The following is a 144,179-nucleotide window of genomic DNA, read 5'->3' as shown; positions in this document are numbered from 1 at the left end:
CAACACTCGCCGGGACACTGCAGCCTGAAAAAACGACTTCACTTACCGTCTTATCTGATCAGCTTTTGTTAACACTCTTCTTTATGTGGAAGAGCATCACAACCACTTGATTTCAGATCAAGGGGCTGGCCTTTAAGAAGGTTTGGAATCAAGACCCCTTGCCTTTCTCCAGCTTCTCTTGGTCTTACTTAGTATTCTCCGATGTAGTTCCTCCCTCTACACAGATGGGTCAACCTCCTTTCTTTATGCTGCACAAGAGCACAAGTAGAGCAACTCAATGGCCAGCCGCTTGTTAGCTTCCACATGTCACCCTCCTTGTGACATTGAGATGGCTAGTTGCCTCTTAGCACCCAAATGCCATTGATTGGTTTTGCTAGAGGCGAGACTCAACAAGAAATGCAGTCATTAAATTTAGTTTAGTTGTGTAATCTCCGATTTTGTAACATGCAAGTGTTTTGTTTTAACACATTGACTTCAGAGCTTTGTAATATGTAGATTCCATTAATGGAAAACAAAAGTGTACGACATGCCACGACCAACTTATGAGAACGGCCCCCCCTAATATGTATTACTCTCCCTTAGTGTTGGCTGCCAAGACTCATGTCTCAGTTTAGACAGCTCTCGTCCACTTCTTGTCTTGGACACTGCCACTCATTGCTAGTATGGCACGTCCCCTTTTACCTCTACCCCAACTTGAACGAGTCTGTGGGTCCAAGGCAAATGTCCCGTGCCCCGATTTTGTTGGTTCGTGGGGCCACATTCCAAAGATGTGTCGCAGTTATTTATAAGTTGCTCTATGGTCCTAGGACCTGGTCTGTGTGCCACCTTGCTTCCCACACAGTCTATCCCACGGCTGCTGTATTGAAGACCTGAATTTAGTTGGCGTGACAAATCTAGCCATGTGGCATCAACGCGTCCCCTAACAGAAGCTCCGTTCGAAGAGTGGATTTGTTCTAGTACACTAGAGCCCATCTATGGGTAAGAAAAGGTGAGGCAATATTTTGATCGTGGCTACAACTGATGATGCTCTGAGCAAACAACAGCAAGTTGAGCATGTGTAGAGCTCAGCGTGCGTGGAAGTTAAGCTTACTTGTGGTGGTAGCAAAGAAAGTTTGGGGACAATCCGAGACAGGACAAATGGGGCTACGGTGCCATCACGTTGCTAACTGGAAGCACACGACTTGTGGTAAAGGCAGGCCAGATTGTACCCCACGAACACGATCCTGGTGCCTCTGAGGTAATCCTGAGAGCAACGATGATGAGAAATGAATATGCTCACCTGGGCTCAATACACCTGCTAGTAAAGGAGGCGCAAAGTAACACTTATACTGGTCGGGAAGTCGGACATGAATGATATTACTATGAACATTGTAGAAGCGTCCGGTAGGTGGATAGAGGAGGGAGTGGAGGACTTTCCGCCTAGGAATTTCGAGTTTTGCACTGGCACTTCTAGGAGACGTAGAGTCATTGCACAAGCATGAGGGACATACATGAGATTGCTTCTGGCTTGTATTTTTAACGCGCAGTTTTTACACAGCGGGATAATAATAATTGCTTGCGTGAAGAGGTCCTATGTGAGACGCACCAATAAAACATCTGGATAATAAGAGGCAACCATTTTTTTGTGAGGATGGGGAAAATTCATTGTGTAGAAGACTACTTTTTCCTAGAAGCGTTTCGTGCATTTACAGTCTATGCGTTGCTTATATCAGTCAAATGTTTCACATTGGATATCATTGGTCTCATGAGCACTTTTGACCCCCCTAACCAACCCCACAAACTTTTTTTAGTGAAACGACTTTCTCACTCTAGAAAAAACAATTGTACATCCCAAAGTGGGGCATCTACTACTCAGTTCAAAAACAGTGTGAAAACACTTCTAGTTGCTTGTAAAAGGGCTCTTTGGGAAGTAAGCAATGAACTGAACAAAATCTCCAAAGAAGAGCTATTGATTCCGAGCATGGTAGATGGTCCACAATGCCTAGAATCTAGTCCAATCAAGGAAGTCTATATAATATGGTAGAGAAGGAGAAAGGCAACCAAAAAGCCAGAACATTCGCTTGAAATGCTTCCAAGGCAACCAAAAATCTTGAGAGTGAGAGCAATACCAAAGAAGGTGAGGCATTGCCTCTATAGGAGGAGAACATTGCCTACAAGATGCACTAGTAATATGCCTTCGTGCCAAAGGAGATCCCATTGGGAATACCCCAGCCAGACATCTCCATAGAAACAGTCATTGCTGCAATCCACTCTTCCAAATTCTTTTCAATGCAACTTTCCACAAAGCAAGAGATTTTGACATGCTAGAGGCGATTTGCATGATCTTGAATCCATGGGCGCGGTAAGAGTAACTTGTAAGCCTTGGCCATAGACAATTGGGCAAAAGCCATAGGAGTATATCATGTAAGTTGCCTATCAAAACACCAATCTTGATGTCTCTGTCTCCTCAAGCATTGGGATTGGTTGAAACGGTAGCAATGACCCTCTAGATTAGCATGTCATGCATCCCCAAATTACATTGTTTAACTGCACGTGGAAAGGTGAAAACATATCCATTTTCAGCCAGGATGTCATGTACTTAACGAATCCCCCATGTACACAAATTGTATGCCTTTCTTGGTTGAGACAAAGCAAGCAGTCGATCAAATACCTTGCTCCAATGATTACTTTGCAACAACATTGGGTTATCTAGCTTCAAAGGCTTCCTAGACCATTGTAAATGACAATATACCTTGCCAATCTTGAATGAGAGCGGTCGAATACAAAGAGCTTGGAATACGACCAATGAAACGCCCAAAGACTATATCATTATAATTGATAATCCAATATCCATATTTCTCTTTTTGCATGTTAGTGCACACAGCTCCCAACATGTGTGCTCATGGCTTGACTTGCTCTGTAAATGCAGGTAGGAGAGTGGCCTTCCTTGCTTATATATGATAATGAATATTAAGGACATTGAGCCCGCCATGCATTTTAGGTGAACATATGAGCTCTTGCCTTGGTAAACGTAATCCTTTTCTATCCGCTTTGGTCTTCTAGAGGCATTCCGTTGTTGCGACCAAGATAGGTGCAGAAGATAAAAGTGGACATATGCCTACTTGGCATATTCAATGCTCATATATGCATTTGCTATATTGTTTGTAATTTGTCTTCTAGGGACAAATCTATACTAGGCTGGATGCAAAGTTGCATGTAGAACACCCTGTATCCTATTGACAAACATCTTGTTGACAAATTTATATGATAGGAATTAAAGAGATAGGATGCCAATCAGATACAACTTCATAGAGCTGTTTTTTGGACAGTAATTTCAACAGGCCTTGTTTCCATGAGCGTGGCAACTGTCCAACATTCCAGCATTGATTTACCATAAGTAAAAGTAGCGATTTCAAAATATTCTAAAGCATTTGGAAGAACTCCATAGTCAAGCCATCCCAACCTTGTCATGTGATGACAGGCATAACTTGTTATAAGAGAAGTTCTCACGCTTCAAGAGCCTCCCTCAAAAGTGGGAGCGAGGCAGCGAAAATGTGAGAAAAGTATTCATGGCAAGCATTCACAAGCTGAGTTTTTGTGCATGTCCAAGTACCATATGTTGTTTTGACTCATTGTTTTTGACGTATGCAAGCCTTTGAAAAAAGATTTTGACGAGCATCCTTTATGAAGTAATGGTTGTTCCGTCCTAGTCTGCCATTTATTAAGCTTACGTTCATTATTATGGCAAAGATAATTTTCAGCTTGTAGAATTCATTGTCTGAGTCCAATCTTGCTTTTCAAAACATGTCATGTGAGAGCTATCAATTGTGCTTTTCAAAACACATCATGTGGGCTATCAATCTTGCTTTTCAAAACACATCATGTGAGCTATCAGAGGTGTTACCATGAAAGTCTGGTGAATTATTGAAATCCCCTCTAATAAAAGCATTTGAAATTGATGAATATGTTTGTAAAGAACGCCACATTGCAACTCTGTATGCTGAGGTTTGGGATGCATAAACACTTGCAAATTCATACAGCTCTCCTGCAATCATACGTTGCACTGCAATCATACATTGCACCACAAGCCAACAACAAATTGGATCATTGTAACCCAGTACAAGTTCTAACTCGGAGACAGAAGGAAAGAAGAAGAGAGAGGCGAGCAAAGAAGAAAACAGGAACCAAAGAGAGACGACTATAGCACACAGGCGAAGGACTAAGATCAGGGGAAAAAAGCAACGCACAAACGGATAGCAAGAAGGCAAGCAAATGCGTGTGTGCACACACACGTACGCACAAGCATGCCAGGAAGAGGAGGTGAGAGGGGGAAATAGCAAGAGCAAGGGACACGAGCATGAGGCAGAATTGGAGGACTGACATGCAGACAGACAGTCGGGGCAGACCACCAGAAAGCGTAGCATTCGACGAGCTCCGTAGCATTCCTCTCACCACACGACAAAGACACACACTTGCTATCCTAGGAATCCTCCCGCTGCACCGATCATAAAACTGCCTCCATAGGTATTTTTAAAGAAACATGAAAAAAAAAAAATCTTATGGAGAAAATTGTCTGATTTATTAACCTTACATGCACGTGCCTAGGTATGCAGTCGCATCCACCACCTCCATCGCTATCGCAAGCAAGAAGACCTTGATTTGATATCTGCCACGTAGTCCCCTAGTGTACCTCTATAGCAAGCAAATGGCCATGAGCTTGCTTTCGATCGCGTATGGCTCCTTGAGAGAGAGAGAGAGAGAGAGAGAAAACAATGGCCAAGAGACAATGTTAACTGGCTAACACGCATAAAAGAGACCATCCAAAGGGTCGGCTGGGTTGGAATAGAGAAAGCTATAGCAAATGAGAGAGAGAGAGAGAGAGAGAGAGAGAGAGAGATGTAGAGACCATCAACGGCGGGCACGACTCTGTGGACATGCAAAACACAAAGCATTCATTTGTATTAAGAAGAGGAATACAAACGACATAGGACTCCATGAATTGAAAGAAGGGTAGTATTGCAGTTATCTTTAAACAACTTGTAAAATAAACAACTCCGGGAAGGGACATATCTGTTAAACAAACAAAATTTGTATTAGTATCAACAGATACTTGAGAAAGTAGATTTCATAGTGACTTACCACGTCATAGTTGTCACACTTAAACAAGATTCTTTTAGAAAAAAAGACATCCGACATAGTTGTGAGTGAAACGAATGCCATAAAAGTCACACACTTCTTTGAGATTAGAGGATATTTGTGTTGTGTATTTCATGCCCAATTGTGTAATATACCACATGTGAGAATGTTAAAGCTTGAATATTTATCTTGTTATTAATCATAACATGTCAGACAAAAATTGAGAGGTATGAGTGATGATCAGTAATGGGTAGTATTCGTAATTGAACTAAAGATGTTGACCATATGCAACATAGTAAGGCTAGTAAAGTTAATAGAAAAAGAGTTCATTTGGTAGATTTGTACATGAGAAGTAAAATGTGAGTTGCGCATCAGAAGAGGAGTATGTGCCTTCATGTCGACACATATAACCAAGAACTTTACTGACATACCTAGTGCCTTCAAATTGTTAAAAACATAATCAATGAGATTACAGATAATTCAAACAAGTCTAAACCTCTATGATTCAGCCATGGCCTTTACGTCATAAAAACATCATATTATGAATATAATAATATGGTGCTAATGGAGATTACATTCACCAGTTCACGGTGGTGGGTATATTGCTACTTAGATGGAAAGTTTTCATTAGGGATATTGCCTAAGTCTAGATTTGACACCAAGATGTAAAAAGGTCTTATAAACTAGTTACAGCTTTTTTAGAGTATGTTACGGTGGAGGCTTTATGAAATGGTATAGGTGAGATTTGAAAACATACAGTTTTGTGGCCATTAGTCAGCCATCTAAATGAAATTTTAAAGGCTTTAAACATATCCATGAGGTGTTGTAGCTGGAAGTAACTCATTTTCTATAGAGCATAGTATTACTAATGAAATAGTGGAGGGGGATAAGAACAAAGCTTCAAATTCCAGGTTCATTCTTGAGAGGGCTATTTCTCTCATAAATAACAGGGATGTGAGATGATTTATCTAAGCCATAGTCATACAGAGCCCACTTAAGTTCATCAATCAGATTATCTTTCTAAGTAGAAGAATATTATAACAAGTTGGGAAAGTTCCTATGAAATGAAATAGTGGAGGGTTGTAAGGACAAAGCTTCAAATTCAAGGTTGTCCATTCTTGAGAGAGCCATTTCTCCCATAAATAATGGGGCTTTGAGATGATTTATCTAAGCCGTAGTCATACATAAATTTTAGAGCCCACTTAACTTAGTGAGTCAAATTTATATCTTTAAAGTTGAAGAATATTATAACAAGTTGGGAAAATTCCTAAAGAAGACATCTTGGTTGATATATCATGTCTAGGTATGATATCTTAAGTAAGCCACAAAGCTCTGAAAACCCTCTTTCAAGGTCATTAAGTGCCTTGATTGGGTTAATGGAAAGACAGAAAATATGATCAAGCCCTTCAGAATTTTTTTCTCTAAAGTATTTATGATGAAAAAATGGAGGGTCAAACGACCATTAAGCTCTCAAAGGAAGCGAAATCTCGTGTATATATAGATAGTGGCAATTATATGACTTGTTTGAGGACAAGAAAGTGTTAAATGGTTGACATACTAGGACTTTGACTCATTAAGTATATGATTTAGTCAAAAAACTCCTAGATATTGTTCGGTTATTTATGAACGATTGGTACATGTCAACAATTTATGATGCCTACAGACATCAAAAGATTTATTTTTAAAGGCTAAATGGATACCTTTCTTAATGCATTTCTTTTTGGAATGTAAATGAAAAAGAACATCTATACAAAGATAAAGCAAGGGTGTCTACCTTTTTACATGGAGAAAGAAGAGGGAGAATTTTCGAAAAGGAGAAAGGAGAAGAGAAGACACTCTTTGGGGGTTTCTTTCTCACATGCCCAGATGCATTGGGGCTCATAATTAATTGTCACCATCAAGTCATTTGCTCATTGAATGAGTTTCTTATATATATATATATATATATATATATATATATATATATATAATACATACATTAGAAAGCAAATTGCCCACCCTTCCACATACACACACATATATATATCTTCTAATATTATATTATGTACATGTGTAAGAGAGAATATGAAAAACCAATGCATACATAGATAAATACATACATACACACACATATATTATGTATGTATCTATAGGTATATATATATATATATATATATATATATATATATATATATATATATATATCTATATATATATATCATACATTAGATAGCAATCCCTCCCTCCACACACACACACACACACACACACACATATATCTTCTAATATTATATTATGTGCATGTGTAAGAGAATATACATAACTATACATATATAGATAAATACATATACACACATATATATATTATGTATGTATGTATATATAGGTATGTAAGCATGTATATATAAATAGATCTATATACACGTGCACATCACATAGGCACACGCACATGATATGCGCACACATAAACATGATACGCACACACGTGCACATGATAGACACACAAACACACACATACACTCGCATGCATGGACACATGCACACATAGAGATATGCACACTTACACACACAAGCTTGCACATACACATACATGTGTATATATGCATACAAGCACATACATACACAAGTACATGCATGCACACATGTATACATAGATGGAAACGCATACACATTCACACATGCTACATGTGCACGTTCACACACAGACACAAAGATGACACACAGACATATTTACATGCTCACACACGTATATGCACACACTCGTACATGGATACTCACAATCACAAATATACACACCACGTACATACACTAGCCATACACACAATCAAGACACATGCACGGCGCATGAAGTCGACATTACACAATCACACACATGTATATATGTGCACACATAATCACACATATACATGCAAGTGTGTGCATATATGTGGAAGAGAGAGAGAGAGAGAGAGAGAGAGAGAGAGAGAGAGAATGTGTGTGTGAGGGCGTGTGAAGAGAGTGCATGTGTATGTGTATGCATAAGAGAGGTGTGTGTGTGTGAGAGAGAGAGAGGAAGAGGGGGGTATATTGCACGTGTATGTGCGTGCATGTGAGAAGATAGGATATTTGCGTGTACGTGCATGGGAGATTGTCTCTCTGAGACACACACACACACGTATGCATACATGCACACACATGAACGTACATGTATTCATGCACACACATGAACACACACACACTGGAGCTTCACACACATACATGCATATGCACGCACATATACACTAACTCACATACATAAGTACACGTGTGCACACCCACATACACATCCATGTATGCATGCACACATGTATACATAGATGCATGCTCATACGCATTTGCACTTGTACATGCACATAGACACAAACATATTTACATGCTTACACACTCGCACATGGACACACAAACACAAGCATACACACTCACATCATACACACAGACACATGCACATACACACTAGTACGTGCGCACAATCACGACACTTGCACGATGTATGCAGGCATAAAGTCGACATTACATAATCACAGACACGTGTATATACACATAGTCACACAGATGAGCGTGCAAGTATGTGTGTGCGTGTGGGAGAGGGGGGAGAGAGAGAGAGAGAGAGAGAGAGAGAGAGAAAGAGAGAGTTTCTATGCGTGTGTGAGGGGGCATGAGAAGAGAGTACATGTGCATGTGTATGCATTAGAGAGAGAGAGAGAGGTGTGCATGTGTGTGAGAGAGAGAGGACGGGTGCATGTGTATATGTGTGTATGTGAGGATGTTTGTATGCGCATGCGTGGGAGCTTGAGTGTGTCTCTGTGAGAGACATACACACACGTATGTACACATGCATTCACATGAATGTACATGCATACATGCACACATGAACATACACACATACACACTTATACACATAAAACATGTGTATACACATGTCATGTACACCACATAGAGTACATACACACTTGCTCACACATACATACATGTATACACATACTCACCTACATAAACATATGCATGTTTGTATATGCATACATGTACATGTACACTCACTTGCACAAACACACACACGCATGCATGGACACATGTACACACTCAAAAATATGTACACTTACACACACATCACTCAAGCTTGCATACACATACATGCATATGCACGTACATAAGCACAAACAAATACACACATACACACTCCGACACACATGTATACATAGACACACATGCATATACATTTGCATGTGTACATGCACACACTCACACACATATACACGTACATATGAACATACATCTATATCTGTACGATAAAGCAAGGGTGTCTACTCTCTAAACCTAGCCTTTACGTGGACAAAGGAGAGAGAGAACTTTTGAAAAGAAGAAAGGAGAAGAGAAGACAGTCTTTGGAGGTTTCTTTCCCACATGCCTAGATACATTAGGGCTCACCAATCAATTATCACCATCAAGTCATTTACTCATTGAATGAGTTTCTTTTATATATATATATATATATAATACATTAGAAAGTGAATTGTCCACCCCTTCTCCCTCCTCCACACACACGCACACACAAACATATCTTCTAGTATTATATTATATGCATGTGTAAGAGAGAATATACCTACTTATACATACATAGATATGTTGGAATTAGGGTTGCAGGAAAGCACACAAAGCTTGGAGAAGAAGAAGCAAGAATGCACACAACACAAAGTGTATTAGATTGTGTCAATGTACAAAGATAAGTTAACCCTAGAAGGATGGGCGTATATACAAGTCGGGGAAAAAAACCTCCTAAAGAGGGAAAAGGTACCCCGACAGTCCTAAGTGTGTTCACACACATCACTGCTTATGTATATGGCAACAAATCCCCCCTAGGAGGAGTGATGGTGTGAACGAGAGCTGGCACTCATGTATAGGGGAGTGCCATGCTCGAAGTAGATCAATCCACAAAGGGGAGCAAGCCCAAAGCTTTGCGGAAAGCTTCGAACTTCTCACGAGAGGAAGCGCCTTTGTGAAAAGATCGGCGAGGTTGTCCTGTGTTGGCACATAGGCCAAGCTGATCTCTCTTGCTGAGAGTCTCTCCCTGACATAGTGATAATGCACCTCAATGTGTTTGTGCGAGCATGAAAAACTAGGTTTCTCGCAAACTGCCAATGCGCTCTGACTGTCAGTGTAGATGGAGGTGGCAGACTCCTGTCCAACACCCAAATCAGCCATAAGCCGTCTGAGCCACACACACTCAACTGTAGCTGTGAAAGCTGCCCTGTACTCAGCTTCACAACTAGAAGTGGCCACAGCAGGTTGCTTCTTGCTCAACCAAGATATGCATGAGCTACCGAGCATGAAACAAAAACCACTTGTGGACACTCTTGTGTCATAGCAACCAGCCCAATCTGAGTCCGAAAAGGCATGTAAATCTGGTGGCAACGATTCTCCCTTGGGATAAAACAACCCAAGATGTATGGTGCCACTCAAGTAGCGAAAGATGCATTTAACTGCCTTTCAATGCTGAGACCCTGGGCTATGCATAAACCTGCTCACCTGTGAGACTGCAAACTGAATGTCCGGCCTCGTAATGCATACATAAATGAGGCAACCAACAGCTGTCTGATAGAGTGTGACATCAAAGTGATCTCCAGCATCATGAAGACTCAACTTCAAACCTGTCTCCATTGGAGTAGCAATAGGCTTGCAGTCTTCAAGGTCAAATCTCCGCAACAATGTCTCAATATACTTTATCTGACACAAAGCAATACCTCCATCACACTGCTTAAATTGTATCCCCAAATAATGATGCAAATGTCCCAAATCTGACATCTCAAAAGAGGCATTCAAATCAGTCTTAAAATCAGCAATGTGACTCTCATTTGGTCCTGTGAGTAGCATGTCATCCACATAGAGAGCAATGATTAGATGTACACCATCCACACGTTTAACATACAAAGTGCTTTCTGTTGGACTATTTTGAAATCCATGTGCAGTCAAATATGCATGTATCTTTTCATACCAAGCTCGTGGAGCTTGCTTTAAACCATATAAAGCCTTTTTCAACTTGCACACTTTGTTTTCCTGCCCTCTTTGAACAAAACCACGAGGGTGCGATACATACACCTCCTCATGCAAATCTCCATTCAAGAACGCAGTCTTTATGTCCAGCTGATGTACATTCCAACCATTATGAGCTGCCAATGCACAAATGCTACGAATGGTAGTCATACGACAAGTGGAAGCAAAGGTCTCATCAAAATCAATGCCCTTTTCTTGAGCATAACCCTTTGCAAAACAAGTCTAGCCTTATAGCGATCAACACTGCCATGTGGCTTTCGTTTCAACTTAAAAACCCACTTACATCCAATGGCCTTTTTACCAATAGGCAAATCACATAAAGACCATGTACCATTCTTCATTATAGCATCATATTCACTTTGCATTGCAACCAACCAATTTTTTGATTTTTGTGCCTCATCAAATGAAAGAGGTTCTTCCTCTTCACACATACTAGACACAGCCAAAGCATAACAATCTGATGCATAAAAGGCATGCTGAAAACTTGAACGAGTACGACTACATATAAGTGCATCAATTTTACTATCACGCAAGGTTTGCACCAGCCATTTAGGCATACCTCTAGCCTGCTCATTTTCAGTCCTATCCTCAGAAATTACATCCTGTAAATCTGCATCAAAAATGGGATGATCTATGATGTCGTTTGATATCTGCATAGGTTGAATATTTACCTCATTAGGACTTACATTTGAATTCCCACCTGTAAACAGAGGCAACAACGTATCAAATACATCTCGTGAGCTCACACCTGTCTCTTTGGTACATGATAACAAAGGCTGCACAGCATCTTCCACAAAAACAACATCTCGACTAATCAAGATACGCTTTGACTGCGGATGATACAATCTGTAACCCTTGCTCTCAGCACTGTAGCCAACAAAAATGCATTTGACAGTCTTATTATCTAATTTTTTGTGTTGTTGCACAGGCACTAAAGCATAGGCCAAGCAACCAAAGACACGCAAGTGACCAATAGAAGGCTTCCTGCCATGCCAAGCTTTGTATGGAGTAATAGACTGCAAGGCCTTAGTGGGACACCTGTTGAGTACATATGCAGCACACATGACAGCCTCAAGCCAAAATGCATGTGGTAAAGCTTGGCTCTTGACCATACATCGTGCCATCTCCATAAGTGACCTGTTTTTCCTCTCAGCAACACCATTTTGCTGAGGGGTATACGGCACTGTACATTGGTGTTTTATCCCACGACTAGCCAGAAATGCATCAAACTCTTTAGACAAGTACTCCCCCCCTCGATCAGAACGGAGGGTGCCCACAATACAATTGGATACATTTTCAACCATAAGAAAAAACTGTTTGAAGCACAAAAACACTTTAGACTTTGCCTTCAGTGGATATACCCATGCATGCCTTGAGTAATCATCAATGAAAGTCACAAAGTATAAGTGTTTACCAAATGACGGAGTTTGCATAGGCCCACATACATCACTATGTACAAGTTGCAATTTGCGAGTGGCCCGCACAGAACCATCCTTTGGAAACACAGAATGCTGCATTTTGCCCAAAATACAGCCTTCACAAACATGTTTCAATGGTGCCTCAAGAGGGGACAATGAAGCAACCATATCAAATTTCTGCAAACGCAGCAAACTAGCAAAGTTCAGATGACCAAAACGAGCATGCCATAGTTTTGCATCTGAAACTGTCTTTTCATCAGAAACTGCATTTACTGAATCTTCCACACACTTGTCATAAGAATTGAGCCTATACAGCCCACGAAACAAGGTGCCAGATGCAATAATCGTATCACCAGAAGTCAAATCATGAACAGTACATCTGTCATCCACAAATTTGACTATAAATCCAAGTCTAGCAAGCACAGAGACAGACAATAGATTCTTCTTTATCCCTGGCACATACAAAGCATCTGAAAGTGTGAAAGCGCTGCCATTTGCAGCAGTAAGTATAATTTTACCAACGCCTCACTGGGTAAGAAGCATTATTGGCACATGTGACAGTATTCCCATTAGAGACAGCCTCAAGATAAGTGAACATATCATGATGCGAGGTAATGTGCTTTGTAGCACCACTGTCAAAATACCATACATTAGAGTCAACAGAAACTGCCAAACATGCATCATGTACAGATGGGTCATACTGGCAATACACGCTAAACGCCCATTCTGTATCCTGCACAACATTTGCAGAATCTGCATTTGTAGAAGCATCCGCTATTGTGGCTGCATTTGACTCTTTCTTCTTTGCCTCTTTAGCCTTTAGCTTAGGACAATTCTTAATGACATGATCATTTGCCTTACAATAGTTGCACTTGGTCTTTTTCTTGCCTTTATCAAGAGCCTTCTCAGACTTATTGTTGCTACCTATGGAAGGAGAAGAAGTTGCAGACCTACTAATAGGAGAAGAAACAGTAGAAGGGGCTGCCTTACCACTTCTTCTCTGCTGGGCAGCAATAAATGCTTGATCAACTGCACGCTGCCTGGCCCTGTTTTGCCTGGACTGTGCTTCTTGCAAGAGCTTGTTGACTAAAGTATCATACTTGACAGCATCAGGTCTGTCCTCATTATAACAAGTCTCCACATGGAAGCAAAAGTCTGATATGTCTCAGGTAAAGCATCAAGAACAGTCTGCACAAGAGAATGATCAGGAATAATCTCACCTGCAAAAATCAATTGTTCTTTGAGATCTTTAATCTCAGCAAGAAAAACATTCATGTCATCATCTTCTTGCATAATCTTCAATTCTAGCTCTTTACGCAGGTAAGCGATTTTTGCCTCGTTACGACCTGCATACAAACCGGCTAGAATATCCCAAGCCTGTTTTGCTGTTTTAGCTGAACGAATATGTGGGGTGATGTTACGTTTGATAGAAAGTGCAATCAAGGCATGAGCCTGCGTATCTTTACCATCCCAACGAGCTTGTTCAGCAGTGGGTAAAACAGCAGCAACAGTAGAGCTACTAGAACCTGCAACATCCTCAACAGATCCTGCATCCACAGAACCTGGACGTACATCCATACCCTGTACAATGTTCCACACTCCTTTTGCAACCAAAGCATGCTGCATCATGTATGCCCAAAGTGGGTAGTTGCTGTCTCCATCCAGTTTGTCTTCAGCAGACAACATGGGAAATACATCATTGTTGTTATCAGCCATGGCCACTGACTGAAACTGATGCAAAAGCTGCCTGTAATGAAGCAAAAACTGAACAGAAAACAACTCGTGCTATGTAGCACGGTCCATAATAGAATACGTATGCCTGTTTTTTGCAAAAAACTGCACTGTCGAAATTTCTGCAGAAAATGACGAAAACACCTGTGCAAAACTTGAAATGCAAAAACGGAGCCCGAAACGACCTCATATGCAAATTCTGAGAACGCCAAGCCCTATGGGCTTATTTGCAGAGTATAGGGACCTGCAAGCGCTCGTGAAAGCTCACCTCAATCGGAGAACGTGAGTCGGAGGGTACTGGGGGTGTAGCCTTGGGAGCCGATGCCTGCTCTGATACCAATTGTTGGAATTAGGGTTGCAGGAAAGCACACAAAGCTTGGAGAAGAAGAAGAAGCAAGAATGCACACAACACAAAGTGTATTAGATTGTGTCAATGTACAAAGATTAGTTAGCCCTAAAAGGATGGGTGTATATACAAGTCAGGGGAAAAAACCTCCTAAAGAGGAAAAAAGTACCCCGGCGGTCCTAAGTGTGTTCACACACATCACTGTCTATGTATATGGCAACAAGATAAATACACATATATACACACATATTATATACATGTGTAAGTGAGTGAGAATATACTTACCTATATATACACAGATAAATATATACACACACACATAGATAAACACATACAAACACACATATAATATGCATGTATGTATCTATAGATATGTAAGCATGTATATATAAATAGATTTATATGTATGTTGACGTAGACATGTATGCATGTATGCACATGCACACACAGAGATATGCACACTTACACAGACACACTCAAGCTTTCACACACATACATGCACACAAGCACATACATATACACATACATACACCCACATATACAAGAATATGTGCACAAACATGTATACATAGATGTAAACTCATACACATTTGCACATGGTACATGTACACATGCACACAAAGATAAAAAATGATGTACATGGATATATTCACATGGTCACACACACGTACATGCACACTCGCACATGGATACACACAAACACAAACATACACACCACGTATACACTCACCATGCATCCCTATGTATTAAAATTTAATATTAATTAAAAGTATATATGTGTATTTATTTATTTATTTTATAAATACACATGTATATATAGGTAAATGCACATGTGTATATAGGTATATGGATATATTTACATATTAATTAAAAGTATATGTGTATGTGTTTATTTGTTTTATAAATGTACACGTATATATAGATATATGTCTCTAAATATAATAAAACATAATATTATAGATAATATATATTTACATATGTGTGCATGCGTGCGTGACAAAGAGAGTGTGTGTTTGTGTGTATATATGTGTATGTATCTAAGAGAGAGAGAGAGAGAGAGAGAGAGAGAGAGAGAGAGAGAGAGAGAGACATGGCAGTCTATGTGTGAGTGTGTGTGTGTGGGGGGGGGAGTGTGTTTGCATTAGTGCATGTGCGGGTGTGTATATGTGTGTGTGTGTGTGTGTGTGTCAAAGAGAGAGAGAGAGAGAGAGAGAGAGAGAGAGAGTTTTAACATTTGAAAGTGTGTGCGTGTATATGTGAGAGAGAGGGTGTGAGAGAGGGTGTGCATGTGTATGTGTGTGCACAAACCTCACCACACATCCCCACCATTAAAATTTAGTTAATTAATTTGTGTGTGTGTGTGTGTGTGTGTGTGTGTGTGTGAGAGAGAGAGAGAGAGAGAGAGAGAATGTGTGCATGGATTTGTGGTAAGAGAGAGAGTTTCTACGTGAGAGAGTGTGTGTGAAGAGAGTTTCTATGTGTGAGATAGTTTGTGTGGGAGGAGAGAGTGTGTGTTTGCATTAGTGCATGTGCGAGTGTGTACATATGTGTGTGTGTGTGTGCATACATTTGCATCTATGTGTGTGTGCTTAAGAGAGAGTGAGATGGGGCAAGCTTGGAGAGAGAGGTGTAAAGAGAGAAAGAGAGCGAGAGATAGAGAATAAAAAGTATCTTTTAATAAAAATTAAATTAAATTAAAAATATATATAGATATGTGTGTATACATGTATGTGTTTTTATTTACACTTATACATACATATAAACAGATATATATATGTGTGTGTGTATATGTATATACATATATATGTATATGTATACACACACACACACACACACATATATATATATATATAGAAATATATATCTGTGTGTGTATAATATATCTATCTATATATTTAAAAGTGAGCACACCTTACCACCCATCTCCATACATTAAAATTTAATCAAATAATCAAAATTAATTAAAATTATGTCTGTGTGTATTTATATTTTTAAATTCACGTATATATGTATGTATAAGTATGTGTCTGCATAGATATATGTATCTAAAACATAAAATTCTATATACTAATATTTGCATAGTGTGTGTGTGTGTGAGAGAGAGAGAGAGAGAGAGAGAGAGAGAGAGAGAGTATTGTGAGTACGTGTGTAAGAGAGAGAGAGAGAGAGAGAGAGAGAGAGAGAGAGAGAGCTTCTATGTGTGGGAGAGTGAGAAGAGAGAGAGCTTCTATGTGTGGGACAGTGAGAAGAGAGAGAGAGAGAGAGAGAGAGAGAGCTTCTATGTGTGGGAGAGTGAGAAGAGAGAGAGCTTCTATGTGTGGGACAGTGAGAAGAGAGAGGGAGTGTGTGTATGTGTGTGTGTGAGAGAGAGCTTCTATGTGTGGGAGAGTGAGAAGAGAGCGAGCTTCTATGTGTGGGACAGTGAGAAGAGAGAGGGAGTGTGTGTATGTGTGTGTGTGTGTGTGTGTGTGTGTGAGAGAGAGAGAGCTTCTATGTGTGGGAGAGTGAGAAGAGAGAGAGCTTCTATGTGTGGGACAGTGAGAAGAGAGAGGGAGTGTGTGTATGTGTGTGTGTGTGTGTGTGTGTGTGTGTGAGAGAGAGAGAGAGAGAGAGAGAGAAATGGCTATAGAGAGAGAACCGGTTCTTTTTTGGAACCTTGGTTGCCCACAGCAACGTGCGGGTCCAATACTAGTTGTTTTAAGGACCATGGATCATGGCCATCTGTAAAAAAAATTAGCACAACTCATTGATTTCCAGTTGACACCTTAAGAGTCCTTCTCGTCATCTTTCCTAGTCAAAGAAGTCAAGCATTTAAGGGTTGTTCCTTTGGATGGAGAGTTGATGGTTGCAATGGGAAATGTGGAGGGCAAGGATTTAAACATTTGGAAAGGGGGTCTGGATTTATTGGGAAGCAAGGGAGAAGGTCGTCGTTTTCTAGAATAAGACAAAATGGAGTCAAAGGGGATTAAGGTATTAGACTTCAAGGGCTAAAGCAAGACCAGGAAAAGCAAGGAAATAAGAAAGGGTAAAGTCAATGGAAAGGGAAATAATGGTGGCAACATCATAAGGAAAGATAAAATTTTAGCTTGTAGAGTTCCAATACTAAAAAAGCTATCAAGATGATTGAGAATATACTACAGGGGCATGGTCCATCCATTAAAAATGGAGGAGCTACACATTTTGTTTGTACCCTTGGAGGACTTACACTTTTTACTGGTACCCTTAAAGGTGCAAGCACACTCATGTAAGGTCAGTAAATATCCCAACTATTTTTCACATAGAAAGACTCATTTTTTGAGTTTGAAGGGGCATGACCCCTACCAAAACCTTGAGTACAAAAAAAGATTTATTTACTAGAGGGACATTTGGTGGAGTTAATGAGCTTTGAGGGGAAATTTAAGTGAATGAAGTAGCTGGAGGGACATTTGGTGGACTCAATGAACTTTGAGGGAAAAATATAAGTCAACAAAGTAGTTGGAGGGGCATTGGTGGAGTAAATGAGCTTTGAGGGGAAAATGTAAGTGAACAAAGTAGTTGGACTTAATGTGTTGTCAAGTATGTACTCCATCTTGTTTGCCTTGCTCAGCCTCTTTACTAAAGAGGTTACATAGAGAAAGGCACGGGATTTAATAGAAAAGGGAGTTAAAGAACCCATGCTGTAAATACTCAAAATCCTATGGACCACCTTATCAGCTGTAAAACAAGCCTAGAGAAGAGTAAGGTCTAGGTAACACAGAAGGCAAATCCTTTCAATTCCTACTCTCAAATGCTTTAAGAGTCTAAGAGGGAGTAAGTGAATACTTCAAAAGAACTTTGATCTTCAAGAGTCGGGAGATCAAGGTCAATAATGCTATGGATGGATTTACTACTTGGAGGAGCAAGGCCGATAGGGATGAAAGTTGTTTAGCATTATTGAGGACAAGGGAGAAGAGTAGCAAGATAGAGTTAAAAGAAGTACGATCATTGGATCTCAATGCAAAAGAGGTTTTTGGCATTCCTTTTCAGCCTATTAAGATAAGGACCAAGGATAATGACCATCTATAAAAAAAAAATTGAGCACAATTTAGTGATTCCAATTGACACCTAAAGAGTCCTCATCATCATTCCTAGTCAAAGAAGCCCAGCATTCAAGGATTGTTCTTTTGTATGGGGAGTTGATGGTTGCAATGGGAAATGTGGAGGGTAAGGAATTAAACATTTGGAAAGGGGGTCTGGATTTATTGGGAAGCTAGGGAGAAGGTCATTCTCTAGAAGAAGACACAATGGAGTCAGAGGGATTAAGGGAAATGTGGAGGGTAAGGATTTAAACATTTGGAAAGGGGGTCTGGATTTATTGGGAAGCTAGGGAGAAGGTCATTCTCTAGAAGAAGACACAATGGAGTCAGAGGGATTAAGGGATTGAACTTCAAGGGCTAAAAGAGGACCAAGAAAGGCAAAGAAAGAAGGGAGGGTAAAATCAATTAAAGGGGAAATAGATTTGGGAACATCAATGAGAATGGCACGAAAAGGGTGGAAGGTGACTAGAGCAAGGAGAAGCTCTTTGCTAATCCAAAAATGGAAAGAGAAAATTTAACTTGTAGAGTTCCAACACTAAAAAATTGTTTTAAGATGATTAAGAATAGAGGGGCATGGTCCATCACTAAAAATGGAGGACTTAAACTCTTTGTTGGTACCGTTGGAGGGCTTACACTTTTTGTTGGTACCCTTCAAGGTGCAAGCACACTCATGTAAGGTCGATAAATATTCCAACTATTTTTCACATAGAAAGACTCATTTTTAGAGTTTATAGTTGCATAACCCCTGCTGCGAAAGCCTTTAGTACATAAAAAGATAACATTTGGTGGACTTGAGAGCAAAATGTAAGTAAGTGAGAACGAAGTAGTTGGAGGGGCATTTAGTGGAGTAAATAAGCTTTGAGGGGAAAATGTAAGTGAATGAAGTAGTTAAAGTTAAGGTGTTGTCAAGTATGTAATCCATCTTGTTTGCGTTGCCAAAGATGTTACACAAAGAAAGGCAGTGGATTGAATAGAAAAGGGGGCTAAAAACCCATGCTATCAAGATTCCAAATCCTATGGTCCACCTTATCAGCTTTAGCCCCTTGACAAGTGTCAGGCAAAAAACTGAAAGGTGTTTTGAGCTAGTGTACATATGGAATGCATGGTGTGTGAAAAAACTTTGCCTTGAATGCCCTGGCAAATATACAGACTGAATGGTTTTGCAGTGAGCTAGTACATGCGTGTTGTTTTTTTTGGGAGCAGGTGCTTGAGATTGGAAGTTTTTTTATTGCAATATGGTGTGCAGGTGGCTGCCAAATGCAGGGCACCGACCGATTCGAAAGAGAGCCGCCTTTGGAGCATGGGCAATTGTCATCTTTTGGAAGGTCGTGGGTGCCGCACGTGAATCTGAAGCACATGTGATGTACAAGGTGATGGTGGCCATTCTTGAGGCTTTAAAAATAAAAAAAATACACTAATCAAAGTGGCCAGCTTGTAAGGAGCCACGTGGAGGCTAGCTTGCTTGCCAACACATTGGCCAGCACATTGAGGAATACGCCAGAAGGTTGGCGAAAGAGAAAAAAAGAAAGGCGAAGGCTGGCGATGACAACTGGGAGACGCCGATGCACTAGGGTGGCTGTGCAGAGCTAACGGCGAAGACAGAAGGAGCCGCCGAGGGTTAGCTGGGGAGCCGCCTGTGTGAAGCGAAGGGGAGCCGCTTGTGTGAAGCGAAGGGGCTGCAGTGGCCGCCTAGAGAGAAGGGCTCTCGGGTGAGCATCCAGGCGCAAAGGGCTGCAGCCGCCAGGTGCTAAGGATGGCAAGCAACGTTGATGGGCTCTGGGTTAGACAGAAGGAGCCGCCGAGGGTTAGCTGGGGAGCCGCCTGTGTGAAGCGAAGGGGCTGCAGTGGCCGCCTAGAGAGAAGGGCTCTCGGGTGAGCATCCAGGCGCAAAGGGCTACAGCCACCAGGTGCTAAGGATGGCAAGCAACATTGATGGGCTCTGGGTTTGAGACCTCTGGCGTGAGCGTGGCTGGAGCGCAGCCCGCAGGTGCAAAGGGGAACCGCCTGTGTGAAGAGAAGGGACTAGCGTCAACTGGAGGCTGCCTTTGAAGTGGATAAAGCAGGTGGATGGGCCGGATGCAGGGCGAAGACCAGAGATTGCCGTGGAGAGAAGCTGGATGTGCAGAGCTCACTGAAGACAGCTGAAGAGGGAAGTTGGCAGTGAAGGAGGGTTGCTGGTGGGGCGCCCTCTGAAGAGAGAGAGAAAGTGCCTTGGGTGTTTTGGTTGGCTGCAGTAGAGGTGCTGATGTGTGGACTGGAGACAAGTGGGACTCGCCTATGACACTTGGCAGGTAGCAGCTAGACACAGAGTAGCCGGGTTACAGAGGAAGTGAAGGAGGGTTGCTGATGGGGCGCCCTCTAAAGGAGAGAGTGGAGACCGAGAGACAAGGGCTTGGTTGTCAAACGCAAGTGTAAATTCCCTTAGCAAATCCTGGCCAGAGTCCTGGTTTTTGGTGTAATTGCTGAGTTTGTTTGAAATGTGGATGGTGCTGTGTGTTTTGCTGAATGATCATTTGTCTATCGTGGTTTTGAGCTGTCTTTATGGCGTGGGTGGGTGGTGAACTGTGAGAAGTGTTCCAGTCGGTGGTGCCCCCGTTCGTGTTGTTGTATCAAAGTTTGGGAGGTGAAGGGCTATAAGAGGCATGGTCTTTTTTTCTTTTTTTCACCTCACATGCTTTCTGGTGCCTCCACAGAGGAGAGCTCAGGTATTTCTCTTGCCTACGAGGGTGTATGCCCCAGAGTAAGAGATTGAAGGAAGGTGTTTCTAGTTTTTTTCTTTGGTTTGAAGGTGAAGGGCTATAGAGGCATGGTCTTTTTTCTTTTTTTCACCTCACAAGAAGCCTAGAGGAGAGTAAGGGAACACAAAAGGCAAATCCTTTTAGTTCCTACTGTCAATAAGTAATTTAGGAGCCTAAGAGAGGGGCTGAGTAAATGCTTCAAAAGAAATTTTATCTTCAAGATTCAATTGATCAAGTTCAATAAAGCTATGGAGGGATTCACTACTTGGAGGAGCAAGGCCAGTAGGGATGGAAAGTTGTTTGGAATTATTGAGGATAAGGGAGAAGAGTATCAAGGTAGTGTGAAAAGAAGTACGATAATTAGACCTTAATTTCCACAAGGTTTTTGGCATCCCTTTTGAGCCTATTAAGGTTGTCAATGTTGATGGCTATTGGTTAGCCCTTGCACCATGGGAAAGGTCACTCGACAATGCTTGAATCAAGAACTAATATTCTCTAGCAAGCACACAAATTTATAGGCAGGTATGCCACTTATCTTGTGATAACTTGAGCTTGGGATTCTCGTAGGCAGCACCGTCGATGGAGCATGCGAGAGCTCACATAGACACCATCCATGTGTTGTCGCACCCTCCTTGCAGCTCGATCTCTCTCTCTTGCTCACTCAGTTACACACGTATAGACAAGTAGCTAGAGAGTTAAAATCATGCATACTAGTAAGCAAGAGGAAAGAGGGAGAGAGTAGAGAGCAAGAGCAGATTATGCATAAGAGAATACAAGCGAATAAGAGGTTGGGCTTTTATTTTGCCTTCTCTCCTTTGTTTCTAGGATTTACACCATGTTGCACAAACCTTAGTGGGTACTCCCTTCATGTCTCAATAAGTCCATGCAAAGCAATCCTTATATTCCTTGAGGAGAGCAATGAGTTCCGCTTCCTAATCTTGGGTGAGGTCTTTTGCAATAAAGACGGGTTTAGGGTCTTTCCAAGGTTCAGCCAAGTCTACTTTTACTTCAGCTGAGCCATCATAGACTCCTCATACCTCACTTGTTGGTTTTCGTGTGGAATTATTAAACACTAACTTGTGGTCCCTAATTGTAAAAGATTTATAGTGCTTCGACACAGGGTGCAAGTTAGGTGTTAGCTCATGATCTTCTTTTGCAGCTTTTGCTTCCGTCTCTTTTTGGGTCAACTCTCTATTTTTCTTTCATCTAGCTTAACGATTAATGTTTGGTTCGTGATTAATGATATTCCTTTTAGCCATTAATTCAGTTTTAGGAGGGTAGCAATACATACCCTTTTATAAATCATGTTCCCATTGTTAATAAACTTGCGATGTACATCAAAATGCACCAACATACTATAGCCATTAGGTTGTCCTCTCTTACAGCCTCTTATGATGATTGGCCATATAATGTTTACATCTTTGACATTTTTTGAGATATTCCTTAGTTTTTTGAGAATGCTTTCTTTAGATTGGGATTTAGTGTCAATTATTTCATGCTGCTAGTCTCTATTTCAGTTTCACTTCCCAGGTTATCTTTGGATATTGTCAGTTGTGTTTTGTTCGTGGTTTCTACAGAGTTAGTATCGCTTTTGGTTTCCAACGAGACTCATCACCATCAATGCTTATGTTAGAGTCATCCCATGTGGATTCAAGATCACTATATTCAATCCCTTCAATATCATAGTGTAGAGCACGCATCATTCATAATGGTACAACTTTTGGGAGTTCTTCATCATCAAGGTAGACCTTTTCATTCTATTATCAATTGTGGCTATATCCAATTCAGATCATCTACAAGTTCTATGGCTTGTTTTTCAACATCCTTGTAGGGTGGGTTCTTCCCAGAATCAGTCTCTTCTCTACAATTATAACAATATTTCAATTGGGCTGAATGGATGGTGGTGTCAAAATGATTTTCAAAGAATACTCCATTACCCATAGGATGTATGGTGAGATAAGATCAAGCCTGATGATTTAATCATAATTGGAGGTAGAGATGGTTCTTAGCCCAGTCATGTACCATCTTGGGCTTCTCTCATGAAAGAACATCCTAAGATCATTTCATACAATTTAGGTTGTTTGGAAAATTCAATAACGATGACAGTATGTTTAACTCGATGTTTTAGCACCTTTGATCTTAAGATCTTGCAATAATAACCTGATATTAGGTTTGGTGGTTGTTCCATCAGAGCCATCTTAATAATAATATCCATGACTTCAAGACGTGGCTTGGCCATCTTTTCCTAGCATTTTTTGGTAATTATGCTCACTCCCGTGCCCCCATCTAGGACTTTTATTACTTTAATATCCTTGGTAGTGACACTGGTAGCAATACATTAGACTTATCACCTTCAAAATCTTGGCCTAGTTTATTGAGTGGAATTTTAACCACAAACTTAGCGTTTTCTTCTTTCATTGGGGTTTTGATCTAGGCATGACTCGAGGTTTTCATTGCATAATGGTGGCATGACTTATGTATGTCCATGATGAATGATGGTAATCCTATGTTGAGTTCTCCATTAAAAAGATCTCTCATTTTGCTACAAACATCTCAGCAAGCTGGTAAACTAGCGTGAGTCCTCTCCATCAATTATATAATAGTCAGGGTGAAGTTCCATGGGGTCCTCAAAGAAGTGTGATGGGTTTGACATCGACCTCATACTCTTGATAGTCATAGGCTCTTCAAAGCTTACTTGATTAAGTGGTGTAACAACCCTTGGTGATGGAGACTAAGGTCTTAAAACTAGTGGAGATAATGGTATGGTGGACGCAATGTTCAACCTCTTGGATACAAGTTGTTGTGTGGGATGCTCAACAATGGCCTGATTTGTTATGGCAGGTGTCAGGCGTTTTTCTGAAAGGTGTTTTGGGCTTGTGTACATATGGAATGCATGGCATGTGGAGAGTTTTGCTTTTGAATGCGTTGGCAGATGTACAAGGTGGATGGTTTTATTTTGGGCTTGTTTGCAGGCCTGTCCGGAGTGTGGTCCGCTGGAGGTGGTATCAACCGTTCGATGGCTCTGAATGTATACGCATCCCTTTAAATGAATGGGTACTAGCAGGTTGTATTTGAAAGAGTGTGTGGAAGCATGGGAGCAATTAATAATTAGGCTTTTTATAAAATACACCATCAACGTGGCCAATAATAAAAAGACCACGTGGAGCTTTACATTGCTGCCAACAGCAGAGCCGCCTCTAGAAGGTTGGCGAAGAGGAAAAGAGCGTGGGAGTGTGGGTGCCGCCTGGTATGAGGAGAGAGGCGCTCTGGAAAGCGGGCAGAGCCAACGCAGAGAGGGCCGCCACAGAGGATCGCCAAGAAGAGAGAGTGTGGGCTGGAAGGCGGCCTCTGTGTGCGCAAGATGGCTGACAGGCTGGCGTCAAAGCGACGGGTTGGTGGTAAGGAGGGCGCCGACTGTGGAAGCAAAGGCAGGTGCTGAAGACCGGAAGTTGATTGTGGCTGGCTGTGGCTGCGGGTATGGTAGAAGGCTGGCGGCTGTGAGGTCGCCTAGGAGAGACAGAGGATGCTGCTTGAGTGATCGTGGAGAGGCTGATGGGGCTGATAGCATGCCAAAGAGAAGGAGTTCAAGGGGCAGGTGGTGCTTGGGTTCGTTGTGAGGCTGGCAGAGGATCAGCACAGAGAGAGAGAGAGAGGTGTTGGAGTAGCTGCTCTGCTGGCGACACACACAGAAGTGATGGGCTGCAGAGAGAGTTGAGGGTTGCTGGTGGGGCGTCGTGAGAAGAGAGAGTGGCCGAGTTCTTTCTAGTGTGGTTGGCACAGCACGCAGGCGAGAGGTTCGCGGCGATCGAAAAAGTCGACTGTGGGTAGAGGCAGTGGATCACGTGCCGATTGAGGATGTGGTGTATCCTTGGCAGTGACACATCAAAGTGTTGATGGGTCATGTGGTTGAAGAGGCTTGGTCGTCAGACGCAAGGTTGTAATTCCAGAGGCAGTGAGGCTGCGGTCGAATTCCCTTGACAGTAAATCCAGGCCTGAGTGTTTGTATGGTTGTGTGAGTGAGGCTTCTGTGTGTCGGGAGAAGCTTGTATGAAGTGTTGACTGGGAAATATATTGTTGGGTGTTTGCTTTGTCTTTCGTGCCCCTGTTTTGTGCTGTCATTCTGGTGTGAGTGGTGTGGTGAGCCGTGAGAGAAGTGTTCCAGCCGGTGGTGGCTGGTGGTGCCCCCGTTCCTGGTGTTTGTTTCCAAGGCTGTTGGAGTGGACAGCTATAGAGGCAGGTGATTCCGTGTCCGGAATTTCTGACAGCTTTCTGGTGCCCCCACTGAGGATAACTCAGGGAGTGTTACAGGTTTCATGATGTGGTCTTATCCGGAATTTCAAGGCAGGAAGGGTGAGGATGTGGTTGACTTCTGTAGTGATACAGCCATTGTGTTTCACAGATGTTGGAAAATGGGATGGTGACTTACAGCTGTTTCCTTTTGATCCTAGTGGATAGCTATTGGACTTTATCTTTTGCTGCTGAGCATGAATGCTCTAGCAGATGGGGGGGTGGGCAAAGTATGTCAGGCGTTTTTCTGAAAGGTGTTTTGGGCTTGTGTACATATGGAATGCATGGCATGTGGAGAGTTTTGCTTTTGAATGCGTTGGCAGATGTACAGGGTGGATGGTTTTGTTTTGGGCTTGTTGTTTGCAGGCCTGTCCGGAGTGTAATCTGCTGGAGGTGGTATCAACCGTTCGATGGCTCTGAATGTGTACGCGTCCCTTTAAATGAATGGGTACTAGCAGGTTGTATTTAAAAGAGTGTGTGGAAGCATGGGAGCAATTAATAATTGAAGGACAAAGGTCACATTGAACATGGTGTGAAAAGCATTGGGGTGGCTATCTTTTAGGCTTTTTATAAAATACACCATCAACGTGGCCAATAATAAAAAGACCACATGGAGCTTTACATTGCTTTTTGCCAGTAGAGCTGCCTCTAGAAGGTTGGCGAAGAGGAAAAGAGCATGGGAGTGTGGGTGCCGCCTGGTACACGAGGAGAGAGGCGCTCTTCTGGAAGGCGGGTAGAGCCAACGCAGAGAGGGCCACAGAGAGGGCCGCCACACAGAGGATCGCCAAGAAGAGAGAGTGTGGGCTGGAAGGCGGCCTCTGTGTGCGCAAGACCGCTAACAGGCTGGCATCAAAGCGACGGGCTGGTAAGGAGGGCGCCGACTATGGAAGCAAAGGCGGGTGCTGAAAGACCGGAAGCTGATCGTGGCTGGCTGTGGGCTGCGGGTATGGTAGAAGGCTGGCGGCTGTGAGAGGAGGTCGCATAGGAGACAGAGGATGCTGCTTGAGTGATCGTGCAGAGGCTGGTGGGGCTGATAGCATGCCAAAGAGAAGGAGTTCAAGGGGCAGGTGGTGCTTGGGTTCGTTGTGAGGCTGGCAAAGGATCAGCACAGAGAGAGAGAGAGAGGTGTTGGAGTAGCTGCTGCTGCTGGTGACACACACAGAAGTGATGGGCTGTAGAGAGAGTTGAGGGTTGCTGGTGGGGCGCCCTGAGAAGAGAGAGTGGTCGGGTTCTTTCTGGTGTGGTTGGCACAGCACGCTACAGGCGAGAGGTTCGCGGTGATCGAAAAAGCCGACTGTGGGCAGAGGCAGTGGATCAGGTGCCGATTGAGGATGTGGTGTATCCTTGGCAGCAGTGATACGTCAAAGTGTTGATGGGTCATGTGGTTGAAGAGGCTTGGTCGTCAGACGCAAGGTTGTAATTCCAGAGGCAGTGAGGCTGCGGTCGAATTCCCTTGGCAGTAAATCCAGGCCTGAGTGTTTGTATGGTTGTGTGAGTGAGGCTTCTATGTCGGGAGAAGCTTGTATGAAGTGTTGACTGGGAAATATATTGCTGGGTGTTTGCTTTTTCTTTCGTGCCCCTGTTTTGTGCTGTCATTTTGGTGTGGGTGGTGTGGTGAGCCGTGAGAGAAGTGTTCCAACCGGTTTGGCTGGTGGTGCCCCCGTTCGTGGTGTTTGTTTCCAAGGCTATTGGAGTGGACAGCTATAGAGGCAGGTGATTCCGTGTCCAGAATTTCCGACAGCAGGTACTAGGGCTAATGTTTGTGATGGTCCTGGCAAGGCTAGTTGTGGTCTAGCTATGCTAGCTATAGTTTATAGACGAGTTTAACAATCATAAGCTTCATGACCATAGCATCCACCACAAAAGCCACAATTACCATTGTAAACGAGCTCTTAGAATTGGGCATTCACTTGTGGTATGCCCTTGATAGTAGATTGAACATCAATGAAGCTCTCTCCTTGGATACATGTGTACATTGTTAGGAGCAAGAGCTTTGTTGGTCTTCATTTCCTCTTGCGGAGCCTTTGAGAAGTTAGTCCAAGTCATTTCTATTACAATACTACTAGATGGCATTGGCATGACTTCATCACATGTGATGATACCTCTAAAATTACCAAGCTATTACAGATATCCTCATGCTTAAGCCCATGGATAAATGGATCAAGTAATGGATTATTTGAGAAGAGCTCATGTAGTGCAAATCTTGAAGCAAAAAATGATGGTTTGAGTAGCAGAGAAGTCTTAGGAAGGTTGCGAGATGAAACGGCATGGGTATACTCAAAAGTCACACTCTATATAACAACATATCAAGACACAATGAATTATAAGTGACATTAAAGTGATAAGTGAGTATTAATGAGTAAAATGAAGAAAGTGACATAAGTGTAATGTGTATAACAATAATTAAAGACACAATGAATTATAAGTAACATTAAAGTAATTAAGTATAACGAGTAAAACGAAGAAAGTGACATAAGTGTAATGTGTGATGTGTGTAACCGACCAAGATTATAGGGGATGTATGATTGTGTGTGTGTGTGTGTGTGTGTGTGTGTGTGTGTAAGCGTGAACCTTCATACATGTGTGATAATGACATTGAACCCCATAGGAAACTTACAGAATAATTATAATTACTGTCAACATTTGAAGCAACAAGATAACACAAAGCATTCATTTGTATTAAGGAGAGGAATACAAATGACACAAGCCTCCATGAACTAAAAGAAGGGCATTATTGCACTTAGCTTATCTTTAATTGTAAAATAAATGACTAAGTGAAGGAACACAATTGTTACCTAGCACCATCTAAACACACAAAAATTATATTAGTATCAGATGCTTCGGAAGGTAGATGCCATAGTGACTTCCCACATGTCATAGGTTTCACACTTAACAAGATTCTTTTAGAAAAAAGGACATCTACCATAGTAATAATGAGTGTAAAGATTAGGAAGGCTTCACGAAATAAATCCCAAGCATGAATACCATGAAAGTCACATTCTTCTTTTACGTGAAAAATTTGTGCATTTCATGCCCAAGGCACTTTTTGAGCTTATCTATCTCTTACGTGAAAAATTTGTGCATTTCATGCCCAAGGCACTTTTTGAGCTTATCTATCTCTTATGCAATATGTTTCAAGCTTGAAAATTTACTTTGTTATTAATCATAACATACATTGATGCAAGAAAATATGATCCCTTTGAATGATGTACATAGTGTACATATGCCCTTTCTTTTCACATAAACAAGTGCCAAAGACATGGATGGACATGGAGTTTGCTGAATAAATCTAAGGGTGTTTTCTCCACTGGACTAGTATGGATTACAAGGTAGGTTGTACATATGAAGTTCTTCTTCAAGTTTCCACCATAGCTATGCCAAGAGCAGAGCATAAAGGAGGCCCGGAACAATTCAGGAAATCAAAACACGTACAATTCATGCATAATTCAAAATTTGGATTTCAGATACATGATAGTTTTTCGGTTTGCAGCCAAACATAAATCTGATCTATTAAATGGATATTAGACATCTTAGAAAACACCTCTTCAAAGTCTCATATGATTTCGATATCAAGTTTTTAGGACATGATTAGTAATGATGACAAATTCAGTTTTCAGTTGAATTCAGGGTTTTAACTAAATTCAAGGTGTGGATCTTTATCAGGCTTTATCAACCTAAGCTATAGATAAGATTGTTCAATTTAAATTAGTTTCAGAAAAATTCAGATATTTTTCTAATTTACAAGTGAGCGTGAAATGTGGGGATGAGTTCGCATGCAAGAACCCACATCAGATGCCAAGTTGGATGCCATGTAGACAGGTAGCTAGAATCATGGAGGTGATTTTGGCAAGAAGGAGAAATACTAGGAGGCACCTCTTTCTTGCCCTTTTAAGAGTCTTTGAAGAGAAATAGAAGAAGACAATTCTAGAAAGGGGGGAACACAAGTTTAGATCAATGTCAAGCTTCCATGCAAGTTGCCCTAGCTCTATAAATCAAGCCTCATGCAAAAAAAATGTGAGAGGGAAGAAGAACTTAAAAATAGCTCAACCAAACCTAGCTTGGGATACCATGTTTAACCTCCCAACCATTATATATACTAGTGACTTGGGCGTCCAGTGTGCACCTTACCAGACACACACCATACTCACGTGCTCCATGTGCCCTCGTTGGTATCCCCATGCTACACAGCACTAGGTCTTTGGCCTACAACCGTCACCCATGAACGTTACTCCTTCACATTGATTATTATATGCGATAATCTACCGCCATTAGTTTTCCCATGCAATGCCCGGGTGTCCTATGCAATACTAGTGTGTGAATCTCGTGTATCAGTGTGTACGTGCCCCACATGTTGCCATGTGTAAGTCCCATATGTTGCCACATGTAAGGGTCGACATTATTTCTCCCTTTTAGGAATCATCGTCTTCAATGACAAACTAAGGATAACGTTTACAAAACTAAAACTCTGTTTCCCAAGTTGCATCTATCAAGGAATGTCCTTTCTATTTTTGGAACTCTCGACGAAGAATACGATTTTGCAATCATCTTTTTCTTTGTTCCAAGATCTATTCTAGTCCATGATTTTCTTGATCAGGTTCCTACAAAGCAATCATACCATCAACTAAATTATCACCTTCGTGAATATAACAATTCAAATCGACTCACATAAAATATTGGGTGGACACGACAATGTTGTGGTGAGACCACCGCTACTCATGTAGAGTTGTGTGCTAAGTTTACTCAAAACATGCTACCAAAACATGCTAAGTTTACTCAAAACATGCTACCAAAAATTACTTGTAAACCGTGGATCTCTATTTTACAACAAGCCATGTAATCTAAACACATTGGCAATAAATAATTTTGCTACTTACAGAGCTTCAACTTTGTTTGTAGTAGGAACAAAATGTGCCATCTTAGAGAATCTATCCACAATGACAAAGATAGCATTATAACATTTCTTGGTTTTGGGTGAATCCATAATGAAATCCATGAAAATACTTTGCCATTTTCTCTCTAGAATAAGTAATGGATGTAACAATCTCTATGATTTCACATGCTTGAATTTAGTAACCTAACACCCTAATGTGTCACATAATGATTAATATATTTCTTTAACTGTGGCCACCAATAGAAACATTTAATGAGCTCAATGGTTTTCTTAATTCTCGGGTGTCCCAGCACATGGACTATCGTGACATTCTCGTGTCAATAATGCCCTCAAATTATCCAAGTCTAGAACGCATATCTTACCATTCCTCTTGAGAATTCCATTCTCAATGGTAAATCTATGTTTACTAGATAATAAATCAAATGGGACTGATTCCTCATCTACTTAGCTAGCCTTATTCCATAACGATTGAACATACGGATCCTTTCTTTGAGCTTCATGTATTCTATAATTGATCACATTCTTGACTATACTGAAACTCATCTGATACATTATACGAGAAAATGTATTGGCAACAACATTCTCTTTTCCTCACTTGTACAAGATTTTCATGTGAAAATCTTGCATCAATTTGGCCCATCTTTCTTGACAGCCTATTAAATCCAGCTGGTTACAAAAATACTTCAACGTATCATGATCTGTGTATACCTTAAACTCAGCTCCATACAAGTAATGCTTCCACACTTTGAGTGCATGTATAACTGTACACAATTCAAGCTCATGTCTGGGCCACTTTGCGTTGCAAACTATTGAGTTTCTCACTCTCAAAAGACACTGGTCGACCTTCTTGTCTCAACATAGCTCCTATGGTAATGCTATTGGCATCTGTCTCAACAACAAAAGGTAATGACGGATCCACGATCTTCAACACAGGTGCAATTGCAACCATCTACTTTAATTTATCAAAACTTTGTTGTTGAATGTTGGTCCAAACATAAACAATGGTAGCTTGCAAAACAAGTCAATTAATGGCACTGCTATTTCAGAATAAAAAATAATAAACTTTTTATAAAACCTAGATAGCCCTAAGAAAGATCTGAGCGTAGTAATGTCTTACTACGGAACAAGCCAAACCAAGATTACTACTACTTTCTTCAAATGCATCTACCAAAATTATTACGACCCTTACACGTGGCAATACATGGGACTTACATGTGGGACATGTACACACTGATACACATGATTTACACGCTAGTAATACGTGGGACACACTGGCGTTGCGTGGAAAAACAAATGGTGATATACTATTACACATCATCGCTTATAATAATAAGTGTGAATGAGTAACATTGGTGGGTGGAAATTATAGGCCAAAGACCCAGAATGTGTAGCAAGGGGTACGACTGGGGACACAGGAGGCATGTGAGTTGGTGTGTGGTCGGTAAGATACACATTGGATGCTCGGGGTCATTGGTATATATAATGGTTGGGTGGTTAAACATGGAATGCCAAGCTAGGTTTTGGTCAAGCTATTTTTAAGTTCTTTGCATGAGGCTTAATTCACAGAGCTAGGGTAGCTTGCATGCATGGGAGCCTGACATTTGGTATCAGAGCTTAGGCTTTTATTCTTAGCTATGACGGAAGCCTACTGTAGGTTTGAGCAAGCTTGAGCATGGAGAAGCATGGAGATTGTAAACTCATTTCGCTACTATAATTCGTCTATTTTTTTCCTTGTTGTTTCTGTCGTTTCTGACCAATCGATGTCGGATTTCCATCATCGCTGCCATTTCATCGACGTTTGTCCATTGCTACTACTTGACGTGCATGCTATCGCCAATTGCTGCACATGTGTTGTGGCTAAGCCACAAGCACCTTTGTGTGGTTCTTGTGCTACTTCATAATCTAAGCCACTTCTTCTCCATCTTGACCCTGCTGTAGCACACAGCACATAAGCCATCGACCGGCCACTATCAAACAACAGAGGAGAGAAGAAAAAATCCCACAATTTGAATTACATAAGGTCTCTTCATTGATAACTTCAAAGTTGTAACTACAATTTTGCTCATATTAAATTGTCACTGTAATGTAGATAGGTTGTCTATCAGATGAGTTTGGTCGAGGAGAATGAGGTTTCGAATGATTGAGGAGTACCGTGAAAGGACCCATTCGCCCCAATTTCTCTTCCTCACACTGCTTCTTCTTCCTCTTCTGCCAGCTTGGTTGCAGATTTGGCTACAAGGCATTTCTATTTTTCCTCTACCGTCAGCTTTTGCACTCCACTTGCCTCATCCTGTTGGCTGCTTCTTCTTCCAGCCTTTGCCTCTCTGAGACTCCTCCTCTAGTCTCTTCCAGCCTTTGCCTCTCTGAGACTCCTCCTCTAGTCTCTTCCTCACTACTTCTTCCTATTTTATAGCAGATTCATCCTTCTCTAACTCAGCAAGTTGTGCCAAGGCTTTTAAATGACTTGCCATCTTTGTGTGACCTCCTAATAGACGAAGCTTTTGAGCTTGCCGCTGTATGTTTTTGGTCACCACTGCTGCCTAATTCACCTTATGACCATGTTTTGCCTACCAACAACAGTCTATAGTCGGTTGTACTTAGGTTGGTTTTTTTGGCAAGCAGGTAGATCATGTCTAGGTAAAATCTAAATTACTTTTGCCTATCTGGATCACAACATGTGGTGACATAGTATTTCTTATCGACTTTTGAGAGTTCCTCCTCGATGTCCACATCATAGGAATCAGCGTTGGTGATGCCTTTAGTGGGAATATTGAATGCTTTGGCTGCTATGTTTTCTGGCATGACAAGCATAGCCTTACGCCCTTCCATTTTTATTATGTTATTCTTTGACAACTCTGCTAACTGCACTTCGGCTTCAATGTTTTCTTGGCTTGGCCAGTTTTTTACTCTACAAAGCTAAAAAGTCTGACCTTCTGTAGCCACACTTACTGGAACACAAGGTCCAACATAGTGTTGCAGGAGGGGATCACTCTCCACTCGCTTGCTACTGCTAGCCATGGTAGTTCTGGTTGCAAAGTTTTGCAAGAAGAGGGAAAGATGGGTGATAACTTGAGATGGCAAGATAGCGGGAAAGAGTTAGGAGAGTGATTTGTAAATGATTCATGGAGAGTGAGGAGGAGAGTGGAGTTTGGCCACGTTAAGGTTTCTTGATTGGGCCTGTACTTTCGAGGCTTTTTTTCCTTCCCACGATGATTTCCCCAAAAGCGAGGTAGTCATCCAAGAATTTCATGATTCCCACGTGTGTGTGCTATATTTACTACTCTTTTCCATGTTCCCATTCCTTTTCTTTTCATCATGCATTTTCTCTTGGTTCGATGTCGCCCTTCGAAGTGTTGTCTGACTGGTTGGTTGTTGCCCTCTTCGGCATTTCTTTCTCTCAAGGTTCTGAGTCAGAATCCATTTTACAAGCTTGGGTGGTGTTTCACCACTTAGTGTTTTCAGCCTAAATGTGCCTAAGCTTTCTACTATTTGATAGGGACACATCCAATGTATTTTGAGCTTACATGGGTGTTATCTGAGCTTTGAATTGAGCAGCAATACCTTGTCATCCTCCTAAAATATTTTGTGCTTGCTTTTTTTTTCCACCCACTTCTTTCTTATTTTCTGAGTGATGTCTACCACCCACTTCTTTCTTATTTTCTGAGTGATGTCTACCACCCATGCACTATGTAGCTTGTTTTCCTCCATCTTGATGAGGTGTTGCATCCATTGGTTGACTGATTCCTCTAGGTTGAGTCTTTCGGCCAAGGCTATTCTAAGGCTTCGGACAACATACTCCATTGGAACTATTGCTTCTAAGCCATAGACCAAAGAAAATAGGGTGAATCTAGTGCCTACCTTATATGTTGTGTGTGGAAGGCCCATAGTGCAAATTGTAGCTTTTAATCCGAGTCTATTCTTTTTTAATTAATTATCTTTATGAGGATCAGCTTCAGTACGTAATTTGTAGATTCTGCTTGACCATTTGACTGTGGATAGTAAATAGTTGCTTTTTTGTGGCAAGATCTACTGAGTTAGTTTCTGAATCACCTCATTGATGAAGTGTCCTCCTCGGTAACTTACCAGCTCCACTGGACATCCAAACCTCATCATGATGTTCTCATACATGAACTTGGCCACTTCTTGAATTGTCCTTGAAGGCCTTTGCTTCCACCCATTTAGTGCAGTAGTCAGTTTTTCCACCACAAGGATGTATTTGTTTACCAGTCCTCCTTGCTAAAGATTTGAATGGTCCTACAAAATTCATTCCCCACTTCTGAAAGGGTAGGACTGGCTGATGAGGCATCAGATCAGCAAAAGGTAATGGTTGTCCAATCCGACACACATCATATTTCCTGACATGATCCCATGCATTTTAAGTATAGTTGGCCACCATAAGACTACTTGCAAGTCTTTTATGCTCGTTGTTTCTCTTGAGTAGTGTCCGCCTGACACTCCTTGATGTGCTTCTGTCAGCATGGTTGTTTATTCATGATCTGGCACACATCTATGGACAACTTGGTTAATGCCTTTTTTGTATAGAGCTCCTGCAATCTCAAGGTAATGCCTTCTTTGGAGAGCTAGTTTCTTCTGCTCATCTTTGCTCATGTCAACGGGCAATGTTCCTTCTCTGTGAGATGAACTATAGCATGTCAAAGTACCAACTATCTTGCATGGGTGCGGATTGAACAGCACAAACAGACTTGCATCTGGACACTGATCAACCACCCCTATAGGCTGCTCTCCTGTGTCTATTCTACTGAGGAAATCTGCTACTCTGCACAATGGTAAACTAAAATTCTTGCAATTATGGAACACAAAGTGATTTCCTAGCAGATAATGACGAAATTTTTTTGACAGTAAATCAATCCAAGGGTTTCCCTTTCAGTGGTGGTGTAATTTTTCTCAGCATTTGATAACATCCAACTAGCATAATAAATGGGTCTGTACCACCCTTGTTCTGTCTATAGTATCAACACACTTCCAATTATTCTATCCGATGCATCCACGAATACATGGAACGTCTTGTCCCATTCTCATGGTTGGATTATCAATGCACTAGTAGCAAGTATTCTTTTCAGTTTTTTGAAGGCATACTTGCGATCTTCTATCCAGACGAATTCTACCCTCTTCTTTCTAAGGCTATACAGAGGCTTTGCCACATCAGTAAGGTACCTAAGGAATCAATTATGTCATTTGATTTGGCTAAGGAATCTATTGAGCTCCTTCAAGTTTTGCAGTGGATTCAGTTTGCTTATCATCTTGATTGGGTGGATTGACAACAATCCCATCCTTGGACACTGTGTGTAAGGAGTGTTCCACCCCTCACAAACGAATGCACACTTCATCTTCAGCTTCATTCTCCTACATCTCTCCAAGCATAGGCATAGCTGTCCACACACCTCCCAAAGACACTGAAGTCATCTACAAACACACGCATGAAATCGGTTAAGTAATCATAGAAAATTTCTTGTACCATGCATTGGAATGTTGTGGGTGTATTACGAAGTCCTAAGGTCGTGACTTTAACATGAATGCTCCCTACTCCATGATGAATGCAATCTTCTCCATGTCTTTAGGTGCCATTTTGACCTGGTTGTATCCACTGATCCATCCAGGAAAGAATATGTTTCATGGCCTACAACATCCAACATAGAGTCTGTGAATGGCAAAGGGAATGGGTTCGGTATGGTTGCTACATTCAACTTCCTTTAATCCTCCACATAGACTCTGTTAAGAGGCTAAGGTCAAGCAAAAGGGCAGGAGAAGGGTGTGTGTGTGAATGGATCTATTGTCCATTAGCTCACCTATTTAAAGACAAAATCTAGAAGGTGTTTGAAGCCAGGTTGTGTGTATAAGCAACTCAATAAGCAAGATTTTTTCTTGTATTTTGTGTCTCTCTCCTCCACACTTTTTGAATCTAGAATGAGCACCACGAAATCTCAACATGGTATCACAGCCGGGTGAGGGTCTCTAGGTCACTGCCTTTTTACGTGGAACTCTTGGTGCACTGTGTTTTTCTTTGCTCAACGCCAAGTGGACTATGCAAGCTCCTAGCACATAAGCGCTCCTGCTATACATGGTGCCCAGCACATAAGTGTTGCTATAACTCAAGCAGCCCGCAGCATGCTCAAGTGTGTAATGACAGAAAACACCCAGCCGCATGCATGCTCTTTACATGGTAGCAACTGGTGTAATGGTGTAAAGCCTTATTATAAGACTTATAAGCCTTAATAGAAGGCTTAAACAAGCCTTACCGACTACTTCGTTCTTTGTTGCTGCCCATTGTGTTGTTGTTGAAGCGCACAAGATCTGCCCATTGGAGATGCTTCTGAGGCCTTTTTTGGTGGCTAATCATGCGCCCAAAGCTGCCTATTGATGCTGCAGTAGTGTCCCATTTTTTCTACTGATTCATGCCACTCTCAAGCACCATACTCACAGCTGTCAAAACTAGTAGCTCACTGTCATAAGGTGGACATCGCCTACAACAGCAAACACCAAGCCATTGAGCTATTACGGAGTGCTTCTAAGCACTAAGAGTGTTCTTAAACACTAATGGTGCACCTAATCACCAATGAAAGTGTCATTTGACACTATAAAAAAAGGTACTCTTAAGCACTAATAGTGGTTCTTCAACACTAATGGTGATCATAATCACCAAAGAAAGTGTTCTTTGACACTAATGAAGCACATCTTCTTCAGAATTTGAGGACAGGCACACACCATAAGTGCCACAGCATAAGCTTCACCAACATAATCATCTTTTATGCAACATCCTTGGCTTGATTAAGGGTTGTTGCACTCTCATAAGCCATTCCTTTTCTACTTAAGCCAAAATCTTAGAAATTTTTTGGTTTTCTTCTTCATAAATCAACCCATTAATAATCCTATAATCCCTCTTCAATACCCAATGTCAAAGCAAAACACCCAAATTAAGAAGTTCTCAGGAGAGGGCTTCCACACTTGGCAAGTTCTTGTCAAGTACAAGATGATGTCCAAAGGTTTTTGGCCATTTATTTCCGGCACTAAGGTTATTGATCGCACTAAGGCTGAAGACATTGAAGATGATGACAGGGCACAAGCCATCATCATGCTCCATCTTGATGAGGCTCTTATTCATCATGTGGACCAGCTTCCAACTGCAAAGGAGAACTTGGATGAGCTTGACAAGCTCTATGGAGCTCGTGGTAAGAACTCCAAGATTAGCTTGGAGATCAAAGAGGGAGAGGGCATTGGAGCTTTCATCTCTCATTTGAAGGGCCTTATGGCTCAACTTGCATCATTGAATACAAGAGTGGATGAAGATGATGCAGTGGCTGTTTTGTTCAAAGCAGTCAAGAAGGTGTACCCCACCTTACCACTCCGAAGAACATACCTAATCCCACCCTTGAAGGAGTCATTCAATCTTGTCTTGAATGAAGAAAAGAGGCCAAAGGGAGGGGCTGAATCTTCAAGTGCAACCACTTCATCGAATATCGAACAAGCTTTGTCACATCAAGTGAGCAAAGTAAGGTATGCCCATTGCAAAAAGGTGGGTCATTTGGCAAATAATTGTTGGATCAAATATCCCAACAAGATGAAATGTCACAAGTGTAAACAAACGGGGCATATATCACTTCTAAATGTCCTAACTTTGCAGAGGCCTCTAACTCCACTGTGAGAAATTGTTTTAAATCTCAATGTAACAACACCTATATTCCTAGCCTTATAAGCCTACAGTTATAAAGGCAACCTATGTCCAATACCACCTATTCCAATTTTTTTCATAGTGTATTGAGAGGTGTATTAAGAGACTAAGGTCAAGTAAAAGGGTCCTATGGTCCACTAGTTCACCTATTTAAAGGCAAAGTCTAGAAGGTGTTTGAAGCCAAGTTGTATGTGTAAGCAACTCAATAAGCAAGATTTTTTCTTGTATTTTGTGTCTCTCCTCCACACTTTTTAAATCTAGAATGAGCACCACGAAATCTCAACACTCTGAGCTTGCCATTCTTTTTTGGTACGATCACAATGGGGCTTAGCCAGGTTTCTTTTTCTATTGGTTGGATGAATCCTATTGCCAACAATTTGTCAATTTCCTCCTTGACTTGCTTGGCATAGTTGGGATTCATCATGTATCGTTGTTGCCTGATCATCAGGACTACATCTTCCTTCAGATTTATTTTGTGCTGGTAGAAGCTTGGGTCGATGTTGGGCATATCTGTGTAGCTCCATGCAAAGACATCTTTATACTGCATCAGCAATTCTTCAAGTTTGTTCTACATTGCTTCTTCCGGTTTTGCGCTAATTTTTATTATCTGCAGTTGCTCTTCTATCCCTAGATTGAGATACATGATCTCCTCTTCTTGAACTCGGCTGGATTACTACTGCTCCCTATCTTCCTAGCACATTGTTTCCATCCATTCGTTTAGCCCCTTGGCTGATAGGTCTTCTTCTATATTTCTTAAGGCTTCAGCTTATGTTGTCTGCTCTTTTGACACTACTAATGTGTTAGATGTAGCTTCTTTTTCTAAAGATTCAGCTTCTCTTGTCTACTCCTTTGATACTGCTTCTGTGTTAGTTGTAGTTTCTTTTGCTGGTTGGTACTTTTGCTAAGTATTTGAATACAATCTTTTCTATGTCCAGCTGGAATAAGGATATGAGATGTGGGTTTTCTCTGAGGGTTTCTTTTGCTGTTGTTGGTACTTTTGCTAAGTATTTGAATACAATCTTTTCTATGTCTAGCTGGAATAAGGATATGAGATATGGGTTTTCTCTGAGGATTCTTTCCTCCTCATCCTTCTTCAACTCCTTCTAGCATGTTTAGTCCTTCTGCATACAGCAGCGTGACAGCAGGATTGTCTTCCCTCTTGGGATTTGTGAAGATTTTAACCTTCTTTTTTCCTTTTTTGATTCCTTGTGCCAATCGTGTTTGATATTGCCTTGCCGGAGCCATGGTCTTCCCAGCAGCATCGGGTACGATCCCTCATTTTTCATTTGGAAAACAAGAAAAATGATAAAGAAATCATATCCAGCAATCTGAATGTGTTCCCCTTAGACTAATCCTAGGGCTTGGACACTATGCTAATCTTCCATCTTCAAAGCGAAAGGAGCATAGTCATAGTTTGTGAGGCCGAGTTCTTTTGCTAGGGATTCTGACATTATGTTTACTCTCCAGCCTCCATCTAGTAATGGATTCTCTTTCCTTTTAACATTACTATTATCTGGGGTACATCATTGTTTGTTACTATGATTTTTTATTATTTTGCTGACTTGCAGTCGACTTCTAACACACTGCAGGAGGAACCATACAAGCTAATGTGTTCTTCCTTGGGTCCTAGTAAATTGCTCAGCAACTTCCTCCCTTAGTTGGGCACTAAGGACATGAGTTGATCAAGGGGATATGTCCAATTTTAACCCCTTCATATCCTCCCATATGTCATATGAACAAGCTAGGACACTACTTTGAAAATGACAAAATGAATGCTGTTTTACTCGCCTTTTATAAAAAGGGACAATGGTCTCTGCAAATCTTGGATGGTGTTGTGTTAGAAAAATCACTAAGGATCGCCCTCCCTAGGGAAGCCCACAGCTCGTAGATACAAGCCTCGTGGGGGGTCAAACTTACCATGGCTAAACCATTGGGCATCCTTCAGGATGCAAAAATCAAGACCTTCAAGCTAAGCTTCCACCACTCATTCATGGTTATGGATTCTAAAAGAAGAGGGTCACACACCATGATCCTCAAAAGGCCTTACATGAGAGACACAAGGTTCCAATCACATTTACATATGCAAGGATAGCTAGTCTGTGAAAATAGACTTAAAAATAGGAAAGACTAAACCCATGGGTCAAGGCATACTTACCAATTGGCACAACTACGTTGGTCAACATTTGTAAATGTTGCAAGTCTCTTCATGACTCTGAGGATTAGATTTATGTACCGGAAACCATGGACACTCTACCACAAAATCTTGGAACAAGGCTTGCAAGATTGGATGGGACGAAAATCACATCCATGTTCATGCTAAAGGCATTTGAAACAAAAATGATGGTGAAACATGCTTTCCTCTTGAGCTAGATCTCCCCCAAAAAGACCACCTAATTGCATGGCTAGTCATAATATTTTATCTTGGGAGGCATGAATCTCATTATGCCACACACCCCTCACACCATCTGTAGCTACCATCACTACATCAAACAACTCCCAATATAAAATCATTTGTTGCTTTGAAGTAGATTTTTACATAGGAACTAAACTTGCATCTTGCAAGTCTTATGTGACCCCCATAGGTATAATGAAATAGAGTTTTATCGTGGGGGAAAGGGATACACCGATGCATAATCACTTGGCATGAAAGGCAAGCCACTACACTCAAGCTTCCCCATGAGATAGTTACCATCTCTAAATGGGGAGATCATGGTGGATGAAAGCTTTGGTGCATGGTATGACCCATTTCCGAGAGATCCTCTTTGAATATGCAGGAACTTCCAATAATCTTCCAAGTAACCAATCTTTCTAGATCTCCTTTGGAACAATTTTCACTTCTTTGACTACCTTTACCATCACAACAAGTACCTCACACCAAAGCATAACAAGAACTAAGGAAGCAACCTAGCCTCTAGTTTCATCATGAGACATGGAATTATATCTTGTCATGCCAAACATTTCCAAACCATTCAGGACCACATTGGCCATTGCTAATCAAATGAAGGTGTTCTTGGTGCATGAATATGCAAGCAAGCCATGGGCCCTCTTTCCTTATATGGTCCCAGCCAACTCATAAACCTAGAGATGAGGCCTCACCTCAAGAATTTTTCTACTCACATTACACCATGTGCAACATCGACATGCTTCCTAAATCACCATCCAACCAAACCCTATCTCCACCAACAAGCCCAAAGAATTGATATGTTCAATCACTAACTCCATCTTCACCCATCCACACCTCTCCACCAACAACATCTTCACCACACAAACTTGGTGACACAAGGACGAAGTCATTAAGGAAGAAAGGAGGTATATTAACCACTTTGTAGGTTAGCATGGTTTCACCTGCCTGACCTACCATAAGCTTTCTTACCTAAATGTAATGGAAGCCTAATTCTTATAAAACAACACTAGACTTTATAAAAGTGTGGCTTTACCTTGAGCTTAATGCCAATAGGGAAGTCACAAACTTCATATATATAGTTTCTTAAGGCTAGAACTAGTGGCTCACGACTATTTTTAAGTTATAGACAAGCAAGTGTGAACACTAGAGATTTGTTTATAAGTTTGTTTTTTTAGTTATAGACAGGCAAGTGTGAACACTAGATATTTGTATATAAGTTCATTTTTTACATTAAGCAATACACATTCATTCACTTGCAATAGAATACTTTGAGCTCTCCCAATTCTCTACTCTTTCTTGGTTGTGTTATATTTTGCATGCTAGATGGTTTTCTTACTCAAGGCATGTGTGACAAGATAGGGATTACCTCCTATTCTATGATCTCCTATTCTATGATCTACAAGTAATCGGATGCAAGTTTTAAGGTTGTGATGCATAGGAAATGGGTGTTCTCTTTTCCTAAATCATTTCATTTATTACAAGCATAAAAACATATAAATGCTAAGGTCTTGGACCTAATTGGTGAGCCCATGAATTTATGCCACATCCATTTATTGCAAGCACAAAAAAGATATAAACGCTAAAGTCTTAGACCTTATTGTTGGTGATCCCATGCATTATGCCGCATGCATGTCTATAAGCCTTGGACCTTATTGGTGAGCCCATGCATTTATGTTGCATGCACGTGTATAAGTCTAGCTCAAAAGAGGTGCCCTTCAAGTTGCATGGAGAACTTAACTTTATAATGGATGCATGCAAGTTTCAAGTAGCAATGGTGAAGTTTTATAACATATATGTCGAAGAGTGCAAAAAAGCTACAGTTTTTTTTTTATAGATGAGAGTAAAGTTGTAAAGGGTCAAAAGTTTGAGCACATTAGCTTGAATAGAGCATTGAATCATGAGATCAAGACCTGTCACCCAAAATACTTTAGTGTGCAATATACATAAGAGAGAGAGTAGGTACCTCAAACTTAAAATGATCATAATTAAATTTGTCTTCAATAATCCATCTTCCTCTTCATAATGTAAGTGCTTATTGCATGAGAGAGAGAGAGAGAGAGACCATAAAATAGCAATTGTTGAGTGATGGAGTGAATAGATTTTGGGAAAGATTAAAAAATGCTACCCTTCACTCTACGTGTCCCAAGTTCACATTTGGTCTGTATTTACTTCGACGTACCGCTCAACCCTTTCACATTATCTAACGTCGGTCCATGCCTCTACGAAAATCTAAAAAGTCCTCACATATTAACATATTGTATATTTCATAAAAGACATTTCCATTGCCAAATCTCATCACTTTTATATTGGACCTAACTGACTATGTGAAGGTTGTAGCAATTTTCCTGTCCAAAATCTTTGATTCGAGTTTATTGGGGGCTTGAACTTACTTTAACGACACCCATGCCATCAAACAGTTGAAGAACTTGATGTTGAGGCCATGCTAGCTCGAGTGTTAATCCCATGACTCCAACACCGTGTTCCATACTCCATCATGAGTTTTTGTGCTTCTACCTCTCTCTAATGTGATTCTAGCTAATTCATAAACCCCCATAAAGCCAGAATACATATGTGTACTACTAGACTCTCGCACTCCAATCCAAATGCTTGCTCCTATATGAATGTTCTCAAAGTGATCTATCAGTTAACTCATGCAACTAAGAGGATCTTAGCATTGTAGTCTGATAGCTAGTCTCCAAAATTAAGGACGATTGGGCCAACAAGAAAGAAGAGCAATTAAATTGGAGTATGCACAAACTATAAATGGTTAATCCCTAGGCATGTCTTCTCCTTCAAAGCCACTTTCATAGACTATGAGCATTTGTACTCAACAAGAGGCTATAGCCAAGGCACCAAGTCCACTACAACCCTATTCAGGTGTATAAATCTGGGAACACTTGTTTGGATACATTTGTTGGAAAAGCATTTGTTGAATGCTCCACCTTCCCGTTTTTATTGTGCAGCTGATGTACTTTATTTTGTAAGGCCTCATATATGAGGATTAGCCATTGTGGTGCACACCCAGGCATCTAATAGTTCTCAATTTAGACACTCCATGGTGGCCAAATGTGCTAGATGGTTAGGAGATGATTTATGTAGACTTGGCACTCTACCAAAGTAGAATGCATGCTTATGCAAGCTATGTGACCATATTAGTGAGCGATGTGGATAGTCAACCAAGGATAATTTGCTCTCAAATTGTGGAGCCCATTAAGGGTCTATACGGTCTCCAATGGCCGTGCAAGCTAGCCACGACGCGGCCGACACCTACATCCATCATGACCATGGGCAATATATAAACACTAGCTTGGCAACTTTTGTTCATCATCAAGTTCATTGTGTTCAGGAACTCGTATAAGAAAGAAATCCTCTGTCCAAACTTCATCTATATCACCAACAAAGTTCCTTACCTAGGCAACATTAGCTTGTAATTAAAGTTTACAATAATAATATTCTTTACTCTTCACTTCTTTCTACAATTCATTGCTTTGTATTATGAAGATCTTGTTTCTACTTTTATGCTTTCTTACATGGTATCAGAGCTTAGGCTCTAAGCAAAACTTCTTTTTGGCAGTAGCTATTTGAAGCAGATTTTTGGAGAGAGAACCTAACTTGCAAATGACGCAGCCACTCGTGCTCGTCCTCCATAGTTTGGTGATGGAAAGTTAAATGGGACAAATTATACTCTCTGGAATTTCAAGATTACATCCATTCTCTTTATATGAGTTGTGGGTGGAAAACCACAATAGTAGTTAATACAAAGTTGGGTGCTACTCCAAATCTAGTAGATCCACTACATACCATACCACCAGATCCTGCACTTGCTTTGGTGTAAAGGTATTTAGAATGTAAATAAGTTATAAGCCATGATCGCTAGCATCACTGGTTCAGTGAATGACCGTGATTCAACGTACTACCATGGCTTCTGAAGCATGGCAAGTTCTTAAGAACCACTATGAGATAAGGAATCAAATAAGAATTCAAAACCTTCATAATCAACTTGCAGCTATCCGTCCTCCCCACCATTGTTTGGTGATGGAAAGTTGGATGAAACAAATTACACTCTTTGAAAGTTCAAGATTACATCGATTCTTATTTCATATGAGGTGGGAAACCGCAACATCATCAATTCATACAAAGTCGGGTCCTCCTCTAGATCCAATAAATCCACTACAAACCATACTACACCAGATCATGCTCTTGCTTTGGTGTGGGGGTGAAGGAATGCAAATACATTACCAACATCGCTAGTTCGGTAATGACCCTTATTCTACCATAGCTTCTCAAGCATGGCAAGTTCTTAATAACTAGTATGAGACAAGGATTCAAAACCTTGAGAATCAACTTGCAGCAGAAAAACATTATGAAGGAGAAGGAGCATAGTAGTTTATACTGTGGATAAAGAATCTACAAGATCAGATACCAAGGATGGGGATCGCCAAGACCAATGAAGAACTAGCACACAGATATATCAAACTATTAACCCAAAGTATGATGGTTTGGTAATCTCACCAAACCTGCAAGTGTGCAACCCGCCTCTTACTTTTGAGGAGCTTGACGCAATGCGAGTGAATGAAGAGATGCGTTCTAAAGCCAAAGTTGTAGTGATGTTCCATTCTCTACAAATGCAAAGAAAGGTAAGGAGAAGGGCTCTGATAACCCTAATGCGTCTACGAAGAAGAAGAAATCAAAGGCAAAGTATTTTTACTACAATCACCCTAGTCGTGTGATCAAATCATGTAGACTGAAGCAAGCAGATGAGAAGAAAGGCAAGGAGAAGGGCTCCAATAACCCCAATACTTGAGAAAAAAGAAGAAATCAAAGGTAAAGTATTTCTACTGCGACAACAGGTGCTCATTCAAGTATGTGTTTTGAATACAGCAAGGGATAATTATCTCATCTTGTTATCGCACTGACCTTTTTGAGATCAACAACTGTAGACTAAAGTAAATAGATGAGAACAATGACACTTTGAAGCCTTTGAAGGATTCCGAGAATAGTTTTGAAATCGAATTAGAGTTGTTTATGATAATCGAAGAGATCTGTGCAAAGACAGAACATTCTTCAACACCCAATGGTTCATGGATCATCAACGAGCATCCCAACATATGACTAGTCAAAAGGGTTGGTATAGCTCCCTCAAGACTCTGGGGGATCCCATCTTGGTAGCCATCAACGATGCCAAATGCCCAGCCATACAAACATACATCATTTCTTTCTTTTTTAGCAATGGTGACACGAAGAAGTTATCTAGTGTCCTTTATGTGCCAAACATCAAAAGAAATATGTTGTCGATTGTGGCAATAGCTAACTACCATGACTCGAACGTTCTCTTCAATAAGGGTGATGCAATCATCACAGATGCCAATGACAATGTCATAGGAAAAGGAATATGGTGCAACAACTTGTATGCTTGTCAGCTTCTATAGCCCGAGCCGATTCAGGACAAGTAAGCTATGGCATGAAAAATCTGGGACACAAGCTTTGTAGCCTTAAATGACATGAAAAAGACTTAGATTGTGACACATCTACCAATATTTTTTGAGATGTCAGATACATGAGAAGCTTGTATGATGGGTAAGCAGCATCGCATGCATTTCTACAGGAAAGCAAGAATCGTGCAAAGACTCTTCTAGAGCTTATTCATGCATACCTTTGTAGTGAAATACCAACCACTACATTGGATGGTTCTTCCTATTTTTTGTTACTGTTCGATGACTTCAATAGGAAGATATGGGTGTATTTTCTTTGGGATAAGGCTAAAACATTTGGAAAATGAAAAATATGGCATAGCTTGATAAAGCATGAGATAGAAAAGAAACTGAAGAAGTTTCAAAGAGCTCGAGAAGGAGAATTCACATTAGTTCAATGCATACTACAGAGAGTATGGGTTCAAGAGAGATTTGATAGTTACTCATACTCCGCAACAGAATGGTGTTGTAGAGCGTGAGAATTGCACAATTGTGGAGATGGTGTGGAGTATGCACAAAGGGAAAGGAATGCAGATTTTTTTTTTGGGCCAAGGCAGTTAACACTACAGTACAATCTTTAACACAGGAGTTACAAAAAAGCAGTGAAGGACATGACATGTTAAGAAGCTTATTCTAGTAAGAAACCTTCAGTTGCATATTTTAGGACATTTGGTCGTGATTGTTTTGTGTATATTCTAAACTTGTCTAGAACCAAGTGGAAATCAATAAGCATGAAGTATATCTTCTTGGAATACAGTATGCAATCAAAGAGTTACCGTACTATACATCCTAGAACTAAAGAAGATAATAGTCAGTCGTGATGTGGTGTTTGAGGAGCCTCATCAAGTGGAGAAATAGGTTGAAAGAATAAGGTTACCAATTATTCAACTTGGAAGCAAAAAAGATAATAGAGTCATGATGTGGTGTTCAAAAACAGCCTCATTAGGTGGACAATTAGGTTGGAGGAATAATCCACACTATCCTTCAACGAAGAAGTAGCACAGCAGACATAGCAACTAGTGACATTACCAAACTTCACGAGATGTGGATTCGTCGGATGAAGAAGAAGATAAGCATGCAGTACCACAAAAGAGGCCATATCCTAAATAGGTGAAACAACTCTTGGATGGAAAAGCTTCGCTCTGGGAACAAGCACAATACAGCCAACAATTGTTTACAAATCCAAGAGAATAGAGAAACAAAAGAGAGCCTCCACTCACATTGTCAATATGGCCCTGATTGTTGAGATAATGAAAGTACAAGAGCCAACTAGCTTGGAGGAAGCATTAGCAAATCCAAACTAGAGGGAGACCACGCGGTCAGAGTATAACTCAATTATGAGAAACCACACTTGAGACCTTATGGATCGTCCTACAAAACGAGAAGTTATTGGCATCAAGTGGGTTTGGAAGTACAACTCTTGGATGGAAAAGCTTCGCTTGCAACAATCACAATATTGCCAACAATTACTCACATATCCAAGAGAATAGGGGAGCAAAAGAGAGCCTCCACTCACATTGTCAATATGCCCTTGATGGTTGAGATAATGAAAGTACAAGAGCTAACCTGCTTGGAGGAAGCATTAGCAATGGAGAGAGACCATGCAGTTGGAGTATTGAGTCAATTATGAGAAACTACACTTGGGACCTTATGGATCGTCTTACAAAACGAAAAGTTATTGGCACGGAGTGGGTTTGAAAGGCCAAGTAAAAGAAACATTTTTCCCCACCTAGATTAACAACCATTCGTATAGTACTAGTCTTCACTACTCATGGTAGGTGGCTAGTATTGCAAGTGGATGAGAACTCAACGTTTCTGGACACCCATCTCAAGGAGCAGATTTGCATGTGGATGCAAAGATATCTATGGAAGATGCTTCTTCACTTATAGATATGGCATGCAAAGATATCTATGGAAGATGCTTCTTCACTTATAGATATGGCGTGCAAGAGGTGGTGGAGAGCTTTATTTTTTTGTACAATACAGGGCCTGACATCAATGTTTTGTATGGTGAAGACCTTGCTTCTGCTATTTTGTTTTCTTACAACATTGCCTTCCACCACTTACCGAACCTTCAATTAAAACTTTAAAAGCAAGCACTCTATTAGATTTATTTATTTTTTTAACACAAGAATGACCAAACGACTCATGAGGCCAGTTCAAACCAAGAAGATGCAAATATCCTCTCAATCATGTTGCTAAAATTACAACCAGTCAGTTCAAAATTCCAAGTCACAAAGTTGAACAAGGCTAACATCTGCCTCTTCATTTCCCTATGATTACGACTGCTGCGGACCCTAGTACAATGACCAACCAAATTAAGTGTATCATAATTTGAAATACCAGATTCAAATTCTAACTACGACATATTACACTTGGCACTGGACTTGCTTAGGAGGCAGTAAAATCTCCTATGTGATATTCCTGTTCTTGCCCTGGCAATCGGGTCTTATGTCCGTGAGTATCAATCCATTTGTCTCGTGCCATTATCATTTGTAATTTGGCACTGGACTTGCTTAGGAGGCAGTAAAATCTCCTATGTGATATTCCTGTTAGTAGTTCTTGCCCTGGCAATCGGGTCTTATGTCCGTGAGTATCAATCCATTTGTCTCGTGCCATTATCATTTGTAATTTGAGCTAGACCTAGCCGGACAGAGATGACTCATTAACAAGTCAGACTTTTCAGCCCACAATTGTTACTCAAAATAATGTTGAGACATCTAGTTTACTCACCTTGTTTGCAACAAAGATTCTGAATTGTACTAAAGCATAACGTTTTTAATCCATGCATATCCTTAATCCATGCATATCCTTTTTCCATGTAGTTAATTGTTTTTCTCGCCAGATTTCACATATTCTGCAACATTAACTTCTGGGCTATCTTTGATAGCTCCTTCGATCTTCTCATCCGGAGTGGTTAATGCAGGAGAGCCAGGTAGGTCTCTCTCCGTTTCTGTAGAACAGCTAGGCACCATTGGAGTAGCAGAAGTCGCCATGTAGTTAATTGTTTTTCTCGCCAGATTTCACATATTCTGCAACATTAACTTCTGGGCTATCTTTGGTAGCTCCTTCGATCTTCTCATCCGGAGTGGTTAATGCAGGAGAGCCAGGTAGGTCTCTCTCCGTTTCTGTAGAACAGCTAGGCACCATTGGAGTAGCAGAAATCGCCATCTCAATAGCTGCAGGAAAAGAGGTATTTCCTGATATAACTGGCAGTTCAGGTGTGCAGCCACTGGTATTGGTAACAGGGCCTGACTGACTCACAAGGCCTGCAATCTGCCTATTTGGCATGCATCCAGATACACTCTCAGTTGGGCGATTGTGAAGCGGAGTCGAAAGATTTCCAGCGAACGCAAAGTCTTGAGCTGGGGTCTTTACTACCCCATCAGAAAGTGAAGGGCTGCTGCCCTCCAGGCAATCTGCTGGCTTCACAGCAGCATCATTCATTGCAGCAGCATGGCTGTCACTAGGTAAAACAGATGGCAAAGTCGACTTTGTTTTCAGTGCAGGTGCAGACGTGAAAGCTGGAGGGTGGGATTTCTGTGACAATACTGATGCTGCAGACAGTCCAGGGGGCGGCAGGGTTGCAGCACCTGGCCGAACAGTGTGTGTTATCTGAGAGGAGCTGGCCCTAGTCACTTGACCTTTCAATTGAGACGCTCTTTGACCCGTTAAAAGAAGGGATTGTGGAGATCCAGTTCCTGTGCGAATATAATGCACCAATGTTCCACCTGATGTTCGCGGTCCAGCACCAGAGCCAACTTTCACACTACTGGTTGCTGCATTACTGCCTGTCTGACTTTGAACCCCTCCTTTTCCCATCGAGACTCCACCAGGCCCAATATGCACAACATTCCCCGACTGGGCAGCTTTCAACAATGAGGCAGCTGCTGAAGCTGGAGCTATTCGTGCCCCTGCTGCAACAGCTGCTGCCTGTACCATGGGGTCTGGCCCAGCAGAGGATTTTGAGGCAACACGTCCCACTGAGCTGACTGAGCTATTTCTCATACCAGATGAAACATTATATCGCCCCGAAACTGAACTGCCAATAGGCAAAGAAACAGACGTTGCTGGGAGTGATTTGGCATGACGAAATTCTCCCCCTCCCTGTCCAGCTGAAGAGCCCACCAGAGCAGCACTAGGACTAATTAACCGTCCCTGTTGTGATCCAGAGACCCCAGCTCTCTTCATTGGCATCCTACCCTTTCCAGACAATTGTGGAAGAAGAGTTGCACTTGGTGTAAGTACGTTCTGACTGCAATTCTGTTCCTGTGAAACAGGAAGTGGAGCATTGTTTGCCACTGTTGCAGGCATTGAGCACATGTTGCCAACCCCTGCAACAAACACAATACAAGGAAAAAGATCAGAATCTTTCACTATCTACAACTGGAGCATGCACAGTCAATCTAAAAACGAAATGGTTGTAAAAACAAGCCCTCTATGAAAGACCCTATGATGCAGACTTCAATCTCAAAAACTTTTTTTTTCCCCACAGAAAGATCCTTCTATTAGTTAAAAAGAAAAACCAGCCATACAGCTGAATACAACATCGCTAAAAATATACATATGAGATAAGGAAGGGGGGGAGGGGGGGGAGAGAGAGAGAGAGAGAGAGAGAGAGGGGGGAGGGGGAGGGGCGCGCTCCCTCCTCGGCTTGCCACTCTATCAGAGGGAAGCTACAGCTCCAGGCGGAGGGAAAAGCCACACTGAGGGCCTGTACTGCCAAGAAACTCCACCATTCTCCCTGGTAGGAAGGGTCCAGGGGTCCACGCATGAAAGAAATCCTCACTGCTCCTGCATGTGCGCCAACTTCCCGTTCAAGTGCTCAAAACGACCCGAAGGGTGTGTATAAGGTCCACCCAAACGGAACGGGTGTCATCAGCTTGGGGAGGGGGGGGGGGGATATATCAGGCTGTCTATGGCCTTGCAGCATCGGGCTCACCAGATGTGCCAAGCGGCTATGCTACCGATGATCTCACATCAGGCTCGCCAGATGTGCCCAGTCACAGAAATGCACGTACGGGTGAGACTCAATGCAAGGCCTCGTCCATCATCCTCGTAAAGTAAGGCCTCGCCCGCCTCAATAACCCAAGCTACAGCCCCCCAGGTGCTGGTGCGGGTGGTGCTTGGATTGAAGGTGAATAGGCAGAGGATGCACTGCCATTCCTGTTGTGCCTGGGGGCAGTCCCACAAGCAATGTCTCTGGCTCTCCTCAGGGCTGCTGCAGCGGCAACAACAGCTCACTGGTCTACCAATGATTGCCAACCATGTGCCCACCGCTAGGCTCCAATGGGCTAAGAGCTCGAGAAAAAAGGAGATCTTATGGGAACGGAAGCTGCAAGGCTCCAATGGGCCAACAGCAGGAGAAAGAAGATCATCTAGGGACGGAAGCTGCTACAAAGTCTACCACAAATCCTCGATGAAAGTAGCCGGGACTCCCTGGCCCTGCCAATGCTGATACGCTGCAAGGGTGACATGTGTGATCTCAAGGAGGCCTAGCCGAGCGGAGTAATCAAAGCATGGAATGGCCTCCTCAGGATATCAATGGGTCTCTCCACTGCTTCTCTCCGTGGGATCCCACTGAACATAAGCCCACGGGATGTTCTCCCAAAGCCATAAGTGCCAGGATGTGACACCTCTGACCTCAAGAAGAGGGGAGGGTGGGGAGGGGATGTGTAGCCCACTTCCTCCCCTTGTGGCCCACCAAGCGCACCCGCTCGAGGGGAGGGGAGGACCACCAATTTGCCACAGGGAGTGCTAATGAGGTGGCCATGTGAATAACAAAAAACCACTAGGGGAACTTCAGTGTGGGTGAAAGAGGCCATCTATGGAATGTCGGGGGGGTCCTCGGGAGGGAGAAGCCAATCCAGTGGAATGGCAGAGCCAATGTCGCGAATCATAGTGGGGCTCCTCTCAAGGTGACCAAACGATCCTACTTTGTCAGCTCCAGGAGTCAAGGGTAACTCTCCCCGGTGCCCAAGCCTGGACTGCCCCCCCGCACAGCCGTCCTCAAGAGAGATGTGATCGGGCACCAATCATGTGCACTAAGAGAACGCAGAAATGAGGATTCCAGGCCAAGGGCTATCTGTGGACGAGGGCCTCTGAGAAGATCCATCGAATCCCCGGTGTCCAAGGGCCTCTGCGGGTAGGAAGGCGCAAGAAAACGCAAAGCCAAGTGTGAAAGAGGCTCGCAAACTGCTGTGGACGACGGCCTCTGAGAAGATCCATCGAATCCCCGGTGTCCAAGGGCCTCCATGGGTAGGAAGGTGCAAGGAAATGCACCTGATCAACAAATCTTTCAAGGCTCCTCCCAAGGTTGCAATCCTCACACAATGAGCTTGCCCAAAAGGGTCCTTCTCTGGGTTGCGGCGGTGTCTATCAAGTCCAGGCCTCCCTGAGCCTAATGCTGAATCAGTACACACCAGACCACCTTTGCCCAACCTAGGTGACCATCTCCTCCAGACCAAAGAAAATTCTGGATCAAACGCAGCACCTGCCCAATGCAAGAACAATGGAAGGCCTGGCATGAAGTGATGTACCACATGGTAGCCAAAAGAACCTGGTTTGCTACCACCACATGCCCTGCAAGTGATAAACAGGCAGAAATAGGCAGAGCTCCAACATAGAAGTTTCCTCCGAATGCTCACGAGAAAGGAGCCCACAAAAAGGAAGAGGAATAGTGCAAGCGGGCAGCCCTAGAGCACAAAGCAGGAAATGGAGAAGCGCTCTCCTCGGCTGCCCTGAAGACTTGGATGTGGGATCCCATGAAGAGGGCCGCAACTCCACCAATCCGGGAAGGCAAAATCCAAGTCTCAACATAGTCCCCTCCAAAAAGGCCCAACCAACTATGTCATATGCCTTCTCGAAGTCCACAAGCAAAACGGCCATATCCTCCCTCCAAATCTGGTTGTGGTTGTCGCCTCCCAAAAGGTGAAGATGTTATCCAGGATGATGCGGTCTCGGATGAAGCCAATCTGACTAGCATGGATCAAATCTGGGAGGGAAGGTACGGCGCCAGGCCTTTCACACCACTTGGCGCTGTGGCCCGTTCTACACCTTACACACGGGATCCCCCCGTTGGCACTACGGGCCACCTGTTTGGCTCTTCCCCCCCCCTATTGTATGATTTAGCCGCTCAGTTCTTTATACTGATGCTTGTATTTTGCAGCACCTAGGGAGAGTCTCCTGGGCTGCCATGATGTATTCACTGCTCTTCTCTCTCTTAGGAGCAGGAGAGATCTTTTGTAGCCCTTCGGGCGTTTTTATATAACTAATGAAAGGATCTTTTCTCGGAAAAAAAAAAAAATCTGGGAGGGAAGGTTGAAGGCATAGGCTGATCACCTTGGCCAAGATCTTGTACATCCTCCCTAGGAGGTGATGGGTTCGGCGAGGCTGGCGGCCCGCCATCTCCGCAAGTAAGGGCTCATAATAGTTCATCCATAGAAGTTAGGGGGTTGTTTGAAACAGTTTCCTAAAAGTTTCAAACAGGTTTCGTAAAATCAGCCCAAAGTTTCCTACAAGTTTCCTACCTATAGGTTTTTGCATATACAAAATTTCATATATATATATATATATATATATATATATACCTAGACGAATCCACGAACATGCCCAAATTCACCTTTTAGGAACGTGCGTGTTATATACTCATGGTAGTCAACCCACAAGACTATATAACTATCAACTCCATTATGCATAGTATGGACTAGATACTACGACATCCCCACTAACGTCATCATTGCCCAATAGTGGGTGTAGAACTCTGTATCAAGATATGCTCTCACACACGCACTCCACACACACACACACACACACACACATAAGAGCATATATTCACACAAAGCCCTTCGTACTGAGTTTCTGTCAAACCTCCGGAGATGCAGGGCAAACTCACTCATAATGAAGCCTAGCACTAAGAAAAGTAGCAAATAGAAAGAATTAGTCCAGCAAATAAGTAGGTAAAATATGTAAAAATAACACTAAATGCATAGAATACATGGAAACATCAATTTGAAGCCTACATGTAAGTGTAACAATTTACAAAGAGAGAAACCTCTTTATCAAAATAGTCGCAATTTTTAGATGTTGGATTTGGGGCAAAAAAAACAATGCATGAAAGAAACGCATTTCCTATAAGGAAACGTTTCCAAGTTTCCTACCTTGGATGAAGGAAACGCGTTTCCTAGCAACTATGAGTTCGTCTCGCGAGAACCTTTGTGGGGGCAAAGCAATCACAAGCACCGATGCGCAGCGCGTCAGTGAGCGCCGTCACCGGCACGAGTGCGAGAGGGAGCGCGGATGGGAACCCCGTGCCCCTGTAGAGGAGGGGAACCCATTCCAGGAGCCTCATCCGCAAACGCCTTGTCATGATTCTTCCTCAGTAGGGGGAACAGTTCTCGAGATACCCGCTGATGATGAGATCGCGAGGAAGAGGGGAACCCATTAGGGCTTTGAGAGAAGAGGTGGGCAGCGTGGGTGGGCCCAGTGGGCAGACGCCTAGGGGTGAAGTCTGGCATGCCGTGCCCTATCTCGGCAGGGGCACACACATGCCAAAAGTCCCATCTAGCAACAGATGTAACACTAACCAGGGAGGCCAGAGTACTCCAACCGCTGAGTGAAATGGGAATGCTCCATGCAAGAAATGTCAATCTCCGGGGGGAGCGACTCCAAGGATGTCACGATGATGCGGAGTGTCGATATACCATCTGCTCAAGCGACGACGGGTGTCTCAACTACCTAACCAAGGATCCTGCCAATCGCTGGAAGGACTGGCAGGTATTCCTCAGGGAGTCCTGGGAAGTGACCGGAAAGCCTTATGCGTGTGCCAATGAGTCTGACTCGAGCGAGAATTCATGGTGCCAGCGTGCCAAGAAGAGTTATGCCTCCCATACTGGGAGCGGGCCCCTGTCATCAAGGATGCTCGCCGCCATTAGGGTCGAGGAGTCAACTCTATCCTCAGATAGCCCTTGCCCATGAACTGAATGCCGGTGATCCAGCCCTGGTTGCCAACCAAGGCTGCCTGAAGCAGGTCTCTAACCTGTCCATATGCTGGGTTGCTGCCGACTAGAAGTGGTGTGTCATCCACAGCAGCGATATAAAAGGCCAAAAGCTCAAATTCCTCGATAGAAAAAGTACATCTGCGAGCTGCGTCGGTAGGGGTAGACAGAGCGGCTGCCATAGAGTCCTCCAAAAAGGGGAAAGGGGGGGGGGGGGGGGGGGGGGGGGGCTGCAGGCACAGGGCAGCAGATGAAGTGGGAGAACCAGAGAACCTATGCTGTGAGGGCCGGGCCGAGGCAGGGATCGAAGCTGAGCGGAAAGAGCGGGGGAAGAGGAGGAGAAGGGGGAAAACAAGAAGACAGAAGCAGGAAAAAAAGGGGTGAGAGTGACAGTTCTTACACCCCAAGCAAGGGCAGGAAGAAAGAAGGGGGGGGGGGGGGGGGGGCGGCGCGGGGCGGGGAGAAGTGCGCACAGGAGGACTGCCGTGAGGAGGAGCATGCAGGAGGGAAAGGGGAAGGGGGGGAGGGGAGAAGAAGGGGGGCTGCAGGAGGTGTGGCAGCAAAGAGGGGGGGTGCTGGCGCAGTTGCATGCAGGGCCTCATTTTGAGTATGGTGCCTGGGTTGGGGTGGACACACACACACACACTTACTGCATTTGTGCTCATATGACACATGTAATGGCACAAATTGTTTGATAGCCTACTTTACTAGAGTTCTTTACTTCCGCAACTCTTTCACATTGGACCTATGGGTTGTTGCGACTCTGCTGCACCTTTGTATACGAATGTTCATCATAACCCTACAAGGGATGGTGGTGGGAAGTTATGTTTTTGTGGCACTTGTTGCCTATGGGTTGCTGCTATTCTGCTGCGCCTCTGTACACGGTTGTTCATCATAATCTTACAAGGGATGGTGGTGGGTGCAGCAGTAATGTTCTTGCGGCACCTGCAGGCAGGCGGAGAAGGCGCAGAGGGGCTGGGGCCTGGGGCCTGGGCAAAGGGGCTGGGCAGCAGGCTCAGGGAGTTCTCTCACCCTCTCTCGCTATCAGGAAGACATCGCCCACTTCTTGGCTCTTCAATCTCAAAAACTTATGTAGCAATACAGCAGAAAGCCACCAATACGAAAACAAGCCTCAGCAGCAGGGACATACGAAAACAAGCATGATATGTCAATGCAGTGTGCTCACCTGATGTTGGTCCTGCAGTTGCAGGGGCAGGTGCAGAAGCTCTTTGTCCATCTGCTGTGAGCAAGAAACTGGATGTTTCCACCAGCAGTTGGCTTCCAACAGCATTAGTTCCAGTCACATGAACCTGATTTTCAATCACATTGTTCTGGCTGATTCCTGTTTGAGTGTCTCTGCGTTTTCTTATCAAAGCCCATCTCTTTAACAGGTGATGGACCACATATGCCAAGCCATACAAAAGACAGGTAAATAAAATGTGCAAAGAAAATATGTTTCTTCAGTTTAAAAATCAAATAAACTGTCTAGCACGCATGGAAGACCCAATGCTAATCAGGCTAAGCCAGTAGTAACATACCTGTGACAATTGTGCAGCAGTGCGCTCGTGCTTAAAGGCGCCCTTTAACATAGTTGCCCAATTCCCCTCTCCACATTTCTCCACTGCTGCAATAAGCTCTTGGTCCTCCTCTGAGGTCCAAAGTTTTCGCTTCTTCCTTACTGGCTGTGCCTCTGAGGTGTGAGCACCTTGAATAACAACATTGGATATCTGACCATTGCCTTTCACTTCCCAACCACTTGAGGAATTCGGTATGTCAATCACAAAACAGGCTTCTTGATTCTTTGAAGAAGAATTTGCTGAAGTTCCTGTTGTAGCCAATACCTGCCCATACAATAGGTCCAACAAATAAGCCTACAGTGAACACGACACAAAATAAGTGTCTAATGACAGGAAACAAAAAATAGGCATCACCTGCAAGAATACTGGTCTCCAGAACCTCCTCACTGTTTGTGCTAATAAAATTTATAAATCTCCCAAAAGGAAAAGGGGCAGTCAATGCCCAACAAAAGAAGCAAAAGAACGCACTTTTCATAGCAAGGGTCAACTCCTAGTGGAACTGCCATAAGAGACAGTAAACCTGGGATTCAAAGAATATGAAGCTCTGCAAATATCTTTCCAAAGACAATCTGAACACAGCTGGTCTTGCTAGACTTGAGAGGTCTGGCTCAAAATAGCTAAGAAAGAAGAATAGCATATACACATCGATTGGCACGCATGAATATTTGTTTCTATGACATGCGTCATAGTTGTCATTTACGAAACGAAGGTACAAAAAAATGGTACCGGTACGGGACTTTTAAATTTTGAAAAATAAGTTCGATTGCGGTACCGTCCACTTAATAAACACTTGAAAAATAGATATTTGTACACTTTTGGCCATACTTTCAGACTTGGCACCATACCCTGGGCCCTCCTTTACTTTTTCAGTACCTGAAACAAATCATGGCACCATACTCTTCTTTACTTTTCATACTTTCAGACTTGGCACCATACCCTCCTGTACTTTTTTAGTACCTGAAACAAATCATGGCACCATACCCTCCTTTAATTTTCATACTTTCAAACTATGGACCTCGTACTTTTCCTTTCCTGTGGAGTCCAAACCTCATTTCCAAAGAGAGAGGGAGGGACTCGGGAGAGCCTAGGTAGTAGGCCCTAGAGACTCAGAGAGCTTGAGAGAGAGATGGGGCCCAAGTGACGAGAGAGAGAGAGAGAGAAAATGAAATGAAATGAAATGATATATTAACGTCTTCAAAAGGCCAAAATGACCTATGAGACCAAAAAGGTTACAACAATTGGTGGATCTGATACAATGTCTGTGTAAGCAAAGCTAAAAACAACTAAACAACTAACTGAAACTGAAACAACTATGAGGAAACGTACGGTACTAGGAGCTCCTAATGGATAACATCTGGGAGGAAAACTCCAGCAACAAAGGTAAGCATCATACACATCACTATCCAAAGATGTCTCTCATCGGTCGATGGCGGATATCCTCAATGTCCTCCATGGTGAGTACTCTAACTGGACGTCTCCCATGCCGTGCTAGTATGGTCCTGATCCTCTGTTGTAGTCTCCGCCGGTGTCGAGATGGGCCTCTCATCTTGGGACGCCTGGACCGCCCCAACTCTATAGCCCGATCAATCAGTGTACCTCTGGTGCGACTGTACTCTGGGGCTAGCTGCAATGCCTGCTGACCTGACTGCTCAATCTCTGGTCGAAAGAAGTCTGTAATCTGCCTCTGTAGGTGTCTCTCCCTCTCTAATCCCCTCCCTCTCAGGAGACCCTCTCTATGTCTACGCAGCTCCAGCAAGTACAATCCGAGGCATCTCTGATCCTGGTATCTCATGACTCTAGAAAGTGGTCCAAAGCCCTCTCTGAACAGGTAGTGAAAACGGCCTCGTATCTCATAATATACTGGACAGTGACATATGTAATGTAACTCTGTCTCTGGCTCCATCTGGCACAGCTGACAAATCCTGGCCTCAGCTGGTACTCCTCTGAATCTGGCAGTCTCAATCTCTAGCTGGTGTGAGGATGTGCGCATCTGACCAATAGCACACCGCACCCCATGAGAAAGATGAGTATCCATGTAGCTGGGTCTAATCACAAACCCGTCCTCCGTGAGCTGGAGAAGATGATCTCTATAGAAAGCCATCTTCGTACCAAGCTCGTGTGTCGGCTGTATCCATGTCCTCCTAGTGTCCAGCTGAGTCAAGTCTTGCCTGATAAGTCTGGTAATCTCTGCCCGTGTGAGAGAGAGGGAGGGTGCATCCAGGGAGTACTGAAATGGAGGTAGCCTGTCCATACTAAAGCCATGCAGTTGGAACCAAGCTGTCATCTGTGCATACCAAACATGATCCGTCTCCCTGTGATGCCAACTGTCGTGAAGACTCCAGGGCTAAGCGAGCATATCTGTCTCTAGGGAGAGCCCAAGTGCTATACTGATCGAGTGAGTGCCTCTACTACCAATGGGGGGGCAGCCATCTCTGCACGGATAATATCATGTGGTACGGAGGCCTTGGCCCTAATCATCCGGGAAATCATAGAAACCAAGGACCTCTGCATACGTCTCCATCCATCAGTGCTACCAGCTCGGCTGTGGTGATCCACTGAGGGTCCCCATATCTCCACTCCATACAGCATGGCTGAAGTGACCAAAGTGTCAAAGAGCCACAGCTTTGTTCGAGGTTCCTGAAAATGAACCTGCGAACACATCCTCTCTAGTCTCCCCAATGCTGCATAAGCTCTGGTCAATCTGGTCTCCGCTACTCTCCTCAAGGAAAATAGTGGGCCACTAAAAACCACACCAAGGTAAGTATATGCATCTGTATACTCCACTGTCTCCTGACCATATGTAAAGGTGGGCATTGACCTCCTAACCCACTGTGCTGTGGTGTTAAACACCATCACCTTGGTTTTACCAAGGTTAACAGACAATCCACTGTCCTCTGCAAACATGTGCAATGCATCCAAATGACGCTGCATCCCCTCTGGAGAATCTGAGATCAGCACAATATCATCAGCATACAATAACAGCGGAATCCATGTCCCTGCTAGCTGTGCTCTTCTGTCACCCTCCCGTTCTACATAGTCCGAAACCTCATCCACATACATCCCAAATAAGGTGGGGGAAAGTGGGCAGCCCTGTTTCACCCCAATAGTGGAGTGAACCATCTCAGATATACCCTAGGTAGTACGTACCTGCCCCACAACTGTCCTGTATAAAGCCATGATTCCCCAAATCAGCTCTGTGGGCACTCCCATCTCCTGTAGTCTGCGCATCAGTCTGGCTCTCGGTATTGTGTCAAAAGCTTTGCGGAAATCCACAAAGCAATAATAAATCCTCTTGCCATATAATCTGCCCTCCTCAATAATAGCTCTGAGTGTCAAGATATGGTCAAGAGTGGAGAAACCTCTCCTGAACCCTGCCTGCCCTGATGCACGTATGCCCTCTCTCTCTGCCCATCTACTCAACTCCTGCTCAAGCATAGATGCATATAATCTAGCCAATGTGTGACCAATCATGATGGTACGATAATTCCCAGGAAGCATGGGATCCCCTGACTTGAAGATAGGCACAATCGTGGACATATTCCAAGTCTCAGGAAAACCCTCACACATGGCTCGGTTAAACATCATAGCAATAAGCTCTGCAAGCATATCTCTGGCATGAATAAAGTGCTATGCTACCAAACCATCATGATCATATGCTCTCCCAGTCCTCATCCTGTCAATAGCTTTCCTTACCATCTCAGCAGTAAAGAAAGCACACGTCTCTGGGCATGGCTCCGATGGGTCTGGCAGGGGCGGCTGTCCTGGTGCTGTGTACAGGGATGTTATGGCTGGTGATGGTGAATGCTCATGGAATAGTCTCCATGCCTCGCCTGAGTCCTGACTCATAAATAACTGGTACAAATCCCTCTCTAACTGAGCAAGATAAGCCCTCTTCTTCCGTCGCACTAGGTGCCGGAAGGTAATCTGTGACTGTCTGTGAGTGGTAACCCCATGAGCACCTCTCTCTGTAATCTGATCCTCATCTCTCTGCACTCCTCATCATACCAACTGTTCTGGGGCATGTTCCCAAATCGTCTCCGTGTAGGCTGACTATGGGGATATGCCTCTGATGCTGCAGCATGAAGCGTCTCTATCAATATCTGAGTGAGCTCATCTAATGGCCGTCCCGGCTCCTCGGCACATAGGCGTTTGTATATCTCATCCGTGTATACAGTGTCAGTCTCCCTCGTAAAGGTATAACGAGTGTGTGTGTGTGTGTGTGTGTGTGTGTGTGTGTGTGAGAGAGAGAGAGAGAGAGAGAGAGAGAGAGAGAGAAATGAAATGAAATGAAATGATATATTAACGTCTCTAAGAGGCCATAGTGGCCTATGAGACCAAAACTGAGAGTACATCTGAAGTTGGTGTCTCATCAAAGAGAACAACTAAATGAGACTAAAAAGTACAATAAATTGATTGTCCTACAGTTATAAGAACAGAACTCTAAGACTCCGAGATGATACTGAGTAGAAAATACTGGAAAATACTGAAAAATGTATATCAGGTAGATCCATGTATGCTGATCAGTTGAAGTGTTGTCCTCTCCTTAGATCAAGTATCTCGGTACATCGGCAAATGTAGTGTTCCTTTGTCTCTACCTCCTGGTAGCATAGCTGACAAATGCGGTCATCCATGATCTGATGCACATATCGCCCTGTCTCAATCCGCAGTTGGTGTGATGAGGTCCAGATCTGTCCAATGGCACAACATATCCCATGTGATAGGTGTACATCCATGTACGCCGGGCGGGTGATAAAATCATCCAATGAGAGGTGTAGAAAATGGCTCTTGTAATGAGCCATTTTCGTGCCCAAGGGCTCAAGGGAGCTAGTCCATGTCCTCTCTGTGTCCACTCTGATGATATCCATCCTGATCACGCGGTTTTGCTCTGAGCGGGTGAGATCCAAAAATGGACAATCTAGACTGTACTGAAAGGGTGGTAGTACCTCTATCCGCAAACCATGTAGGTCAAACCATGAGCGTACCAACAATGAGTATCTCAATCCTCTGCCAACTGTATGGATGAGGTCAATGCCAAACGGGAGTACCTCTGCTGAGGAAGCTCCCATAGCCACTGTAAAAGGTAACTGCATGGAATAGGGCCTCGGTTACTACCGGTGGGGCACCCAGCTCAGCCCGAACAATCTCATGTGGTACTGATGATTTGCTCCGAATCATGCGGGCAATCATCATAATCAGTGGTCTCTCCATTTGCCTCAATCCCTCATCTGTCCCTCTCTCAGATCTGTGATGTCTACTGGGCCCCCAAATTGGAGCTCCGTACAGGAGGGTCGGTGTGACAAGCGTATCAAATAGCCACAATTTGGTGCGTGGCTCCTGAAACTGTATGTGTGCACATTGCCTCTCAAGTGCCCCCAAGGCTGCATGCCCTCGAGCTAATCTAGCTGCTCCTGCCTCCTTCAGGGAAAAACGCGGTCCTGTGAAAGTAGCTCCCAAGTAGACATATCTGGGAGACAGCTTTGGACATTTGCCTTCCTTGCCAGGTTGCTTCCGAAGGCGTGCCTTCTCAAACTTGAGAAGCACCCAATCACCCTCTTTGAAATCCATTTGCCTGCAATGTTTATCTGCAGCTTTCTTATGCTTTTCTTGAGTTCTTTGTATGGCTGTCCGTACCTATGAGAAAGTTGTATCGAGATCTCTAACATACTCATCCGCAGCAAAGATTTCATCCTTTGTCCGAAGGATAGGTCCCTGCCATAAACAATCTCAAAGGGTGCCTTTCCAGTCAAGGTGTGCACTGTATTGTTATAAGCAAACTCAACAAGAGGCCAGTACTTCTCCCAATCTAATTTCCGCTCAGCCACATAACATTTGAGCAAATCAAGTACAGCTGAATTTGCAATTTCACTCTGCCCATCCGTTTGAGGATGATAAGCTCATGAAGAATTCAGCTTTGAGCCCATATTATCAAATAAAGCCCGCCAAAACAAACTTGTGGTTCTCGGATCCCGATCTCCCACAATAGTCTTGGGCATACCATGATGCTTGAAAATCTAGGCCAAGAATATCCTCGTCGTGTGCTCATGCGTAATATTCTTTCGTACAGGAATGAAATGAGCCTGCTTGTTGAACCTGTCTATGATGGTCCATATGTCCTGCTGCCTTTTAGGCAAATCCATGATGAAATCCATAGCTATGGACTCCCATGGTGGCTGATCCAAAATAGGCAATGGTTGAAGCAACCCGGGTGCCTTTCAAACTTCACTTTTTGAGAAACCATACATTCGCACACATATACATCTATGCCTTTGAAGTTTGCGTATGTTTGGGCAAAAAAAGTACCTCTCCAAAGCCTGCGTAGTGGCAAGAATTCCTCTATGCCCTGAATACGACGGTGCATGGCATTCATCCATCACCTTAACCCGTAAATCCTTATGCACACAAGCGTGATTTTGCATCATCAAATATCCATCCCATTTGCAGTAGTTCGGGACTGAAATGCCTTGTTGTAAAAATCAGCCCTTACAAGCTGAAAATCCTCATCCATATCATACGAATTTCACATATCGGAAAGGTCTTGATGATAGGCAACAGTGACAACATGTACCTGTGGCCTTCTAGAAAGAGCATCTGCCACTACATTCTTTTTACTAGATGTATGCAAAATCTGCAAATGAAACATAGAGAGGAAATTTGCCCATCTCATATGCTTCTCTAATAATTTAGTTTGCATCAAGAAGTACCGCAAACGCTGATGATCCGTTTTGACAACAAATTCAGTCCCAAGAAGATAATGCTTCCATACTGTAAGGGCATGAATAACTGCCAATAGCTCTTTTTCATAAACCTACAAGTGGAGCTCTACATGTTGAAGACGCGTGCTCTCAAAAGCTATGGCGTGTCCTTCCTAATTCAAAACAACTCCAATGTTGTCCCCACATGCATCACATTCAACCGAGACAGGTTTATGTAAATCCGGAATAACCAATACCGGTCCTGATATTATTCAAGCTTTCAACTTATGGAAAGCTTCCTTCTCTACATCATCCCACTTAAAGACAGCTTTCTTCTTAGTGAGATCATGCAAAGGTGAGGCAATCTCAAAGAAATGTTTGATAAACCTCTTGTAATATGCACATAATCCAAGAAAACTTCTGACTTGGTGAACCGACTTCAACTCTGGCCAATCCTGAATAGCCTGTATTTTGCTTGGATCCATGCGTACCCCATCCTTGGATACAATATGGCCAAGATAATGAATCTCAGATAAGAAGAATTCATTCTTCTTACCATTTATGTAGAGCTTATGCTGTCTAAGCTCTTCAAAAACTGTCGCCAAGTGTTCTCTATGCTCTTCCTCATTCTTTGAGAAGACAATGATGTCATCAAAGAATGTGCCAGTAAACTTCTGGTGTTTTCTAAATACGAAATCCATCATTCAATTAAAAGTGGTGGGAGTATTAGTAAGGCCAAAAGGCACTACCAAAAACTCATATAGCCCAAAAGCACTTCTTATGGACATCCTAAGGTGCCAATCTAATCTAGTGATAGCCACTTTTGAGATCAATGCCGCTAAAACAAGCAGCCCCTTCCAATTTATCTAGAATATCATCTATGCGTGGAATAGGAAACCTATTTTTAATCGTGATTTTATTGAAGGGGACGTACCAACCCTTTCTCAAGCAAATCATTAACTTGCATCATAATCTCCTCGTGCTGACTAGCACTCACTCGATAAGGTGGCCTATTTTTAGGAGGAGAGCTACCCGGGATTAGATCAATACGATGATCCTCGGGTCTCCCTAGTGATAACTCACCAAGCAAAGCATCACACAAGCAATCGCAAAAACCATGCAAAAACTTTAATCTCTCATGCGTCAAATGATCCACATTTACATGAGTTTGAGCATGTTCAACTTCATCTCTAACAAAAACCAAGTAAGCACAAGTAGACTTCTTCATTACTTTGCGAATTTATACATGACTGACAAGCACAAGCATCTATGACCACTTCCCTACCTCTATGCAAGAAGGAAATTTTCTTGGACTTACAGTCCTTTTTAGGCTCCATACGAGCATGCCAGGGCATTCCCAACAATACATCACATCCCGTGAGTGGAGCAATCAAAAAGCTCTCATGATCTAAATAGCCCTGGATATGAATGCGGAGTTTCCCAAAAATAGGAGTTATATTAACCCCTTTACCAACAAAAGCGGCATCAGCATTCATTTGCATACCATAATCTGATACATTTAACCCAATAGCTGCAGCCATCTCCTCAGAGATTAAGTCATCTACGGATGCATCATCAAACAGGAAAAGAGCAGGCTGATCCTCCAGTTGCCCCAAAGCCTTGCATATGGTTCTACTCTTAGCAGGCTGCCCCATATTTCCTTGAACATCACGAATTACATTCACATCAAGCTTCTCAACTTTGTCCCCTATATTCTTGGGATTCTTTGGACACTTAAGATACAAGTGGTCCTTGCTGCCACATCCAAAACATTTCCCATCTCGAACATACTCAAGCCTGTGCTGTTTCGACAGCCCAACATCTAAGAATTTACTCCCCGGCTTCTTAGACGAGCCTTCCTTTGTATCAAAAGAACCTTTTTGGTCACTTTTATGGGACTGTCCCTCCTTTTTCTGGTCATAACCAGCCCTCTTTTTGCCTTTGTATGAATCTGAAAATGGCCTTTTTTTTGGGTAAAACATGCAACCGTTCCGCCACAGTAGCCGAATGAATGAGCTTTTAAGAGTCTGATTCGGGTACACCTCTAGGCTATCCTGTATTATAGAGTGCAAGCCAACTTCAAACTTTCTTTTCTTCTCTTCCTCATCAAGAGACATGAACGGGGCTACCCTCAACATCACCTTCCAAAATTTACCCACATAAGCCTACATAGATTCTCTTTCATCTTGCTTAACCCAATCCCATTCCTTTTTCACTTTCTTAGCAAAGTTGGGTGGTAAAAACTGTCCATAGAACTGCCTCTTAAAATTAGTCCAAGACCATCCACCAATCACTGGCCGTATCTTTCAAGTGCATGCCCACATGTCACAGCTTAGACTTCTCTGTGAAGTCTCCATCACAAAAGGCTATTCCTTTGTAGTATCCATCTTTCCATGGAAATTTTTAAATTTTATGTCCTTATCCCCCGATTTAAGTTCTCGGGTCTTCTTCTTGCTACGTAACCTGTCAGGGAAACAGATCTGTCTTTCTTACTCCGAAAGTGAGAAGAGCCCTCATGCTTAGAGTGTTCCTATTTCCGAGAGGCATGACAAGAATGAGAGGAGGCTTCATCAGACTCCTTAGAGTTTGCATGAGTGGCATGATGAGACACATCCTTCTTCATCTCTCCTTTTTCCTGCAAATAAGATTTGGCCAAGGATATCCCAATTGGGCAGCTATGGCCTCGAAAATCTCACCATTCGTGTTACTCTCTTTCTTAGACAGCAAAACCCTCTGTACATCGGAATCTTCCTGTATAGCTCTCAATGCTACAGTCTCATCACAGTATCGCCTAACTTGGCTTCTCAGAGTTTCCAACTCAGACGATACATCCGTAAGTGGTGCAGCAAGTGGGGTGTTTTGGTACTTCCCTAGGCACCTCATCCTGCATCTATCTATCTAGTGTATTCATCACATGCTCGTCATCACTCACATAATCAGCCATATTGCAGATCAAAAATTTCTGCCAACACAGTAATTTTCTGCGTCCGGAACGCTCTACATGCTACCATCAACAAGGTGATTTAGCACAGACTAGAGAACCGAAGCTCTGATACCGCTGTCACAAATACGGAAGCGTGTACACAGAAAACCTTATCCCCATATATAACATCATGGCATCATACACAGCATCTGACATCATCATCATCACCATACTTTGATACCACTGAAACAACAATATGAAAATCTGCACAAAGACACAACACTAAACTATTAACAAGTCATATCCATGTTCTTAAAGCATCAATACCTAGGATCAGGTCCGACTCAAGTTTGTCAATTCAAAGTGCCCATTTGAAAGCTATATAGTAGAAGACAAACCTCCTTAGTATTGGCATATATGCTATGAGTAGTGCCACATGTGAACATGGGCTAACCAAGGGCACTTTTCTCCCTTTGGGTTTTTCCCCTCAGATATTAGGTGTGAAAGGACACCACATGTATTGGATTTTGATATTGTGGAGTCACCCTCTTGCTCCGCACATTGTATCCCATCTTTGGGTAAGAATCGATCACCATCACGCACTCTTGAGTGTGCTTGTTGCTATGTTTTCTGTGTCTCTGTTTCTGTGAACCCCTACCCTAAGAGTGGTATCAGAGTCAGGGTTGCAACCCTCTAGTTGTGCAATTCCCAACGCCCGGCTTCCGACGACCTTCCGTCCGTCATCAACTGTGGCTTTCCATCTTGCACAGTCCACCCGTCGCTGCCCATTCCGGCAGGCTCTCCTCGCCTCCACCGCCCGTTTCAACCTCCAAAGGGGGCGATGCTAGTGGGGAGGGCTCCACCACCGCCCAACCCACAGGCTAAGCTCGCACCACAGTGGGCGGCGCTCGGCTGAGCTCCGCCACACTTGTGGCTTACGTGGCAGAACCCACATTTTGCAAAAATTTTGGGCCTTCCTTCCGCCGTCATATCAGTTCCATAGTCACAATAAACGTTTCGAGGTTTTTTTCGTTTCGAGGTTTTTGGGGTTTTGTTTCGAAAGGTTTCGTCCCTTGGCTAAGAAACCGGGAGGTTTTGAAAAATCAATAATTTCATAAAGTATAAATACTTAAAGAACTTATAAAGCCATGTAAAAACAGTGTAATGATGAAAAAATGGTCTCTTCTCACTCATCTCGAAACCATCCTTATTTTGGTGAGGCATTATGGCAATTTTGCTTGATTAGATGCCACAAGTGGTTCAATCAAGGACTCTTACGAAATTGAAGAAGAGAAGTTAGAAATTGGGAAAGAGTTAAGACATCGAAGGAAGAAAAAGGGGAAAGGAGAGAAAAGGAGAGGAGAAAAAGAGCAAGGGAGAAGAAGAGGAGAGAAGAAGAAAATGAAGTAGCAGAATGTTGGGTGTTGGACTCACACACTCACACACACAAACCTGCACATTAGGGTTAGGTGCAGGGTAGAGAAGCTCACACACAGAAATGAGAGAGAGAGAGAGAGAGCCAAAAGTGTGGTATCCACAAAATGCAAGTCAACCCTTGCATGTGTGCCACATCCATATAATATAGAACTACAAAATATTATATGTGTCCTTTCACACTTGATGTCCAAGGGGAAAAACCACATGGGAAAAAGTGCCCTTGGTTAAGCCCTGTTCACACATAGCACTACCATAAGTGAGCATATGCCTACAAATCCCCCCTGTAGTGGAAGTGTGAACCTGTACAAAGTAGCAGATCACTCTCTGTATGAGAGTAAGCCCAAAGCTTTGCGGAAAGCTTCAAACTTTTCTCGAGGTAAAGCCTTTGTGAATAGATCTGCAACATTATCCTGTGTAGGGCAATAAGATAAACCGATCTCCCCTGCATGTAGCCTCTCTCTCACATAGTGATAATGAATCTCTATGTGCTTGGTACGTGCATGAAATACTGGATTTCGTGCCACGGCCATAGCACTCTGGCTATCAGTGAGAATGGTGGTGGGTGTCTGCTTACACTCACGAAGATCAGCCAATAGTCTCCTCAACCATACACAATCTACTGTAGCTGTAAAGACTGCCCTGTACTCAGCCTCACAAGTAGATGTAGCAACAGTGGGTTGCTTTTTACTTAACCAAGATATGCATGAGCTGCCAAGAAAAAAACAATTCCCACTGGTGGATTGCCTGGTATCGTAATCACCAGCCCAATCTGAATCACTGTATGCATAAAGCTGCAAGCTGCCCCCCCTGGGATAGAACAAACCAAGATCCAGGGTACCCTTAAGATAACGAAAAATGCGTTTGACTGCTTGCCAATGCTTTGTGCCTGGGCTGTGCATGAATTTGCTCAACAAAGACACCCCAAAAGATATGTCTGGCCTCGTGTTACATAAGTAAATGAGGCATCCCACTGCCTGGCTATAAAGGCCGGCCTCAAAAGGCTCTCCAATATCATGCATAGTAAGCCGTACACCTGATTCTACTGGAGTAGAAATGGGCTTACATTCATCCATGTGAAACCTTTTTAGCAAACTTTTTATGTACTTAGTTTGCTGCATAACAATGCCATCATCTGTATGCATAAACTGTATGCCGAGATAGTAGTGTAAAGGCCCCAAATCTGACATATCAAATTCAGCTTTCAAATCAGCTTTGAAATCTGAAATTTGTGCTTTGCTTGTACCTGTAATGAGCATGTCATCTACATACAAGATGACTATGAGAATATCGGCATCGGTTTTCTTCACATACAATGTGCTTTCAGCTGGACTATTCTCATAACCTTGGCTGGTTAGATGAGCATGTATCTTATCATACCAAGCTCTTGGAGCTTGCTTTAACCCATACAATGCTTTGTGCAACCTGCATACTTTATGTTCCTCACCAGGAACTACAAAACCAATGGGCTGATTTACATATACTATCCCTGTAAATCCCCATTCAAGAATGCAGTTTTGATATCCAACTGATGCACTTTCCATCCTTTATGGGCAGCCAATGCAATCACTGATCTTGTTGTGGTCATTCTCGAAGTAGGAGCAAAAGTCTCTTCATAATCTATTCCCTTTTTCTGGGAGTAGCCTTTAGCCACAAGTCTTGCTTTGTACCTGTCAATAGTACCATCAGACTTTCTTTTGACTTTGTACACCCACTTTGTGCCAATTACATGCTTGCCTTTAGGCAATTCCACAAGATCCCATGTATTATTCTTCATGATAGAAGAAATTTCAGCTTGCATAGCTTGCAACCAATGCTCATTTTCATGTGCTTCTTCATAAGAAGAAGGCTCTTCTGAATCAAAGAGACCACCCATTGCGAATGCAGACTCCCCACGATGTACATTCAAAGCATGGCTGGAACTAGCCCTTGTTCTACCTGTGAGTGGAGCTGCAAGTTTGCTTTCTTGCAAAGTTTTCAGCAACCATCTTGGCACTGACTTGGCTGTGTCTATGGCTGTTTGCTCTTCCCTGACAAGATCTTCCACTTCTTCCACAGAAGGGGGCTGAATGGCTGGCTGGTCCACATGTTCTACATGTGGATTTTCTTGGCTGATCTGAATCCCCCCTAATTGCAATGGGTAAAAGTCCATCAAACATGTCCTGTATGCCTGTATCATTGCTTTTATACAAGCTGACCATGGGCTGTTCTGAATTTTCAGCAAATACCACATCTCTACTCACAAAAATCCTTCGTGTAGTTGGATTATAAAGACGGTATCCTTTGCTTTCATTGCTGTAGCCCACAAAAATGCATTTAATTGCTTTGTCATCAAGCTTTGTTCGGAGTTGTTCTGGCACATATGCATATGCCAAACACCCAAATGTACGCATATAATCCACTGTTGGCTTTCGGCTATACCAAGCCTCAAATGGTGTTATGGTTTTCAAAGCTTTTGTTGGACACCTGTTCAACACATGAGTTGCACACATTATAGCTTCCATCCAGAATTTGTGAGGCAACTTTTGTGCTTTCACCATGCATCTTGCCATCTCCATGAGAGATCTATTTTTCCTCTCAGCTACACCATTCTGCTGCGGTGTATAAGGCACAGTACATTGGTGTTTGATGCCCTTTTGAAGCATATAATCCTTGAATGCATTTGACATGTATTCTCCACCTCTATCTGAGCGAAGTGTTTGGACTTTACATGCACACATATTTTCAGCCATTGCTACAAAGTGTCGAAAGCATGTAAACACATCTTCTTTCGCTTTCGAAGGGTAAGCCCAAGCAAACCTGGAGTAGTCATCAATGAATGTGACAAAGTAAAGATGCCCCCCTATGGATGGTGTCCGCATTGGACCACATACATCACTATGTATGAGCTGTAATTTATTTTCAGCTCTAACAGCTCCATCTTTGGGGAATGATTTCCGATGCATCTTTCCCAAAATACACCCCTCACATACATGTCTTGGCGGAGACTCAAGAGGCGGCATATTATCAACCATATGATGCTTCTGCAAAAGCATCAAACTCTGAAAATTTACATGCCCAAAACGAGCATGCCATAGCCCTGCATCATGCATAGCAGGAGTGTGGGCAGCCACTGTATTTGCATCATAAGTGCACTTGTCATAGCTGTCCAGCTTATACAAGCCTTTGTATCGTGTTCCAGAAGTGACTATTTCATAACCCTTTGATGGGTCTTTTACCAAACACTTCCCATCTTCAAATTCAACCTTTAAACCTTGGTCGTTTATGGCTGAGACGGAGAGCAGATTTTTCTTTATCCCTTGAACATACAATACATTTTTCATACATATATTGACACCATTGGCTGCAATAAGTATGACATTACCAATTCCCTTTACTAGATATGTGGTATGATCTGCACATGATACAGTGCGGCCATTTGAAGCATAAACCAAGTGCTGAAATACATCTTTGCATGAAGTGATGTGACTCGAAGCACCACTATCAAAATACCATGATGCATTCTGTCTGTCAGATGCAATGCAAGACATATCAGTGTCTGAAGCACCTGGTGTGTCACTAGTGCATGTAACCAAAAAAGTGTACTCTTCCTGGATTACATTAGCTGATTGCTTTGCTTTGTCATCCGAAGAGTCTGCTACTGCATTGCCTGCTTCTTTCTTTTTCTCTTTTGCAATCCTTTTCCTACATTCACTGATGTAGTGTCCAGGCTTATGGCAGTAGTGACATTTGCCCTTCTTTTTGGGCTTGTTTGCATCCCCTTTGTCAGACTTTTCACCACTAGAAGAGGGCTGACCATGACCAGCCTTGCTAGAGTGTTGTCCCCCATGCTTAAAGCTCTTTGCTTTACCCTTATCCTTGGCTGTAAATGCCTTTTCTCCACCACGGTTGCTCGATATGTTTGCTCTTGTTTGCTCTTCCTGCAAGAGTAAACCCACGAGCTCTTCAAAAGTGACGGGATCACCACCTCCTCTCATTGAGAGGTTGAGAGAGGTGTGAAAGCCCAAGTAGGAAGGCGGTAAAGAATGAAGAGTGTTGGTGACCATCTGTCTGTCTGGGATAACCTCATCAATGTTGAGCAATTGTTCCTGCAAATCTTTCACTTTGGTGAGATGATTTGCCATGGAGTCACCCTCATCCATAGAAAGAAGATCCAATTGCCTCTTCAAGTAGACAACTCTTGCCTCGTTGCGTACCTGATACATTGCTTCCAATGTGTCCCATGCAAGCTTCGATGTCTTGCATGAACGAATGTGCGGAATAATAGTCCTTTTCACTGAAAGGGCTATCAATGACATGGCCTGTGCATCTCTAGAGTCCCATCTTTTCTGCTCTTGTGTGGGAGCAGGATCTACATCAGGAGCTCTTTGAGCACCTCCCCTTTGAGGCGTGGCTGGCTGAATGGTATGTGGGCGTGTGTCATCACCACACACGATGCCCCAAAGCCCTTTGGCTACCAGCAAATTACGGATCATAAAACTCCAGAGGGAGTAGTTAGATCCATCCAGCTTGTCCTCCTGGGTGAGCACACCAAATACATCCGTAGCATTCTGTGCCATGTCAACAAAGTATAGCTGCAAGCAAACCAAGCACCAATGTGCACTGCCAGGCAACCAAATGTCCTGCGCAAATGTATGCCTGCAAACCAAAGCAAGTGTAAACCTGCACCAAATTGTCCAATTACACTCAATGTGTATACATACGCGACAAATCGCAGCTGTAATGCCCAATTACATGCTCCAATCAGAAAATCCCCAATTTTTATGCACTCCAATCGCTTCAATGTGCATCTAATTTGCCAATTTTGACCTCAATTTTGAAAACCCCCAAATTTCTGCAAATTAGAGAGGTTCAATTTGCTGATTTTGACCTCAATTTCAAAAACCCCCAAATTGCAGGCAAAGCAAAATGCCCAATTTTTTCAATTTGTCCTGAAATTGATAAATTCCCCAAATTTCTTGAATCCTGTACCACCTGCAAATTCAAATCTTCCTGGCAAACCCTATTTTGTTTACTGAAACACAGGTACCTGGGCAGCCGGGAAGACCTTGTTGAAGGTAGTCGTTGCAGGTGAAGGCGTTGGAGGGAGTTGTTGTTGTAGAGAGTCGTTGCAGAGCACGGATGGCAAGACGGAGACGTGCAGAGCTGCAGATGGGTGCACACAGGTCACAAGGTGTGCAGAGGACAGCAAGGCGGAACAGACGGAAGGGGCAGCCGTGGACCAGTCGTAGGCGGGAGAATAGTAGACGGGCGCTGAACGGTGGCGGACCAGCAGAAAAGTGCTTTGTGCAGCTGTCGGGTCAGCAGCAAAAGGAGGGAGCGAGAGGGTACAAGGCGCTTCAGACGCAGGCTCCCATGCTGGTGTCGGGCGAACAGGTCAGAACGGGAAGCCGTTGTAGTTGCTGGCGAGAGCGAGGCGGAACGGAACGGCAACGCGAACGGCAGTCGACGGCTGGAACTGGGCAGTCGAAACGGACGACGGTGACGGCAGGCGCGAACGGGCGTTGGGACGGCCAGCCTGCAGCCGCCAACGGAATGGGACGGCGATGCCTGTGCTGAGCGTCGACGGGCCTGGGCTGGTGGCCCTGACGGGACCACGGCAGCCGTTGAGGGCTGTGACGACGGAGCGTAGCCTCTGGTCGACCGGATGACGCCGACGGTGCCCAGATACGTAACGGAGCTGGGCGGCGCAGGTGGTGTGACGGAGCGGAGGGGGAGCCTGGGCGGCGGCGGGAGCAGGCACCGGCTGGAGTTGGCAGAACCGCCCGCGAGCTGGGCGGAGGTGGTGGGCTCCCCACTAGTGCCGCCCGTCTCTGGCGGCCGGACGGCTGAGCTCCGACGGACGGAAACACAGCGGCGACGGAATCTGACGGACAGAAAAACGCAGGCGACGGAATTTGGCAGCCTGTGGACGGAATTTCACAGAAATTTTTCCATTAGCAGTTTTCCAAGGCCAGCTCCCAGCTCCCAGCTCTGATACCAAATGTTGGGTGTTGGACTCACACACTCACACACACAAACCTGCACATTAGGGTTAGGTGCAGGGTAGAGAAGCTCACACACAGAAATGAGAGAGAGAGAGAGAGAGAGAGAGAGAGAGAGAGAGAGAGAGAGCCAAAAGTGTGGTATCCACAAAATGCAAGTCAACCCTTGCATGTGTGCCACATCCATATAATATAGAACTACAAAATATTATATGTGTCCTTTCACACTTGATGTCCAAGGGGAAAAACCACATGGGAAAAAGTGCCCTTGGTTAAGCCCTGTTCACACATAGCACTACCATAAGTGAGCATATGCCTACACAGAAGATAGAAAAGGGAAGGAGGGAGGCAAGAGAAGAAGAGGGAAGGAAGGTGATGAGAAGGATATGGAAGAAAAACAAAAATAAAAAATCCCATAAAAATAAAGAGGGGAAAAAAAACAAAACTTGAAATTTGGGCGAAACTGCCGTATTGGAGAGGTTTCGAGGTTTTTAAAGACTGTTTCAAGGTTTTGAGGTTTCGAAAGCTAGAAACAGGTTTTTTTGTTACTATGATCAGTTCCGTCCGGCATTCTCACTGTCCCCATCCATCTTCGTGCCGTCCAACATTAGGCGCCCAGCTGCTCTCACCGCTGCCAGTCTCCCTGCTCTCTCCGCCTTACATCCAAAGCTCCTGCCCGTCACCTGAGACGCCTCAACGTCTACGGCCCGCCTGCTTGAGCTCCCGCCGTCTGCTGGCCACCGCCCTGCCATCTGCACCCTTGACACACTGGCCGCCTTTTTCACAGTCGTCCACACAACTATCGACTCCCATAGCTCCCGCCTTCTTCATCGGCAATAGCAGCTCCCGTCAATAGTAGCAGCTCATCGCCTTCTGCACAGTGCAGCCCACCATCGCCTACTCCAACTCGAGCACGCCATCTAGATCGCCGGTGTAGCCAGCTCCCGGACAGCCCGCCATCATCGTGCATCTGCATCTCTACATACCGTGCAAAATCAGGGTTCCAGTCGGCCAAGTACCAATGTTTTGGTTCAGTTCAAGGGGCTTTTGTACATTTCTTGCTTCATTGCAAAAATCAGGTAAAGGTAGCAACGCAGGGTAACATCTTGGTGCAGGATTCAAGGAAAATTTGGGGATTTTTCAGATTTTGGTGATTTTACAGAATTTCTACGATTGCAATTATAGGACACACACACATTTGGGGCTTTCTTAAAATCAGTGCTTAATTGCACAATTAAAGCTCATTGGTACACAGATTTTTGGGACTTTTGTGAATTATGTGCAATTGACACATAAATCAGCCCGTTGGTGCTCAAAAATTTGGGAATTTGCAACATTGCTTATTTGCAACCTTGTATTCGGGGCAAAACATTTGCACAGGACTTTGTGGTTGCCTGGCATTGTACTCCGGTGCGTTTGGGATTTTGCTTGCAGGTGGTTTTTACAGCATATTTGGTAGCATGTGTTTGCATCTCTCTTGCAAGATATTTCAGCACATGGCTGGAAATACAACCAATATATTCAAGGTTTTGTCCCAAGAGGACAAATTGGATGGCAGTAATTACTCCCTATGGAGTTTCATGGTCTGAAATCTACTTGTGGCCAAAGGATTATGGGGTTATGTGTCAAGTGAAGATGTATGTCCTGTTGACTTGCACCTAACACGCCTCGTCGTGGTGCTCAACAAGCTACCGTACCCACTCCTCCCTCAAAGGAGCAGAAGAGATGGGATACTCACGATGCCCAAGCGATAGCTTTGATTGCTTTGTCAATAAAGCGATCAATCATACCGCATATTCGATCTTGCAAGACCTAGTACGAGCTTGGGATGTACTTGAAACCATGTATCAAGCAAAAAAATGAGACCAGGGTTGCATTTCTCAAGAAAGAGCCTGAGTATGGCTAATCATCTTACGAAGATCTAGGATCTTCGGGAGTAGCTACTCAATATTGATAAGGTCATTTCCGAAAAGGAGTTATCATCCTTGCCAGAAACCTACTTGAACTTCCACACATCGCTCATGTTGGGAAGGAGGGAAGTTAGCCTGCACACACACACACACACACACACACACAACCTCAAGCACAGAGAAAACGTGATAGAGTGCTGGAGAAGATGTACTCAATAATGATATGAAATGAAAGTACAAGTGAGTACTAAAAAGCCTAGGGCTAAGTGCCCCACACACATAAGTGTGTTCACACGGGGAAAAAACCTGTGTCTAGTCACAGGAAAAAGTGCCCATGAGTAAGTTGGGTTCACACCTGAACTAGCCGGGAGTGGACATGACCAACAAACCCCCCCCCCAAGTGAACGGTGTGAACGGGTAGCAACAGGGTGATAAAGCTGTGAATGATGCCCTGCACTATGCTCCACAGTAAGAGTGATCAAGAGAGATCGGGATGGCAAAGATGAACTCCACTGCCAATGAGAAAAGCAAGCACTATATGACGGGGAAAAGGAGAATCCCCATTGTCATAGTGCTTATGCTAGAGCACAATAGTACATAAACGCATCATATGAAATGCATGGCAAAGATCATGTGGACATCAACTGCATCAAATCAAGAGATACTCCTTTTGGAATACAATCCTTTGGGGGGGGGTAGGGGGGGTCGGTCCATCTTTCGAGCCCCTAGTGAGGTGTCCAGTATTTGAAATGTGCCTATGGTTTAAGTGGATAACTATGTGCCCTTATTTTAAGTGTTTAATCGCATTAATAGTCATGAGTGAACCCTCGGATTAGTTCCATTGGTATCAAAGCACAACCTTTCCTTTACATCCAAGGAAAATGGTCCTGACCGGGGAATTCATTGCTAGTAAGCTGCTTGTGAAAGTTAAGTACAAACCCAGTTTGAGAATTATATGGCTATTTGCTTCTGAAAGAGGACTACCCATGGGAGGAATTCAACTTTGGATCAGAGTATTTGGCTTTGACAAGGGGACCACCTCTTCGTATTCAAGGACAAGGGAGATTCGACTCCAACCAACATAAAAAGCTAAGTATATTTTGAGCTTTTCAAGATAGATGAATTTGATGTTTTTCTCAAGGCTCACCATTGCGTATTTTGCAAGGTTTTCGAATGTGTTTCAGGTTAGCGTTTTAATGATTTAAAAGCATGGTTTTACTACGGCTTCTACATGGTTTCTCATGTTGGAGATATATTATATCGGATCTTTTGGTATATGGTTATCTTAATTAATCCGGCCGGTAAATGTCTAGACTGTGGGCGAGACCCACAATGAATATCTAGAACATGGTAGTATTATGGAGGGATATCTAGTGTGGCCCATAGAGATTACCTTTGGACACACCCGGCATAGCCCTTGGGTTTTGTATGCTCTGGCCATGTACTTAGCAGGTACTCCCGCAGTAAGGTTTATGAAGATTGATTTTGTATTGATTCCAAGCCAACACATGTGCTCATGGTGTGTGGAGGATACTGGGCATGTAGACATAGTGTATTGAGATTGTGCACGATTATTTTGTACTTATTTGAGGATTCCCGAAGGAGTTGCTATTCCTATACTTAGGTGAGGATTTGCGAAGGGGGTTTTTTGGACACTGTCAAGGTGGTTATCGGGACTTTTGAGGATTCCAGGTGATATCCACAGTACTTGTTTTATGTGTACACATGGTGTCTACGTACTCGACTTACAGTTGAGGACAATTGTTTTGTAGAGAGGGGTGATGTCACCATTGCCGTAGTTTATGGGATTTATAGACATTTATGGGTATTTAACACACTTATCAGGATATAGGGAGTTTTTAAAAGTATGGGTGCCTGAGAAGTCACGGTGAGCCCATGTATTATTGAGGGAAAACATTATTATTGGATCCTTGATACACAATAAGTGAAGGAAGGCAAACATTAAAAACTTATAAGGGCTTTTGGGGAAAAGCAAGGAAAAAGCAGATTTGACAACATATAAATGCACATGGTTGGTGGTTTTCATGCACACATCAAAAGGCACCTACTGTTTCCCTCACCCCATGGCTTGGAGCTGTATGACCAAGCAATGTATGGACTGCCACGTGTCAGCCGTATGGACTGTACGGATTGCCACATCATTGGTACGGGTGTGTATAGACAGTACAGATCTGCTGCTGAAAACCCCAATTTTCAACATAAACCCTACAAAACAGCAGATCCCCTAATTTCAGCAAGAACCTTAGCTTGAGACAGGTTCTTCTCGCGTGAAAGGATGTTCTGCACAAGGGATTTGCAGATTTGGTTGCCAATGAAACCCTAAAAGTGTTTCTGGACTTTTGATCGTGTGAAAGGGGCTATCTAGGTTGCCCAAACACGTGTGTGTGTGTGTGTGTGTGTGAAGAGCACTAGTGCAAAGACTTTGAGCGCTCAAGGGCAAGATTTGTGAGCCTGGCACATAGGCCCTATTGCTTGATTTGTATTCATCTACTTGCTACTTGGAGAATGAGGTGCAGATTGATGAGGATTCACATCCTTAAAAGGGGAGGAAGAAGAAGGAAGGGGCGTCGGGGGGGGGGGGGGGGGGGGGGGGGGGGGGTGTTCAATCCATCTTTTCGGCCCGTAGTTTGGTGTCCAATATTTAAATGTGCGAGTGGTTTTAAATGGATAATTTGTCTTTACTGCATAAATATTGTGCGTGAACCCTGGGACAGTTACAAAGGGGATGCCCACCATCCCAAGGAGAGGGGAAGTTTGGGTGTTGAGGCTCTATTATTAAGAATGAGGAATGAGAGGGCTAGAGCCCCTTTATAGGGATTGAATATTTCTGGAGGAGTTGGCTCACCATCCCAAGGAGAGGGGAAGTTTGGGTGTTGAGGCTCTGATATTGAGAATGAGGAATGAGAGGGCTATGCACATGTGGAGGCTAGCCCATGTTCACATATGGCACTACTCATAGCATATATGCCAATAAATCCCCCTTGTAGTGGCAATGTGAACCTGTACAAGGTATGAACAGATCACTCTCTGTAGGAGAGTAAGCCTAAAGCTTTGCGGAAAGCTTCAAACTTCTCTCGAGGCAACGCCTTCGTGCACGGATCTGAAACATTGTCCTGTGTAGAGAGCACTAAGATAATGAGATCTCCCTTGCATGAATCCTCTCCCTGACATAGTGATAATGAATCTCTATATGCGTAGTACGTGCATGAAACACTGGGTTTCATGCCACGGCTATAGCACTTTGACTGTCAGTGAGTATGGTGGTGGGTGTCTACTGACACTCACGAAGATTAGTCATCAATCTCCTCAACCATACACAATCTATTGTGGCTGTGTAAAGGCTTCCGTGTACTCACCATCGCAAGTAGATGTGGCAAGAGTGAGTTGCTTTTTGCTCAACCATGATATACATAAATGCCCCAAAAAGAAACAATTTCCATTGGTGGATTGCCGTCTATCATAGTCACCAGCCAAGTCGAAATCACTGTAAGCATGTAACTGCAAGCTGCCCCCGCTGGGATATACCAACACAAGATCCAGGGAGCCCTGAAGATAGCGAAAATCCGCTTCACTACTTACCAATGCTTTGTACCTAGGCTTTGTATAAATTTGCTACACTTGGAAACCCCAAACTGAATATCCGGACATGTGTTGCATAAGTATACGAGGCAACCCACTGCTTGGTTGTACACACTCATATCAAAAGCCTCTCCAATATCATACATGCTCAATTTCAACCCTAGCTCCATAAGAGTAGAGATGGGCTTACAATCTTGAAACCCAAATTTGTGCAATAGCTTTTGAATGTACTTTGATTGGTGTATATAAATCCCCACATCTGTCTGCACAAATTGTATGCCCAAATAATAATGCAACAATCCAAAATCTGTCATCTCAAATGATGTTTGCAATTCAGCTTTGAATGCTGAAATTTTATTCATGTCATTCCTAATTAGCAACATGCCATCCACATAAAGAATGAACATAATCAAAGTGCCATGATCCTCTTTCACATAGAGTGTGCTCTCCGTTGGACTATTGCAAATTCCTTGCGTGGTCAAATAAGTATGTATCTTCTCATACCAAGCTCGAGGAGCTTGTTTGAGGCCATAAAGTGCTTTTCGAAGCTTGCATACTTTGTTTTCATGACCATACATCACAAAACCAATGGGCTGATTTACATACACTTCGTCCTGCAAATCCCCATTGAGAAAAGCTAATTTTATTTCCACTTGATGCACTTTCCATCCATGATGGGCAGCCAATGCAACAACACATCTAACTGTGGCCATATGAGAAGTAGATGCAAAAGTCTCATCATAATCAATGCCCTTTTGTTTGGCATATCCTTTGGCCACTAGCCTGGCCTTGTACCTACCAATGGTACCATCAGACTTTCTTTTCAACTTGTAAACCCACTTCGTGCCAATGGGATTCTTGCTAGCAGGCAAGTCTACCAAATCCCATGTGATGTTTTTATGGATAGAATCCATCTCATTTTGCATGGCTTGCATCCGATGCTCATTTTCATGAGCCTCTTGAAATGAATTTGGCTCATCTGCATCACAAAGTGTACTCATGCAAGCAACATCTGCGTGTTCTCTTAACAGCCCTAGTCTTGCTACCAAGTGGAGCTGAAAGTTTGCTCTCCTGTAAAGTATGGAGCAGCCAAGGAGGCACAACTCTAGCCTCTTCCGTTGCTGTCCGCTCTTACTTTACTGCTTCCTCCACATTTTGAGGTGTAATGAGCTCATTCATGGACTGATTTTGAGTACCCAAATGCAAAGTTGATGGCTGATCAGTTGAGCCATCAATTCCCAACGACAGTAGTCCTTCAAACATTTTATGTGGGCCTAAAGGTGGCTGTCCAAAAAATTCAGCCAGTGGCTCGTTTGAATTTTCAACGAATACACCTCTGCTGTCTAAAATCCTTTGTGGAAGGATTAAAGAGATGGTAGCCTTTACTACTACCACTGCTATAACCCACAAATATGCACTTAGTTGCTTTGTCATCAAGCTTACCTCTCAACTGCTGAGGTACATGTGCATATGCTATACATCCAAAAACTCTAAAGTGATCAACTTTAGGTTGCCTCCTGCCGACTGTACCTAAGCCACCGCACTTGCTGCACCCAATGCCGCCCATTGCCTCCCAATCCGCTACGCCTCAGGTCTGTGCGCTCTGTGCACCCTCGCCGACTGCACGCCGCATGCTCCTCAGTCTGTTCGCCGCCTGCTCGCACCCCTCTGTGCGCCGCCCTACTGAACTGCTGTGCGCCGCCTCACAACCCGCCGTCTTGTATAGTACCTGGCCCAACTACAACTCCAAATCTCATATCTGCAACTCCAAATCTCAAATCTGCCCAACTGCAACTCCAAGATCCCTTATAGCTTTGTGGGATTTGGCAGTTTTTGACCTGAAATTGCACATTTTGTCTATTGAAATTGCACATTTTGGGGCTTTTCACCAGTGAGCCTACAATTACAACATTGGCACACATTGGCATTGATTTTAGCAGATTTGGTGCATAATTGCACTAGAAATTTGGGGATTTTGCAAAAATTGACACTATTTTGCAAAAATTGGCACTATTTGCAGGCATTTTGGGTATTATAGGCACGTTTACTTGGCATTGAGGCATTTCCTCCAATTTCTTGGGGCATTACAGCATTTGGTACAGGTGACAATTGCTTTAGCAGATTTACAGGTGCAGATTTAGTCTAATTGGCTGCCTAAAAATTAGGGCTTTTCTACATTGAGCCCATCTTTGCAGCATTCGACCAATTTACCTTTGATTTTGCCAAGATTTGAGCACTTGCAGCTCTTACAATTGTCAGCTGATCGTGTTTTTCACGGCACATGTATACATTTGCAATACACTTGCAGATTTGGGACATGCATATGTATTTCTTGTGGTGAAGGAGTTCCCTTTCAGTCCATTGATTATCCTGCTATTTATCTCCCCCATTCTTACGGTTTTGCTAGGCATTGCCTACTCGTGGTGACTTGTGACAGATTTGTTGTGTTATCATGGCCAACAGTAATAATGGCCTCTTTGGAATGCTATTTCAAGGGGACAAGCTCAGGGGGGATAACTACCCTGTGTGTGCTTATATGATGCGTCATGTATTGGTTGCCAAGAATGTATGGCTATATGTGGATGGCACTGAGGGGCGTCCTCTTGCACTTGCTCCGGCGGAGGGTGAAGTGATTCCTGCTCACCCTCCCGCAGGTCCACCTCCTTGTCCTCCTCCTACTCAGCAGTAGCGTACTTGGGATGCTAGGGATGCTCAGGCCCATGCATTGATTGCTCTCTCGTGCCGCAAGCATATCATTCCACACATTCGTTCCTGCACCACTGCAAAGGGTGCTTGGGATACCTTGGCGGCATTGTCTTCAGGTTGCAATGAGGCTCGTGTAGCTTACCTTCGGGGCAAGCTTGAGACTGACCGCATGCTTGAAGGTGACTCTATCCATCAGTACCTTACGCATGTGAAAGACCTACAAGAGCAGCTCATTAACATTCATGAGGTCTTGACAAATGGCTATCTTGTTCAGACAGTTTTGCGTAATTTAATCGACTCTTATCAGACATTTGGCACCACTTTACGGTTGTTGGCTGGCAATGCACCTAATGCAGTCACTTTTGAGAACCTTGTGACTCTCTTGCTTAGTGAAGAGCAATCTCGTTCCAACAGGAACAACATGATGTCTGCTAAGTCAGCAATGGCTCTCCCTTTCGTGGGAATCCATCTGGGCCTAAACCTAGCCCATTGGATCCTCCCAAGACATAAGACAAGCGTGAAAAGAAAACGCGTTGTAATTATTGCAGAAAAACAAGGCACACCATAGAGGAATGCAAGAAGCGTATTGACAGTGAAAAAAAGAAGCAGCTGGCATCTTCTTCCACAAGTGCAGATCAGGCCAATTTGGGTACACATGTATCAGCGTTGACCCTGACATCTTCATCACCTGCAGAGATGTCTTCTGATGCCGTTGCTTTTGACGACTATGCTCTATAGTCTGTACTCCTTGATATGCATTGTCTAGCAGATGCATTTCAAGGGGAGATTTCACTTATGCTTGTTGACCCTTATGCTTGTCTATGCTAGACGCTTTCTCTTATGTGATGTCTACTGCAGATGCCTTTTATGCTGTTTTTCCTTGTAGCGGGATTGTTTCTACAGTGTTGACATTGTCACTTTCTCACATGTGATGTTTACTGGGAGTGCCTTCTACACACTTGGCCAGTGTTGGCTTGCTCTCATGGTTTTGGCATGTCACATGTATATTATTCATTGTGGGATTATGCATCTTTACACTTGCCATGCCACTGATCATGGCATCGCTCAGAGTTTACCCATCCTCTCACAGCATTGGCTGATGCCCACCTCGAGCCCCCATTTTGAGCTTTTCCCATTGCTGAATTTTTACTTTTATCAACCCTACCATTGCTGATTTTTCCTCATCGGATCCTCCATTGATGAGTTTCCCTCTCGCAGCTTACATTGCATGTCTCACATGCATGACTTCTGGATCTTGTTGCCTTTACACACATGCATATATATGCTACCTCTTCTTATACTTATCACTAGTACAGTTACAGAGCTATGCTTTGCTCTCTTGTTGTCATTGATGTGGATTACATGCAGTTCAGCTTGGTATTTGGATGCTTGCCTTCAGGGGGGGTATTATGCGATCCGCTCCAAAATACAAGATCATCAAAAAGAAACAACGTGAAACTCGGCCATAACACAGCTCGCGCTGCTGAACCTTTTGCCTCCTTCCTTGCCCCCGCCACTGTCCCTTCTGCTCCCACCTGCCCCTTTGGTCTCTACCCCAGCTGCTCTGGCTTTGCCCCCCACCTTCTGCTCCCGCCATTTCCTGATCTCGCCTCTGCCCCTTCTGCTCCCGCCCCCCGCCACTTCCTCTTCCTTGCTCTCACGCGCCTCTTCCTCCCCCCACCACTGCTTTCCTTCAACAACATTTTTTATTTGGATTCGAGTCGGCCGCCCATTGTCAATTGGCTCTATGGCTTCTGCCACAACCAATCTTTTTGTTGGGTTGTGGTTAGATATGGCAGGCACCCTCAGATCCCTCTATCTACACCCCTAGTGGTGGAGCACCCCAACCCTTATGCAGCTCTGGCCTCACAAGATGTTGATCCTTCTTTGGAGGATGAGGCACTGTAGGCACAGGATTTCGATCCCTCATAGGAGGATGTTGTAGTTATAGGATGATTACACCCTCAATGATGATGTTGCGCAATCACACTATCATGGTACCTCTCCAGATTTGAGGACCAGCCGTGGATTTTCCCCGAAGTGGGAACAAGAGGTAGGGTTTTCATTGTCAGATTTTCTCTCCCTTACCTATGCGAGACGTACCTCTATCTCTAAAATGAGTCCTTCATCGACCACGAGATCTGGTCATTTCTACTCTCAGTCCTTATGAGGATTGTCTCATGGAACATTCAAGGTCTTGGGGACTTTTTTCCGCGTCAGCGAAAACAAATTGTCAAAACTAAGCTTCATTGTGCAGTCACGGGTGGACCTATGGATGTATTGCTCTTGCAAGAGCATAAACTGGATGCTAGTCAGTGTGGGAGATCAAGCAAGCTTCTCTTGGGACACACCTTTTGGTCACCAGCTATTGGTACCAAAGGTGGTGTCTGTATCTCTATTTCAGCTTTGGTCTTGCCTTGCATCATTGGACATGGTGTCATTTTGCCTGCGAAAGCGCAGTGGATCTTTCTTATGCAAGGTAATACACGGATTGGTATTCTCAACCTCTATGCTCCTAACCATAGAGGTGAGATGTTGATGCCTCATGCTGACCATTGGATTACTGGTGGAGATTTTAACATGGTTCAGATGCCAATGGATAAAAGAGGTGGACATGAGGGTTTGGTGCATCCTCTTGAGAGAGCGTCTTGGGAGAAGTTTATACTCTCCATTCATGGCAGGGATCGTTGGCATGAGGATGACATTTCGAGGAGACCATCCACTCTTCTTTATTTATGGTCTAACAAGAGAAGGGATGCAAGATGTATCTATGCACAGTTGGACCAATTTTATGTGGATGACTGGGTGCTTGACAGAGGGGGGCATACTTTTATTGCCGCAGGCACCTCTAAATCGGATCATTGCTCAGTGGTTTTATGCATTAGTGATGAGAGTCGCCATGCATCAGCACCCCATGTACGCATCCCTGATCATTTGTTCTCAGATGCAGAGCTATCACGTCGCATGCTTGATATTTGGAGATCTCACAATTTCTCGTAGGCCTCGCAAAGCCTGGCCTCTGCTCTCTGTGATATTAGTGACTTTTATCACACATGTCATTTCTAAGAGGCAAGAGGCCTTGCATTTAGAAAGGGCTATTAGACGTAGAGTGGTTGCCTTACAGAAAGAGCACGAGAAACATCCTCACGCTCAATAGGTTGCAAATTCTTTATGTACTGTTAGGGCAGAACTTCATCGCTCTCTTGAGCAGCGTGCGGAGTACCGTTACCACGCCGAGGAATCATCTTCCACCCAGATGGGTGGAAGATGCAACAAACATTTCTTTGCTACTCACGGCCCATCTCATGCCAGATATAGTGTCATGCAGTTGCAGGATTCAAATGGCACTCTTCATTCAGATCCTCTTATGGTTAGACAGATTGCCACTGATTTCTATCACTAACTTCTTAGTGCTAAGCCTCACTATGACTGGAGACACAGGTCATAGAGGAAGGTTTGGAATGCATTGCCACATTTGATTACTGAGGAGATGTGTGCCGTTCTGGATGCCCCTTTTTCTATGCAGGAGTTCAGTCATGCTCTTCATGCCTTACCTCAGGGTAAGTGTCCAAGGGAGGATGGCCTCTCCCTTGTTTTTTTCATTACTTTTTGGGATGAGATTGGGGCTGAGATCACATCGGCTCTCCAAGAGATGTGGGACACAGGTTCTATGCCTTCTTCTCTCACTGAGGGACTTATCTATCTTATCCCTAAGAGTGGGATAAGACATTGATTGGCCAGTGGAGACCTATCACCTTGCTTGGGACTACATATAAGATTCTTGCTAAGCCAATGAGCATTAGATTGCAGCCAATTTTGCAGGATGTCATTCATGATACTCAGAATGGATTCTTACACGGAAGGAGCATCTTTGATAACACTTTCTCGTTTTGGGAGGCTGTGGAATGGGCCAAAGCAAGTAGTCAGCCCTTGGCCATTCTGCTCTTGGATTTTCAGAAGACCTATGATAGAGTGGATTGGGACTTCCTTGAGGGTACTCTTAGCCATATGGGTTTCTCTCAGAGATGGATCAAGGGAGTTTCATGCATGTATCGTGATGCTCACAGTAGTGTGCTCGCTTGCGGTGATAGAGGAGAGTGGTTTCAAATCTCTCGCTTAGTACGACAAGGTTGCCCTTTAGCCCCATTATTATATATCATAGTTGCAGAGGCCATGAGCATCTTTCTCCGCTCCATTGTTGGTATTTCTGGATTGAGGTTGCTTCTTTGTAGTCAAGAGGAGCTGGTTGACTCGGAGCTAATGACACGGCCATGTTCTTGGAGGCCTCACACATATGCTTATGTTCCTTCCGGGTAGCACTGGAAGAGTTTTGTTTGGCAGCAAGGGCACTCCTTAATTGGCACAAATCTATTGGCTTTTGGATTAGTGACTCACCGAGAGTTGCTTGGGGTGCAAATCTTGGGTTTACTTGGATCAGGAGAGGATGCACTACTAGATATTTGGGATGCCAGGTTGGGGTTTATATTTCTCCTACATAGCAGTTTGCTCCGGTACTTATGAGCATCCGAAAGAAGTTTCTTCATTGTAGCTCCAGGAGATTAGATTTAGCCTCCAGAGCTTTGGTGGCTAATTAGGTATTGCTTGCCTCGGCTTGGTTTATTGCCTCTTGGTGGTGCTTCTCTCGTGCGTGCATTGGTCAATTGCAGAGATTGATCCGCAATTTTCTTTGGTCAGGTTTGGATGGCACCACAGACACTGTGCCAGGGTAACTTGGCTCACAATTATTCAGCCCAAACGAGAGGCGTGGGGCTGAATATTATTGATCCAGATGTTCAGTGCAGGGGTGTAACTCTACAAACTTGTGGTCAAAGGTTTTCCTACCAGGCATCCAGTCTTGGAAGGATTTTTCTTGTCTCAAATTTTTGGATGTACACCTCGTGTTGGGAGAGATTGGCTGCCGAACACACGGTTTTTGCTCACAGAGGCTGATATCAGGACACCATCTTCCCCTCTTATTGCAGCCATTGTCAAAGGATGGACAAGCATGAGACCATTTTTACGACAAAGGCTTCCTAGGTCTTTGGATGAGGCTGACCGACAACCTATTATGTGGAACAAGTTCATCAAGGATGAGGCCAGTCAACCACTTGGTGCAACTCATTACATGCAGTGGTCAGGATGGGAGAGACGTGCATACACAGTCCTTGCTTGGAAGACCTTTAAGAGTCTTCCGGTGGATTAGAGAGTTGCATCTATTCAGCATCTTAGGGGCTCTCGCATACGTATTGATCAGATCGATGCAGCTATTCAGCATGGCCCTCTAGGACCTTTCATGGAGACTATCACCCGAGTTGGTTGGGAGTCTTCTCAAGGATTGGCATACCTCTGCAGGTCATTGCTCTCCCAGGCCAGGAGGCTACAAATTGCATCATCTATTCTATCATGCTTGGAGTCATTGATCCTTTTCCTCAAATAGTGACTCAAGGCTCTTGGTGTTTGTGGCTATATTGTAACATGCAGCGGAAGTCTTCGTATTGGAGAATCCTGTCACACAAATGCTCACACCGTCTTCAGTATCTTGAGTTTCGCGAGTATAGCAATCCACTTTAATACTTCAAACTTTACAGAGATATGAGAGAGTGATGAGAACTGTACACCGTATGGGGTCCAAATTACCCACTGAAGGCCCCCCTATCCCGTTACCGAGATAGTATTTGCTTTATTATCTTTAAAGAGACTGACGGTGTGACTGACAATAAGCCAAACGCAAGACCTCTGAAGACCAAGTGTTGGGCTGAACTGTGCACTGCTGTAGAAGCACCAAAGATGTCCAATCTCAAGCCTATGCACTCTTCCCAATGGTATGAGGGAGGGATGCAAAGCTAGGGCTAAGAGAGGGGCTGTTTGGGACTGTTCTAGACTGTATATGAATGCTGTAAATGAATGAGAATGCTGCGTTTTACCTTCACCAGGTGGCTGGAGCAAAACGATGAATGAATGCAAAAAACGCAAGGTTTACTGATGGCTAAATGCTGTGAATTGATGGTGGCTGAATGCTGAGGACTGATGCGTTTGCTGATGGAGGGCTGAAAGCACAAGCGTTGATGCTCCTCTTGCTGAAGGATGATTCGCTTCTCCAAAACGCATGGATCTGAGGTGGATGCAAGGCTGAATGGTATGCGACTGAATGCTCCTTGACTGAATTATGAGATGAATGAATAGATGATTATGCAAAGCCTCTGTTTATATTAGTGATGTTGCTAGTCGGTTGGCACTAGATGCTGGCCGACTGCTATATAAACATTAAATGCTTAATGATGATGCATAAATGCTGAAAATGATGGGAAAAATACCCAAAAAATCTTAGATAAATCTTGGATAATTCCTAGATGCTATTTGAGGTTCCTGCAATGGTCTAGATGCTATACATGAATGATGTGCAGTATGCAGGATGCTTTCTGATGCAAACCCTAAGGTTTCTACTGACTGTATATCCATGAATGCATCTCTTTAAGTGGGTTAAGGGACTTAGACTGACTCACTGACTATGGCTGAGAATGACCTACGTAGCTCGTGCCTAACTTATCCTAGACTGAGGATTACAATGGGGTCACGGCGTACGACAGATATCATCCTACTGGGTTCTAATAATGTACAGATGTTGCATTGTTGATGATGAGCCAGTTTGTCACCATGCACTACAGTGCAGAGTGCATGTGACATATATGGTGGGAGTCCTATCAGATATCTTCAGTGGGATCCAGGAGAGTGGGAGTGGATTGATGCCTTCGATCCATTGAAAAGCCGACAGATGCATAGGATCCCTACTCTCAAGCCTCATTGGGAGAGCTATGATATCTCTCCAGTGATACAGCGCAGATATTGGCATAGGCTTTGGCATTCATACAATAGGAGCCAAATCTCTCATTTCTTTTGGTTATTTTTACATGGTGGAGGTCTCCCCACCAATCAGTGGAGATCAGTTTTCTATGTAGCACCTACCTGCCCAAGATGTGCGGCAGATTCTGAGACTGTACAGCATTGTTTATGGGGATGCAACACTGCACAACATATTTGGGGTTTCTATAGCCCAACTTATGGGAAGATTGAGTGGCCGCGCCATGTATGTGACTTGGGGGACAGTTGCTTGGCTCTCCCAGTCTGGCCCGCAGCTTTTCTACAAGGGTAGTGCTACTGACTCTACTATTTTCATTCGTAGAGGTATTGCCCAGCATGGTTTATTGTAGGATGTCACTTACTCTAATTATACACCTCCCCAAACAGAGGATTGACACCAGTTGGGAGATTGTTACCAGTTTTACAGCATGGAAAATCTAGAGAGCTAGATGCACGGAGGCTACAAATTTTTGGGTCTCAGTGCATTAGTACTATATGGGGTGATATCATCCATACTCTCGAGTCTCATGGCTACTAGGACTCGTATTCAGGGGTCCTCTCGTTCCGCACAGGCAAAGCAAGTTGTATTTATGCGGGAGTGGGACCATGGCATTTTCTTTTCCTTTAGTCCCACAGGTCTCTCATGGCATCATGATGCTCCTCAATGGTTGAAATCACCTTACATATTGGGGTGATTCTATTCTATTCTGGCTTATAGTCGTGATTGTTGTATGTTTTTTCTTACTTAATAGAAGTCTCTTTCCTTTTCTTTTTTCTTTTTAAGATTGGCTGCATACACCCCCAGATAGAGGATTGACACCAGTTGGGAGATTGTTGCCACTATTACGGCATGGCAGATCTGGAGAGCTAGATGCATGGAGGCTATTGAGGGTGTCCAGATTTTTGGATCTCAGTGCATTAGTACTATATGGGGTGATATCATCCATACTCTCATGGCTACTTGGGCTCGTATTCAGGGGTCCTCTCGTTCCACGCAGGCAAAGCGCATTGTATTTATGCGGGAGACCATGGCATTTTCTTTTCCTCTAGTCCCACAGGTCTCTCATGGCATCATGATGCTCCTCAGTGGTTGAAATCACCTTACATACTGGGGTGATTCTATTCTAATCCGGCTTATAGCCCTGATTGTTGTATGTTTTTTCATACTTAATAGAAGTCTCTCTTGAAAAAAAAAAAATATACAAGATCATAGGTGCCTGGAATCCTCACCAATCTCCACCTAGTTCTCCAAGTACAAGTAAATGAATACAAATCAAGCAATAAGGCCTCTCTGGTTCCCAATCACAAGGCGCACAAATCCTGCTCTTGAGAGAGATCCTTCCGCCTTGTGTAAGGATCCAAGACTATTCCCCTAATCTCTCTTGCCCTACGTGAAAGATCAAGCTCCTCGTAGTCCACACTATATGTCAAAGCTTCGGAAGTGGTACAGCCATCTCCTGAACAATCCTGTTTTGCGTTCAACCTCACCATTTTGTTGTGGAGTGCCAGGTAGAGAACTGACGGCCAATACCTTATTGTGAACAAAAGTCGTGGAGGGCTTTGGAGATGAATTCTCCTCCATTGTCCGAATGGACTTGTCGAACCTTCACTGTGGTCGCATTCTTGACAAGACCCACCTACTCTTGAAAGCGGAAGAAAGCCCTGGATTAACAATAATAAGAATACACCCAAACTTTATGTAAGAAATCATCAATAATAAGCATAAATTACCTAGTACCACCCTGGGTAGTAGTCCGCGTGGGACCGCAGAAGTCCATACGTATAAGCTCCAGGATGTGAGAACTGAAAAATATTATTTTAAATGATGCATTTTAAGTAGGATAGGCTAAAACTTTGAAAATTTATGTTTTGTATGCATAGTTGAGTGAAAAAAATAGAGAAAAAATGCATTTTTTTAACATTTTGCCCTTTTTAAAGGGTTTTTGGGCCTGTTACCAAAGACGTGGGAAAACGTTTCCCCCTGGCCACTCCTTGTGGGGGAACGTTCCGAAACGTTCCCCCATGTTTCACAACGTCCAGAATTTAGGAACGGCGTTCCCCGGTAACTATGTCTAACACAACTTTTTTTTAAAAAAAAACTTCGCATGCTTTTTTTTCCCTTAAAAATAACTTACGTCTCTCTCTCTCTCTCTCTCTCTCTCTCTCTCTCTCTCTCTCTCTCGCCCGCCTCCGCCGCCCTCCGCCCTCCGCCCGCTTCTCGCCCCACTCTATGTGCCGTCACCCCGGACCAATGGTTGAACCCTCAACCAAAAGCCACTTCCGCCCTCACCCCACCGCACATCGGGCCGGCTCCTAACTTCTCCCGTGTCCTTGACCACAACTTGAGTTGGGTGATTGTGACAATGGTGCTCCCTCTTGAAGACAAAGTGAACAAGATCGAAGAACAAGCTCAGAAGGCCCTTTTAGACCAAAAAGAAGCTAATAGACAGGACATTGAACCAGCATCAAAAAGAGATTCATGCTCTCAGGACTAAGATTCAGGGCAAAGTGGAAATGTACAAGCTGCAATATGAGATGCGACAAGAGATGGAAGCCTAGAAGGACGCATGCCTGGCTGCATGCATGGAGAAATGTATGGAATTATGCAAGGAAGAGTTGCACAAGCATGGCAAAGAGGAAGGAGAGTTAGCTACACAAAAAGCCCTTGCTCTAGAGATTGCCCAGTTGCGAGACGCCAATGCCAAACTTGAGGCGAAACTAGAGAAGGCTAAGAAAGCAATCACAGCAGAGATTCAACGGGCCAAATCAGGATTCCAGGAGGAGCATGCAGGCCTCCGAAAAGACATGGAAGCAACCAAAGAAGAAGTTGGAGAAACCTCCAAATGAGTTGAGGTTGTGAAAAAGCAAAAAAACAGTCCACACCCCGAATGCCACATCCATCATTACGGCCACTCTCAAGGAAGAGAAGCGTCGCCAATCTAGGACTCCGCATGTGCGAGTGATAGGCTTGCAAGCAGGCAACTCACCAAGAGAGGACAGTGAGACTTTATGCAGACAAATGGGCCTCAGTAACACCCCTTTTGTAGATGCTTGGCGAGCCGAGAAGGACTTGACGAGGGAGAGGCCTCTCCTCCTCAAGTTCAAAGATACGGAGTCCAGTTTCACTTTCTTGAAGAAGAGGGCATGCAAAGGCAGTGTGGAAGATAAAAGGGTATATAAGTCCAAAGGGACCCCTCCTATCTTCAACTCCCCCAAGCTTGTCTTTAGTGGAAAATTGGAGGCTGGTTAGGTAGGGTGGGAACTTGCCTTAGCATGCCAAAGCTTCCGCACGCCCATACGGATGTGTGTGCCTCCACGGGTGCTCGCAGCTCTAGAAAGTATACTCGGCATATATGTTGGTCAAACCTCTGCCCATTCGTGGTGTGGTATCATGATTCATGACACATCATTGGGCAATGTGGCAACTCTTGGTTTCCAAGAACTCCATCTATCACGCTGCAGGATTACACAATTCCCACTCCCGACCTATCATCCCTAGCCTCCAGGCATGTGTCAGAGATGGGAGATCATCACCACAATTGTTGCATGGCATATATGGCGGGCCCGTTGTAGCAAGGTCGTCGAGCCGCCAACCCCCCTCACCCCCCCCCATGTAAGGTCTTCACTTGACCATCCCAAGGTTAATCTGGCATAGAATCACTCTGGACCAAGATAGAGGACATACCTGAGAAATCCTAGCGAGGTTTCCATTGACCCGACGTCGTACGCATCGCATGATCACGATAGATTGTGGCTAGCAACTCACCACCCAACCCTAGGTTCAGTACCTCGAACCACCCCCGAGCCTGAAGTCAGATTTGTTGCGAGCCTACCAGTCACAGATGACCCCAACCTTGCGTCCCATATCACCAAGCCGTAGCCACCCGCCGACAGCTCCATGCCTGAGAGATCCTGCACGCTTGCTTTGTAGCCCCGGGCTACCGCGTGGCTCCTTGATCTCTTATGTCTAATAAGTGACTTGGGTATAGCAATAACCTCCCTATAAGTGGCCTGCTTTTATTTATAAAGCTTTCTTGCTTTATTTATAAGCTTTTAGCCATTACTAGCCCTAGGCTATTAATTATAAGCTCTTAGCCAATCTAGACCTCTTCTTGCTAGCGCCCTTAGCCTACGTGTAAACCCTCCAAGTCCCGACGCCTTGGCTAAGCCTTAACTCTAATTTTGGATTCACCCTAACCCTAATTAACAGGTAAGAGCAATGAAGGCTGGCCACGACTAGACTAAGGGAGATAGAGCTCCATATTTGAGTTTCGAGAGGGAGAGAGAGACAGAGAGAGAGAGGGAGGGAGAGAGAGAGAAATGAAATGATATATTAACGTCCTCAAAATGCCAAAATGACCTATGAGACCAAAAAGGTTACAACGATTGGTGGATCTGATACAATGTCTATGTAAGAAAAGCTAAAACAACTTAACAACTAACTGAAACTGAAACAACAACTATGAGGAAAAGTAAGGTACTAGGAGCTCCTAATGGATAACATCCGGGAAGGAAAACTCCAGCAACAAAGGTAAGCATCATATACATCACTATCCAAAGATGTCTCTCATCGGTCGATGGCGGATATCCTCAATGTCCTCCATGGTGAGTACTCTGACTGGACGTCTCCCATGCCGTGCTAGTATGGTCCTGATCCTCTATTGTAGTCTCCGCCGGTGTCGGGATGGGCCTCTCATCTTGGGGCGCTTGGACCGCCCCAGCTCTATAGCCCAATCAATCAGTGTACCTCTGGTGCGACTATACTCTGGGGCTAGCTGCAATGCCTGCTAGCCTGACTGCTCAATCTCTGGTCGAAAGAAGTCTGTAATCTGCCTCTGTAGGTGTCTCTCCCTCTCTAATCCCCTCCCTCTCAAGAGACTCTCTATGTCTACGCAGCTCCAGCAAGTATAATCCGAGGCATCTCTAATCCTGGTATCTCATGACTCTGGAAAGTGGTCCGAAACCCTCTCTGAACAGGCAGTGAAAATGGCCTCGTATCTCATAATATACTGGACAGTGACATACGTAATGTAACTCTATCTCTGGCTCCATCTGGCACAACTGACAAATCCTGGCCTCAGCTGGTACTCCTCTGAATCTGCCAGTCTCAATCTCTAGTTGGTGTGAGGATGTGCGCATCTGACCAATAGCACACCGTACCCCATGAGAAAGATGAGTATCCATGTAGCTAGGTCTAATCACAAACCCATCCTTCGTGAGCTGGAGAAGATGACCTCTATAGAAAGGGTAAGTATATGCATCTGTATACTCCACTGTCTCCTCACCATATGTAAAGGTGGGTACTGACCTCCTAACCCACTGTGCTATGGTGTTAAACACCATCACCTTGGTTTTACCAAGGTTAACAGACAATCCACTGTCCTGTGCAAACGTGTGCAATGCATCCAAATGATGCTGCATCTCCTCTGGAGAATCTGAGATCAGCACAATATCATCAGCATACAATAACAGCGGAATCCATGTCCCTGCTAGCTGTGCTCCTCTGTCACCCTCCCGCTCTACATAGTCCGAAACCTCATCCACATACATCCCAAATAAGGTGGGAGAAAGGGGGCAGCCCTGTTTCACCCCAATAGTGGAGTGAACCATCTCAGATATACCCTGAGTAGTACGTACCTGCCCCACAACTGTCCTGTATAAAGCCATGATTCCCCAAATCAGCTCTGTGGACACTCCCATCTCCTGTAGTCTGCGCATCAGTCTGGTTCTCGGTACTGTGTCAAAAGCTTTGCGGAAATCCACAAAGCAACAATAAATCCTCCTGCCATATAATCTGCCCTCCTCAATAATAGCTCTGAGTGTCAAGATATGGTCAAGAGTGGAGAAACCTCTCCTAAACCCTGCCTGCCCTGATGCACGTATGCCCTCTCTCTCTGCCCATCTACTCAACTCCTGCTCAAGAATAGATGCATATAATCTAGCCAATGTGTGACCAATCATGATGGTACGATAATTCCCAAGAAGCATGGGATCCCCTGACTAGAAGATAGGCACAATCGTGGACATATTCCAAGTCTCAGGAAAACCCTCACACATGGCTCAGTTAAACATCATAGCAATAAGCTCTGCAAGCATATCTCTGGCATGAATAAAGTGCTCTGCTACCAAACCATCATGATCATATGCTCTCCCAGTCCTCATCCTGTCAATAGCTTTCCTTACCATCTCAGCAGTAAAGAAAGCACATGTCTCTGGGCATGGCTCCGATGGGTCTGGCAGGGCGGCTGTCTTGGTGCTGTGTACAGGGATGCCGTATACTCACCCCAAATCTCTATGGAGGTAATGGCTGGTGATGGTGAATGCTCATGGAATAATCTCCATGCCTCGCCTGAGTCCTGACTCATAAATAACTGATACAAATCCCTCTCTAACTGAGCAAGATAAGCCCTCTTCTTCCGTCACACTAGGCGCCGGAAGGTAATCCGTGACTGCCTGTGAGTGGTAACACCCATGAGCACCTCTCTCTGTAATCTGATCCTCATCTCTCTGCACTCCTCATCATACCAGCTGTTCTGGGGCATGTTCCCAGATCGTCTCCGTGTAGGCTGACTATGGGGATATGCCTCTGATCCTGAAGCGTCTCTATCAATATCTAAGTGAGCTCATCTAATGGCCGTCCCAGCTCCTCGGCACATAAGCGTCTGTATATCTCATCCGTGTACACGGTGTCAGTCTCCCTCATGTACCTAGCCTGCTCATCTCTGCGGACTATATGTATCAGTGGCTGCAGCTCCTCTCTAAACAATACTGCCACTCCTCCTGAGCCCCGTCCTCTATGCTCTGAACGAGTCTCCTGTCTACAAGCTGTTTCCCATCGATATCCACTAACATGTGGCATGGACTGTCCAGCAGCCTGATGCGTCTCACAGTAGAAGATGATGTCCCTCCCAGTGAAACTATCCTCAAAAGCCCCTACATCAAGGTGTAGAGATCCATTACAATTCCAAGTCGCAACTTTGAGTGTAGTCCCATAGGTCTCGCGCCGTCATGAAGAGCGCCTCTCCATAATCACCACTCCTACCATCTCTATAGAAGGCCACTTTCCCTTTCTCTCGGGCTGCCCTTATCTCGGGCATAACTTCTTTCATGTGGGCAAGTTGCGAGAGTGTGAGGTCATCTCCAAGAAATATTCCCGTCTTCTTGAGTGTAGGACGTCTCTTCAAGAAGTCCTTCTTCGCTTCCATGGAGGGGAAACAAATGATAAGTGCTCTCTCCTTAGAAGATTCGCCACTACCTTCTCTCTTCTTTCCCACTCTCCATGCCTTTGTGTGCGTGGCTTCAATGCCCATCATAGAGAAGAGCTCCTTGGTTTCCCCTTCCGCATCATCACGGTCTTTTAGACCAGACACTCGTACATGTAAGGCCCGGGTCTTCCTCCTTTGCTCCTCTTCAAGGGTAATGTTGATGATGGTGGGAGTGGGGATGGGTGGCGATTCTTTACCTTTCCCTTTCTTGGCGACCTCGATCCACACAGAGAGAGAGAGAGAGAGAGGGGGGGGGGGCGGCGGAAGCGAAACAGAGAGAGGGCGAACAACGAACAGGGATAGAGGGCGGGCGAGCAGGGGCGAGCGAGGGCGGAGAGAGAGAGAGAGAAATGAAATGAAATGAGAGAGAGAGACAGAGAGATAGAGAGAGAGAGAGAGTGGCGGGAGGGGGCTACGAGGAGAGAGAAAGAGATGGCGGGAGGCTGAAAATGCAGGGGTGGGGGAGGGATGGCGGGGCTCTGAAAACGCAGAGGGGGAGAGAGGGAGAGAGAGAGAGAGAGAGAGAGAGAGAGAGCGTGGGCTGAAGCACAGGCAGTGGGCAGCTTAGGCAACAACGCAGGCAGCAACAACACGATGATGCGAGAGAGTAGCGCCGGCAGCAGCAGCGCGATGGGAGAGAGCAGCGCGGGCAGCAGCAGCGCGAAGAGAGAGAGAGAGAGAGAGAGAGAGAGAGAGAGAGAGAGAGAGAGAGAGAAGGAAGAGGAAAATAATGCTTCAATGCTCAAATGTTTGCAAGACTCAAGGAGTACTATATTGCTTGATATGATTTGAAGTACCCCAAGTGCATGCTTTTATAGGTTGCAAACCTTATCTTTTGACTCACACAAATCACACTCACATATGGGGACATGACACATGGCACACACTTATGTTATCAACATGAGAAGGTGTTCACACACATATAGGCACACTTACACAAACATGGGGTGTTCACACTTATACAACCACATGTAGATGGATACACACATACTAACAGGTATATGAGGTAGACATACAGGACACAAGAGACTCCGAAATTCCCAACAAATCCCCCTTCGGAGCAAAGGTGATATCTTAATTATGGTGATTTGGGGTCACTGGCACCACGTGATGCAAAAGATCACAGTGGCCATACCTTACGTGATACAACAGATCACAGTCAAGCCTGCAAATGGAGCTTGACCACACATAAGATTCCTCAGCCCTTCTAGACTACCCCCCTTGACTCAAAACAAGGTAATGAAGAAAATTACAAAGCCTTTTATAGCACAAGGGTGTACAAACATAGATGAGAAAACACTAACACACATGAACATTTATTACAAATCAAATTTCGACGGGCGACCGGGACAGAGGACCCGACTCAAACACAAAAGGATAAGAACGGGCCAGAATGCCAGTCTGTATCAAAGAGTTCAACAAAAAGGGCATTATCAGGTGCTATTGTAGATGTCTCTGGCTTTTCTAGTTCTTCCTCCTCTGAATCTTCATCTTCTGCCACCAAGTTTGCATGGTTCTCTTTTTCCTTGGCCATTCTCTTGAAGCATTTGTCTTTAGTATGCCCCAACTTTCGACAATACGTACACTTCACTGCCTTGCCTGTGAATTTAATTCTTTGTTTTGAGAAGAAGCTTTTCTCCATGTCAAGGACCACTGTGTTTTGGTCCTGTAACCTCATGTCTTCATCAAGGACTACTATCATGCTGTCATAAGTCATCTCTCTAGACACTCCAAGTGTAGAGAGCACTTCTTTGAACTTGTTTATGTCCTCAAGACTAGAGAAGAGGACAGCTTTCTTGTCGTCTTCATCAATGTTGGCAACAAGGGCACCAAGTTGTTGTAATAAGGAACCAATAGTGCTCAAGTGTTCTTGAAGTGAATGACGCTCCGTCATTTTTAATGTATAGTATTTTTGCTTTAAGAACACTTTGGAGTTATTAATTTTATTGCCAAAGAGATTTTCCAACTTGTTCCATATCTCCCTTGAAGTTTTGTCGAAGTCAATGTGATGTATCAAATTATCTGCAAGGCCCAGGCCAATACGGGCAAGTGCTTTGTCATTGCGGTCCACCCATGCCTTGACATCTAGAGAAGTGGCAACTCCCTCGGGCTTCTCATTTGTTCCTTTGACTATGTTCGACAGGCCATCTCTCAAGAGGATAAGTCTAACTTTGGTTTGCCATGTTAGAAAATTTTCCCCATAGAATTTCTAGAAGGTGATGACTCTCCTAGGCAAATCCATGATGAGTTAACCAGTGATAGATCTTCAAATGTAGGTCAGAGAGCTGCAGCCTATAGCAGGCATAGAGAAATTGGCTGATTACTACAAAGGTGAAGAAATCGCCACAGAAGAGGCAAATCCGGGGTCAGCCCGACAAGGCGGAAGAGAGCGAATCCCCTAGGTGGCAGAGCTCAGCTCAGCCTGACTGGCACCCTATCACGGGGTGCGCCATGCAGGTGGCTCAAGCGGAGACAGCACGTGTGAGGTCCAGGGGGATCAGGCTCTAATACCATTGAAGGGTAAGAGAAGCGTATATAACTATCAACTCCACTATGCATAGTATGGACTAGATACTACAACATCCCCACTAACATCATCAGTGCCCAATAGTTGTATCAATATATGCTCTCACACACGCACTCCACACACACGCACACACATAAGAGCATATATTCACACAAAGCCCTTCGTACTGAGTTTCTGTCAAACCTCCGGAGACTTTGTAAGCAAATTCTTAGTTCCAAACATCCATGCATAGTGTCTACTCAAGTCTACTGCCCCTTATCTAAGCCAGTGTAAGACTCCTCTTGCAGAATTTGCTATAAAGATCCAATTGCTTACTGTCGATCCAACTCTCGTCCAAGAGCTGATTCCCAATAGGACAACCAATCACAGTGCAACAAGCTCTACCATAACAAACCTCGCACAGACCCATAGCACAACTTGTCAATCATACCAAATGGCATCTAGCATAAGTCGTCGGCAACACTAGTTCACTTAATGTGCAAATAAGTCCTAATGTACTTTCAATTTATATTCGCATAACCAATAGATACTCACGTCTACTTTAAGGCAAGTATAAAACTTCCCATCAAATTTTACATGTCCCATGTGCTCGAAAGCTTGAAGATCACATACGACTTTCAAACAATCCTGGGTATGTCCCATGTGCTCAAATAGCTTGAAGACAACATACAACTTTATGACAAATTCCATCCCTAACATGTCAATGGGTTACGCCCCATTGAACAGATGAAAAGTCCTTTACTTGATGAGTAACTTGAGTAACTTATAATGTCACTCGTTTTCTCACTCTCCCAAATTGGGAATGAACATGTCCTCTACATAGGTGGAAAGTCCTTTACTCAATGAGTAACTTATAATGTCACTCGTTTTCTCACTCCCCCCAAATTGGAAATGAGCATTTCCTCATGTAGAGGCCCTACTTCCAAAAGCAAGCAAGGAAGTACAATATCATATGTGGAGTTACACCCACTACTAAGCGATCCTGAACCTTGGATATGCAACCTGCTCTTAGGCACTTAATCCTAGATAGAGAAGTCCCAAACTTCTTATCTCTCTCATGTACAATTTCAAGGCTGCCTCATGCATCAATATCACTTGGCCATCACGAGAGAGTGTGAGAAATCACCCTACGGATAACATGTCATGCTCAAACAACCAAGGGAGTCCCTTATCTTGTTGCCTCTCACAGATTAGAACTGCCCCTCACAACTACCATGGATTAACTATGCCAAAGCATAGAGTATTCTACCATCAAAGCACGCCCCACATAAAACCCTCGTTAAGCATGTCATAGGTGGAATAGAGAACTTTCTCCCCTATATCGTAGCCTTGAAGCATAGGGAAGATGAGAAAGGTGCGAGAAGGTAAGAGAACTTGCAAGGTATACTTGCCATCGACGGAGAGAATGCCCGGAGAGTTGTCACCGTCCATACTGCACAACAACTTTTGTGTAGTCTCACCCTTTTATGGGCCTTGAGAAAAAAAACCAAAAACATGCAAGCTTGCTTTGTGTTGTTTTTATAACTATATACCCACCCCCCACCCCCCCCCCCCCCCCCGCCCGCCCGCCCAATTGCTCCCTTTTTTTAAAGCTTACTTGACCTTTTTATTATAAAAAAATCTTAAAAGTAGGGTATTTTTAAAAACACACTTTGCTTTTTTTCCTCTAAAATCTTTGCATGCTTTTCCTCCAAAAAAAACTTGCACGTTTTTTTCTCTCCTGCAGATCCACAAGATTTATCTCCTTCTCTCTCTCTTCTGATCGGCGACCAACACTTGCACCCATTTTTCTCTCTTCTGCGTGCGGCCAGAAAGCCATTCCCTCGCTCCTCTGCCTATCGCCTCTCTCTCATGTCCTACTGGCCCATGTGCTCCAGAGGCCACACGACTACACATAAATGGCTTTCGCTCTCTCTTCCTCAGCGTGACTTGCTGCCTGGCCTGCGCAGAGGTTACCCTATACGATGCCTACAGGCCTGTGCGCCCTGCTGCCTGCACTGCCCGCGCACTTCTGCCTGGGTCATCCCCCTCACTTGCACGACTCAGCCAGCCATGCCCATCTGCATGAGTTGTTCAAGCGCTACCAGCCCTACGCACTGCCATGGGGCAGGCCTACATGTTGGTCTTCTCCATAAGATGTTATGCGCTGCTCAAGCTGAAACCACGAGACTCTGGCCGGCCTGTGGGTTAATTAGCCACACAAGGTGCTGGCCCTACACACCATGTTTGGGCTGATCAAACACCAACACAAGGTTGGCCATGACAATCACTCACAAGGGCTACATAGCCATGAACTCCCTAACGACCATAACCTTCACACCGCTGGCTGCTTACAGCATGAACAAGATACGACCAAGCTTGTGCAAATACACAGCCCTGATTGTTCAATGCGTTGCTTGCTACAAACCCGACCTTTACCACCAGTGAGCACCAAAATCTTACGTTTTTTCTCCCTTTCTTCCGACACATCCATGCATGGAAGACTTCATGGCTTTCTTAGCAAAAGTAACTTGGTGAAGGTACTGTCTTGTACACTTCTCCCGTCCTCTCCTCAACTCCCAAATCCATGGGTGCTCTCCTTGTCAAGTTCGAGCTCTGATACCAATGTAAGGTCTTCACTTGACGTCCCAAGGATAATCTTACATTGAACCACCACGGTGGACCAAGATAGAGGACATACCTCAGAAACCCTAGCGAGGTTTCCATTGAATCGTTCACGTCGCATGACCGCGATAGATTGTGGCTAGCAATTCACCACCCAACCGTAGGTTGAGTACCTTGAACCATCCCCGAGCTTGAGGTCAGATTTGTCACAACCCTGCAGGTCACCGATGACCGCAACCTAGCATCCCATACCACCAAGCCATAGCCACCCGCCAACAGCTCCATGGCCAAGAGATCATGCACGCTTCCTTGGTAGCCCCAAGCTACCAAGGAAGTAGTAGCCACGCCGTATCCCAAGGCTAACGGGTGGCTCCTTGATCTCATGTCTAATAAGTGACCCCAAGTCACTTATATAGTAATAACCTCGCTATAAGCGGCCTGCTTTTATTTATAAAGATTTCCTGCTTTATTTATGAGCTTTTAGCCATTATTAGTCCTAGGCTATTAATTATAAGCTCTTAGCCAATCTAGACCTTTTCTTGCTAGCACCCTTAGCCTACGTGTGAACCCTCCAAGTCCCCACGCCCTTGGCTAAACCTTAACCCTGATTCTGGTTAACCCTAACCCTAATCTTGGGCTAGTCCACATGTTCCCCGCCCTAGCCCTAGGCTGGTCAGGACGTAACACCCCACCCCCCCAACACATAACAGCTCAGTCCACGAGTACTATTTGAACTGACATCATTCACACCCTCTACGGCCAACGAGGAAAGCTCCAAGGAGGTTCAAACCGCATGCGCATGAAGCGAGAGGCTTCCTTACACACATGGCACCAAGGACCCTTTCTTTCTAATCGGATGCCGAGATCATTTGGCACCATAGGCCGCCTGTTTGGCTTTCAGCCCCCCCCCCCCCCCCCTCCATTCCTCCTCCTCTTGTATGAGGTAGTTCCTTCCGAGTGCAGCCAGCCATGGAGGGAATACCCTCCCCCAAATTATCTGCACCCCTCTTGAGGGTTCTGAGCATGTACATGTAGCCTATGGCTGTTTAATAGAAGGATCTTTTCTCCAAAAAAAAAAAAGAGCAAGGCAGGGATGAGGAGGGAAGGTGGGAAAAATGGTGGGGCACAGATTGCAAAAGGCAATTGAAGGGAGACATAGAAGCAAAGGGGGGAGGGGTTTGCAGGTTCAAAGGAGGTGGGGGCTGCTGTTACATGCGTAGGGAAGCTTCTGTTAGAAGTCATCTCCTGTCTAGATTTATACACCAGGGCCTTTGTTGTGGGTGTGCCCGCCCTTATGAGGTGTTTTCCCATTTTTCCCCACTCTCCACATTTTTCCCCTATTTTTTCCCATTTGTCTGAGGCTTGGGAGGGCTGCCAGATGATGCCAGGAGCACCCCAGTGCTGGCCGACTGGATGTTCATCAGTCGTGGGCTTCAGGGCTGCTGGCCGACTGGTTTTGATCAGTCGTGGGCATCTGTATGCTGGCCGACTGCATTTATGCAGTCGTGGGACCTATTCAGCAGTCGTGGGCATTTTATCTGCTGGCCGACTGCTCTTCCAGGGAGGTATATATAGGCCCCCAGCCCCCATACCTTATTTGTATCATTTCTCGGGATCTTCTTGTGTATATAGAGCAGAGTTACACGCCTACATCTCTCTCTCTCTTGTGCTGTTTTTCTGCCTGCGTTTTTGCTCTTGTGTTCCCAGATTTGGTCATCATCTCCGCTGCATATTCTGACATGGTATCAGAGCCCTAGGCTCTAGATAGGTCTTGGGATTTGTGTGAGCAAGAGGGGGACTGTTTCGTGGCTGATTGGTGGACTGTTTTGGGCTGATCGGGAAGAGGAGAAGCAAGAGGAAGGCGGGCTGATTTGCTGGACAGCCACTTGCAGGTTTTAGTTCTTCTTTGTTCCCACCCACCCACCCTTTTCAGAGTACATCCCCGCTATGGCAGATCTGTTTGAGATGGCCGAGAGACATGTGAAGATCCCGACACTCCCCACGTTCCCGGTGGACCGTCAGTTGGACGGGAGCAACTACGGCATATGGAAGGTGATGATGGAATCTGTTCTGGAGTCCTACGACCTCGCTGATTTCGTCATTATTGGGGTTCCACGGCCGGAAGTAGAGGAAGGGGAGTAACCGTCAACCCGAAAGGACCGGGAGGCCCAGATGCAGATGTGGGATCGTGTCAATGCCAGGGTCCGTTCGTTTATTTTCCTCAACTGCACACCACAGGTAATCAATCATGTAAAGCATATGACGCTGGCCAGAGGTATATGGCAGCATTTGGCCTCAACAGGGTATCGCCCATGAAGAGGATTTCCTTGGAAGTACAGATGCGGGTTATGAGCCCTGCAAAGTCGTCGACGATGCGGGAGCATATTAACAAGCTGCAGGCTCTTCAGCAGGAAGTTCTTCAGGCTGGGAAGGAGATATCGTCAGAGGACATGGCCATAACGTTGCTGTCACATTTGCCCTCTTCGTACTCAGCATTTTACTCCTCTTTGATTACCAGTGGCAGGCTCAGCACCATCACGTGGGAGGAGCTTGTGCCCATGGTCCTGGACCAGGAGGAATGATTCACGAACCCTCCTCAGGGTGGAGGTTCAGAGGCCTTAACTGGCCAACGGTCGAAAGGCCGTAACTCGGGCAAAGGGAAGGCTTCATCGGAGAAGTCTTCTGAGAAGAAGTCCGACGCTGACCGCGAGAAACTGAAGGCAGAGAGGACCTGTAATGATTGTGGCGAGAAAGGCCACTATTGGAGGCAGTGTCCCAAGCGGAAGACCGAGAAGGGTGAAGATTCCTCAGCAGCAATCATGAAGACTCCGGCTTTTGTGCACCGATGTTTCATTTTCTTCAGGCAGGGAGGAGATTGGAGGACTCTCCGCAAGGGATACTCGGGAGTGGATTCTCGATAGTGGTGCTTCCAGGCACATGACTCCTTCCCGTTCCGGTTTACAGGATCTCTGCAGGCTTTCTGGTCATATTCTTACTGGTGATACATCCACTATCCCAGTTCACAGTGAGGGCAGGATGGAGATAGTTCCCGATGGCAGAGGGGGGAAGCATTCCTCCCAGGTATTGTATGTTCCGGCACTTGGTTTTCATCTGTTGTCAGTGCATCAGGTTTGCAAGACTGGCGTACGGGTGGAGTTTGATGAGCATTTTGTTGCTCTCCGGGACAAAGCAACAGGCCAAGTGGTTTGGGAAGGCGGAGTGGAGAATGGAGTTTACAGGCTTTCAGCACTCTCTCTCCCAGGTCCTCAGGATTGTGATGAGTGGCAGTCTGGAAATGGCTACTCAAGTGTGGATACGCTGCAGGTGCGAGCTTTCCGAGACAAGGTGGTGGATAGCTTGCCAGTAGATGGCAGCAGTTGGCAGGAACTTTCCAGTACTGATGTTGGTAGTTCTTGTGTTCGTGAGTCAGAGGAAGCTGAACAGGTCACTTATGCTCTGATGTCTCGTAGTGTTCGGGACATAGAACTTCCAGTTGTTGAGGATGTTCTTTCCACGGGGACCTTTCGGAAAGCCAGGCAGGTGGCAGGTGCTTACTTGCAGAAGGAGGTGGTTTCTCCAGGTTTTGTGGTTCCGGATTCAGAGGGGGTGGTTGACAGGTTTCATCAGGTTTCCAGGACTTGCTTGTGCACCGTAACAGGTGTTGATCCTTGTGAGCAGTGTGATGTCTCTGTGACTCAGAAGCTGTATGGTTCATTGATCTGGTTGATGGACACCAGATTGGACGGGAGCCTCCTGATGAGGCGGTTGAGCTCATGGTTGCAGATGTCTCTTTGTGAGGCAGGATTGCGTTTCTTGTGGTTTCTACGACATGCGAAGGATCATGGACTCTTGTACACAGGAGGGGGATTGTTGGATGGAGTCCGACTCCACGATTGGAGTGACTCGGTTTGGGGAGGAGATTCGGACACGAGGGGATCTACTTATGGCCCAGGAGCAGTTTTTTGGAGCAGGAGGAGGTTACATTGCAGGTTTGGGCTTCCACTGGAGGCACCCATGGTCATCCAGAGGCACTTTGTTCGTGAACAGATCGTTGCTGATGACATCTTGCTAGAGTTCTGTTCGACAGAGGACAGTACGGTGGACCTCTTCACGAAGTCGCTCTCTCAGGACTTGCTCAGGCGGCACCCCAGCTCCCAGTGGTTGGTTACACAGCCAGGAGCTGAGAGGGGGTGTTAGAAGTCATCTCCTGTCTAGATTTATACACCAGGGCCTTTGTTGTGGGTGTGCCCGCCCTTATGAGGTGTTTTCCCATTTTTCCCCACTCTCCACATTTTTCCCCTATTTTTTCCCATTTTTCTGAGGCTTGGGAGGGCTGCCAGATGATGCCAGGAGCACCCCAGTGCTGGCCGACTGGATGTTCATCAGTCGTGGGCTTCAGGGCTGCTGGCCGACTGGTTTTGATCAGTCGTGGGCATCTGTATGCTGGCCGACTGCATTTATGCAGTCGTGGGACCTATTCAGCAGTCGTGGGCATTTTATCTGCTGGCCGACTGCTCTTCCAGGGAGGTATATATAGGCCCCCAGCCCCCATACCTTATTTGTATCATTTCTCGGGATCTTCTTGTGTATATAGAGCAGAGTTACACGCCTACATCTCTCTCTCTCTTGTGCTGTTTTTCTGCCTGCGTTTTTGCTCTTGTGTTCCCAGATTTGGTCATCATCTCTGCTGCATATTCTGACAGCTTCAGCTCATGTCATAGTCCTGTGGGTTCATATGCTATAGATAAGCGATTGCTTTGAAAAGCACATGAACAACATTGCCAAAGCTAGAAATAACAAAAAAGAAATAAAATATAACATCAAGAGGAAAAAAGGCTCATCATAGAGAACTAGAGGTGTAGCCATAAATGATCGAAAAAACTTGAAAAGTTTGTAAACAATGTACATTAACTTCAAAAAAATTAGCACATTATCACCTTCACACAAGCTGCTACATTTGTTGCAACTTCAGGACTAACTCCTGGTAGAGGCTCAACTTCAAAGTCGAGGTCGCTGTCATCTTCCTGCACGAGCATGCATTCATGCTTGAGCAAATAACGTACTTACTGTTTATGCAAAGTGAGATTAGGAAGAATGAGGCACATATGGTTTAGAACTTCATCTCAACACAAAGCATACCAAGGGCTCCATATCATCTTCAAAACCATCTGGTATATTTGTGCGATAAGCAAGATGCCGCCAAAGAGTTTGATATTCCCTTGCATTGCTTATACCTGAGTTGGTATTTTTCACTAGACCAGTCCAATTCAACTTACTGTCTGCTGAGCTAGAAATTTCCTGTAGCAAAGCTAGCAGCGTGCTTGCTGTATATCTGCAGGTAAGAATACATATTTAGTTTTAACAAGCTGATAAATGCAGGTCCAGCACACTGCGATATGATTTTAAATTTACTACATAATGTTGCACTCAACCCAAAAGATGTTCTGAAATACCCTCTGACAATTTTAAAAGCTACACTAGGTCCTCTTGCACACCAGTAATAGCACATGTGAAAACGCAAAAACAAGGATACAACATTGATCTTAATGTGGCCACCTAACTTAAAGTCTAAATCTCTCTTACACAACTAGAAACAAACAATAAAGATTATTTGCCATATGTCTCTCGTCATCGACGTTCTCTTAAACAATATTAATATGCAAAGAGTAAAGAATTCTTTCTCAAATTTCCATTTTCCTTGTTGACTTTACTAAATTGAACTCAGTTCATCGACTCTTGGTAGACCTATTAAAAACAATCGATTTTTTCATAAAAGACAGCATTATGTTAAAAAATCAAAAAATTTAATCATGCAATGATCCTTATCAAGGATTCACAAGGAACATCGCACTACATGCTACATATTGACTAGGTTGAGACCCATGTCAACCTCACGTTAGACAACCTAAGGCTAAGTTATAATGTACACTAGTCATACAGCTTTGTACTCTAGCAAAGCCTGCCATAAACAAAGAACACCTATATTTGAAGATTACTAAGATAAAATGAATCATATACATGTAAGATTGGTATATTGCTCCTAAATAGTAGTCATTGCAAGCAAAGATTGCTATATATAGCAATCAAGTAACAGACATGATGCCATATCACAGTCAAATAGAAGGCATAAGTGCTATATAGCTAAGGCAGAGGATTAGGGTTGAAAGCTAACTCAAGATCCTATAGGGTTAAGACTTTGCCAAGCTTAGGGGCTGATAGTGCTACAGCTAGCAAGGACGTCAAGAATTGCCTTGGGTCATGTTAAAGCATATTAGTGACTAAAAAGGGCAAAAAGTTTTGAAGTATAGAATTCATTGCTAATAACACCCACAGCTGGTCTATAAAAATGTACCTAGGGCTCAAACTATTGGAAACATGGATCCTCCCACTTCCCGGGAGGTCACCCATCCCAGTTGTGTTCCTATGCAAGCGCATTTAACTGAGGTGTTCCACAAATTGGTCTAGCCATCCAGACCCCAAAACCTTAAGGTATTGGGTGACCTCCGGTAATCCAATTTGTAGAAACCTCAACTTGCCAAGATTCAAACCCAGTCTCACCACGTGAGCTGGTTCTCTCTAGAAGTGTGGATTGCATCTCCAACACCCCCCCCTCATGACACACTTTGGTTGAGGTCTTAGCTTCCAACATCACAACCTGGGCTCTGATACCATGTTGGAAACATGGATCCTCCCACTTCCCGGGAGGTCACCCATCCCAGTTGTGTTCCTGCGCAAGCGCGCTTAACTGAGGTGTTCCATAAATTGGTCTAGCCATCCAAACCCCAAAACCTTAAGGTGTTAGGTGACCTCCGGTAATCCAATTTGTAGAAACCTCAGCTTGCCAAGATTCAAACCCAATCTCACCCCACGTGAGCTGGTTCTCTCTAGAAGTGTGGATTGCATCTCCAACACTTCAGTTATTAATAATGGAGGAATCCACAAGCGGAGACGTCAACAAGTAGCATGGAACCTTACGTCAATGAGTTGTCACGTGCATACTCCCCCAAGTGTGGCGTAAACATGCTTCTACCCATTGGCCAACTCGGACGTCGAGAACATGGCCGGATTTATGTGTTTGTAAGGGCTATTTTGCCACATCTTTGTAATATTGTCCAGGCACCCATCGTTTTGCAAATTCTATACTGAATAGCTCTTGTGACACACTGGGCGGCCAGATTCGGGCTGTCTTGCAGCTTATTCAGGCTGCAGGACAGCATCCCCATATTAAATAGCAAAACTCAGCAGAAGGGCACCTCCAAGGGGGTGCTACAGGCCGGCCAGTTCATGGACAGCGTTTTATACAAGATATATGTGGCTTCCCTGCCCGAATTACAGTGCGTTTTATACAGGGTATGTAACTACTCCCTAATTTCTCGGGATTCATATTGTAAATTCTCTATTATCCATGGACATGGGTGTTGGACACTATATGTAGCCATGGAATGTTTATGGTTAAGTTTCCCATGTATGTGTATGCTAGCTCTATCTACGAGATCTTGGCTGCATAGAAACATGTTAAGCATTTGATGGATCTTGGAGACCAAATAATGCCATGGATATTTGATGGATCTTGGAGAGCCAAATACCCTAGCCCTTGTAAATATCAAGTACATATGAATAGATGGGGTTTCTTCCAAAATATGTGTTTTAATGCATACATTTGTGTGCATGGCTTGTTTTTATTTGCGTGTATTGTTATGTTTGCCCGGACAATGCCTGTATTTTATTGCATGAGAAGCTCATGGATCTGGGGATGCCTCGATTGCACCCATGGGTTAGTATGTTGCATAACCTGTCTTCAGTTAACTTATATTGATGGATTTGTACAGAAATAATTGATATTTTGAAGGCAGCCCACTCTTATGTGGGTTTTCTATTTCTATGCATGCATGACAGTTTAGCTAAGAATGGTTGATAAATTCTCCACGATGAGAAACCCCCATGCATGCAACATGCATGGTCAAAAACCCTCATGCATGCGACAAGCATAGTTAGAAACTCCCATGCATGCGACATGCATGGCCAGAAACCCTCATGCATGTGACATGCATGTTCAAAAACCCCCATGCATGCAACATGGAAGCTTTTCTAGCTACATGCATGCATCATGCAATGCTTTATCCTTACATGCACCTAAAAATGTGCCATGCAAGTTCACTTTACTTAAAAGTAAATCATGCAAGCTCACTTTTCCCAAAAGAAGTCGTGCAAGTTAGTTAACTCAAAAAGAAAAGTAAGAAAAGTAAGAAAAGTAAAGAAAAGTTAAAAAAAACAAAGCGTTTCCTCAACTTTTACTACACGAGTTGCTCCTCATCATTAGTAGCCATTCTTTGATCCAAAAGTCATGCACAAACCTCTCCCTACCTCAACTTTTCATGAGCAATATCCTCCACTCCTCTTCATCTAGGCGCCTCCTTCTAGGCTGAATAGAATTCTATAAATTCAGATTTTCAGCCTCATTTCAAGACACTTCTTGGCCTTTGTTTATTGCTCTATCTAATTCACTTATTATAGAGTATTTTTCCAACCATACCATAGTGTTTTTACCTTTCCAAAACACTTAGAAGCTGGCTGAATTCTGATTTTCAGAATTGAAAGTCTCCATTCAAGCTAAAAGAAGAAGAAGACTATTTCTAAAGATTGAAGCTATGGAAGAATCATCTTGGCGATGGAAAGTCCTTTTGCATCATAATTTTACTTTGATTTGCTTTCAAAACTCCTCAACAAAAGAGTGGAGTACTGACGTGAAGGAGAGTCGTGAGCTTGCGCTGCTGATTTTCCTACCCCCGCCAGCCCTCCTGCTGCTCCCGCCAGCCCTTTTGCAGCCCCCAGCCTGCCCCTCTTCTGCCTCTTTATCAGCAACAATTTTATCTAGATTCAAGTCGGCCGCCCATTTTTTTGATTGGCTTTATGGCTTCTTCTACCGCAGCCAATCTTTCGTCACCCCCACTGGCCGGGAGAATCATCAATTTTTCACAAGACAAGCTCACCTCTCTTCAGCATGACATTGACCTTGAGGTCCAGACCACCCTTGTTACAAGAGTTTATGGGTCCCACCCCTCTCGCTTGTTGCAGGCCCGTGAATGGCTTCTAGCAGCTCTCCCTTCGGAGCTGATTGTGCACTTCCAGGATACTCGTTTGCTTGGTCAAGGCTTCTTCGAGGTGGACTTTCATTCTTCAGAAGCTACTTCTCATGTTTTGGCTGGCAGCCCCTTCCCTCTTGGTCCTAGGAAGATTTTCTTCTTTGAATACCAAGTGGGCTTTGATCCTGTGGCGAAGGATCAACGCCTTACCCCGGTCTCATTACGGTTCCCTACTCTTCCTCGGTCCTATTGGAAGCTTTTAGTTTCCATAGGGGCATCCTTTGGCCAAGTTCTAGAGGTACCAGTCCTTCCGAGCTCTCCCGCCTCAGCTTCCACGGCTGTTATCGCCACTCTTGATGGTGTGCCTTGGGTCCTTGTGCTTGTTCCTGATCCATCGATTACTGATAATCATGTTATGCTTCAGAGACCTGACGGATCTCATTTCCGCCAGAGGATGGAGATTGCAGGCAGACTTGATCAATGTCGGATTTGTCATTGACAGGGTCACATTGCTAGAGATTGTCCCAGATCGAGGGGCCATGCTAGGAGGCGGCGTGGTCCTGCCCATCAGAGGCCTTCTACAGTTGCCGAGACTCCAGTTGCTCCTTTGCCACAACATACCACACAACGTTGGGTTGTGGTTAGGGATGGCAGGCACCCTCGGACCCCATACCTACCCCTTCACCCACACCCCTTATGGAGCACCCTAACCCCTATGCAGCTCTTGCCTCACAGGATGTTGATCCTTCTTTGGAGGATGAGGCTTTGTAGGCACATGATCTGGTTCCTTCACAGGAGGATGCTGCATTACAGTTACAAGATGATTGTACCCTTGAGGATGATGTTGCACATTCGCATTGTCATGGTACCTCTCCAGTTCTGAGGACTAGCCCTAGCTTTTTCCCGGAGTGGGAGAGAGAGGTAAGGTTTACATCGTCTGATTTTCCCTCCCTTACCTATGCGAGACGTACTTCCGCCTCTAAAGGGGGTCCTTTGTCGACCACGAGATCTGGTCACTCCTACTCTCAATCCTTATGAGGATTGTCTCTTGGAACATTCAGGGTCTTGGGGGTTTTTTCCGCATTGGCGGAAACAAATTGTAAAAACCCAACTTCATTGTGCGGTCACAGGTGGACCTATGGATGTATTGCTCTTGCAAGAGCATGCTCAATGGGTTGCAGATTCTTTATGTATTGTTAGGGCAGAACTTCATCACTCTCTTGAGCAGCCCGCGGAGTACAGTTTCCATGCCCAGGAATCCTTTTGGACACGGATGGGTGGCAGATGTAACAAACATTTCTTTGCTACTCATGGCCCATCTCATGCCAGAGCTAGTGTCAGGCAATTGCACGATTCACATGGCACTCTTCACTCAAATCCTCTTATGGTTAGACAGATTGCCACTGATTTCTATCGCCAACTTCTTAGTGCTGAGCCGCACTTTGATTTGAGACATAGGGCATAGAGGAAGGTTTGGAATACATTGCCACATTTGATCACTGAGGAGATGTGTGCCGCTCTGGATGCCCCTTTCTCTATGCAGGAGTTCAGTCATGCTCTTCATGCCTTACCTCACGGTAAGTGTCCAGGGGAAGATGGCCTCTCCCCTGTTTTTTTCATTACTTTTTGGGATGAGATTGGGGCTGAGATCACATCGGCTCTACAGGAGATGTGGGACACAGGCTCTATGCCTTCTTCTCTCACTGAGGGGCTTATTTATCTTATTCCTAAGAGTGGGGATAAGACATTGATTGGCCAGTGGAGACCTATCACCTTACTTGGGACTGCCTATAAGATTCTTGCTAAGGCAGTGAGCATCAGATTGCAGCCACTTTTGCAGGATGTCATTCATGATACTTAGAATGGATTCTTACACGGCAGGAGCATCCTTGATAACATTTTCTTGTTTTGGGAGGCCGTCAAATGGGCTAAAGCGAGCAATCAGCCCTTAGCCATTCTGCTCTTGGATTTTGAGAAGGCCTATGATAGAGTGGATTGGGACTTCCTTGAGGGTACTCTCAGCCATATGGGCTTCTCTCAGAGATGGATCAAGGGAGTTTCATGCATGTATCGTGATGCCCACAATAGAGTGCTCGCTTGCGGTGATAGCGGAGAGCGGTTTCAGATTTCTCGCTCAGTACGACAGGGCTGCCCTTTAGCCCCATTATTATATATCATAGTTGTAGAGGCCATGAGCATCTTTCTCCGCTCCACTGCTGGTATTTCGGGATTGAGGTTGCCTCTTCGTAGTCAAGAGGAATTGGTTGACTCTGAGTTAGCTGATGACACAGCCATGTTCCTGGAGGCTTCACATATATGCTTATGTTCCTTCCGGGTAGCACTAGAGGAGTTCTATTTGGCAACAGGGGCACTCATTAATTGGCACAAATCTGTTGGTTTTTGGGTTAGTGATTCACCGAGAGTTGCTTGGGGTACAGAGCTTGGTTTTACTTGGATCAGCAGAGGATGCATTGCTATATTTGGGATGCCAAGTTGGGATTGATATTTCTCCTGCACAACAATTTGCTCCAGTACTTATGAGTATCCAGAAGAAGCTCCTCCATTGGAGCCCCAGGAGATTAGATTTAGCTTCCAGAGCTTTGGTGGCTAATCAAGTATTGCTTGCCTCAGCTTGGTTTATTGCCTCTTGTTGGTGCTTCTCTCGTGCGTGCATTGGCCAATTGCGGAGATTGATCCACAATTTTCTTTGGTCAAGTTTGGATGGCACCTCAAACACTCGTGCCAGGGTAGCTTGGCTCACAGTTATTCAGCCCAAACGAGAGGGGGGCTTGAATATTATCGATCCGGATGTTCAGTGCAGGGCGTTGCTTTGCAAACTTGTGGTCAGAGGTTTCCTACCAGGCACTGAGCCTCGGAAGGATTTCTTCTTGTCTCAGATTTCTGGATGTACACCCAGGGTCGGGAGAGACTCACGTTTTTTGTTCACAAAGGCTGATTTCAGGGCACCATCTTCCCCTCTTATTGCAGCCATTGTCAGAGCATGGAGAAGCATGAGATCTTTTTTGCAACAAAGGCCTCCTAGGTCTTTGGATGAGGCTGACCGACAACCTATTATGTGGAACAAGCTCATTAGGGATGAGGCTGGTTGGCCACTTGGTGCATCTCGTTCTATGCAGTGGTCAGGATGGGAGAGATGTGCGCACACAGTTCTTGCTTGGAAGACCTTTAAGAGTCTTCCGGAGGATCGGAGAGCTGCATCCATTCAGCATCTTAGGGGCTCTCGCATTCGTATTGATCAGATTGATGCAGCTATTCCACATGAGTGGCTTTCTGGGACCTTTCACGGAGACTATCATCCGAGTTGGCTTGGAGTATTTTTGAGGATAGGCATACCTCTGCAAGTCATTGCTCTCTCGAGCCAAGAGACTACAGATTGCATCATTTACTCTATCATGCCTGGAGGGAGATTGAGGAGATGTAGTATGGAGGAGATCATCCCAGATACTAGGCTTAGTCCAGTGAGGATTGTTGGTCGTTCAGGGAAGCATTGGTTCATTGACCCTTCTCCTCAAATAGTGACGCATGTCTCTTGGTGTTTGTGGTGGCAGTCCTATCAAATATCTTCAGTAGGATCCAGGAGAGTGGGAGTGGATTGATACCTTCAATCCTTTGAAAAGCCTTCCTTTTTTCAGTTTCACTGTCCGGAATGCCAGGCTTCTCCTTACTCGACAGATGCATAGGATCCCTACTCTCAGGCCTCATTGGGAGAGCTATGATATTTCTCCAGTGATACAGCGCAGATATTGGCATAGACTTCGGCACTCATACAGAAGGAGCCAGATCTCTCATTTCTTTTGGTTATTCTTACATGGTGGTCTCCCCACCAATCAGTGGAGATCGGTTTTCAGTGTAGCACCTTCCTGTCCTAGGTGTGCAGAAGATTATGAGACTGTACAACATTGTTTATGGGGACGCAACACTGCACATCAGATTTAGGATTCTGTAGCCCAACTTATGGGCAAATTGAGTGGCCGAGCCATGCATGTGACTTGGGGGGCAATTGCTTGGCTCTCCCAATCCGGTCCGCAGCTTTTTTATGAGGGCATGTGGTACAGATTCTACTATTTTCATTCGTAGAGGTATTGCCCAGCATGGTTTATTACAAGATGTTCCTCACTTTGATTATACACCCCCCAGACAGAGGATTCATACCAATTGGGAGATTGTTGCCAATATTACAGCATGGCAGATCTGGAGAGCTAGATGCACGGAGGCTATTGAGGGTGTCCAGATTTTTGGGTCTCAATGCATTAGTACTATATGGGGTGATATCATCCATACTCTTATGGCTACTTGGGCTCGCATTCAAGGGCCCTCTCGTTCTGCGCACGCAAAGTGCGTGATATTTATGCGGGAGTGGAACCATGGCATCTTCTTTTCCTCCAGTACCACAGGTCTTACATGGCATCATGATGCTTCTCAGTGGTTGAAATCACCTTACATATTGGGGTGATTCTATTCTTTTCCGGCTTATAGTTGTGATTTTTGTATGTTTTTCTCATACTTAATAGAAGTCTCTTTCTGGGAAAAAAAAAAAAAAAAGAATCATCTTGGCTCTGGTTGCTACAAGTTCTATATATATATACCTAGATGAATCCAGGAACATGCCCAAATTCACCTTTTAGGAACATGCATGTTATATACTCATGGTAGTCAACCCACAAGACTATATAACTATCAACTCCATTATGCATGCAGGAGAACCCTTGGGAAGTGCTGGGCACCATATTGCTAGCTTGTAGTGTCACCATTTGGTCTCTTCACCAATCTTGACCACTGTTTAACAGACTGAGCGGAACCAAGGTGTGAACAGGGATTTTCCACAGAAGAAAGCTGAAGCGAAGTTTGGCCAGAAAGATGGCTATGCAGCATGAGCACCATGGGATTTTTATCATCAAAGTGACTTATCATATTTATAAGTCAGTATTTTCACATGAAGGGCTGGACATATTATTATTTTGGGCATGGATAGGTGGACAAAAGCGAGCGCTTAGCTGAAACTTGGGAACAAGCCAAGAAAAAAGCATAAAGTTGATATTTTTGGGCTAAGACTTGGAGTACAAGCCAAGAAAAGCTAAAGTTGATATTTTAGGCCAAGTTCACCTATTCTAGGCCAAGAAAAGCTAAAGTTGATATTTTAGGCCAAGTTCACCTATTCTAGGCAAAAAGGTAAAGTCCTGCAAATATTGCTAGTCGACTTCATTAAAGAGGTGGGGGCTTCTCCTTTTTGATCATGCGCATCCCACTAGAGTTCTCTCTCTCTCCTCTACTGGCCGACTACAGTCTTCTTTTGGAAGAAACGGTAGTGTATGGCTGGGCCAAACCACCCGTTTTATGTACTTGTAAAATTCTTACTCCCTTAAAGCAATACATATCCCTCCCGGGGGGGGGGGGGGGGGGGGCACGGGGGTTACAGACTAGCCCATCTTCTGGTGCCTAGAGCAATATCATTTCTTTTCAGTACTTCCACATTGTATAATCTATTGTTATGGCTATGTATGTGGGATAAGGCACTGATCAAAGGATGATAATCTTGTGATTTCAATACTAAATTCTGTATAACCACGCACCCGTTTGTGACACGTTATATGTGGTTTCCGTGCCCGAGCCGCATTGCGTTTTATACAAAGTATGTGTGGCTTGTTAGAATTGTGCATCTCAGTGTTTTGGGGCTTTACTATTTATCTGGGATTTTACTGGAATTTCTCCTATTTATTTGTCCAAGCCTAATCGGCCAGCCCTAGAGGCAGTCGGCTAGTTCCCTCTTGCACTATGTAAGGAGTTCCCCATTATTCACTCATTCATCCACTTCCCTTGCACATAGTTCAACATTGTCACATGCACTCTGCACTAAGTGCATGGTGACAAGATGGCTCATCATCAGAAGTGCATCATTTGTACAGTTGTAGAACCCAGTAGGATGATAATTGTCGTACGCCGTGACCCCATTGTACATCCTCAGTCCAGGATAAGTCAGGCACGAGCTACGTAGGTCATTCCTCAGCCATAGCGGGTCAGTCAGTCAGTCAAGTCCCTTAACCCACTTGGAGAGAATCATTCATGCATGTAGAGTCAGTAGAAGCCTTAGGGTTTGCATCAGAAAGCACTCTGCATCTTGCATAATATGCATACATATGCCTGTGCATCATTTAGAACATCCCCAAAGCCTTAGGGAATTTACTGGGATTTATCTGGTATTTTTCCCATATTTATTAGTATTTATTTATCATTATTTGCATTATTGGGCATTTATAAATATTAAGTTTATTAAATGACCAACCTCCAGTTAGTATAAATAGGCTTGCCTAGAGTCTCTTTTGCTCATTCAGTCTTCATTGTGCTAAGAGCTCTCCTCTCTCTCTTGCTCTCAGCATAAGACTAATCCATGCCCTAGTGCCCATAAGCTTTCTTCTCCAGCCCTTGAGAACCATAGCTTCAGTCCAGCCCTAGGTGTTTGTCCTCAGCCTCTAATCAGCCTGAATTCAGCATCAGTTCATGCCATAGATTCAGCATTCTCTTCATCTCAGTTCAACGCCTGAATCCAGCAGATTGCAGCCTGTTTTACCTGCGTTTTCTGATCCAGCAAGTACAGAAGTGCTGCGTTTTGCTCCAGCCACAGTAGCAGCCCTGAAATCACCTGTTGCTGCTGCGTTTCAGTCCACAGCATCCTCCACAGACCTGCGTTTCTGTCCACAGCAGAAGCCAGCCCTGAAGCAACAGTTTACAACAGTTTCCAGCATTGAAACAGTTGTTTGCATCAGTGTCCAGCCTTCTCTGCATCATCAACACATTCAGCAGTCATCTGGTGAAGGTAACTCAGCATTCATATGTGTTTTCAGCATTCTAACAGTGTGTAGAACAGTCCACCTTCTTCTTCTTTGAGCCTCAGGTGTGCAGCCCTTCCTCATGCCCTTGGGAGGAGTGCATAGGCTCAAGATCAAGTCATTGAGGTGTTTCTACAGCAGTGTACAGATCAGCCCTACTCCGATCCTCCGAGATCTTGCGTTTGGCTTATCTACAGTCCAAAGTCATTCTCTCTAAAGTAATAAAGCAAATACTATCTCGTTATCGGGATAGGGGGCCCTTCAGTGGGTAATTCGGGACCCAATCTGGTGTACAGTGTTCATATCTCTCTCTCAACTCTTTAAAGTTTGAAGTAAATGAAATGGATTGCTAAACTCACGAAACTCAGGATACAGAAGACGGTGTGAGCATATTGTGTGACAGGATCAACCAATACAAAGACTTCCGCTGCATATCACAAACATTCAGTTGTTGCTGGCCATTGCCATTGTAAAGCTTTACTGCTGTTATAAAATGTGATCTTGTCCAACTCTCTCAATCTCCTTTGAACTCTCTCGTATGTTTACTGTTTATGCTTCCGCCTGTGCTCTCTCCTTCATGATATCATACGCTTAGGTCCAGGCTGCTCCAAACTCTGCAAATCTGCCCACTTTGATGTGCATTTTGTTTCCATCACTTCTCCGGCTGCAGATCAGTCCCATACAGTAGCTGTGTTTCAGTACCTTGCTGCGTTTCTGGTCCAGCCCTCTTCTGGTTGCTGTTGGGCCAGCCCTACAGGTTGTGTTTTGCTCTTCAGAGGCAGGTTTTGAAGTGTTTTGGCTGCGTTTTCTTCTTCAGCATCTGTTGGTGGTGCGTTTCTTGCTCGTGGTGCTGCCAGATAAGTGGGTCTTCACTGTCTTCTTCCTCCACGAGTCCCTGCCCTTCCGGTAGGCGGTTCCCGATGGATCTTGGACTGTTTTGCTACTGTCCCAGCTCTTTCTCTCTACGGTTTGAGAGGGGGCTGATTGTTCCTGGTGCCTCACTTCGTTGGTAAGCAATTGAGAGAAGTGTTGCAGAGCTGAGATTTGTTCTTTGCTGCTGTGGATATGGCTCCCCCCTATACGAACAAGGATGACAAGTTGAAAGGACCCAACTATGCTCATTGGAAGCTTCAGATGTGGATCTGGTTCATCCACAAGGGTTTGTGGGACATTGTTCAGGGCACTGGAAGGAAGCCCGAGCATCCTCAAAACTCTAGGCGGTGGACTCAAGATCAGGAGGATGAATTTGCTGTGGAATTACAAGACTGGGAGAATCGGGACTCGAAGGCGCATTCTGTGCTTGTGCGGACCATCACCGAGGCGGTCTCGCCCGTAGTGCAAACTCTCACCAGTGCTCCTCAGGTATGGTCAAAACTGGAGGATCTCTTTGCACGAGATTCATCGATGAGGGCAGTTACCTTGCAGGGGCAGCTCTACGGCTTGTTATTTCCTAAAGGCAATTCCATGCAGTTTTTTCTCATGAAGGCCAAGGTTATCCATGACCAGTTTTACTGGCTATGGGTGCTGCTTTGTCTTCTTCTCAGCTAGCTGCTCTTGTCCTCACCAAGCTTCCTCCGGACTATGATGTGATTTCTCGATCTTTGCGGTACCAGGTCACATCCACTCAGTTGGATTTTGATGATCTTAGCTCCCTACGTTTGGAGGAGTCCATTCTCATCTCACAAGGTAAGTTGAAGGTGTCAGTCAATAGTTCTGACCACGGACTTTCCTCAGTTCAAAAGAAAGGTTAGAGTCGCTGCTTCTCTTGCCGAAAAAGAGGACATTTGTCCAAGGATTGTTTGTCCAAGAAGAAGGACAAGACCAAGGGCAAGGCTTCATATAGGCAAAGACACGACACAGGATAGTGATACAGATTCTAGAACCACTTCTAGGGCTCCCAAGGCGCTTCCGGCTCAAGAGACCCCAGATGGTGTGCTTCTCTAGTACACATGCAGTTTCCCCCCATGTGCTTCCAGCCAGAAGAGGCTTGTGGGCGGAAGAGGGGGCTGATTACAGCTCCACCTACTAGTGCATGGGGACCGTGATTCGGAGTTCCAAGCATTTAAAAATGGAGCCCAATGTGTGCAAGGTTGAATATGCCATGTTTGAGAATGAGGTTAGAAATGAATGGGAAGACTTGAAGTCCCCAACATTTAAGAATGGGGCCCAATGTGGACAAGGGTGAGTGCTTATGTTTGAGAATGAAGTTACAAATGAATGGAAAAATTTGAAGGGCAAGAAATTTATGGCGCACGGACTAAAGGCATGGCTACCAAGCATTAAATATGGTAATTTGTGAACATACTTAGGTGTGGTTGTTGCCAAGTATTAAAGATGGTAATTTGTAAACATACTTATCTACTTTAATACTCCTTTAATATTTATTTTATCTCATTGTAGTACTCTTGATGATTGTGACCCATGTATGCAACTTACTCTAATAACTTCTCATCCTACATATTAGAATTAGGACATGGTTATCTTTGATACAACAGAGATTATGAACTGGATCTGTTCCAAGTTCATTGTTCAAGGCTTTTGGGACGTGATGTGTTCCGTCCACTGTTACAGATTATGGACGCGGTATGTCCACCAGCTCATCATCTATTTTTGGAGTTCACTACACACTTGTGTAGGAATTCGTGGCCAAGAAAAGTTCCTTGTTGTTCGTGGTGGCATCTTATTTCAAGGAAACAAGTCGGTGGGTGCTCTCTCCGAGGTGATTCCAGTATTCGCGGTACTGGAGGGCCCATGGTTGCATCTTCATCGACTTATCTTTTTCGGACTCTTGCACAGTTGGCAGGAGACTTATTTAGTCTCACCCATTTATTTGGGACATGATTATGATATCTAGACTTATGGGACTCTTTTGTCTCACCCATTTATTTGGAAAATGATTATGATGTTTGGACTTATGGGCCTGTTTTGTCTCAACTATTTATTTGAGATATGATTATAATATCTCGACTTATGGAACTGTTTTGTCTCGCCCATTTACTTGGGACATGATTATGATATCTGGACTATGGGACTGTTTTGTCTCGCCCATTTACTTGGGACATGATTATGATATCTGGACTTATGGGACTATTTTGAAGGGGGTGGACACGGAAGGGAGTTTCGCAAAACACCAGACCATTAATGCAATGAAACACTTAAATTATCCACAACCTTAAAACATATGCCAATTAATTCCACAAAATTGTAAAAGAGATGTCCACATCGGCCACCACATAAGAGGCTGGAATGGGCCGACCCTCCCCTTGGAGTATTTTATTACCCAAGGAGAAAAAAAATATCATGTACAAGCTTTGAGGGCCTTACTCATGTAATGAAAGAACAACAAATTATGATATTTAGTCATCTTGACTCTCAGAGCCTCATGGCTTTCATACCTTGGTTTATGAAAGACTATTTCCATCCTCTTGGTGGGAGATTAACTCACTTAGGCATCATGGCCATTGCATGAGATTATCTTCTTAAAACAACAACTTTAGATTAGGTCTAGGACCATGGTCATGGGCTCAAGTACAAAAGGGGGCTCATGATCCACTATTGTACCTTCTTGACATCTTATGATATTTGGTCATCTTGACTCTTAGAGCCTCATAGCTTTCGTGCCTTGGCTTATGGAAGGCTATTTCCATCCTCTTGGTGGGAGGTTAACTCACTTAGGCATCATGGTCATTGTATGAGATTATCTCCCTAATTTTGTATTAATCTGTGCTGATTGTCCCTTATCTCAACTTTATGATCACTTCATTTCAACTCTCCCCATATACAACCATCATTCGACCATACACACGGGCTCATCAAAAGAAGACCCAAAATACCATGAATGTGTTGGTAGGAGGGAAGCTAGCCTGCACACACACACACACACAACCTCAAGCACATAGAAATGTGAGAGTGCTGGAAAAGATGTACTCAATAATGATATGAAAATGAAAGTACAAGTGAGTACTAAAAGGCCTAGGACAAAGTGCCCAACACACAAGTGTGTTCACACGAGGAAAAAACCTATGTCCAGTCACAAGGAAAAAGTGCCCGTGAGTAAGCTGGGTTCACACCTGAACTAGCCGACAGTGGACATGACCAACAAACCCCCCTCAAGTGAATGGTGTGAATGGGTAGCAGCAAGGTGATAAAGTTGTGAATGCTGCCCTGCACTATGCTCCACAGTAAGAGTGAACTGCAGTGCCAATGGAAAAAGCAAGCACTATATGACGGGGAAAAAGAAGATTCCCCAATGTCATAGTGCTAATGCTAGAGCACTGTAGTACATAAATGCATCACCAGAAATGCATGGCAAAGATCATGTGGACATCAACTGCATCAAATCAAGAGGCATCGCATAATACCCCCCTGAAGGCAAGTGCCAAATGCCAAGCTGAACTGCATGTAATCCACATCAATGCTCTGTAACTGCACAAGTGATGAGCATAAGAAGAGGTAGCAGATATACACGTGTAAAGGCAACAGGATCCAAAAGTCATGCCTATGAGACATGCAATGTAAGCTCCAGAAGTGAAACTCATCAATGGAGGATCCGATGAGGAAAAATCAGCAATGGTAGGGCTGATATAAGTAAAAATTCAGCAATGGGAAAAGCTGAAAATGGGGAGAGAAAGTGGGGGCTCGAGGCACGCATCAGCCGTTGCTATGAGAGGATAGGTAAACTCTCAGCAATGCCATGATAAGTGGCATGTATGGCAAGTGCAAAGATGCATAATCCCACAATGAATAATATACATGCGACATGTCAAAACCATGAGAGCAAGCCAACACTGGCCAAGTGTGTAAAAGGCACTCCCAGTAAACATCACATGTGAGAAAGTGACAATGTCAACACTGTAGAAACAATCCCGCTGCAAGGGAAAACAGCATAAAAGGCATCTTCAGTAGACATCACATGAGAAAAAGCGTCTAGCATAGACCAACAAAAGGGTCAACAAGCATAAGTGACCATGAGGCATCACCAACTGCATGTGGGCAAGTAGAATCCCCCCTTGAAATGCATCTGCCAAACAATGCATACCATGGAGTACAGACTATAAAGCATAGTCATCAAAAGCAATGGCCTCAGAAGACATCTCTGCAGGCAATGAAGATGTAAGTGTCAAGGCTGACACATGTGTAGCCAAATTGGCCTGATCTGCACCTGTGGAAGAAGATGCCAGCTTCTTCTTTTTTTCACTCTCAATAAGCTTCCTGCATTCCTCTATGGTGTGCCCTGTTTTCCTACAATAGTTACAGCGCTTTTTCTTTTCAGGCTTGTCCTCTGTCTTGGGAGGATCCGATGGGCTAGGTTTAGGCCCAGATCTATTCCCACGAAAAGGAGCAACCATTGCTGACTCAGCAAACATCATGTTATTCCTGTTGGAACGAGATTGCTCTTCACTGAGCAAGAGAGTCACAAGGTTGTCAAAAGTGACCGCATTAGGTGCATTGCTAGCCAACAACCGCAAAGTGGTGCCAAATGTCTGATAAGAGTCAGGCAAGTTGCGCAAAACTATCTGAACAAGATAGCATCTGTCAAGACCTCATCAATGGTAATGAGCTGCTCTCGTAGGTCCTTCACAGGCATAAGGTACTGATCGATAGAGTCACCTTCAAGCATGCGGTCAGTCTCAAGCTTGCCCCGAAGGTAAGCTACACGAGCCTCATTGCGACCTGAATACAACGCCGCCAAGGTATCCCAAGCACCCTTTGCAGTGGTGCAAGAACGAATGTGCGGAATGATATGCCTGCGGCATGAGAGAGCAATCAATGCATGGGCCTGAGCATCCCTAGCATCCCAAGTTGCTGCTGAGTAGGAGGAAGACGAGGAGGTGGACCTGCATGAGGGTGAGCGAGAATCACTTCACCTTCCGCTCGAGCAGGTGCAAGAGGACGCTCCTCAGTGCCATCCACATACAACCATACATTTTTGGCAACCAAAACATAACGCATCATATAAGCCCACATAGGGTAGTTGTCCCCATTGAGCTTGTCCTCTTGAGATATCATTCCAAAGAGGTCATTGTTACTGTGGGCCATGTTAGCACAGCAAATCTGTCACAAGTCACCACTAGTAGACAATGCCCAACAAAACCATAAGAATGCAGGAGATAAATAGCAAGATAACCAATGGACTGAAAGGGAACTCCTTCACCGCGAGAAATACATATGCATGTCCCAAATCTGCAAGTGTACTGCACGATGATGCAAATCTGTCAAAGTGTCCACAATGGCATACACTGCAGCAAACCACAAATGTATACATGTGCCGTGAAAAACACAATCAACGGACACCTGTAACAGCTGCAAGTGCTCAAATCCTGGCAGATCAAATGTAAATTGGTCGAATGCTCCAAAAATGGGCTCAATGTAGAAAAGCGCTAATTTTTAGGCAACCAATTAGACCAAATCTGAACCGGATCTGCACCTGTAAATCTGCTAATGCGATTGTCACTTGTACCAAGTGCTGCAATGCGCAAAAATTGGGGGAAATGCCCCAATGCGAACCAAATGTGCCTGTAATACCCAAAAAATTGGGGGAAATGTCCCAATGCCAACCAAATGTGCCTGTAATACCCAAAAAATTGGGGGAAATGCCCCAATGCCAACCAAATGTGCCTGTAATACCCAAAAAGGGCTGCAAATAGTACCAATTTTTGCAAAATCCCCAAATTTCCAGTGCAATTGTGCACCAAATCTGCTGAAATTAATGCCAATGTGTGCCAATGTTGCAATTCCAAGCTCAATGGTGAAAAGCCCCAATTTTTAACAGGCAAAATGTGCAATTTCAGGTCAAAAAATTGCAAATCCCTCAAACCTTGCCAATTTTGGGTAGATCTGAAGGTGAATCTAAAGTTGCTTTGGGCAGTGCAAAGCAAGTACACAGGTACAGTCATACGGTACAAGTGCAAGTACGATCGTACGGCGGTACAGAGCGGCTGTACGGGACACGGTACAGGGCGGCGATGGCAAGGCATCGTATGGCGGCGATGGCAAGGCGTCGTATGGCGGCGCAGGCGGCAGCTGCCCGTGAGGGCAACGGCAGAGGCGGCAGCGCACAGGGCGGAAGGCGCAGGCGGCGGCGATGGCAGCACAGATCTAATGACAGGCAGCACAGATCTGGCAATGGGTGGCATAGATCTGATCGCTACAGTCGACGGCCGCGCACGTAGGGGCGGCGGCATGCAGCTGAGGACGCGACACCATGGATCTTTAGGGTGCTAATCTTCCCGTGAGGGTACTAATCTTCCCCGTCACCATGGATCTTTAGGGTGCTATATGCAATAGAAAAACTTAGCCGCAGCAAATAATACTTGCACGTATTCCATAAAACCGGTGTAGAACAATCCAAACAGCTTTAGGCAGTGAGGGCAAAAGGATGAAAGTACCAGATGTGTGAGAGATCAAAGCAAATCAACACAGCATGAAATGGATGAATGAATGTATGTATAATGATGAATGTAATCCAGTACAAGAGGCCCTCTGATGTGAGGTGACTCTAAGTAGTAGACCGGCGAAGAAGCAAAGACTTAGTCGAAGCAAGAGGCTCGGTCGGTGACGAAGGCTCGCATCGAGGACAGCGGTAGCACTCCGTGTGAAGTAGAGATAGAAGTCTGCAAACACACGACTACAGTAGACGCAGGTGTGTTGCTGAATACAGAAGGAGCAGAAACACTGCAGTGGTAGAGCCGATGATGAAGATCTTTGTGTTGATGGCAGGCTGCTGCAGTGGTGTGCTGCGCAGGGAGTAAAGTGTTGATCGATGATGATGATCGATGATGAAGCAAGAGACGGGAACCCTGCTCCTAAATGATGATGCAGGTTGCCTTGCGTTGATGAAGGTTCGGCCGGCTGCTGCTGTCGTATGATGCGCAGGGCTGTTGAACAAAGGTTGATGATTGTTGGTTATTCAAGCGGCTGATGCAATGGTAGAGCACCATCTTTGCTAATGGAGTGTGCTTGCGTTGGTTGATGTAGATGTTGGTTGACAATGATGTGATGAGGATGATAGCCAAGCTGCTACTGTGTGTGTTGTGCAGGTGGAGTGCCAGCTTGATGACATGTTGACGTTGGTGTATGTAAATCAATATGTGATTACAATGATGTTGGTCCAGGCGGTTGCACGCTTAAATAGTGTCAGACAACCAAAAAGGCAGCAGTCGGCCAGCACAAACCGACCAGGAAAAAAGAAGACTTTTTAGGTAAATAATAAGAACCTTTTGGACAATATAATGGGGACCTTTGGGCCATTTTGGACTGGTCGTCACACACCCCCTCTCTGACCAAAAGGGGACCATGAGAGAAGATGAAGATGGTAAGTGGGTGAAGAGAAACATGAAGAAGTATTTGGCTTTCAGTACAGCTGGTTGTTGCGGGTGTAGATCATGTGCTCTTCATCTTTTGTAGAGTCTTTTGAGTTTGGGTTGTTTTGGATCAATGCCACAATGCAAGGGGTTTTCACATGCATGAATGCCCATATGGGTTTTCATTCACACATGCGCCCTAAAAACAAAAAACGGAATGCAATGCAAAGGGTATGCAAGATGGTAAATGATATGCAGTGGGTTTTCACATGAACAGTACCCTCAAGGGGTTTTCACTTACTCATGCGCCCTTTACAACAATGATAAATAATCCAAATGGTGAGGATGGTCCCCCTCTCAAGATGCTAAGGGTGATCATGGAGGACCGATGCCGATCCGCTCACGAAGACACTTGAGGATAGGCCGATTGACAGACTTTGTAAGGATGTCCGCATGGTTTTCCACCATAGGAATGTCCTGGAGCCTGATGGTACCAAGCTCAACCTGTTCCCTGGTAAAATGAAAACGGGCACCAACATGCTTGGTACGGTTAGAAAAAATAGGATTGCCGGCAAAGGCAATCGCACTCTGACTGTCGACGAAGATAGTAGTAGCGGTACACATGGGGACGCACATCTTGACGGAGATACAAAGCCTTATTGGTGGCGTCATAGAGGGCCCGTTGAGTGTCAAGACTAAAAGGCAGCGGATCCGAACGACTCCACGAGCGTTGGAGGCATTCAAGAACCTCAAGGTGGCTTTGTCAGAAGCGCCTTGTCTAGCACTTACCTTATGGGACGAGCCGTTCCAGGTAATCACTAATGCGAGTAACATCGCAATTGGAGTTGTATTACAACAGAAAGGTCATCCAGTAGCTTACATGTCCCGTAAGTTACTACCCATAGAAAAAGAAAATTACTCGGTCTATGATCGAGTAATTACTACCCACAGAAAATTACTCGGTCTATGATCGAGAACTCCTATCAGTTATTCAGGCCTTGAAACAATGGAAACATTTCCTTTATGGCCGTGAATTTGAGGTTCGCACTGACCATCAAGCATTGCGCTCGATTAAGACCATGCCAAGTGCATAGTGGAGTGACCGTCAGCACCATTGGAGCCAAATCTTTCAACAATTTGGTGATATGATTGTGTACCTTCCAAGAAAGGCCGACCCAATGGCCGATGCTTTGAGCAGGAAGAGAACAGTGACATTGATTCAGACCACTAGACTCGACCTTGTTGGTACGAGACTAGATGCCATGAAGCACACATACGCGGATTCTGAGGAATTTGGTACACATTGAGAGCAAACATTGAATGCCATAGGAGCATGCCACTTTTTGATTTAAGATGGTTGGCTTTTCTACAAAGGCCGACTATTCAGGGCACCTCTTCTCCATGATGCTCATGACGCCATCATTGGTGGTCACCGAGACATGAATTCGACTCTGGAGAAGTTAGAAAGGCAATATTATTGGTTAAGAATGAGACGCGATGTGTTCACTCATGTGCAACACTGTGACCTTTGTCAGAAAGTGAAAGCTCCTCATGCGATAGGGTTGCTATAACCTTTACCAATTTCTGAAGGACCTTTCCAGGATATATCACCGAGGTGTTTCATCTACATTCCATACTATCTCTAGTGACTTTTATTGGCCTAAAATGAAATATGATGTAGCTAGATTTATTTTTGAATGTGATGTTTGTCAAAAAGTAAAAATTACAAGGATAAGAAACTTGATTTGCTTATGCCTCTTCCTATTCCTAATGCTCCTTGGGAACAGATTTCTATGGATTTTATCACTAGTTTTTCCATGGTTGCAAGCCATAATGATATGATGTTGACTATTATAGATAGATTTACAAACAAGCATATTTTCTTCCTTGTAAAAATACTCTTATTGTACATCAAACTGCACATTTGTTTGTTAAACAGATTTTCACTCATCATGGTTTACCACAAGTGATTGTTTCTGATGATAGATATTCTAAGTTTTGCAGTGATTTTTAAACTACTTTGTATGATAATCTAGGAACTAAATTGGATTTTTCCACTATATTTCATCCTAAATCTAATGGTTAAACTGAAGTGACAAATAGCACAATATTGGATATACTTCATGCATATGTTTCATCACAACCTAAACAATGGAATAAGCCATATTTTGTAATTTGTATACAATAACACACCATATTCATCCATTGGAAAAGCACCTTTTGTTTGCAATTGTGTATGGCAAAGTTTTTCCTACTATTAACTATTGTTGATAGTTTTAGCAAATTTGTTATGCTTATTCCATGCAAGGCCAATGTGACCGCCGAAGATATTGCCCATTTGTTCATTCGACATTGGTACCCAGTTGGCGGGATCCCTCGGACCATAGTGTCAGACCGAGAGGACATTGTTTGATAACTTTGGTACTAAACTCAATTTTTCCAATGCATTTCACCCACAAACTGATGGCCAGACAGAAATCTACAACCAATTGGCCTATGATATGCTGAAGTGTTATGTCCACGATCGACAAGGTAAGTGGGGATCGTTTTTCCCTTTAGTTCAAGCAATTTTGAATGATTCGTTTTCTTTAGCTATTGGCAGGAGTCCATATTAAGCAGCGTTTGGAAAACCATTCCAGTCGCTACTGACCAAAACCTCATCTTCAGTACCTGAAGCGAACAGAATGACAGAGTCTTTTATCACGAGATTTTGAAATCAATAAAAGACAGGTTGGCTAAAGCGAAGGAGACCTACACTCGACATGTCAACAAAGACCGAAGGGATGTGAAGTTCTCGGGTTTATCTTCGGATTATGAAGCAGAGACTGAAACAGGTGGGCAAGCGATGTCCAAAATTATCGTTCAGGAGCTTCGAACCTTTTCCTATCCAAAGAACAATGAGGTTTCAATGAAGTTGAAGCTACCTCTGAGCTGGCCTATGCACGATGTGTTCCATGTCACTTGGCTGAAACCATATGCAAGTCCAATTCCTTTAGAAGTGAAAGACAAAGCGAAACCATACATAGTTGATGAAGCTAGAGTACTAGTTTCAAAACAGATTCTTTTGCACCAATTCAAGCATGGCTCAAGCCGAAGAAAAAGATAGTTCCTCATAAAGTTTCAAGACCGAGGGACTCACAAAGCGATATGGCTTGACAAAGACTTCTTCGATGACAATCCAACTTTATTAACGGACTATTTGGAGGCTATGCAATTTCCGTCAAGTTGAGCAGAAGGGGATGTCACGTGCATCCTGCACTTGGATGCCACGTGGACATATATGAATAAGAAGGTGCAAGACCTGGAGTGGAAACTGGTCCCATGTGAGCCCAGTCTGGGACAAGTCAACCAAGGCTCCACTCTATGCGTCCGAGGTCAGGTGTGCATTGTCCTACACATGAAGCAGTGCCAATCCGTAGTGTGAGTCTCTCTCTGGAATGATGTGAGGTGTTTTGAGTATTTGGTTTGCAACCAAATGCCAAGCATATGTCTAGAAGCATGTAGGTTGCATGTAGAAAGGGGCCAGTCCTTAGGGCTATCCCAGAAAGGAGAGTCATCTCTAGATTAGGTCTTAGGCCACCCAAGAGGGGCCACGAAGGCCCCAGGCCTTGCCCACCAGCCATTTGAGGGGCTGGGTAGACTGTTGGCCAGCCCAAGGGGCCTAGCCAAGCAATCGACAGGTTCTATGTGCCAGCCCAGCCAAGCGGCAGCTAGGCCTAGGTGTTGTCCAACACCCAGTCGACCAGGGCCAGGGGACTGCCCAGCAACCAAGGATGCGCACAGTCCGGACTCCAATGTGAGAACGATGGTTAAAAATGCTTTTATTGCATAAATACCAAGTCATGGAGAGAAATAAGACACAGCCGACCAGTAGCACTAGAAGAATAAATACCAAGACCAAAATTCAGTTACTTGATCTCATTATTCACAAAGGATTGCTGCGTTCCAAGGGCCAGAACAGCCAAGGGAAAGCACTCAGCCAAGGTGGAGAAGTGCAGGTCAAGAACTAGTCTTTATTTCAGATTTACATCATTCTAATAAAGCAAATACACCATTCGTGGTGAGGGCCCTACAGAGGATATTCGGGACCCAACATTGTGTCCTCTCTCTCTCTCTCTCTCTCTCTCTCTCTCTCTCTCTGTGCACATCTTCTATGTTGTGCGTTATCCTCGTCACAAACGATTGCTGAATTCTGAGTATTGAGGTTACCGATTCTTCCAATGAGCTTCCGCATGTTACAATGTTATCCTTGCATTGTTGCAACAAGCCTTGCATTCTCCCCAACTCATCCTTTGCATGAGAATTCACAACCTCCTCTTTGAACATCATTGATGGCACATGCACTTGATATCCATAAAGGACCTCAAAAGGTGACATACCAATGCTCGGATGAGAAGTACTATTGTAGCAAAATTCAGCCATGTAAAGCCACTTATCCCAAGTAGCTTGAGTATCATGGCAATAATGCCTCAAGTACCCATTTATTAACCCACTCCGTTTACCCATCGGTTTGAGAGTGGTAGGCAAACAAACTTCTCCAAAAAGACTCCATAAATTTTCTCTATCGCCCACAATTTATTCAGACATCCCATGTAGCTTTATCACATGTTCCATAAATTGATTGGCCACTTGGGAAGCTGAAAATGGTCTTGGTTGGAATAAAAGGAGTGGCTTTAGTAAGCCTATTATATGGAATTCCATCAATGCTTAGTAGTAGGCAAGCCGGTGATAAAGTCCATAGCTATGTGAGTCCGTTCGCCTTGTGGAATAGGTAATGGCTGAAGTAAACCACTTGGCTTCTGAGTCGAATCCTTGTTTTGTTGACAAGATAGGCATCGGGAAACATAATCAACACTTGAGTACCCCATGATCACTTCTCACCTTGAAGTGACTCCCATAGATATAGTGATGCCACTTCTTAATTGCATGTATGATGGCCAACATCTCTTGCTCATACACATGCAAAGACCTTTCTTTGTCAGTATGCTTCCTACTCTCATATGCAATCACACCATGCTCTTGGTACAAAACAACCCAATTCCACTACGACATGCATATGCCCTTATGATAAAAGATAAGGAAAAGTCAATGCATACCAAGATAGGGATCAAAGTGAGGATTTCCTCGAGTTCTTAGAAGCTCTTCTCCGCTTTACATCCCAAAAGAAGGCCTCTTTCTTAAGCCTATCGGTGAGTGGAGCGGCAATAGATCCGTAGTGCTCAATGAACCTTCTATAAAAGAAAGCCCCAAAAATTCCCTCAATTGAGTAGTGTTGGTTGGAGTAGGCCATTCATTAACACATTGCACCTTCTTTGGATCCACCTTGATGCCTTCGTGACTCACAATGTGTCCCAGATGCTCCACCTCCTCCTCCATGAAAGAGCATTCACTCTCTTCGGCACACAATTTATGCTCCCTCAAGGCATCCAACACTTGCCTCATATGCAATAAATACTCTTTCTTGCTCTTGCTATAGATGAGACTGCCATCAAAGAACACCAACACCCACTTGTAGAGCAAGGACTAAAGTACCTTATTCATCAGTGCTTGGAATGTGGCAAGAACATTTGACAATCCAAAGGGCATAACCATGAAATAAAATAGCCCTCTTTCGATGCGAAAAGCAGCAAGCTGTCTGCTGTCGGCCAGCCGACTGGACCATATATCCATCATAAATGATGCGCCTGACATGCTTACAGCCGACAGTCCTTCTCTTGCAACCGACAAATTCTCTGGTTCCTCTCCAAGTCCAAACTAGCCTCTTTCTGCACCTTGTGCTCCAAATCCTAGCTTTAATGGTCTTTTTCTTGGCTGCCCCTTCTGGATTAGCTCTCAGAATGTCCATGGCATTTTCATGCACATGACATCCCCCTCTGCTAAACTTGATGACGAGATTCCAACCTGTTCCTGGATGACTGTCATCATCCCACTCTTTTCCCGAAGTCCCTCTGTCATCCATCCAACTCTGGCAACCCTTTTCACTGAAAAACCGGCCCGATCTCCAAAACCACTCTGACTCTGAATAATTTCTATGGACATGTTCCCTCCAGTCCCCAATCCATTCCAACCCTGACTCTGAACACTGTCTTGGTCTTCATTCCTGAGAAATGAGTCTGGCACTCTCACATCACCCCTTGGAGGATAATCCTCCCTTGGGACCGTTTCCCGAGAACCTATCTGGCTCACAGGACTGCCATCCCCTCTGGCTTTGTGGAACACCACCAACAAACCTCCTAGGAGCTCTTCCCAATTCTGTGTTCTTTGCCTTGGGCTTCGTATCCGTGTACTTTCCTGTACCTTGGACCTGTACACTATCATATGGGACTGAATCAGTGTTTAGCTTTGCTGAGCCTGATGCTTTGATACCAATGTAACATGCGAAAGCTCTTATGGTCTTCTTTCAGCCCTAAACACCACTTAGAACATGCTGATGCAAAAACGCAGACAGAAGGGAGAGTAGAGAGAGAGAGAGAGAGAGAGAGATAGCTGGGAATTCAGTATAATTCATATAGTACAAAAAGGTACTTTTCTACAGCCCTCGGCTGCCTCATACAAAAGGAGATAAACACCAAAATCTAGTCCTACTCTAAGCCTTAAGGACCCTAAGGACCCATTCCATAAAGGAATGAATGAATAGAACAATGAGCAAACTTGCTATTTATATGCCTCTTGGACTTCATGGAGAGCTGGCCGACTACTGTCAACCAGCCGACTGGACCATATATCCATCATAAATGATACGCCTGACATGCTTGCAGCCGACTGTCCTTCTCTTGCAACCGACAGATTCTCCGGTTCCTCTCCAAGTCCAAACTAGCCTCTTTTTGCACCTTGTGCTCCAAATCCTAGCTTTAATGGTCTTTTTCTTGGCTGACCCTTCTGGATTAGCTCTGACAATGTCCATAGCATTTTCATGCACATGACACCTACAAAGCCTATAGGGTAGTTTATTGACCGGTTTAGCATTTGACTCAAGATCAACTACATGATTGACATCCCCCTTAGGTGGCAAAAACTTAGGGAGCTAAAATACATCCTTTTACTCCTCCAAAAGCTCAACCACCTCTTTGTAAAGAGGCTGTCCACCCTGATTTTCAGCATCGTTGATGAGTTGCAGAACATAGATAGAGCTCATACCCTTCATTGCCCTCTTTGAGTGCTTGGAAGTGATGAGGGAAAGCTTTGAAAAGCCAATGCCATTGAGTGTTACAAGTTGTCCCACCATGCATAAACTTCATGTACATGTGAGAAACGCGTAATGAGATTTGTCCCAAAGTACTCAACCAAGCACATCCCAATATCACATCAATAGGCCCCAATTCCAACACGATGAGGTTAGCTTGCATAGAATATTGGGAAGTGAGGATTATGGAGGTAAAAGGACAATACATTGCCATGATTAACATTTGCAAGAATAACCATCATTATCATGTAGTAAAGAGCAAATAGAGTACATGAGATAGTTGGATTTGAGCCATATCCAAGAGGCCATGTGATAGCCCACACATGAAGGATCATGAGCCAACTCCCATGAAAGCCATAGAGAGGTAGTACCAATATACTCCAAGGAGAGACATAATATCCAAAATTAAAAATGATCCAAAAGTCCTAGCTCATGGGCTTTCACCTCTTTTTATAGGTTTTCTCCAACTAAATAACCATATGCTACTTTTACATGCTTTTAGGGTATTATTTAACCCTTCATTACAAAGCAGCCCTCGAGTTTTGATTGTCAAGTTGCAGAGCTACAAGTTGATGTGCATAGCCCCTTTACAACACATTCAACATCCATGAAATTACAAGATAGTTAGGACATACCATCCACAATGCCTACAAAGAAGCAAGGCATATGATGACTCCTGCATCTTCGATGAAATCACCATCCTCTTTCTCCACATTTAACACAAAAGACAAACACAAGCATGACTTAGTAGTCTCCTCACAAAGCTTCAACCTGTCAACTTGCAGCATGCACAGCAATATCTCCTCTTCTACTTCATAGACTGTAATATCCTCTTCTCAATCTCTCTTATCTCGCATATGGCCTCATCCTTAAGCCATTCGCTGCTTCTCTTCACTCTCGAGTAAGATACTTTATACACATGACGCAACACCTATGATTTTACAACCACCGACAACATTTTACTTGCAACCTCAAAGCCATCAATGGGCACAAGCAACAAATCAGGCAGTTGGCTTGCTATCCCAACACCCTGGCTGTAAAGGCAATGGTGTCGGGTCTGCCGCAAGCGCATGTCGGTCTCCTTTGAGATACAACCAAACCCTATAACCTTGCTTATGTGGAACTCTTAGCCATACTATGGAGTTCTCTCTCTCTCTCTCTCTCTCTCTCTCTCTCTCATGCATGTATATATACATACACTTACACCTGCCCATAGCATTTTCTCTGCTCCCAATGAAGCGTTGGCACGATCATCGTAGCTTTTTCGTGTTAAGACACAAAACTATTGCTGCTCGAGTGACTCAATGGTGTACACATAAAGAAGTTAGAAAAGAAGGGCATCTATGATAATTTGAGAGAGGTTAGAAAAGAAGGGCATGATCGATCTCTATGATAATTTGAAAGGAAACAGACTTAAAAAGCTAGTTTAAATTTGGCAGCAGTGAGAAGCAGGCGCAAGAGTTACCTCCGAAGTAGGAGAGCCACATCGCCCTCCGATATGAATCCTTTTCCTTTCATGTTTTGCACTCCACTCCACACTGCACAGTAGTACGCTTGTTTCCAAATTTTGTACTAGGACTAAGGTTTCTTTCACATACGTCTGACGGCCAACTGTCAGGACGTGTGGAGGTCCCCCAATCCCTTTGCACTCCCTTCTGTCTATATTCCGAGGTGCGTGGCAATAATCGTAACCACAGCTTGAAATTAATATGCACCCAAAATGTTTTTCACAAACGAATTAATTTATTTCGAGTTCAATAGCAAGCTAAACTGGCGTTCATTTTAGGTGCATATTTAGACACATGTTGATATATTTCAAGTTGCTAAGGGGACATGTCTTTGGACACACTTCATGAGCATGATATTTTTTCTTGGTTTTTGTGTGATTTTATTTCGTACACGCTGGAACACATGCTTTTGCATTGTTTTTGCTGCACTGCCATCCGTTGTGGGTGCTCCTTCTTCTATCGCATTTTTTGTTGTTTCTTTCTGGTGTTTGTCATGGGCAATGGGAGGTGGTGCTCCGATTGGTCTAAGGTATCATTCTTCTGGACGGTCCTCCGTGCTACTTGTCATCGTGCATGGCATCTCTATGTCCGAAGCTAGCTCTGGAAGCATTGATTATGGATGGCTTCCAATTTCTTCTCGTCCGTTGTGGGTGCTCCTTCTTCTACCGCATTTTCTATTGTTTGTCATGGGGGATGAAAGGTGCTATTCCGACCCGTGTGGACAGTCGTTCGTGCTGCTCGTGATCGTGCATGGCACCTCTACGTGGAAGCTTTCTCTGGAAGCATCGATTCTGGATGGCTTTCGATTTCTTCTATGGTGAAACTCTTTGTGATGTCTCATATGGTGAAACTCATCTTTGTAATAACCAATAAATTTTTCTTTCTAATTAATTTGCATTAATTTGTCTTCCTCTTTTGGAATTTCGTGGCTTGATCATGCACAAACCAGCATGCACACTCTTTCACGTGTTTCTTAAGCGCCTCTTCGTATTGGATATTGTGCGTGTCTCTGCATGTCACTGCCTTATTGGTTTTTCTGTGCTTCTAGACTTATCTGCATGCGCCTTTGCTCTGGACGCTTCGTGCTTCTGGAGTATTCCTATCGCGAGACGGTTCATTCTACATGCCTCGTATTCATTGGGTTCTGCTCACACTTGCCTTAACTTCCTTATTATGTAATCTCTGCGGACTTGACCTTGTTTTGGTCCTCATGTCTACTACTCCTCTATCTTATGGCCCCTAGGAGAAAGCCACTCGATGATATTAGCAATCTGATGAAATTTGATTGGCATCCTTCGTCCTTGCTTTGTCATGAAGGTGATCCATCCAACTCCATTGTGCCAAGAGTGCAACTTCGTCGGCAAGACCCAATGATGTCTATTGTTCCGAGGGCTGAAGTCGATTGGGTATGCTGCCGTGTTGTGACTCCTCCCGAAGGTCCTGCTAGTGTGTGTAACCTACATGCAGTGAGGCAAAAAGCACAATCTTTGGGTGTATTTGCTTCTAATATTTACCTTTTTCACAGACATGATCGCATTCATGATGGTTGCAATCATATGCTGCCATACCTCGTGCAGTAAATAAAATGCTCTGTATTTCTAGGATCGTCCAAGCACGAAAGGAAAGGTAAAGAACCTATGAATGAGAAGAATGTTGACTCGGAGCCCTCTGTGCACAAGATACCTCACTTTCCCGTAGAGAAGAAGATAAAGCTTTTTTATGTATCGGTAATGGTAGCCATCGGAAATGCAAACATTAATCTTTCATGTTGGAACCAGTAGCAGAGTTTGTAAGAATGGATTGCTTGAAAGGCTTGTTTCCATTAGAGAAAGGAGGTACTCTTACATTTTCAGATGGTGGTGACTCTTATGGCTCCGTCTCTCTCTCATGAAAGCCATGAAACGGTATTTGGGCTGGGATTTCTTCAAACCAGAGGGTGGTATAGTAATGTGTAGAGGTCTAACGCAAATAAAAATTCACACATTTGAAGGCATAGTAGGGTATTCCATGAAAGACTTACACAAGCCGCACTTTAAGTTCTTCTCACATAACATCTCCATTTAGGAGATAACTAGAGGACGTCAACTGTATGCTCTTTATGGACAAGGTGATTTGAAAAATAAAGTTTGTTTATTGCTAGTTAATGTATTTGAGAGGGCTTATGTATTTATGGAAAATTATATAGCTAACAAGCTTGGTGCTTCACTGGAAAGCACACACTCTTGAAAATGGTGTGCACAGGCAAATATTACCCTACAGCATCATGGATAATTCCAAAGACTAGAATTGGCATGAGTAGGAGAAGATCTTCTACAACCTGGAAAGTTATGAAGCTTCCTCACCTCACCCACTGCATATCGACATTGAAGAAATCTTCTTCACGGACACTCCCACAATCAGATATTTCATGTGTAACCCAACAGAGAAGAAGATGAAGATAACAAAAGTGAAGATGGAGGTAGAGCATGCAGTTATGAAAACCAACACACTGGAGAGCTACGTAGCTATACAAATCCTATCATCATTGATGAGATGATGAGGAAACACACTCACAAGAAGACTATAGAACTCAAAAGTTCAAGAACTCATATCTTTCTGTGTGGGAAAGAACTCAGAAGTTCAAGAAGGCAATCGTCAATGGTGACAATTTCGTGCCACTGTCACTTGAAGTTTTTTGTTTTGTGGGCCTTTAGGAAGAAGAAGCATGTTTCCTTTAGCTTAATGACAGCTTGATGTGGCTTGTGGCTTTGTCCAATATACACACTTGTGTTGTCCTTTGTTGCTTTGACGCTTATATAAATCCTTTTGTACTGAAGAAATAAACCGCCTTTCTGTGTATTCATGATACTTCTTCTTTAAGTTATTTTGTGGCTCTGCAAATTCCTATTTTTATGGGCACCCGAACCTTAGGAAACAAGTCCAAAATGCATAAATAAATATACATCTACTGGAAGTGGTGTCTAATTAAACACACTGAACAAAAAAAGTGTTAATAAGCACACCGAACAAAATATTATTTTGTTTGGTTGTTGCAGGCTACGTAAATAGTGTTTTGCATTTCGATTAAATATATTATGTGAGTTTTTCAAGAGAAAGAGCATTTTTCTAATGTTTTATTTTAGTATGTAATGATTAATGCTTGAAAAAGTCAAATAAATGATGACCCTCCTTACCCTTTCTATTTGCATGCATTCACCCATATCCTTTCTATTAAAGGTCCCACGATTCACCCATGTCCTTCAATTCTCTATAAAAGGCCTCAAGGTCTCATTCTCTACGAGTAGAGAAAGTAGGAGGAGGGGGAGGGGCTCATGTACTAAGGTTCTATTAATTAAATACCACGTTAGTGGCATTTAATTAATCTAACTACAATAATTTGAGCAAATAAATACACTTGTAGCATAACATCTATTTTGGGAATGAAACCACTTTAATCCACATGGTCCCACTTTTCTTATTTAAAACATCCTATTGAATCAGTTTTAGACAAAAATGCATTAGCAATCCTTGTTTTTCGAGACGAAGAAGAAAGCATGGCAGCATCATCAGCCCATATTGTAATGCAACCCCTCCTTCTTCCTTCCATTAAAGGATTGTAGTAACTTGATTTAAGATAAAATCAGTAATCGCAATCCCTTGGTATTATTTGATCATAGAAGATGAAAGCATATCACCTCCTTCTTCCTTCCATTAAAGGATTGTAGTAACTTGATTTAAGATAAAATTAGTAATCGCAATCCCTTGTTATTATTTGATCATAGAAGATGAAAGCATATCACCCCCACATTGCTAGCTCTCCTCCTTCCTTTCACTATATCACCCATATGTTGTGATCTCCTCCTCCTCCTCACAAATTGACCTCCCAAGAAAATGATGGAGAACCAAAAGCATGCTTTGGTGGAGACAAAGCAGTCCAATCTTCTAAGCCACCACCCCCTTCTTAATGTAGCTTCCCCTAAATTGGGAGTAGCTAGGGTGGAGCACCAGCCAAGGGGGGTCAACCTATTATTGCTCTCTCTCTCTCTCTCTCTCTCTCTCTCTCTCTCTCTCTCTTGTTGGTTCGTATTAAACATTACATGAATTAAAGGGTGGAACACTGCTTGCTTGTGTATGATTATAATGGCACGTTTCCCACCAAACCATATCTCTCCATAGATATAAGTGAGAATAACTCAATGTTGCCTTTTTGAATTCTACATGGAATTTTAGCTTTCAATGTGCAAACTTTTAAGCTAATCCCACACACACATCCCAATTCTCTATGGGTGTCTTTGAGTTCTTTGTGGTGTCTTTTGGATTTGTGTAGCCCTTTAAACTCCCATGCAAGCTTCCCCCAAGCATTTGATCTTCAAGCTCTTCCATTGTGTCCATAGTGCCTTGTTCCATCAATTCCTCCCCTTCCATATCCTTCGTTGCTAATGATAGCTTTCTAGGTCCATCTTTCGGCTTTTCGGCCATGACAGGATTGTTTTGGCAAATTTACAATAGGATGATGTAGGGGTGTACGATTTGGGTGTTCTAGGGCTATACGAGAAGGTGTTGGGATAAGGGATAATTCTATGATATCAATTTTGGTTTAGTCAACCCTCTATATTTCTTTGTTTTGACTTTTTCCCACAAGTCAAATAGTGATAGTTTGTTCCACCGCTTGCACTCCAATGCTCCAAATGAGTTAAAACTTGGTGGTAAAGGTATTTGGAAAGTGGAGAACACAATGGTGAAGCCAAATTTATAATCGGAGACTTGGTTCAAATTCTATCCAAAAGAGTATGCGGTAGAGAAATGGGTGTAACTCCTTAACTTGGAAACCAAATAGGGTAGTTGAGGGCTCTAAGGGAAGCCGTAATGGTGTGTATTAATCCCCAATATTCAATTTAGGTTCTGTCCAAAATCTCTCGGACTGAATCATTAAAAAAAAACTGCAGGTTATGTCAAATTGTCAAACTACAAGCAACCAACTTGCAAACCAATGCATGTATGCATCCTGGCATATCCAAAGCATCATAATGCATCCAAATAGCATCTATCGAAGGCATTTCAACTAGATTTTGGTAAAATTTTAGCATGAACTTGGTGCATTTATGAGCCAATATTAATCACTGTATCACTACCAATGTGCCTAATAATGTGAACTATGCATCCTTGCAAAATCCCATTGATTGTCAATTGCATTTCAAATCATTGTCACTTGTATGCAGAAACCCATTATCCATTTGATTTGAAGTAGCAAGTTGATGAAGAGCTTTTTCTTGTCGATCTCCTGGCCAAGCTCTCACTCTCTTACCAAAGTTTGCATCCAATGGCAAGGATTTAGGCCATGTCTTGATCACCAAGTACCTAATCCCCCTCCTTGTTGCTTTTTCAAAAGCACTCTTGACAAGGAGAGTTCAAGCCATGCTCCCCCTTGGCCTGTCCACCACCAATGCCAAAGGGTGTCCTCTCAACATGCTAGATTTTAGTGCTTGTCTAGAATGAACTTATACAATTTGATTGAGAATCCATCAATGTAATGAGAGTAGAGTATTTGATGGCTTACAATTTGATTGAGAATCCATCAATGTAAAGAGAGTAGAGCATTTAATGGCTTACAATTCAAAGCATGTACTCATGCTCATGTATATTACAACTTTAGCATGTACTCATGCTTGAATTATTTTTCTTGTACAATTTACTCATCAAAATTCTTTTCTCCAAGGCTTGCAATAGTCATCCAACCAAAGAGAAGCAAACAATGCCCCTACCAAGGCATAACAAATGCGAGAAGCATCAATGATTGTATACTCTTCTCCTTTTTCAATTCAACTATTGGCTTCTTTATATGTATAGGGTAAAAGTGATTGGAAAAATGTGTGGGAATGATAAAGAGCAAGTAGAGGTTCAAGGCAATGTAAAGCAATACGTAAGGAAATGATGAGAATCCCATGATATGCAATAATTTACCCTAAACCCTGTTTTTTCCAAAAAAAAAACCTAACGCCTTTAGCCAAATTGATCAAGCAATGCATGATTGTGTAGAGGAGATTAAGGGAAGAAGGATTGTGGATTAAAAACTCAAGAAATCCCACCAAAATTTTAAATTTTGAAGGTAATTCCCAAAACCCCGTTTCTCCCAAGAAACCCTAAAATTGTGATCATTATTGTAAATCAATGATATGAGAGGGTAGAGGAGAGATAGGGGAAGAGAACTAACACCTTGGATCTCAAAAATTTTAAGTGGGAACCCTAATTTTGGCAAGAAACCCTAAATCCCAAAGTAGCCAAGAAACCCTAATTTTTATATTAAGAATGCAACAAGGGTGGCATCTATGGGTAGAGGAGAGTGTGAGGAAGAGCCAAGCAATGCCTATTTCATAAGAATGTGTGGATAAATCCTAATTTTAGATAAAACCCATTGGAATCAAGCATTGAACATATGTATAGGTAGAGGAAGGTTGAGAGAGGATCATTATGCAAGAAATTCATAAAGAAGATGACCCAAACCCTAATTTCCCAAGAAAATCCTAATGTCAAGAAAGTGTATTAAAGTAAGAACTAAATGTATCATTGAGAAGCTTACACCTTGTATAATCATTTGCCATGCTGGCCATACTTGAAACACTATCTTCATCACCACCAAAAGCTTGAAGGAAGTTGGTGCAAACTCACCCCTCATGGCTGAAAAACGATAACTTTTGTTTGCTTGTTGGTGCTCCATGTGAAGCTTATAAGTTGCTCCATGCTTACCCCATGATTGTAGAAGGTGAAGCTAATCCTAAACATGCTCCATAGCCATACAAATTCTCAAGGAAGAAGAAAAAATGTGAGACACAAATTTTCTCCCAATTTTGGTCCAATTTTTTCAATACTTTGGTCTTGACCCAAAAATTTGGTCCCCAAGTTCAAAAATTGGCCTAAATCTCACACAAAAACCTTTGAAAATGGTTAAATGAAGGTAAATCTTGTATATCCACCATCTCCCCCATCAATATCAAGAAAATCCAGGAAGAAAGTATGTAGGGAATAAAGAAAATACCAAAATCACACATAAAAGTCTATTTTCTTGCAAATCTCTTGCCATATTAGCATCAAAATTCCCATGATCAAAGATCAGCTCTAATACCAATTGAAATGGACAATCACTGATACAAGATTAAGTAAGATTAAAAGCTGAGATATGGGACAAATCATCATGTAGATTAGCCTGCAAACAATTAGTAAGAATCACACACATATCACACATAACCATGAGAAAAGAAATAGCCTTCCATAAGCCAAAGTATGGTAGCTCGAGGCTCCAAGGTTCATTCAAATGTCAAATGATGAAAAGATGTAATAGTGGCCCATGAGCTCCCTTTTATACTTGAGCCCGTGACTATAATCCCTAATTCTAACTAATGAAGTTACTACTTCATTACAGAGGAATATTTAGTTCATCATATAACTAAAAGTCACATAAGAATTTGTAAGTCGAAAGCGCATTACCGAAAACTCATATGACCAGATTGAGTCCTAAATGCAGACTTATATACATCCTCCTCATCCATTCTTACTTGATGATAGCTAAAGTCAATTTTGTTAAATACCTTAGCCCCTCTCAAACTATCTAATAATCAACTATGGGGATGGGGTACCTATTCTTTACCATAATCTTGTTAAAAGCTCTATAGTCTATACACATACGGTATATACTGTTCTTTTGCTTGACTAAAAGTATAAGAACACTGCTGCTAGTCTTATCAAACCTCTCTCTAAAAGCTCTTCTACTTGATGTTAGGTTTGTTTGTGTTCTAGCATATTGACTCTATGAGGTGCATTGCAAGGTGGTGTATTACCAGGGAGAACCTAAATCTTATGGCTTTGGGTGTAGAATGTGGTAGTCCAAGATGAATTCTTCTAAGAAACAATCCTTGAACTTAGAGAGGAATCCTTATGTGGGTGGTGAGAGATTAATAGTGTTAATCCCATTTTGGATTAACAAATATGCTCCTCCATTTGAGGACATTAATAAGTGTCATGCAAAGGCACTATAAAAGTTGTACATTATGAGATATTGGCCACCCAAGGCCTTAGTTAAGTTTTGGGAGCCCAAGTGTGAATAAGGGCCAATTGTATATAAGGCATTTTCTCATAATGAATGGATACAATCCCCCTTTGTGCTATTGAGAGCTCTTGCTTTTGTCTTGAGAGAGAGATTGAGAGAGAGCATTCTAGCACATGTGCCTTCTCTATACTTGTATCTTTCATGCTTGTATTGAAGAGTGAGAGAGAGTGATTGCCTTATGTAATGGTGTGAGCGACTCTACGGTGACAGGGTGGAGGTGGAGCTTCTCAAGTGAGCTTGGAGACATCAAGGGACACAAGTTCAAAACATTGGTAAGTGCCCTATGTGACAGTTGTGTTCTACTGCTCTTCCCTAAGGTGAATGCATTGAGTTCCCTCTCTTGGAGGTATGGTTGTTGAGATATCGAGCTCATCTAGTGAGGCGGTGGTGGACACTAATGACCCGCCTAGGGGATAGGCCCCACACTTACACCACTGGCATGGTTGGTGAGATCATGGGTGATATGCGGCCAACTGGGATGACAGGCTGTGTGAGAGCCATTCTAGAGACTGGCATCGTTATAGCGCCAGCTCATTTAGTTGGGTTCACACTATAGAGAATCCTAGTATGTATTTGGTTGAGTACCTTTTCATATTGTGTGTACTCTTATCTTTGTATATGGTGTGTTGAGTGTTGTGGGAAGAAGAAGAAGATTTTCAGCCTCTCACCTTGTGTGTTCTCTTTTAGGGTTTTGTGAGTGTGTGTGTGCTTGCAAGAGCTCAAGCTCTCTTCCCCCTTGCATCTTTTCATGGTATTAGAGCCTGGTTCATGCTAAGGGCTGAGCTGTAAGCAAGAGAAGCATAGGAAGCGATAAACGAGGGTAAGAGTTTCATCTACTCTTCCCTATTTGTGTTGGCGAATACATCCTTGTCGGGAGCTCTACGGGAGGCACCGGCAAATGATCTTTGATTGAGGAGCTTTCTTTGCTGGAGTAAAGCTATAGGGAAACTATACTGTCCTATTGGACTAGAATTTTTGGGCCGAAAACGCGTTTCGGGCGCGTTAGGACCTCTGTTTTTCAGAAAGCAGGCAATTCGAGCACTGCGGGTAAGTCATCGATTCTATGCAGAACTCTGTTTTAAGAACTGCAGGAAGACAGATTGGTTGTATAGACATTGTGTGTGCTGCAAGGAGGTCAACAGTTGGCATTGGGTGTATGTATGCACATTGAGGTCACTGGTTTTGTGACATTTGAGTGTAGTACAGTACCGCTGTAGAAAATACAGCAGTTTGTGCAGGACAAACCAAAGTGCTATTTCTGGTAAATTTGTGTGTCTAGCAAGATGTCAAATGATGGCATAAACTAGATTGTTGCTGAGAAGCTTGATAAGAATAACTTCCATGCTTGGAGGTTCAGGTTGACAAATTTCCTGATGGCAAAAAGTTACTGGGACTACATAGAAGGTGAGCATGAAGAGGCACCGGAGATACCGGAGATCAATCCGACTGCTGCAGATGTGAAAGACTTCAAGGATTGGAACCAAGGAGCTAGAAAAGTTATGTATTGGCTCTCTATCAGTATATAGGACACCATGATTGGGCACATATAGGATGTGCCAAGTCTCCCAAGGAGGCGTGGGACACCTTGGTAAAACTCTATGAAACGAATACCAAGGCACAAAAGATACAGTTGAAGAATGAACTTCATACTGTGGAGAAAAAGAGTATGTCTGTGAATGACTATGCATTGAAGATCAAGGGTATTGTGGAATCCCTTGCATCTATTGGCGTTTCAGTAGATGATGATAATAAGGTGGAAGTCTGTCTACGTGGTCTCGGGCCACAATACAAGGCATTCAAGATGTCTATTTAGACTCGGAAAAACATTCCCAATTTCACAGATTTGGTGTCTATGTTGATTATAGAAGAGAAGAGCTTGGGTAAAGACCAATAGTCTTCACAAAACAAAAACA

The 144,179-nt window shown here is 43.8% G+C and overlaps 1 protein-coding gene across 5 annotated transcripts; it reads right to left on the bottom strand.

The window, feature by feature from the left end:
- Positions 1 to 48,352: 48,352 nt before the first annotated feature.
- On the bottom strand, positions 48,353 to 134,408 carry LOC147608364 (uncharacterized). Of its 5 annotated transcripts, none has more exons than XR_015264543.1 (7): positions 134,144 to 134,408; positions 106,404 to 106,596; positions 106,202 to 106,288; positions 56,723 to 57,025; positions 56,371 to 56,566; positions 48,922 to 50,522; positions 48,353 to 48,831 (listed from the first exon to the last, which is right to left on the bottom strand). XR_015264543.1 is itself a non-coding variant. In XM_086789542.1 (7 exons), the coding sequence occupies exons 3-7, from the start codon at positions 106,413 to 106,415 to the stop codon at positions 49,189 to 49,191; spliced, it is 1,932 nt and encodes a 643-aa protein (XP_086645668.1). In that variant the 5' UTR covers positions 106,416 to 106,596; positions 133,314 to 133,385; positions 134,144 to 134,408; the 3' UTR covers positions 48,353 to 49,188. The 5 variants fall into 5 exon arrangements, 4 of the variants coding, with proteins under 4 accessions (XP_086645668.1, XP_086645667.1, XP_086645665.1 ...); XM_086789542.1 differs by adding an exon at positions 133,314 to 133,385 and having other exon boundaries at positions 48,353 to 50,522; XM_086789541.1 differs by adding an exon at positions 133,314 to 133,381 and having other exon boundaries at positions 48,353 to 50,522.
- Between the last annotated feature and the right edge of the window lie 9,771 nt (positions 134,409 to 144,179).

Source organism: Cibotium barometz, chromosome 53 (genome assembly GCF_041138505.1).
Source record: "Cibotium barometz isolate CiBa-2024 chromosome 53, ASM4113850v1, whole genome shotgun sequence".
NCBI classification, from domain to species: domain Eukaryota; kingdom Viridiplantae; phylum Streptophyta; class Polypodiopsida; order Cyatheales; family Cibotiaceae; genus Cibotium; species Cibotium barometz.
Note: the sequence above shows the minus strand (reverse complement) of the source record. Positions and strands in the feature narration are given on the sequence as shown.

Coding starts and splice junctions, on each gene's coding strand:
- LOC147608364 (XM_086789539.1), bottom strand. CDS start 134,196: ATGAAAGGAAAAGGATTCATATCGGAGGGCGATGTGGCTCTCCTACTT. Junction 106,289..106,403: donor AAGATGATATGGAGCCCTTG/GTATGCTTTGTG, acceptor ATGCTCGTGCAG/GAAGATGACAGCGACCTCGA. Junction 57,026..106,201: donor ATGTAGCAGCTTGTGTGAAG/GTGATAATGTGC, acceptor TTGTATGGGCAG/GTATTGGCTACAACAGGAAC.